Genomic DNA, 120,681 nt, shown 5'->3' with positions numbered 1-120,681 from the left:
GACCCCCACCCCACTCGGGTAGGGCCCGTGTCACCTGGGACCCTCTGCTCTGGAGGAAGGAAGTTTTGGGGCTTGAAGACATGCACGAAAGTCTCCAAGTTCAAAATATTTGGGGGCACCGAGGAGAACCCACCTGCTTCGTGCCCACGTTCCCCTGGGGGCCACGTACCATGGCATCCTCCTGAGGTGACTTACCCTGCAGTAACGACTCTGAATACCCCTTCCCCTGGGCATCTCTGACCTCTTCCAGTCTTGTGAGGGGAGGTACTGTCTTCAGCCCACTTCTTGGCTACTGTCTTTAGTCTTTAAACTTGAGCCATTCCTGATGCGTGGATTCCCAGATCCTTTCTGCTGGCCTGCCTGTGACCCCCTTTGGCTGTGGCCCTCCCTGGGTCTGGGGGTGAGGTGTGTCCCCATCCTGCTCTGTGACGCATGAGTCTTCTGCCAGGCATCCTGGGTTTGGCTCTGTGCGTGTCTGGGGTACACACCCCGGTGGGAACGGCATTCTGGCCGTGAGCATGCCCCTGGGCCTGACCACGAGCACAAGGCAGTGTCTCCAGCAGGGTCTCCTAGGACCAGTCCTCAGGCTGGTCCCCCTCTGTCTCACCAGAGGCCCCTTGGTCAGCAGATTCACAACCTTTTATTTTATCGTGGTCAAGTACACGTAAACTAAATTCACCATCTTATCCGTTTCAGCGGCCGGCACTGCCTCCACCTCTAGAATTCAGTCTTCCCAAACTGCAATATTAAATGCTAATCGTGCAGCCCCCTCCCCCAGCCTCTGGCTCCCAACCTTCTACTCTCTGCCTCTGGATTTGACTGCTCTAAGGGCCTCATGCAAATAGGATCATACATTATTTGTCTTTCTGTGACTGCCTGATACTCGGCATACGGTCCTCCAGGTTCACCTGTGCTGTAGCTCTTGGCAGAACTTCCTTTTTAAGGCTGAAGGATATTTCTTTGAATGGATAGGCGGAATTTTGGTTCTCCGTTGATCCGCTGACGGACACCCGGGCTGCTTCCACGTTTTAGTTGCTGTGAATAATGCTGTCATAAACGTGGGTGTGCAGATATCCTTTCAAGACCCCACTTCCAATTCTTCTGGGTATGTATCCAGCTGTAGAACTGACAGATCTTATGGTAATTCAATTTTTAACTTTTTGAGGAAACTCCATACTGTTTTCCAGCCACTGCACCATTTTACATTCCCACCAACAGTGCACAAGGGTTCCAGTTTCTTCACATCCTCGTCCACACTTACTGTCTGGTTTTGTTTTTTCACTGCATCCATCCTAGCAGGTGTGTCGGCGGCACCCTTTAACCATGTTGCTACAGCTCGTGGACTTGCAGCAGCGCTGCGCCTGGTGAGTCCATGTCCTCCCATCCAACTACTTGGTGGACCTGGCTAGGTGGTGTTTCTACCAGTTGACTGTTTTCTGCGTTGGTGCCTAGCGAACTTACCTGCATCCTCATTCTGTCCCATGGTGAGCTGAGGCCCGTGAAGGCCCCACTAGCTCAGTGACCTCTGGAGTGATGGTGGGTCCTCCCCTCCCTGCCAAGGGGCCCTACCCAACAAAGCTTCAAGGACGTGGGGCTGGTTTTGCTTTTTCTCTTTATCCTGTGTCTTTAGTGCCACCCTGTTGTGTGTTCAGGACTGTCCCTGGGTCGTCATCATTGCCCCATAATGCAGGGCTGTAGCCATGACGCACTCCCTGGGGGCGGGTTTTGTCCCACCTCACCTGGTACCCTCAGCTGTTGGCCTTCCCCGCAAATTCCATTCTTCACGGGGCGGGGCGGGGGGCAGAGTTTGAATCTGTTTTCACAAACGTCCTTCAAGGGTCAGGGCTGTTGGGCCCTCGTGAAACAGCCGTTTCCAATGATGGACACTGGCTATACGGGATACCTACCTTTAGATGTGTTTCCCCAAATAGGCAGACAACCCTGTCAGTTTGGGAGGGGGAGCTCTTCTATCCCTGGATGGGGCTACATTCTGATTCTTCTGAGGGGGAGGTAATGAGGTTTCCGCCTGGAGGAGGTACCGGGGAGCCGGGACCCTCTTGGGTGCTGAGCACGCGCTCTACCACTTGAACTGTACCCTTCCCCCTACACCGTCTCTGACTAGTTCTGCCACCTGTGCTCCCTCCGATGCCCAGACTGTCCCTAGAACTTGACAGAGGGCAATTTCCTGAGTGAGCCACCTGGCGCTCCAGGACTGCCCATCCTCCGATTCCACTGTTTGTCTTCCAGTTGTGGTCTCTTCTTGACCTGTTCCTCTGACTATACCATCTGTCTAAAGCTCCAGCGATAGACGTGTTGATATTTGAAACATCCTCAAACCCGGGGAGTCTCTGGGGGTGTCTGGACTCTGGGGCAGCCCCTGAAACCTGCATCCTTGTCTGAGTCGGGGGCCTGGCAACCCTGCCTGACCTCTGCAGCACATCCTTGAGGCTTTGGTGAGCGTGCATGTACCCCTTGTGGTTTACAGCGAGGGAAGGGAGGCTCCGTCTGTGTTCTCCAGGTTGTCACCAGAGGCCCATGGTCTGTCTAACCTGCTCCCCAGGACATCAGCCACGTTTGTGGTTTGCTCCCCAGGTCCTGTGCTGTGGGCCCCCAGGGCCAACAAGGCAGAAGTGCTGGCTCCCTCCCACACCGTCCCTGCTGCTAAACGAGACCATGTTGCTCTGTTTCCGCCTGAATGTCTGTGTCCCCCAGACCCCTGTGTTGAAATCCTAAGCCCCGATATGATGGTGTAGGGGTGGGTTGGAGGGGATTGGGTACTGAGGGCGGAGCCTCGTAACTGGGACTAGTGCCCTTGCAGGAAGAGGCATGAGAAGGTTTCTTTCTATCCCTGCTCCCTGCACAGGAGGCCACAGTGAGAAGGCAGCTGTCCGCCTGCCAGGAAGCTGGCCTTGCCAGAGCCTGGCCCCACCGGCCCCTGACCTCTGCTGCCCAGCCAGCAGAAAGGTGAGAAGTAGGTGCTGTGTAAGCCGCCCGTCTGTGGTGGTGCTGCTGCAGCAGCAGGAGCTGGCTGGGGCGTTAGCACCTGGCACACACGGGGCTCCGAGTTCAGCACAGAGGCTTCTCTGACACGCTGGAACCCGCCCTGCCCGCCTTGCCCGCCCTGTCCACACACTGCCGTCTCCCAGACTTCCTCACTTACGATGTGCACCTGGAAAGACCCTAATGGTTTTTTTAATGGATGATCCAAGCCCTGCAGAGTCCTGGCACAGACCCTGAGCGAGACTCGGCCTGGTCCTCTGCCCGGGCCTCGCAGTCAGATGCAGCCCCGCCTGCCCTCCATCACCGGTAGGTGGGGTGTCTCTGGGGCTGGCCTCTGCTCACCATTTACCCGCGTGAGAGCCACTATCCTTTCTAGGCAGGTTTTTCTGCCTATTGGGTGGGCCTAACCTATGTCCAGCACCTTCAGCACACCCCGTGGGCACCCTTTTCTTTGCTCTCTGAACTCTTGGTTCTAATCTAGTCCCTCAAGGGCCCTTCTGGCCTCGGAGAAAGGTCAGATCCTTGACTGATGGACAGTACGTCTCGACTGTTTCGACTGGTCAGTGAAGAATCCCGCCTGAAGTCTGTGGTTACATCTTCTACGAGGTATTTCACTCAGCTTTGTCAGCATCACCCACACGATCCTCTCCCGAAGACCTGCCTCTGTAAGCAGAGCAGAAGGGCCTGTGCCCCGAGCCACACCGCCTCCCCCCTCTGCCCCGAGGCTTACACCTCTGCTCCTAAAGCTTGGTGCTGGCCCTCCCTGCCCCCACCTGCACTCTCTGGCCCTGTGTGACTCGGTCCCACACACGGAAGATCTTGGGCCAGCCTGTCCCATTTCCATGTCATCACAGATCACTTGAGTCACTGTGGCTGCTGCTGTCCTCAGTGCCTGTCATCTTTGTCACCAGTCTCCCAGAACGAGGTCCCTTCCCAAAGATCCCAGGGGTTGTGGTCCTCACTGTATTTACAAGAGGGTGCTTGTCTGACTTGCCCTGGTTCACTGCTGTCTCTAATAATACCCAGCACATCTGTATGTCCAGAGCAGCACCAGGCAGAACTCTCTGGGATGATGGGAATGTTCCAGAAGGCACTGTCCAGTCTTGTGAAAGAAAAGCCCAGCTGGGCTAACGAGCTAAGTCACAAATCTAAGCGTGATAAGTGTCGGTTTACTGATCTAAGTTCTGCTGGGCTAACTCGTAAATCTGAAGTTTAGTGTCAGTTTACTGGGCTAACAAGCTAACTCGTAAATCCAAGCTCAACAAGTGTCAGTAACGTGATCTGTTCCGAATTGATAAGCTCCAGTGTACTGATTCCTTGCTTTTTGTTGTTTGAGCCTTATTGGCTAATAGCCCCATACTTGTAATTAACCCTATAAAACCTCATGTGCACGTCTTGGAGGTGCTCAAAGCTTCGGAGCAGAAGCCCCTCTGAGCCCGCCGGCGTAATAAATCTGAGTACTCCAACCCTCCGAGTGGTGCTTGTTTCTTGGCTGGCCTGTCACTTCCGTAACAGTCTGACAGCCACCAGCCACGTGTGGTCACTGAGCTGTTAAAACGTGGCCAGTGCGACTGAAGAACTGAATTTTTTTCGCTTAACTTAAATCACCACATATGCCTGGGAGTTCCACGTCCTCACATACAGTTGTTTTATTTTAGTATCACTGGCTTCAGCTTCCTATCTTCAGAATCTCACCTTTAAATTTATGTTTAATTCAATCCCAAAATCCCATTCCTTTCACCAAAGTCAAAGACCTGGAGTCAGACCTTCCAGTCGAGGTCCGGTCCAGGGTCACCAGAGAGCCCCTTTCCAAGCTGCTCAGTCTCACTGAGGACTTACCAAATGCAGCAAAAGGTCACCCAGGTGACTCTTCAACCCATCTGAACCAGCCTCGACCCCGAATCCCTCCCACCCTGTCTCTCAGGGGCAGAGCTGCAAGGCCACAGGGCCTGGCCACGGGTGGTGACTCAGTCCACTTTCTTTCTGACGAACTTACCTGCATGAGGGCATCCCAGCGTGGCCCAGCCCTGCCAGCCAGAGGCCCTCCTCTGCCTGGAGGATAGAGGGCCCCCGCCTGCAGAAGGAGATGTGCCCTTGGCTGGGCAGAGGCGGTGGGAATTACCCGGAGCCGGGACAGCCTCAGAGCCCACTGACTGGAGCAGGGAAGGTGAGGCCTGGTGAGCAGAGGGGGCCACAGGCAGGCTGCCTGGTCTGCACACCCACTCTGGACCGCACCAGCCTCAGGGCCGTGGGCAGGAGGACCCCAAGTGAGGGCTGAGGAGTGGGAGGGGCCAGGGGAGCACCTGCCCCTGTTGGCCCACTCTGCCTGCCCTGCTGCATCCCCTGAGGGCGGAGGGAGGTGGACCCGGGAGGGCCCACCGCTGAGGCTCCTCGAGGCAGCAGCAGACCTGGCCCCCTAGGAAAGGGGGGGTGTGAGGACCGGGCCTACCCAGACAGACCCAGCGCTTCCCAGGCTATGGGAGGGCGTGGGGCTCTCTGCCTCTTCACACCTGGGGCCTGGGACTCCAACACCGCCCACCCACCGTGTGCTCTCTTCCCAAACTACCGCCCGGCAGGCGTGGGTCGCGCCCACCACGCCCCCACACTGACACCTCCGGTCTCTCTGCCAGAAGCACGAGCAAGCCGTCTGGGCTCCCTGGGAGGGCGGGGGGAGGAGCGTGAGGGGGCGTGGCAGCGGGGGAGGAGCCCACCCTGAGAGCGAGGGGCTGGGCTGAAGGGGCGGCCGTGGCGCCTGCTCTGCGAGAGCGTCCCGAGGCCACGCGGGCTGGAGAGATGGGACAGGAGGACAGCGATGCCGCCACCAGGGATCAGCCTCACTTCTCATTCACGCCTCCCCAGCTCCGATATGTCTGAGGGAGGGGCGTGGACAGTGGTCTTCGGAGGGGCAGGGCCTCCCCTGGCCGTCGTCCCCGCTGTCGGTGGAGGTGGCCTAGACGAGTGGGGGCCGTGATGGCTAGAACCCGGCGGGTCTCAGGACTTAAGCAGCTGGACCCCCGGAACCAAGTGCCAGACGCAGGGCTGGGGCCGCCGGAAGAGCCCGTTCAGGAGGAGGGAGTTGGCTTCGGTCGCTTGTCGGGGCGGGGCTGCAGGGCCACCCAGTGCAGGCGGACCGGAGAGCGCGGGTCTCCCACTCCCGCTGGCCTCCACCCAGCCCGCTGCCCGCTGCAGGCGGGACGCGACTCTCCGGGCGCGCAGGTGCGGGTTCGGTGGGAAACCACGCCTGCGCCGAATCACCCGGAGTCCTAGGAAGGCAGCAGAAGGGCAGCAAACCTGGTGGCCGGTCCCTAGCAGCTCCGGAGGCTGCTCCGAAGCCAAGTGAGGAAGCTGATGCCAAACGTGGGTTACACAGTTTTTACCCGGCCAGGTGTAGAGGGAGGGAAGGGGGACCCCAGTGGACACGAGCGAGCCTGAGCCCCTCGCAGCCTGGCGGAAATGACCGCTGGGAAGAGGGGCCAACCTAGGCAGCGCCTGCATCTGGAGGGGAGGGCTCAGAGGGTGGGGCCATCTGACCTGCTGAGGGGAGGTCACCTTAGGACCCTGGAGGGGGAGGTTCAGATAGGGGCTGGGGAAGTGGAGGTGGGAGGGCCATTAGAGGAGGGTCCCGGAATAGGGAGGGAGCCGCCCAGTAGAGTTGGGGGATGGCTGCCAAGGATGGTTCCTGTGTGGGGCCAAGAGGCCAAGGGACCGGCCCTGAAAGGTTAGAAAGGAGGAGACGCTAAAACTAGGTTTTGAAAGGCATGGTCCGTGTTAAAACCTGCCATTTCATAAATTAATGCTTTTAGCCGGGATGGTACAGCTCAGTGGTAGAGATGCACCAGGTCCTGGGTTCAATTCCCAGTACCTCCATTAAAAAAATATAAATAAAAACCTAAGTTACCCCCCCAATTTTTTTTAACTTGTAAATTAGTGCTTTTGAGCACATGATGAAGTAGTGTGCACCTTGAGCAGTCGTGGGGGGTATTTATCCCCTAGGCCTCCACTGGGGTCAGGGCCTCCGCACAGCACCCTCTCCCAGCTCAGCCGCTTTCGCCGGATACTGAAACGGACACTGTCGCTGCGGAGCTGGAAGCATGCGCGCGGGCGTCCCTGGAGCAGCCCTGGGGCCGTACGACTTCCAGGACACCCTGCAGCCTCCCAGTAGACACCCCAGCTACACACAAGTGATTTTAGTCCCCGGCCTCACCCCGCCGGGTCCGGTGACAGAACTGAGCCTGCCCAAGGGCCAGAGGAAGAGCTGCGGTCAGGGCCTGCCGGTTCCCTGCTGTGTCCGGCTCCCGCATCACCAGCCCCGCCCCCCTGCCCCTCAGGCTCGAAGGCGGCGTTGGGGTGATAATTCGGAGGCGAAGCCCGCGGGGCCTTTGATGTCCGCGCGGCGGGGCGGGCGCGGAGGCGGCTTGGTGCTCCGCCTAGGCTGGCGCCGGCGCCCCCGGGAGTCGACGGTGCTGACTCCACCCGTCCCCTCGGAAGCCCTGCGGCGGGCTGGGGGCCGACTCCGGCCGCCGGGGGCTCAGCGCGGACCCAGAGCCCGCGCTCCGGGGGATGCGGCTTCTGCCGGTTGGGTCCTCGCGGACTGCCCTGCAGTCGCCTAGGACGCACCACGTGTCCGTCTGCCGGGTAGCACCGAGGAGACACACGCGGTCCGGCCAAGGTCGAGGGAGAGGTCCTGCCCAGCCCTCCGCCTCCCCGCGGAGCACCGGCGTCCCAGGCCTAGTCGCGCCCTTCCCCGAGGCCAGTGGGGCTCCCGGGACGCGGACGCGGCCAAAGAGGAGTGAAGCGACCGCGGCGCCAAGGGCAGGGACCGGTGACCGTCCTCAGGACACCCCCTGCAGCTCCTGTGGCACCAGAGTGAAACCCAGCAGAGAGACTGGGGGCGGCGAGGGAGAAGGGCCCACGGAGCCGGAGGGACCCTCTCTGACCAGCCCCTCCCACCCTGTCTGGCTTGTTGCCAGCCCTACATTCCTACGCAGCGGGGCCACCGGGTTGCAGCAGACAGGGCACTGGCCAAGTCCACGCTGTCCTGGGAGTGGCCATGGGGACCTCCAGCTCCCTCAGGTGTGCACATCCGTCACTGCAGACCCACGGGGACAAGGTGGCGAGCCAACCTGGAGAGAGGAGATAGCTCGGCACCCCACAGGACAAGCCCCCCAGCTGGGGTGCTGGGTGGGAGGGGGCCATCCTAACCTTCCCACAGCGCAGGCCAGCGGGTGGGGGTGGGGGAGATGAAGGGATGTAGCAAGTCGCGGGTTACCACCTCTCCCCCAACTGTGGACCACAGCCCCGCCCTTCCCTCAGACATCTTGGAGCCGGGGAGGTGTGAATGGCCTCCTTTGTGCTTCTGAATTGAAGGCAATTAGGTGCTACTTATCTAGCGGGGTAGAAATTTGGGCCATCTACGGAAACCCGCCTCCACCCACCCACCTCCTCCTGAGCTTATAAGTGCAGCCCAGCCCTGCCAAACCTGAGGCAGACCCTATGCTCAGCCTGGCCCTGCCCCACCTGACAGACTGCGGACCCTGTTCCCAGCCCCCATCATCTGTCTTGCAGAGGATTCCGGCCAGGCCCCCACCATCTGTCCAGAGGCACTACCCAGCCATGCCTCCCTCCTCCGCCCTACCTGGTGGCTGCAAGCGGACCTCCAGCTTTGGCTCAGTGGACTGGCTCTCCCAGAGCAGCCACACAGGGCTGGCGCACACCTCCAGGCCTGCCGAAGTCTCCTGGGGGAGCCTGTCTGCCTCAGCCCAGGTGTACTACAGAGGGGAGCCCCACCAGACTGCAGACATGGAGGAGGCGAAGCTCTCAGAAGTGTCTGCACCGGGGACGCCTGCAGCTGGTAGGTGTGGGGATGGGAGTCCGGGAGGGGGGTCAGGAAGAGGGTCACACCCCGGCCACATCCGTGTACCCTGGTCATCGGAGGGACATTCTTACCAAGGCTGAGGCTTAGGGTGGAGTCTGACACCTCCTGCAAGTGAACGCTTCCCCTGGGAAGCAAAGGCTACAACGGAGGCCTTCCTTGCTCAGCCCCCGGGCCTCCTGGGGCCGGCCCACCGGCGCAGTGAGCCACTGCGCCTACACTAGCACTTGGTGCCTGTGACTCAGGCTCTGAGATGAGTCCTTGGGGCGCACCTCTGCAAGAGGGCCGTGGGGAAGTGCGTCTCACCAGCTCATTCAGAGGGGTCTCTGGCCCCTCCTGCGAAGCTGGCGCCTTCCTTTGCCGTCTAGACTTCGGCCTGTTCACCAGCTGCTGGGAGGCCTGCAGGTTTGCTTAGGGGCAGCCACGACCCGGATGCCACTTGCTTTCCCGTGGTTTCCAAACTTGATGGAACCCTTTGTCATTGGCTAAGACGTTCTTCGTCTGTCTTTTAGTCCTTGTGAGTTAATGGCTGTTTTTAGGTTTCAAGTAGCCAAAAGTGGGGTTGATATTGTCTGTAAGTTTTTATTTTAAGAAAAAGTTTAAATGATGACCATGGGGACTTCGTCACCTCCTGGGGGGCGCTAGTGCTCCCCACATGTCCTGACAGCTATTAAGAGAACAGGCCTGCCTGAGACACGCGGCTGGTGGTGACAGAGCCTGGGTCTCAGGGATGGGTACACCCGAGGCAGAGCTCGTGAGAAGGCTTTCCGAGGATTTCGGGCCTCTGCCTGGGGTGGGCTTCACCAGCCCCCATGGCCACCCACCCCACCCAGTGAGTGGAAGTTCCTTGTCTGCAGGCAAAACACACTGCTTTCTGGAAGGGACTGTGCACCCCAGGCAGAGGGTGAGGGGCCGACGTCAGAATTGCTGTCCGCTCTGTTGTCTTCTTGCCAACGTCCACGTTTCTGGGCCTCATTCCACACTAGAGCTGGAGGGGGAGTGGCTCTCCTTGACCCAGCAGGACGGCAGAGCAGGATGGGCTGTTCTCCGGAGAGAGGCGGGGGCGGGGGGGCTGCTCTTCCCGAGGTCCCAGCCGCCATCCACAGGCACGAAGCCTATCCCCCCTTCTCCCACCGGGCAGCACTTCCAGCCAAATGGATTGGGTGCCCTTCCGTCCCCCTCAGGGCCGAGCAAGGAGGCAGACGGCACGCGGGCTCCCCGCATGCGCACGGCCTTCACGGCGGAGCAGGTCAGCGCCCTGGAGAGCTCCTTCCAGCACCGCCGCTACCTGGGGCCCCTGGAGCGCCGGCGGCTGGCCCAGGAGATGCAGCTCTCCGAAGTGCAGGTGAGGTGGCCGGCAGGCAGGGTGGTGGCCTGTGGCCGCCCCCTCTCTGATCTCACTCTCCCCACAGGTAAAGACCTGGTTTCAGAACCGCCGAATGAAGCACAAGCGCCAGCTGCAGGACTCCCAGCTGAGTCCGCCCTTCTCCGCACCCCTCCACCCGCCCCCCGCCCTGCGCAGCCGCCTGCAGCTGCTTTGCCCTTGGGCCTCCCTGCCTGGGCCCCCAGCTCTGGTCCAGCCTCTGGGCTCTTTCTGGGGTCCCCGTGGAGTGAAACCAGCCTCCCTGGCTTCAGCGTGGGCCTCATGCAGCAGGCAGCCTCCGGTGTGCTGCCTCCGGTGTGCTGCCTCCCGGACACTGGGGGCTGGGTGCACACACTGAGCCCAGCTTTGTCCAGGGGAGCCTGGGGCCTGTGCGCCCCACCGGCGACTGGGGATGCCTTTTGAGGAAGGGAGGTAGCTGACGCCCAGGGCTGCGGTGTATCAGACGTGCTGGGTATGCGCAGCGGTACCTGGCATCTGCCTGGAGAGACAGCCCGGTCTGTATTTACACCACTGTGATGTCCTGGCGTGGGCCCCAGCGGTGGGGCCTGGAACTGGCCCCACCTAAGACTGGGGATTTATAGCTGAAGACATTTTGAAGCCTATTCCCCTCTGAAAAGTGCTGAAGGGTTGGCGTGGAAAGTGGTGGGTCAGCGAACAGTCGGAAGCCAAGCGCGCTGTGCTGCGTTGGGCTCCCACACAACAAAGGGTAACTTACTCAGCTTAAGGGGCTGGAAAACTGGCTTTCCAGTTGGAAAAAATAAAGGTGGAGTCTGTCTTACGCTATATGCTTATAGGCTTTGTGTATGAAAATGAAACCTGACAGGACTGGGGGGAGCAGTGAAGGCATTTGGGGTTTGAGTTCCGTGTTAACAATGACCTCAAAGCTAGAAACCAGAAAGGGACAGAGATGATCGGTTTGCCTCTGAGAAACTAGACCCCGGTGGTGACGGTCACCTCCCCGTGCCTCCAGAGCACATGCGAGCCAGGGACTGCATCCTGTCCATGCTGTCTTGCCCCCTCCCTTGGTGAAGAAAGGCTCTGGGAGCCGGGACCCCCCCTCACACCCTGAGCTGTCCTCACCTGCAGGGCAGAGCTTCTGTGCCTGCCTCGGTGCAGCAGTCCCAGCAGAGAGCAGGAGGCCTCCGGCATCAAGTCCACAAATGCCCAGGAGCAGGAGAGTGGACCCCTGAGGCTCCCCGAGGCAGTGCCGTCATCACCGGAAGGAGAAAGCCCACCAGCGCAAACCTGTTGGAGGGTTCTGATGGTGTGCACCGAGTTCAGATGCCCACCCTCGTCCACGGCATCCCAAGGGCGTCTGTGCCACGTGGGTGACTGGCAAGCAGGGTGGGGGGTGCTGGAGGACCAGTTCAGAGAACCCAGGTGTGCAGATAGGAAGCACGCTTTGCAGGGAAGAGCAGGTGGGTTGAGGACGGAGGCAGGTGGTCGGGGAAGGGGCTGTGACAGGAAAACTTGGGGCACAGCTAGGGAGGGTGTGTGCCCTGAGGCCTGCCAGGAAGGAGGGGCACCCTGAAGGCTCCCTCCCGCCCACTGTGGAGGGAGGGTTCTAAGCAGAAATTCTCCATCCCAGGAGCAGAGTCTGGGTGTCTGAGAACAGAGCCAGAGGCAGGGCGGGGGCTGGTTTGAAGCTTTTGAATTTGGGGGGAGGGGAGGGGAAGGAAGTAACTAGATTTACTGGTTTTTTTTTTACTTAACAGAGGTGCTGGGGATTGAACCCATGACCTTATGCATGGTAAGCATGCACCCTACCACTGAGCTATACCCTCCCCACCACCACCTCAAAGCTTTTGAATTTTGGCCACGTTCCCAGCACGTCGTGTTGGGGTTGTTGACCTATCACTACTGTGGGTTATGTGAGAGAGATGGGGCTTCTACAGTCATGTTGAGCCATTTATTCAGGATTTCTTGTGAGCTCAGGATTTGCTTAAACACATACTGTTCAGGTTTGTGTGGCTTCATGTATTGTAACCTTAAAACAAAACTGGATTTTCTCTGCCCCTAAAAACTTAAGCAAATGTCTGATTGTCTCGTTACTTCCAAATTGCCCAGGGGTTCGGGGGATTCTCTGAGTGTGCGGTCACCCTCACTCCCGGGAACCAGCCCCCCAGGGACTTTGGGCATCCCTTGTCTGCAGCCTCTGCCCACTTCTGGGAAACTCAGCCCAGGGCATCCTTCCCTCCTGCTGCCCAGACAGGCTCGGGGCATGGGGGTCCCCTGAGCCTGACTGTTGCGTTAGAGCCAGCTTCACCTCATAGCACGGCCAGGGCGGAACAGAATCACCTATGAAAATCTTGCCAAAAGCCTAAATCCCAGTTTACAGGAACTAGGCACTTAGCGTGGACGCCGGCTGGGGCCTGCCCTGGTGGACCTTGAAGAGGAACCTGATGGGAAAATAGCTGCAAAGCCTGGGGTGGGCAGGCTTGGAGGGGCAGTCAGGGGGGTGAGGTCCAAGGGTTCTGCCTGGTGCCACTGGGGTGCTCGCCTCCCTTTGTGTGGGAACAGGACCCACGGTCTGCTGGGCCTCGTGCCTGAAACATTCAGAAGGCCCAAGATCAGCACAGTGCAGCACGCGCCGCAGAATGCAGGCGGCTGAACCAGCCGGGGGCTTACGGGGTGCCTGCTGGACTTCCCACCTTTCTGTCTGAAATCATTAGACGAAGTGGCTGCATGGGACGGCTGGGACGCTGGCCCCGCCCCTCCCCAGGGCCAAGCATGTGAGCCACCCAGTCCTTGGCACCCTGGCTGTGAGCCCCAAGGTGTGGGTCAGGGACCCACCCTCTCAGCCAGGCCGCCCCCACCAACCCCACAAGCAGAGTGGGAATTGTGGACTTGCTGAAGAGATGCAGCCCCCCCAAGCCTCTCTTAGGGGTGTGGGAAAGACCCAGCCCCACAACCCCAACCCAAGATTATAAAAATGTGACACTCTCCACCCTCAGCCCAGCTCAGCAGCACCCGGTGGCAAAGGGCCTGCCGCCCCCAGGACCACAACCAGGAGCCAGGACTGGGAGGACGAGGGCACACGAGGCTGGGGCTGCACGCAGGTGCCCCGCCACCCAAGCCTCCGAAGCTGGAAGGCTGGGCCTCATCCGTCTCCCAGGCCATTAAGACCCCCACTCCCAGTCTGGCAGTTACTGAAAGTGGCAAAGGGCAGGTGGAGGGAGACCCCTCCCCAGGGAGGCCACGGTGAGGCTTGTGGGACAGGCTTGTTCACCTGGAGCCCCTGGGATCCCACCCCACCATCAATGGGTCAAAGGTCCCCCCCCCAGGACCGATGGCCTGTAGGGGTGTCACCTGGCATTTCCAAGGGCCTCCCAGCCCCAGTCCTCGCGCCGGGCTGCCTCTTCCTGCCCCTCAGCTGAGCCAGAGCTGCCACAGGACGCACAGGACTTCTCTGCCCAACCTCCCAGGCCTATCTCCCTGCCTGGGAGCTGCCCACAAGGGAGGACACGTCCAGAACCCAGGGAGGACACGCCCCAACCAGGTGGCAGTGACCCTGAGGGGTTTCCCTCTCTGGGCCCAGGAGCCATGCCCTGCAGCTGCCGACAGAAGGATAATGGTACAGAGCAAGGCAGATCCATTGGCTCCCTGGATCCAGCCGTGCCTGCAACCCACCTGTCTCCCCATCACAGGGAACACAAGTGTCTGGATCAGTGCTGCTGTTGCTCGTACACTGAGGGTATTGTGATAGCTGCTGCTTGTCAGTCCTTTCCGGGGTCCCATGGGGAGCCTCACCAGCAGAGCCAGCCCCCAGCGCCCTTCTGGCACTGCAGGCGTGGGCGGCTGCCTGAGCAGGGAGGGCCTCGGGGGCTGCCCACCCTGCCTGCTGCAGGCCCAACCCCCTTCCGCCACCTTCCGCAGGAGCTGTGGCTCTCTGGAGGAGGCGCAGCCGGGCCTGGGGCTGCCGCTGCTAAAAGGACCTGTCGAAGCTCCGCTTGCTGGGCGAAGAGCCTGACAACTGCTGTTCAAGCTCCCGGCTCCCAGGGCTCCCTCTGGCCCTTTTCCTACAGCAGGGAGTTAGGACCCACAGGCTCCGGGCCAAGGTGCTCCCACCCAGAGCAGCAGGCCAGGCCCCAGGCAGTGCTGCTGGGCGGGCTGTGTCGGGCACTGTCATGCCCTGGGCGTGTCCTGGCCCCCTGACCCTGGTCATCAGAAAGGTCATCAGAAAGCCCCCCACCGGCCCCCCAGCTGTTGTGTCATTTCATTCCCTCATGTGTACGTGTTTTTTATTAAGTTCCCTCAAGACCACCGGTGTGACCCCCAAGCAGCCCAGACGAGCAGCAGCACACGTGGTGGAGGCGCCAGCTGTAAGGTTTCCCGCTGCGGTTCACACGGAATCAGCTTTATTGGTATTTCTGATCAGAAAATCCACTCAGACTCATCATCACAAGTGCAGTGACGCTGTCAGAAGCAGCTTCCCCCCAACCCCTGACAGTCGCTCCTCCCCCAGCTTTTCGGCACATCAGACCCTCATGGCTCCACATCTAGACTCAGACCCACCCCCACCCCACCCCTGCTCCACGGTGGCCCCAGGGGACTGTCCCAGCTCCTGTTCCGGCACCTTCTGTAACTCTTCAGGGCTGCCCCAGCGAGAGTCACCACAGAGCTGGGATCTGCACAGCACCCCCCACCATGTGGGGGCGCAGACCAGCTGGTGGGTGGGGCTGGACCACGCCGTCCACTGCTCCAGGGCACACACAGAAGCAAAGGTTACCCACTGCCCCAACCCTGGCCAGAGGAGGAGGGCCAGGACCCCCTTGCCTCGGGGTCCCTGATCCTACGTGAGGGACGTGGAGGCAGGTCCAGACACAGGTTGGCGGCCGGAGCAGGCTCTGCGGGCGGGAGGACCTCGCCGCCCCGTTTTCCCATGCCCTACACCTCTTTAGGCCCGACCCTCAAAGAAGTATATGCATAGGAAAAAGGAACAGCGAGCAGCGTGCTGCAGGTCCCGGGAGGGTCCGTGCGGGGTCCGCGGGGTCCGTGGGGACAGGCTGTGGGAACAGAGGCCTGTGGGTGTGAGCAGGGCGGGCCGAGCCGGCCTGAGGAAGAGGCAGGGAGGGCGCCTGGCCTCTGCCTTACCTGGTCAGCCTCGGGGTCCGGGTTCTCAGGGGCCGGCAGGGCGAGTGGAGCCTGGGAGCGCAGAGGAGAGTCCGAGTCCAGGTCCCGGAGCTCTGCCGCAGCCGGCCGTGCACCGCATTTATGCCACACAGAGGCCTTGGCGGGCAGCGCACAGAGCAGCGGCTGTCACATGTGGTCCAGGGCCACGCTGTGCCAAGGACCCCGCCACCCCCGCACCTGCGAGATTGGGGCACAAAGAGCTGCTGTGAGCAGGGTGCTGGGCCTCAGCCCTGGGGCAGGCTGACGGCAAGGCCCCCGGGGCCTGGGGGCTGCAGGCCGAGACCTGGGACCAAGCCAGCGCTGGCCACAGCCTCCTCCAAGCTTATCTCCCAGTGCGCTCCTGCTGCGTCATGGCCCAGAAGGCACACGCGGGGGCAGAAGCAGCATCAGGGGCTGCATCTCTCCCCTCCCCGTCCGCCTCCCAGCTGGGGGATGGCAGGGCCTTCAGCCTGCGGCCCGGGCACGGAGCCCCAGGACCCCTGCCCCAGGGAGGCTGCCTGGGCCTAGGGCTGCCCAGGAGTCCAGAGGATCTGGTGTGAGAGCCCTTCCGGGCCTACACTGCCTGATGTGGGCTCAGCTCTGCTCCCAGGGCCCTGCTGGGAAGACTGCAGGACGGGCGGGGGAGACAGCCGCGGGGACCGCTGATCAAAGACCCAGGGCTTCCCAGAGAGACACACACAGACACTCTCCCACTCAGGTGCCCCAGGCCCAGGGGCCCCAGGCAGGACAGCTCAGCTCCCTGCCCATGTGTGGAAACTGGTGCCCAGTCAGTACCCGCTGGATAGCAAACATCTGGGTCCATGTGGACGTGCCCACCACTCTGTTCACAGAAATTCCTGACCTGTGGGGAACGGTAGAGGTGGTGGCCTGAGTCTGAAACGGATCGACCATCAGGTCCCCCACCTGCCCCCTGGGTCCCAGGGGGCCCTCCCGTGCAGCACCCACAGCCCTGTGCCCTCCTCCACCCCAGGGGTGGCCTGCACCTCCCCCTTCTTGACTGGGGAGTCCAGAGAGTCCACTGGCCCTCCCTCCCTTTGCCCTGCAGCCGGCTCTGAGGTGCACGTGTGTGTGTCTGTGTCTGCGTGTGTCTGGGTGTCTGGGTGTCTCTGTGCGTGTCTGTGTGTGGTGTGTGCAGCAGCCCCTCGGGCTCTCACCCCACCTGTGTGTGGTTGGGGGCTGTTGTATCAAACCCCCACCGAGGGGTGGGCTCCTGGACGGACAAAGACTGGGGAGTGTACAGGAGAACGTGTGAGGGAAGCGAGATGAGAGAGACCACCCGTCCCGTGGACACACCAGGGACCCTGCTGGCCTGGCCCAGTCCTCTTGACACACCCCCACCATGCCTGGGCCCACTGGGGCCAAGGGTATGACTGAGAAGCTGCAGACCCCGGGTTGGGCGGACCATGGCCAAGACCCCTGCTCCCGCCAGGAGCTCGTCCTCCAGTGACGGGTGCAGGGCCATGAAGACCCCGGTGGGCAGTTTCCCGGGGCTCTCCTGGACAAGCAGGAGGGGCTGGAGCAACCTCTGGGCTGGATGCCCCCTGAAGGGGCTGTCAGACCCCAAAGTCAGCTGAGCAAGGTCAGAGTGGGACCCTCAGTGGAGAAGGAGCCCCTGGAGAGCTCAGAGGCCCTGGGGGGCCACCTGCTGAGTCTCAGGCTGGTGAGGGAGGCCCCCCACTCCAGTGGCAACTCCAGGACCGTCTCCTCGGGCCTCTGGTCTCTGAAGAACCACTCAGGGTCCTGCTTCCCACAACCCGGGCCCCATCCTGAGCCTCCATCTCCATCAATGCTGCCTCCCTCGGCTTTTGGGAAACAAACTTGTGCGCTTGACCCCGGGGCGCTCGAGTGGGTGGTGGGTGGCGGGCAGGAAGGAACAGATGGACAGAGACAGGGAGCCCAAGATGGGATGGATGCGGACATCCTAGACGGCTCTGACCTTTGGGTTCTCTGCTTGGCCTTCTTAACCATCTCTTCCTGATTATTACATCAATGCCTGCTAGTTAAAATCCACTTTTAAAATCCAGAAAGGCACAGAGAGACCATGACAGGCAGGGGTGCAAGCTGAGCCTTTCTGGCCCCTCCCCTGGGTCTCCCATGTGTTCTTCGTGCCACCACCTGAATTCTCTGCCTCCAGCTTCCTCCCCAGTGTTGGAGGCCAAAGAGCTCCTGGCGGGCGGGCAGCCGGGGCCCTGCCCGCTGAGCCTGGGGGCTTGTGTGGGAGGTCGGCTATGGGGAGGGGGCTGGACTGAAGGCCACAGGGAGCCAGGCTCTGACATGGCAGAGTCTGTGTCCGGGTAGAGCTAGTCACAGGGAGGAGGAGGCTGAGGGGCTGGGCCCTCAGTGGAGGTTCCCTCCCAGCCAGCCCCCCGGCCAGAGCCCCTGGAGTGCCCACACCCTCGGGTTGCAGTCCCTCAGCCCCCTCAGCCCCCTCAGCCCCCTCGGAGGCTTGCACTGCAGATCCGGATGTGAACTCAGGGCCAGATTCCACCAGGAGCTTCCTCCCCTAGGAGGGCCCCAGCCGGTGGACTCGAGGCCTGCTTGCTGCCCGACAGGTGCACCTCAAGTGACTGCCCTGTCCGAGCTGCCGCACCGCCCCTCGGCGCTTTGAGCAGACCCCAACCCCAAAGCAGGATCTCAGGCCCCAGGGCAGCCCCACCCTGCTCACTGGCCGCAATGCCCATGCCCAGCTGCCCAGGGGACCCTGGTGGACTTTTCTAGGAGCTGACTAGACAGGACAGGCTGGGTGCAGCCACCTCCCCAGGTAGTGAAGATGGTCCCCACTGGGCAGACAGAGGCTGGATGCCAGAGAGGTGGATGAGGGGCCAGGCTCCCGTGGAGTCCTGACCACCACTCCGGGGCCGCCAGTCAGACCCCCACCCTGGGAACCCTTCCCACCTGCCAATGTTTGGGAGTCCACACGGGCCCGGGCACTGTGTCCTGATCCCTGTCACCTGGGGCAGGGCCCCCTGCGGGGTCCAGCCAAACCCTGGGCACCAAAGACCCCAAGAGTGGCCCCCAGAACACAAAACTGACTGGGCCTGGCCCTCCCTTGCCCACGAGACAGAAAGTATCCTTGCTGGCCGGGAGGACGTGCTTGGCGCGGAGTTGACTGGTGATAAGGGGTGTCCTTCGGGACTGCGCCTCCTCCCTGCACTCCGTGCCTGGCGGGGCTGAGGGTGCCGCAGCTGTCCGCTCAGCTCAGGGTGCAGCTTGCTGCCCCTAGAAGGTGACTGCCTTTAACCCTTGGTGGGTTCTGCCAGCCCACTCCAGAGAGGGCGGACTGTGGAACCAAGCCCTGTCTCTGCCCTGCACCCACACTGCCTGCACCCCCGGGAGTCACCGCAGCTCCCTGGGTTATGATCCACTGACTCTCTCCACCCCAGGGGCAGGCAGGCTGGGTCAGTGGCCCCGACAGTGGAACAGCTTAGGCCTGGTGGCAGCTCACCACAGCTGTGCTGTGTGGGTCCACCCCTGGCCTCAGTGTCCCTACCTGCCAAAGGAAGCCTTGCAAATGGCCGCGCTCTCTGGAGGCGTCAGGTTAAAGCGGCGGCGGCCCTGCGACACGGCAGCTCTAGATGTCTGGCCGAGGGGGTGGAAGCACTGCCCCGATAGACTGGAAACCTCTCCAAGGCCCCCATGCAGAGAAGTGGGGGAAAACCCAGGTGGCCTGTCGGCCACGTAGACTGTAGCCAGGGGAACACGGCTGTGGTACAAATTGTGCAGTTTATCTGAAACTGGACTTTAACTGGGTGTCCTGAATTTTAATTTCTAAATCTGGTGTTTCTACACCCTGTGTGTGGAGGGGGCGTGGGCTTGAAGAGGCAGGTGACAGGACCCAGGTCTGGGCCGAGATCCCGGCAGGCGGCCCCTGGAGACTTCAGGGCACTGGGCTTCCGGAGCCCAGATCCTGAGCCGGGCAGGCTCGTGACCAGTGTGACGTGGGCAGAGGCCCCTGCAACCCTGGGCCTGTGGGAAGCTGGGTGGGTGCTTGGTCCCCAGGACGGGGCACAGGCTGGGCCGTGCGGGGAGTTAGCAGCTCTGAGGGTCTGGTGGGCCAGCGGGAGAGGCAGGAGGGGCAGCAAGGAGTTAAGCCGGGCCTGGGACCTTCCCTCCGCGTCAGGGTTTCAAGGCTGCGCCTCTGTGACTCCCTACCCGGGGAGATAATCTTGGCTTATGATATTTTCTTTCTCCTCTCCGGGTGTATCCGGGGCCCTCCCACGCCAAGGGAACGTTCTTCCACCCTCCAAGGCCACGGCGCGGACGGCCCTTTCCAGGGCACCCCGACCCGAGGGAGGACTGTGGCCACCTTGTCCAGACTGCTGAGCTGGCATAGCACCTGGCCCAGAGCTGGGAATGGTGCACACACGTGCCCACTCCCCCTGGGTCAGACCCCAGGCTCAGCCCAGGTCCCCAGCCCCTGGCCTTGGCCCCAGCACGGTCACCACTGCCCACAACTTGGGGTGGAGGTCTCTTTCTCACTGAAGGCCCCAGTGAGGGCTGGGCCTCGGGTTTGGGGAGGGACCAGTCACTCTCAGGCCTCTCCCCTCGGTAGCTGCCCCCAGCCCCATGGTCTTCTGCGTCCTCAGCCTGATGACCCCTGGGGAGATGCCTCTCCTCAGGCCGGCTCAGCGTCCCTGACCCAAGGCCCCTGGGGGTCCCCGCAGCTTCTGGAGGACCCTCAGTAGAGGCCTGGGTGGGGTCAGTCCAGGGTTGCGAGTGCTGGGGGGCACAGGTCACGTCCTGCCTCCACCAGCCTAGCCCCCACTTTGCTGAGGAGGAAACCAAGGCCCAGATCTACAGGGAGAGCCTCGCTGCCCAAGGACCTGGGCCGGCCAGGGCCAGAACCAACACCCTCTCGGCTCCAGGTGCCTCCCAGGGACCCCTTCCCACTCTCCTGGTTGACGGAGAAGCCGCATGGCCTGGCTGGGCGGGTGGGTGCTGTGGGGGCACAAGCAGCCCATGGGACTCACTACCCCGACCTGGGGGAGGGCGGGGGAGGCTGAGTGGACCCTGAATCTGTGGACGGGCTGGGTTGGGGCTGACCTGTCGTGGCTGCCAGGGCGGAGGACTGTGTGGGAGGGAGGCCTGAGACCCTCCTTCTCCAGGCAGCCTTGGATCACAGACATAACCCAGGCCGGAGGGTCGGAGCCAGGGACACAGGCAGTGGGAGCAAAGTGGGAGCCATGGGGGCTGAGTGTGCACGCACGTGTGCGTGTGTGTGAGGGCCTGCAGGTTTGGGGTTGGCGGCCTTGCAGTGGTGGGGGGGGCAGGGGGCAGTGAGGGCCACTTGGTCTCTCCTGAGAGGGTGGGCTTTCCTCTGAGAGCCCAGAGAGGGCTGGGCACCCACTGGCCAGTGGCCCAGCCCGGCTGCACACAGGGCCAGGGCGCCCCAGGGCCAAGGGTCCAGGTGACTGACACTGTGGGGCTGTCCAGTCACGCCACAGCCTACCCTCATCCTGCGTTTCCCCTGCCTGCCCTCCTTGGCCTCCCGGCTCACTTGAGGGATGGATTCGGGTCACAGAGAGCAGGTTCTACTTCATCTCACGTGTGGCATGTTACACTGTGAGGGAGGGACAGGGACAAACACTCCCCCCCCCCAGAACATGCAGTGGGTGGTGCACAGAGGGGTCTGGGCCTGGGGTCCCCACGCCTCCCCTGGGGTGAGGCCAGGGCTGCTCTGGCCTCTGACCCCCCACAACCCTCTCCTGGCCGGTGGTTCCATTTTTCCTGGTGGGTGAGGCACAGCTGGTGGCCAAGAGGGAGTCTCTCTTAACGAGTGTGTCCTTTTCAGAGTCCACAACGGAGACGGATTTCGAGGACACATGGGAACCAGAAGCAGGACTGCATCTCACAGGCAAGCGTGTTAGAACCACTATTCTCATTTTCCCCAATTACAGAACAGCACAGCGCGACTACAAGAGTGACGGCTCTGCCCCCAAAGGCGGTCACATAGCTGTTTTCTACCTGCCTCTTTTCCGGGCATCTTTCTACTACTTTCTACGTGTGAGCCACGTCCCTTCCACGAGCCCGGAGGCTGGTAGGCAGGCAGGGTTTGAGACCGAGAGAGCTCCCGCCCTGTGGTGGAGGGCAGGCAGCGGGCCCCCGCCCAGGGGTGCTCCGAGGGCCCGCCCACCTCAGGGCGCGGTCACTGGAGGGAGAATCCTTGTCCAAATGTGCTCATGTGTCCTTTCCTGCACATTCTCAGTGCTTTTATCTAATTTCAGTCAACTCACTCAAAGCTTTGAGCTAACAGGCTGTTCCACGTAAACCTTCAAGTCAGTTTTACAGAAGCAGGCCGTCTGGCCACCTGGCCACCAGCTCCTAATCTTTTGTCAGTCCCTTTTCACACCTCCTGTGCATCCAGGGTGTTTCCCCCTGAAAAGTGTGTCTTGGGTGTTACAAAATATTGAATACATGAAGAAGATACGCTGACTGCCCAAGGAGCACACATTTTGGTGCCCCTTCCAGCTCAGAAACAGCCTCTGACAGCCCAGGGAGCTTGACGGCTGGTTGGACACCCACCCGCCCTGTTTTCTGGAATTCTGAAGTGCCTCATCAGCCATGCCCAGGACGCCTGTTCGCTGGCTCTGCCTTCACAGTGTGCCCAGAACCCACTTCTCAGATCTGCTCTGCTCCGTCCTGGCCCTCGTCCTGCAAGGCTGTGGGGGGGCCTCCCTGACGCCCGGGCCCCTCGGCACTGGGGCAACGGCGACCTGCCCAGCACCCTCCTTCTCTCCCAGCGGAGCCGCTTGGTGGCTCCCTAGCCCACCCGCAGTCCTGGGTGGGGAGTCCTTCGCCCTGGCTCTCTGCCTGGAGCCTTTGCACCGACTGCTCCTCTGTCTGAGCCACCCGCCCCTCGTTTCTTCACACCTTCCCTCCAAAGTCAGGCTTGGTGGCCTTCCCCCAGTCTCAAATGTCAGGCTCTCGGGTGGGCCACCGCCCTCCCACCCCGGCCCCGCGGTTCCCCTATTCATCCTGCTCTCTGAGCTCCTGGCCACTGGAGGGCCTGTGCTGCGCAGGACACCGGAGCCGCCAGGGAGGGTGGTGCTTCCCCCAGGTCAGCCTGGCCCCACACGGCCGGGTGGAAAGGACTTTCCTGCTGTAGCTGGAGCCATGCGGGAGTCCTGGGCCACCTCAGCCTGGAGCCCTTTGAGGCATGTCCACAGCAGCGTTGTGCCTGGCCCAGACGTGGTCAGTGCCTCCCCAGCCTCTCTCACTCACGCAAAACACAACACTCATGAAAACCAACGTGCAAAGACGAGCTGGCGAAGGGGTGGCAGTGGGGGCAGTGGTAGGGGGGCCGAGGACTCCCACGGGGTGGAGACCGCGTGTTTCCGTGTTTGCTGCCTACACTGGGGCTCACATCACGGCCAGAGCACTGCCTGCCCTCAGTCAGGTGGCTGGAGGCCTGGAAGGTTTCTGGCTGGCGTGGGAATTTGCGTGAAGCCCTCAAGGCCTTCTGGAGCAGAAAGGTCGCAAGGAAGGCCTTGCCAGACGCCAGGTAGTTAGCTATCAGCCTGCATCACTGCGGGTTGCCAATTTTTAAGGATCAGGAGGTATGATTTCTGCCCTGGCCACGTGGGGTCACCCTTGGGCCAGCCTGGTTGGGCTCCGAGGGTGGTGGCGGGGTGCGGCCGCCTGCGGGCACGTTTGCTTTCCCGTTTACTAAGGAGGAAGTAAGTAGTCCAGGCTCCCCACTGATCACAGCCCCCGGCGAGCGGGTGGAGCTGGTGGACGAGGTGTGGGACCCGCCAGCCCCACACACTCACTTGCTGGCCCAGTGGGTTTCTAATCACCAGCTCATGTTTACACCTCTGTGCCTCCCAAGGTTTTCCCCTTAAAAATGTTTTTAAATTGTTATGAAATATTTACCATGTGCAGGAGGATCTGCCACACGGACCCCCGGCTGGAGACCCAAACGAGCGTCGCGTCTGCTTCCTGGACCGGGGAGGGCAGGCTGACGCCTCTATAACCCTGTTAATTCACAGGGGACTGTTTCTTTGCCGCATGGTTTACAGCAGGAGGAAGCTGGAGTGACCTGACTGAAAGCCAGACACTAATTGGAGCCCGATGCCAGCAACGGGGAGGGGCTGGTGGCGAGTGACAAGAATGGGTCGGGGTGGCCTCAGGTTCCCCTGGAGGCTGACTCCTGAGGAAGAGCCTTAAGCCGCAAGAGAAAGGAATCCGGGCCCTCAGTGAGACCGGAGGGAAGGGGGCAGGGCGCAGCCATTCAAGGAATGACAGCAGTTAACACCAAAATGGTGGAAGGTTCAACCCCCAGTAGGCCTTGAGGATTGAGATGGCGGGAGGTTTGACTTCCAGGAGACCTCGAGCTTCATTACATGCTCATTGTAGTATATTAACATGGCAAATGACACTCCCACAGGTGCCATGACAGCGTCGAGGCTGACCATAAAATGTCGAAGAGCGGGCGGTGGCCCAATTCCTGGGAAACCAGCCCCTTCCCCAGGGCAGACAGAATGGTCCTCCCACTTGCTGGCATGTGTTTAGCCTGAGCACCCAACCCCCACACCTCGTGGCCCTTCTAAAACAGCCTGCACTCTGTGCAGTACGTACCTCTAAATAAATCTGCTTTTGGCTCCCTCTTGAATTCTTTCCTGCGTGAAGCCAAGGACCCACACTTGGTGGGGCACGTCCCAGGGACCCAGCCCAGCCCTGAGACACAGCCCTCCTCTGGCCCCACGTGTTTTTCCTGCATCAGGGCTTCTGCACTCAGACCCGCCTGGAGCCCCTTGCTCTGCCTTCACCTCTGGACACAGGGACCCCTCTCGTGGCTGCTCATGTGGTTCAGCACTTCCCATGTCAGAGCCGGTGGCCTGGGGAGTCTGATGGGCTCCCAGGGGCTCTGAGCCTGGGTGTCCTCTGTGTCCGGCCACCTTAGGAAAAGGCAGACACTGAAGCAGAGCACCCGGTTCTGGGGCATGGGACGCGCTGGCCTGGCCCCTCATCTGTCCCCCCTGAGCCTCCAGGCCTGGTCTCCCCCTCAATAGAGTCATGGCCACGTCAGCGTGGCTTCTCAGAACTGCAGCTGACGGAATGTCTCCTAATGTCCTTGTCCTGGCAGGGTTGGAGACCCAGGCCCGAGCTCACTGCCCAGGGGTGCAGGGGAGCCACGTGTCTTCACCCTCAATAGTGGGGCCCTCATGTGGCTGGGGCCTGTTGGGCCCTTTAGTCCAGCCAAGAAGCCTGCAGGCAGTGAGCACCCCCAGGGCCTGGAGCACAGGGTCCGAGGCCCCAGTGAGTCTGTCCCCAGGGGAGCAGCCTGTGGCCTGCACTGTGCGGGGGTCCTCCCTCCTTAGAGAAGGATCCAGAAGCCTTTTGGGTTTGAGGTAGTGCTGGCCTGATCAAGAGGTCAGGAAAACCTGGGCGGGGTGGGGACCCCCATGGCTGCACCCCCACGGTCCACTTGTCACGTTTGTACAGGCGCCAAGGGCACCCCAGCTCTGCAGCCCGGGGCACACACTGCCCCCAGCACCCCCACAGCCTCCACTGACACCCCAAGATGCCACACCCGGAAAGGGAGGGCCTGAGCAGGCTCAGGTGGCCTGCTCTCCCTGGGAGGCTCCAGTGTGCGCCCCCTCCCCACAGGCCTGGAGTCCCACAGGGGGCGCCCTGGACAGCACCTGGGCTTGGCTGTCAGCCCCCAGCCCCACGGAGGGGATGTAGCCTGCGTGTGGGATGTCATGGGCTTCCAGGGTCACTGGCAGAGGGAGCCCCCAAGGCACCCTCCTTGAGGTCCAGCCTTGGGTCCCTGCTGGCCAAGGGCAAGCCTGGGCATGGGGGGGGAGAAGCCTCCTCCCCCCACAGATCCCAGGGTCCAACACCGTCCAGAGGGGCACGGCCGGCCACCAGTCCTGCTTCCTGCTTCTCCCCAGGGTCCCAGGCCTGAGTCAGCTCTGCCCACAGCCCAGCAGGATTCAAAACCCACCAGACCCGCAGTGCAGGGTGGGGGCCGCATCTAGGGCCACTGACTCAGGCCCTCCGGAGAGCCGGCCCGATGTGCCCGCGCATCCCTGCCCCTGCTGGTGGCACAGAGCTTCCAGCTGGGGAGGGGTGGGGTGGGGTGGGGGTTGGTCACAGCCCCTCCTGAGGTCTCCCTGCCTTGGGGCCCTGGCCCCAGGTCAGCCCCCTGCCCCCAGCCCCCGGCTGAAGCCCCTCGAAGCTGGAGTAGGGCCAAGGGCTCGTCCGCAGGCCAGTGAGCAGGGGTCTGCATCTGGGGTGTGTTCAGGTGCGATGCCCATTACCTGGGAGCGGCCCCTGCCTCCAGGCACCTGAGGCTCAGCACGTGTTCCCGTGTCCCTGTAGGGAGCAGGTCCCTACCAGGGCGGCACCTGCCCCTGGCTGCATTTCCCAAGCTCTATTCTGTCTCCACTCCAATGCCCAGCCTCTGGGGCCAGACCCACGGCCACCTCCACTGGTAAGCACGCACGCGGGCAGGCATGCACACACTCACGTGTGCACACACGCACAGCAACCTCCTTCTTCAACAAAGGACCAAGCAGCCTCACACGTGTGCGTGTCTGGCCCTGGAGCGCCAGTGCTGCACCTCCGAGGTAGAGGGAGGCCACAAGAGCCCCACCACACCCTGGTGGCTCAGGCAGCACTGCTGGGCAGGGCCAGGTCTGGGGTCTGAAGCTGCCAGGCCTGTCCTGGCTCGGGCTCTGGGCCAGGCCCTTCCCCAGCTACGGGACACCATGAGCTCTGGGCTGTGGGAGCCCACCTCTGGGTGGGTCTTCCCATGCCTGACACCAGGAGCCAGCTGGGGCTGCTTGTAGCCCAGATTCCCACAACTAGCAGAGTCTGGACGCCCCTCCCCGACACCCCCACCGCGGGTCCTGCGGCTCCTGGCTCCAGGGGCTGGTACATACCCGCCTCCCATCCCTGGGGATGGCGCTGCCCTCCAGGAGGCCGTGCACAGGGACCTCAGAGACAGCCCCTTCCAGGCCCACGGAAAGCAGCTGAGGGCTCTCCTGGGACCCGCTCCCCTCCTGGACGCCACCCCTTCCCCCTCGGCGCTTGGAGCCTTCTTGATCAATGAGTTGAAACATGTCTCCTGGCCAGGGGAGCAGATCCTCTGCCTCGGTCATGCTTCTAAGGCACCTCAATCCCAATTCTCTCTAAAAGGGCTCGGACCCCGCCCTGAGTCTTACAGCCCCGACCTGTGCTGTGGGGGTGCAGGGGCAGGAGCCCCGACCGCGTGTCTGACTCAGGGAGGACGTGGGCTGACTCAGCTGCAGGCAGCTCTGAAACCCTGACGCTGCTTCCTGAAAGCCTGCAGGGAGTCCGGGAACACAGGGCTGGGTGGTGAGTCAGGGGGAGGGGGCGGTAGGACCAAGGCTCTGGAGGACCCCAGCCTCCCACTCTGGATGCAGGAGCAGGGAGGCCGGATGTCAGGACACAGGAGCCAGCAGGACACGCCCCTGGCCCTGCCCAGCCCACCTCAGCACCTGGGGCATCCTGGCCACACCCACACCATGTGTGGGGCTCCCTTCTAGGAGGAAAAAGTGAGAAGAGTGAGGGTCAGGTGGGACGGACAGGGCCTGTCAGCCCAAGACGTGCCATAGCCACCGGGCCCTCCTGAGCTGCCTCCCTCGAGGACGGCCGCGCACCGACCTTCCCTTACCGGAGGCACAGACCCAGCCACACTCCAGCAGGTAAGAAAAGAAAACAGATTCGAAAAAGCTCCTCCTCTCCCAAACGCCGTGTCCAAAGTGAAGTCAACTGTATGGTGGCCGCACTCCACCTGAGGACACAGCTCCCGCCGGCCGAGGCAGGGGTCAGCGTCTCAGCAGATGACCCCTCCGTGAACCCTGGGTGGCGGGGATCTGCTCAACCCAGCGAGCCACCACCTCACAGGGCCGTCCACACCACCCTTGGCCAGGCCGCACCCGTCCCCAGTGCCCTCTCCCGGCGACAAGCTGAAGAGGGCAGGGGTGCCCTGAGGTGGCTCGCTGGGCAGGCGCTGGCCACTGTGATGGACTTTCCGTTGACACAGATGGCCTTGGCCCCTGCACACCTAGGCCCCCGGGGAGTCTGTTTCACCTCACGCCATCTTACTTCAGTGACAGTCCTGGAAACGGCACTCAGCTGTGTCACCATTTTAAACAGCAGATGAGCTGTTTTCCTCTCCGAGCTTCATAAAATAAAACACAGATTGACCCCTGAACAACGAGGGGCGGGCGATGGGGAGGTCAGAGGCACCGACCCCACAACAGGCCGAAAGCCCGCCTGTAACTTCAGAGCCGGCCCTCGGCATCTGCAGATGGCGCAGTGCTGCGCGTGGTTACTGGAGGACCCCACGTGTCAGTGGACCCGCCCAGCCCAACCCTGCTGCTCAGGTCACTGTGGCCAAGACTCCCTCTATCAGCACAGGGGCCAGAGCTTCGGCCGTGGGTGTGAGGGGCTGCCGGGACCCTGCTGAAGCAGCAACTCGCTGCCCGTCAGCGCTTCCTCCCCGCCGTCCCTCGGCAGATGCAAACCACACCATGACACCACTTTCCTGCTTCCGCAGGAAAGCAGCGCAAGACCCGCGCACCCTCAGGAACCTCGCTGTCACCACAACTCCTGGCGGCCCTTTGACCCCAAGGCCAGACTGGGGTGGCCTGCACCCCTGCCCCCACCCCCACTGTCCTCAGCACAGCCGGTGCTCCCGTGGGGGCTGGGAGAGCACACGGTGGTCACTGAAAGGCACTGAAGGGAACTGAGCACACCCTGAACCCAAGAATGCTGGAGACCCCCGAGAAGGAGCAGAGGACCAGGCATGCACCCCCAGAACCAGGCGTGCACCTTGGGGAGGGGCCTTCTGCTCCCTGACCTGGCCCCACGGCCCCTGGGCCTGGTGTCCAGCACATCTAGGTGCGAGTCTGCAGCCCCTGGAATGGGGCCCCAGGGCCTGGTAACTGGTGAGGTTGGATGGTTTGTAAGGGTTGGGGTCCACTATACTCGTTTCTGCTTCTAGGTACCCCACAGTTAAATTACTTTCCAAACAATACAACTAGATGTGGGCTCTCCCTGGTCAGGGGCGCCGCCTGCCACACCCACTGCCTCGCTGCGCATGGGTCCGAGCTGCCTGGGGGCCCAGGGCTGTACCTTGACCATCTCCTGCAGAACAGCCAGTGCCTGCTCCTTTTCCTCCAGGAGCTGCTGCAGCTGAGGGTCCAGGTGCTGCCAGGGCTCACCAGCTGGGCCCTGACTGAAAGGCAAACACTGGGCCCTCAGGCCAGCAGGCCAGCAGAGGCAGGGCTGGGATGGTAGGGTGTTTGAGATGGAGACCCACCCGCCGCACGCACAGTGGCCCATCTTCTCCGGAGCCCTCTGACTCCAAAGGGTCTCTGCCCTGGAGGGTGCTGAGGGGCTCAGCAGGCCTGCAAGACACATGGACACATCAGCTCAGAGCCTCTGGCTCCAGAAGGGCCTGGCCTGGCCACAGCACACAGTGGGGCCTGTGGACAGGGCTGCAGGCTCCCATTTGTCCAGGGGGGCAGTCAGGGCTCTCTCTGAGCGAGGCCCTGCCCTCATGGGAGGCCTGCCCTCCCTTCAGGGGTCAGGATACTACCAGTGTGTGCAGGGGTGGTGAGTCCCACCCTGGGCCCATCAGCATCAACGCTGGAGGGTCCTGGCTCCTGCGAAGGTTTCAAAAGTTGCACGGTAAGAGGCGGCCAAGGGGGGCTGACTCCCTGCTTGTAGCCAACATGCCTGCCCACGTCTCCCTGGGATGGACGAGGTTGGGGAGATGGTAAGCAAAGGATGCAGAGTGGGGAGCACTTCTGAAAAGGAGAGCAGATGGGTCGGGCTGGGAAGGGACCCAGAACTGGGCTCGCAGGGGCACAGCCAAGGATTTTGCTGCAGTCTGGGCCCCAGGGGCTTCTTCCCCACTCATTTCCTGGTTTTACTCTCTCATTGGCAGGTAACAAGACCACGTCCAAACGCAGCGGGTTCCAAGGCTTCCGACTGCTCTCTCACGTCCAGCCAGGTCCGTGTGGTTGGGGGTGGCCTCCACCTTCTCCCTCAGGGCACAAAGATGGGCTCGATGGCCCCAGGCGTGTTGGCCACCACCTTTCGGATATCTTCCTCAGAGACTCAGAAACGTAGCTTGTGGAAGACTTTCCTGCAGAGGAATCGGGGGTGCAGCCCTCAGAGCATCTGTGGGGAGATGCTGGCCTGGGGGCCTCTGTGCCCGTCCCCATCAAGGCCCAGTGGCCATCTTGTTCCTGGCCACCCCACCAGGGATCACAGAACAAGGGCGCCCAGTACCCTCAGGCCAAGCGAGTCCCAGCCTGGGCCACCACCTCCCTGATGCGTGTCCCAGGGACTCTGGGTAGAAAACTTCTCTTCCTGCCTGAGTCAGGCTCCACTCTGTGAGGAAGTCCGGCTGATTCACCTCCAAAGTGCAGGGGTCTGACCTCAGCACGTCTGCCTGCAGCTGCCACCCTCCCGCCTCTGGGGGTCAGAGCAGCTGCCTTCCCTGCCTCCACCCCCTCCAATCTCCTCTTCCCTGGCAGCTCTCCGAAGCGAGTCCCAGCGGAACCTGCTGGGCCTGGACCCTGCCAAGCATGGTCCCCCCAGACACTGCCCTCTGAGGACCCTCAGTGGCTCTGAGCGCCCCTCCCTGCCCAGCCTCAGGGACTCAGGGTCTCCCTCCCCACCCTGTAGGTCACCCCCACCTCGCTGTGCTCACTGTCACTTCCTCACAGGTCCTGCCTCGTCGTCCTTCATGTTGCATCACAACTGACACTGGGTCCACCTCCTGGTGGATTTGTCTTCCCCCTAGACTCACAGCTCCATGAAGGCCAGGGCCCACTTACGGCCGTGTCTGCTGTGCCTGTGTAGAGCCTGCCACCCAGAACTATGCGTGAGTGCGTGGGTGGGAGCTGTGGTCAGCAGGGGCTGGACGCACAGTCAGAGGGCAGGACTGGCGCCCTGGTGAGCAGGTCTCAAGCTCCTGGTGGGGGGCCCCGGAGCCCCAGGTTGACGGTGAAGTTCCAGTGGACAGGAACTGGATTGAAGAGTCAGGGGAACCCACAGCAGAGGAGCAACCTGAGAACTTGTCCCAGAGGCTGGGAAGGGCTCGGGGGAGGCTGCCCCAGACCAGCCTTGAGGGGAGGGCCCTCAGCGCGAGGAGTGGGGGCCCCAGCGGAAAAGGCAGGGAGCACAAAGCCTGCACGGCTCCGAGGGCAGCCGTCCGCCGGGCCCAGCCCTGCCTGTTGAGGACGCTCCAGCTGCTAAGCTTCTGGTCTGCGCTGCAGGTGGGGAAGTAGCTGTGCGGGTCCACGAGCCGATCCGGGGTGGGGAGGGGTGGGGTGGGGGTGGGGGTGGGTGGCGGAAGAGCTTCACGATCCACGCCAGCATCGCTGGGGTGGGGCCGGCAGGGGCGCAAGTGAGCGGGGCCTGCGGAGCTAGGGCTCCTTGGCTTCCTCACACGGGTGAATGAGCACCAGAGGAGTCCTGGCGGCGACTGCTGGGGTGTGGGTGTCCTGGGGAGAGGGCTGTGGGAGCTGCCGGGGCCCCCAGTCTGCAGGAGGCCGGAATCCCGTGACGAGTTTGAACGCACAACCGGCCCCTCGCCTTGGCCGCACTCCTCCTGGGGGGCCGTCAAGGCAGCACCCCACCTTTGCCCCACCTCATTTCCCCGTCCTGCCCGCCCTCCAGGGCGCCCCTCACGCCCCCGCTCTGGGGTCTTCTGAACTTTGCATGGAGCTCTGGGAGGGGAGAGCCTTCCCGGGGCACGGCCCTCGGCTGGGGCTCTCGCTGGCGGGAGGGATGGCGGCCGGGCTCTTCCCCTGAGCGGAGAGCGCCGGGGCCCGGCGGCGGCCCTGCCCCCGCGGCGGGCCCCCGGCCCCCGGCCCCCGGCCCGGCTGAAGTCCCGGGCCAGGTGGCGCTTGCGGCGGCTGAGCGGGAGCGCGTCCAGCCAGGCGGAGAGGCCGCAGAGGGCGCCGGGCGGCCACGGCGGCGGGGCCACGGGGCCACGGGGCCCGGCCTGGCGGCGCCCGGCACGGCGGCCTGGCCGCTCGTCAGGCCGTTGCCGGGAGACGGGCCGGAAGGGCGGGGCCGTTGCCGGGAGACCGGGGGCGGGGCGCCGGCTGCCCTCCTCCGCGCCGGAGGGCCTGGCTGTTTACTTCGGGTGCGCGAGGGCTTACGATCAAGTTAAGAAGAAAAGCAGGGGAAAAGTTTGACTTTATTCATTTACAGTAGACGTTTTATTTTAATAAGCGTTAGACCCTTCAATCTTATAAATTCCACATTGTTTCGGCTTACCATTTTCCACTGACCTAGTAAAAATCTCCCCTCATTTAGAACTTGATCAAGAACTTAATCATAAAATACAAAAAAACTCAACGCTTTCAGCCCTGCTGAATGTGCACCTGAGGTTTCAAAGACCCAGACAAGACCCCAGTGGCTGTCTGGAGACACGTGGGTGAGGAGGGACTGGACTGGCCCCAGGAAAGAGCATAGATGACCCATTCCCGAGGCCAGGGGGAGAGGCCCTTGGCTGTGACCCTGGGATGCCGAAGAGTGACCGTGGCCACGAGGAGATGGCGCTTCTCTTAGGACTTCTCACAGTGGACGCAGGAGCACAGAGGGCCTGGGGCCAGGGGGCTGCATCTGCTGTGCGGGTGGCAAGGTCCTGTGAACCACAGGCAACGTCCAGACTGGTGCACAGATGCCCCCAGGGTGCTTTGAGCTCGGGCCCCATCACCTCCTCTGGATGAGAGGTTTCAGAGCAACCTTTGAGCCAACAGCTCCCTTGGAGGAGGAAAAAAGAACTGATTTTAAAAACCACTTGCTACAAAGAGCCCAACTGAATCGAATTTCCTTTCACTTTTTAAAAAATTCAGATCCTCAGTTCATCCCACAATATGTGCACTCAGTGAGAGCTGTGATAGCTGTGATATTAGCAGCTGACACTTTATAAAGGGTGGACTCCCCCCCCCCACTCCAGTGGAGCAAAAAGGCAAGTTCACAGCCAGTAGGACCAGCATCACTGACAGAATGCAGCAGAGTTAACCCTCTTGGGCAGCGCAGGTGGACACTGCCCTGTGTGTAAGGGGCTCACCTGACTGGGTCCAAGCTTGGCCTCTCCTGCCCCAGGCTTGACGGGTGGCAATGGGGGTGTGCAAGTTGGCTTGATGACCTGGGAGGAGGTAGACACAGCTGATGGCTGGACATGCCAGGGCACCATCTTCCCAGCACCTTCTAGAAAGTTCCCTGGGTTGGTTCCCTGCTCTGCTCCGGACTGGCCTTCAGGTTTCTCTTTGCTAAGCTCGCTAAAGAAAAGCTCCCCCAACACCCTCCCCACCCATGGCTGTCCCCATCCCAGAACGAAACCCAAATGTGGCAGGGCTCCCATTCCCGGGCCCATCAGCCCATCACCAGCTGGCCCTCTTCCCTCATCTCGCCTCAAAACCCCTATCCACCCCACACAATAAAGCTCTTAAGTTGCCAGAATGTGAGTCTTTGGAGTTCAAATTCGCATTTGTTTGCACTTCTGCTTTTCCAGAGCCACCTAGGCTCTGGGCTCCAGGGTGCAGGAGGAAGACCTCAAGCTGGAGCCCAGCTCAGCCCAGGCCCACAGGAACCGGAATGGGAATGGAGGGAGGCGCACATACTCATAATGGCCTGCTGAGCAGCTGGGGGAAGTCCTGTGCACGCCCTCCTCCAGCACAATCCCGGCGCACGGCTGCCACCACTCTCGGCCAGAAATCTCTACCCACTCCCCTTCCCTGTTTGGCCTGTCAAGACCCCTTCTAAGACTTTTCTTAAAGACTATTTTTGTAACTTTAATGTAAGTCTAAAATTACTTCAAAGTAAAAAGTTAAAAAGGAAAGAGAAGTAGAGAATTTCTGTTAAGCAAACACCATAGTGTGGTCTTTTAATGGGGCAGGACCCCGCCGGAGGCTTTGTGGGTCAGTCTAAGGAGTGACAGGCCGGGCGTCTCTCTAAGTATGTCCAAGACACTAACCACAAAGGGAAGACGGGCCTTACAGAGATTTGATTCCCCACAGACACCACTGCAACCAAGCAGTGACTTAACACCCCTGTGACGACAGGCTGACATGGGGCCCCACAGAGCGCCAGGTGGGCAGAGCCCTGTCCCAGGAGGGGGGCACCTACCTGTTCCTCTGGGGGGCCTTCCTGCCCTCACAGTCTGCCCCCCTTGCCTGCCAGGAGGTGAGTGTGTCTGTCCAGAGGCACCCGAGGGGCTCCCAGCCATGGAGGGGACCCTCCAGGGCCAGACTTTGTGAGAGTGCAAGGCGCATCCCCGGCGAGCCCAGTGGCAGAGGGCTGGCGGGGGGCACCAGTGATGCGTATTTGGGAGAGAGCTTCCCCGAACCCCTGAAGCCTCAAACCAGAGGAAGCCTGATGATGCAGCCCCCATAAGCCCCTCGTCCCAAAGGCCGAGTCCCCTTACCTGTTTGGGCTTCAGCGCTGGCAGGGGCTTGGCGGGAGGAGCAGGTCTGGGCTGGTGGGAGAGCAGAGCAGTCAGGACCCCCTGGTCCCCTAGGTCCAGTTCATGTCCTCACTGGGCCACAGGGCAGGTGGTCAGCCCCCTGAGGGTGCAGCTGCCACTACCCTGGGGTCCCTGGCCAAATCCAGCCCCAGACCCTCCACCTCCACAGCTTAGCTGCACCCATATGGCTCACCTGGTCTGGGGCCTGCTGGGTGTACACAGGGACTGGGCAGAGTGGGCTGGACATGGCAGCTGGGGGCTGCAGGGAATGGGCATGAGTAGGGGTCTCACAGGGCGGCCACCAGCAGGAACCCCTGGCTTCAGAGCTGCCCTTCACCCAGCTGAGGACCCCCCCGAGGGAGAATAAAGCCCCATGTGCGCGTGGGGCCATGTCCTCCATCAGTCTGCTGCGGGCCTGCCCCCCAGACCTGTGGATGCACAGAGGAACTGGGCAGCAGTGAGGGTGACGGACCTCGCAAAGGCCTTGGGCCTCAGATTCAATCCTGCCACCAGCTTACGTGGGTCCTCAGATCGCTCATCCTGAAGCCTTGTTTCTCCTCTAAATAGGTGACAGTGGTGGCCACTCTAAGCCCCTGGGGACCGTACCCTGGCATGAGATTTGGGGGAGGCCTGGGGAGCCCGCTGGGGATGGCAGATGCTTACAGCAGGGGGAGGCCGTTTAGGGGTCACCACAGAAGCCGTGGGCCTGGGGGGTTGGCAGGGATGGGATGTGAGGATCGGCTCTGGGGGCCCCTTGGGGGGAGCCGTAACCCTGCCCTTCACTGGTGAGCTGTTCCTCTCGTGGAAGAGAGGGTTGGAGAGCCCCATGGCCGTCTTGGGCGCCACATTCCTGGTGAGAAATAAGATGAGTCAGTGCGTCCTGGCCTCAAGATTCAGTCCAGGACTTGGGGCTCCTCATGTAGGGTCCCCAGGCCTGGTCAGGGTCCTTTTCAGCTGTAGCTGCCCCTATGTGGTGCGCTGGTCACAGCCACTCGAGGAGGGGGAGGTAGCCTCATGTGTCCTGGGCCCCATCGGTTCTAGGGTCCAGCTGAGCTGGGCGGGAGGTGCTTGGAGGCCACTGGGCAAGGGTGCCCTGCTGTGGCTGGCCTGGGGCTCGAGGTCCCCACAGAGCGGGTGTCAGGGACCCCCAGTGCAGGGCAGGCTCAGAGTGCCGTGTCCAGGGAGGGCGGGTGGCCGGTGCCAACTGGGGTCAAGTGTGTGAGGGAGGAAGGGGCCTCTCTGAGCTTGCACATCACCAACCTGTCACCACTGCTTGCCACCTATTCAGCAAGAGGCAGGGGTCCCTCGTGAGAGGTTCCCTTCACCAACAGTGCGAACAGGGGGCACGCTCTGCACACATGGGTGCCTTGCAACGCCAGAAAGCCCTCACCTCTTCCGGACTGGGCTCCAGCCCTTGCGATAGATGACCACTCCTGCCACGGTGAGTGCCAGAGCCACCAGGAGCACCACAGGCACCAGCACGCCCATCTGGAAGCTGCTGGATGCTATGGGGGCATAGGAGGCTGGGTGTCACCAGGGCCGGACCTGGCTCAGGGCAGCAGGGGCCCCGGGGGGTGCCTTCCTCACGCCCCTCCTTGGCCATGCCGACAACCCGGAGTCCTGGGTCCTCCCCTAAATCCCAGGGCCATCTAAGGACCCTCGGCCTTGAGACCCAGTACATTGCACTGGTGCTCTGGGCTCTCCGACGACCGGTCGGAGGGCTTGGCAGTGGATGGCCCCAGGCCCACAGTGATGTGGGCAGAGCCCAACCAGGCCTAGAGGCCGTGGTGCTATGGATGGCCACATGTCCAGTGGCCACTGCGGAGGAAGATACTTCAGAGGGTGGGAGGCCCTGAGGTCCCCGGGCCCAGGCTGGGGCCGACAGTCCGGCCAGGAGCTGGCGCTATCCTGTGCTGCTCCTGCTCCGATCCACCCAGGCCGGCCCCTCGTCTCGTGTAGGGCTGAGGTGGGGGCACAGGCTCCTGGGCCCTGCCCTGGACCCCAGGGGTCAGAATGCCTGGGGCTGCAAAGCCACGTCTTCAATATGCTGCTCACAGTTTAGAGGCACCTGGCTTGCTTCTCAGCCCTGCCCCGGTGGTCTGAGAAAAGACAGAACCCTGGCCAGACCCTGGAGGTGGTGCGGGCCCTACCTGTGCGCACATCGGACAGCAGCTCTGCGCAGTAGGGTGGGGCCCAGCCTGGGTGGCAGTGGCACTGGTCCTTGTGATTGCACACCTGGGGGACAACCAGACATCAGGGCCTCCAGACCCCCGCCACTGCACCGCCTGGTGCCCACCCAGGTGCCATCTACGCCCGAGTCAGCAGGCCCGGCCTCAGCCTGCAAGGGGCTCTGCCCCGGCCCCGCTGATGGAGGACAGGCTGGGCGTCCAGGGCTGCCACCATCAACCCACAGCAGCGCCTCCCCCGGGCGATGGAGGAGGGCTCCGAACGACACAGCTTTCTGAGCAAAGCAAGATGCCGCAGGGCAGGCAGGGCAGCTTCGTGGTGGGCCGTCCTCCCCGAGACGGGGGCACAGAGGGCCCTGCCCTGGGGCTCTGACCTCCCCTACATCACAGTACATGTTATTAGGAGCTCAGAACAGAACACCTCCAATCTGACCAGCCTGGCCTGTGTGTCTTCCAGCACTGTGAGCACCCTGAGATGCCCAGATCCACACCAGTTCCAGGCCTGAGAGGCCCCCGTGGGCTCCTGGCACAGTCCCCAGGCGTGGGCCTCTGTCCTGTTTGCCTGGGCTGCCCCGAGCACAGCCTACATATCTTTGAGCCCAAAGGGTTGGTGGCAGGCCGTCCCCTGGGCCCACGTACCCCGTGGTTGCTGCACCGGGCAGAGCAGTTTCTGGATCTGTAAACATGAAAGTCCCGGCAGAGTCCTTTCCAGCAAACCTGGGGGGCAGTGGGGAACCCTTAGGTAGCCAGTCTAGAACCTGCTTGGAAAACTGCCCCCCCATCAGTTGAAGCCCACCTGAAACCTGCAGCTGTGCTTCAGACAGGGAGGGGTGTGCCACGGCCCCACACCCAGGACAGCCCCATCTGCAGCCCAGCCTAGGCCCCCAAGGCCACAGAGGAGTGCCCCACCCGTCCCCGGGGAACTTGCAGAACAGACAGCCTTCAAACCCCTCAGCTGAGAAGGGGCTAGTCCCCCAACGCTGAGAGCCTCCCGAGTTTCTACCCAGAACAGAGGCTGCTGCACAGCTCTCCTCCTGCCAGGCTTTGGGCCCCTCAAGCTAATCCTGGGGACCCGGCAGTCTGACTGCAGGCTGCATCCAGCCCTACCTTCTCCTCCCCGCACCTGGCGCCTTCAGGCACCAGCTCGTAGGCAGTGCTGTCGTCCTGGTGCAGAGCCTGGCAGGCGCCCATGCGGGAGTAGATGGTGCAGGAACCTCGCTCCAGGGGCTTCTGCCCGCCCTCGCAGAGCAGAGTGCCACACATGTTGACCCTGAGGGCAGAGGGATGTGCCAGGAGCCAGTTCCACAGCGTCTCCTGCTGAGGGGACTAGGAGCTGTAGGTAAGGCCTAGGACCCTCGGATGGGCTTTGGGGTCCACTCACAGGTGTTCACACCCCCAGCCACAGTGACCCACCCTCCCACAAGGGCAGCACGCACGGGGGTCCTAGAAGGCAGGGCAGGCCCTGGGACAGTCCCCTGACTCAGCCTGCAGACTCCTTGGTGGCCCCACCTATGGGGACATCCCACACCCTGGGCCCAGGGGAGCCAAGTCACAGATGGACTATTACCTGTCAGAGCCCAGGGGGATCCTGCTCCTGCAGCCTGGGGAGATGCTGTAGGTGTAGCACATCTCCGCGGCAACCTGAGTGCCTGTGGGGCCAGGAGCAGTGAGTCCTCCAGCTCAGGACTGGCAGCCACCTGGCAGGCCTGCAGGTCCCACACCCAGGGCTCCTGCCCGCCTCACCTGGCCCCCACAGGTCCTGGCACCTCTGGGCCAGTGTGGGGCAGTTCCCGTTGTAGCAGTAGCCCCCAGGGCAGGGCGTGCCATTCTCCTGGAAGGCGTCCTCCGGACAGGCTGGCTGCTGGCCGTCACAGTACTCCCCGAGGTCACATAAGTCCTTCTCAGGGCGGCAGGGCTCTCCAGCTGGCTTCACCTGGTCCAGCAGAGCAAAGCTCACCATGGGAACAGGGGACACCAGCACCCATGCCTGCCCTGCGCCGTGTCACCAGCGCCCCCGGGCCCGTGCTCACCCTGCACTCGTGGCAGCAGGCGCCGTGGGCACACTCGGCCCCCTCGGCCAGCAGGCAGGTGGTGGCGTTGCAGCAGTGGTTCTGGCAGTCCTAGAGGCAGGCGCAGGGGCAGCGGTCTGAGCCGACCCAGGGCCCCTCCCCCGGGAGGTCCGCTCACTCCCACCCGTGACCCCTGCCAGTCCGGTCAGTGCCAGGGAGCAGCAGGTGCGGCTGTGGGCATGCAGGGCACCTGGGAGGTGAGGAGTGGACGCCCTGACTGGGGGACGGGGACCCCGCACCCCTATGCTGGTGGAGAGCAGAGGGCGGCGGGGTGCTTGGCCCTGTACCTGGGGCGAGCCACAGTCGCACTGTTCTCCGTGCTCCACAAACCGGTTCCCACACACAGGGCCGCCCACCAGCCGGCTGAGGTCCGGGGGGTTCACCAGGCAGGCCGTCCTGGGCTTCTCCACGAACGTCTCCAGGTCGGTCTGGCTGCACTGGCTGAACTTTCTGGGGAATTTGGAGCTAAGGGGAGGGCATCCCTGTCATGGGGGTGGGCAGGCCGCCAGCCCCCAGGGTGCCCCCAGGCTGGATGGGGCCGGGCCTCACCCGATGCTGGCCGCCATGATGCAGCCGCCGTCGGACCGTGGCACGGGGCAGTAGCAGCCCTGCACATTCTCATCGTGGTCCATGCCCAGGTTGTGGCCCATCTCGTGGGCCATGGTGCTCGCCACGCCAATGGGGTTCGGGCTGTGGTCCTGCAGGCAGGGCCGTGCTGGCTGGGGCCGCTCACATGGCCCGTCCACCCTCCCGCCCTGGCTGCCCCAAGCAGGCTGAGGGCCTTGGTGGCACTTCCTGCCAACATCACTTCTTAAAACGTAAAAGCATCAATGCCTCTTCCAAAAGAGAAAGCTGCTCCGGTGTCCAGGGAACAGCGTGGGGACGAGCAGGTGGACCTGAGTCCCGAGGTCCCCCTCATACATCCCAGCTCAAGCTCTTGAGCCCTGCTCCCCACCCAGCGGCCAGCTCCAGCCTTTTTCCAGCAAAACCTAGGCCGGATCTCCACACCTGGTTCACAGCCCCAGAGTCCTGGAAGCACATGGCGGACACCTTGGCCAGTCCCACGGTGGTCCCGGTGAAGTCAATCCCTCTGGAAACGAGAGCAGTGTCTGCATGTGGACACCCCGGGACCACCCTGGTGCTCCTCTCCCAGCCCCATGTGTGGCCCTCTGCCCCCGCTCACGTGATGAGCTGCGCATTGTCATGGGGGCGGCGCCCTGCCAGTTCCCGAGCCCGCCAGGCCAGGAAGTTCTCCAGGGTGGTGTTGGCCTGGGAGCTGATGTGAATCTTGTCCCCACTGTTCCAGATCTCCAGGCCCACCAGCACCACACGGAAATTCAGTTCTTGATAAAGCTGGGAGGACAAGGGTCCCGAGGGTCAGGTTCAAGACGGTTAGGTCAGTGAGAGGGCCGGCGCCCCTCAGGCAGTGTCCATGCGATGGACTTGTCACCAGGACGGGGCCAAGTCCCAGCTCCCTCCTCCCCTGGCTCTACCTGCTGCCAGGCCCATCACAGCCAGCCCCTCCCCTCCTCTCCAGGTGCCGTCAAACCTCCACAATCAGGGTTTCTGTTGGGCTGGGGGCTGCCTGGTCTGGAATGGACCCGGACGTCCTGGAAACCCCTGCTGGGAGGACCCCTGGCAGCCCCTAGAGGAGAACCCCACCCTGGCAGAAATGGCCCCTACCTTGTCCACGTGGTTCACCACCTCCAGCACCCGCCTGCGCACAGCTTCTCTGCTCCCCAGCTGCTGGAACTGGGGGACAGCAGACCCTCAGGTTGCAGCCTGTCAGCCGTCTGGGTCCTGCCCCCTGTGCCCACCCCACATACCTCTGTGCTGTCCGTGACCACATACAGCTCCACGTAGCGGGTCTCTCGGGATAGTGGCCAGTTCTGAGGGGCAGTGGCAGGAACTCGGTCAGCCACAGCCACATCCACAGCCCTGCTGTCCTTAGTCAGCCTTCACACACTGACCCCACACAGTGCTCGGGGAAGCCAGGACTGGGCCCACCCCAGTACAGGGCGGCAGGCAGCACCCCCACTTCGCTGAGCACACAGGAGTCTGGGGGCTGCAGGGGCCCAAGTGGATGGGGATGAAGTGGGTCAGGCCCCCCTCACCCGGGGCCTGAAGGCTGCCGAGATCCGCGGCCCCAAGGCGCTCTCCAGGCTGCTGTCGCTGACCCCACAGGTGCCAGCCTTCTGCCGCAGATGCCTTGCCTGGTACAGCGCGTGCTGCTCCTCCTCCCCGCCCACTTCCAGGGGCTCAATCAGGTGGAAGGCGGAGCCGGCCTGGAAGAAGCCCCTGGCAGAGGGAGCACGTGGCTTGGGGTTAGTCAGTCCCCTGCCTGCCCCTCCAGGGAGGCACAGGTGGCCCTGGCCAGCGACATGCAGCAAGACAGTGCATTCAGGGCCCTGCGGGAACCTATGACATCTGACTAGGGCCCCGACACCCCAGTGCAGCAGGTGTCCCCAGGTCCACCCTCTCTTCTGGGCCTCGGTTCACCTCCCTGGAGACGGAGGAGTGCGTTGGGCCCTGACACTGACACGCCTGGCCCGGGGTTGCAGCACCTACCTGAGACCAGCACAGGTGCTGAGGCTGGCGGCGGAGTGCTGGTACCCCTCCACGTGGCCCTGGTAGAAGCAGTGATCCTGCAGGAGGAGGGCATGAGGACCCTGCTCTGGTGCCCCAACGCCCAGTACCCCCACTGCCGGCCTGGAGAGGGCCACCCTGGGGCCCATACCTGCCTCTGCAGCTGCTCGGTCACCTGGGAGCCATTGTCAGCCATGTAGGTCTCCGTGTAGCCTGAGCCCACCAGGTCCCTGGAAAAGAGCCCCTGTGGCACTCTGGGCCCCACTTGATTTCCCCTAGAAGCCACCTCTGGTGTGGAGAGGCTGGGACAGGCAGCAGGACGCCTGGGACACAGGAGTGCTGGGGGCAGGAGAGGGACCAGCCTGGGGACCGAGACCTGGGCAGGCTCAGACCCTGCTCACCTGTTCTTCCGAAGGTGCAGGGTGAAGTTGTGCCCTCGGGCCCCCAGGATATAGCTCACACTCTCTGGGTACAGGCCCTGAGCCAGGGGAAAGGGAGGGGTCCAAGATGAAGGGACCTGCCCCAGCCACATTCACTTCAAAGCTGGGGGTGGCTGAGTCAGGCCAGTGGAAGGAGGTAGGGCCCAAGGCTGCACTGGAAGGGTCAGGGCAGCAGGGAGCTCCACCCAGAACCACACCGGGCGCCTCTGGGCTTACATCCCCCATATGTCCATGCAGGGAGAGTGACAACATCCCTTTTCCAGGAAGAAAGAGGTGGGAGACAGCTTCTGACAGACAACCCTAGAACCAAGGCACCAGAGGAGATGTGGGGCGGGGCCGTCCCTCCTATAGCAGGTGAGCTTCCGACCTTGGGCCCAATTTGAGGGGCGCCCCTGCCAGCTGCTGGCCCCTTGGGACACTGTGTGCTATCTCACAGGGTGGACTGAGGGCCCAGGTGGCAGGCAGCTCTTCTGCACCGAGGTCAGGATGGGGCTGTCCCCCGCCGCCACACGCATGCACACACACACACCACATACACACGGGCACACGCATACACATATACACACCACACACACCCACACGCGCGTGCACGGACGGACGGACGGACACACACACACACACACACACACTCACAGAGGCAGACCCATCCTCATGTGCACTTGACGCAGGAATGCCCTGGGGCAGCCCCGGGGAATCCCCGCTCCAGATGCCCGAGAAAGGTGTAATGCTACACACCCTGGGGAGCCACCCTCTCCCATCTAAGAGGAATCTGACTTATCGCTGGAGTGAAACTGAGGAGTGGCCCAACCAGCATGGTTCCTGAAAGGAAGACAGGGAGGCTGCAGTGGGTGCCACCCCAGGCAGGGTGTGCGTGAGGCTGAGGACAGAAGGTGAGGCCTGGGGGAAGGGGGTGGCTTGGACAGAGACCGCCCAAGTGGGCTGAGCCCTCTCCATGGTTTGCCCCAAATCCAGAAGTCCACCTGGCCCTCAGCACCAAAGGCCACCCTCCACATCGGGCTGGGCTATCATCTCACTCTCAGAGGGAAACTGGCTCAGAGGGATGGGGTGAGCGAGGTGGGGAACCCCAGGCCAGCTTCCTGTTGAGACTTACCAAGTGGGAGGGCAGGGCTCGGCGGGTGCGGGTTCCTGGCAGGCGCCGGGGACGCACCACCTCGTACTGCTCCACGTGGGGCAGAGCGGCCCTGGGGGCGACCACTGTGGGAGACCCCGTGTGAGCAGGTGCACGGGCACTCTCTGGCCCTGGGGCTCCCTCCCCACAAGGAATCGCCTGGAGACTGAGGTCTGAGGTCGGGCTCCCCAGCCCAAGTGGGGGCTCAGCATTAAAAAGACCATCGGACCCCCACCCTGGGTGAAGCCAGGCAGACTCGTGCCTGGCAGTGCCCAGGGATCCTGCCCAGCGCCAGCCCTTCCAGGGGCCCACCAGGCTGCCCCCCGGTGCTGAGGGTGGACCGGACATCTCCCTGCCCAGGAACTGAGGATGCGCACTGGCCCCGGAGGGAGCAGGTCTGCCCACCCAGCACCTGTGGTTTATACTTCTCAACTAACCACAGAACTGCCTTGAGCTGGGACCTGGCAGCCCCCCACCCCTGCCTGCAGGCAGCTCACCTAGCCCAGACCTGGAAACTGTCCCACAGCCAACGACGGCCTCGTGGGGCAGGCCCAAGGAGGTAGGTCCCAATGGGTGCCCCCACACCTCGGCCCCAGGCCGTTGGTCCTCAGTCCTCTCTTCCCTGCCAAGCTGGGGGATCCCAGTGAGGGTGGGCTATCTCCCCAGGGCCCCAGGATGGAGGGGAAGTGGCAGGGTCCTCCACCCTGCTGTGTCCCTGCCCCAGCCCCCACCTCCAGCGCAGGAAGTGCCAGGTGCCGATTCTCAACAGTTCCCTTTTGAAGGTTCTGTGTCCCCTGCCCAGGGCCTCTCTGCTGAGTGACCACCTCTGCTCCTCCTGATTCCCAGATATCAGCCCTGAGCCCCGTGGGGGACACAGAGGGCCAAGTGACAGAACCAGCCAGAGTGGGATGCGCATCACTCACCCTGCAGCCACAGCACACTGAGCAGCAGGAGCCCGAGGCCGTGCATGATGGGGGTGGTGGTGGGGGTAGTGCGAGCGGGTGCCCAGGGGTCCGGGTTGGAAGTTCGGGGCTCCGGGGACACCGTGCGTGGGGAGACACAGCTCCGTGTTCAGACTGAGTTTGGTCCTGCGCTCAGCTAGATTTATTCCCGCGCGCCCCGCCCAGGAACTAGACCCTGGCCCGCAGCCAATCAGCCCCTCAGAAGCCGGGAGGGGCGGGGCCTGGCCATGAGCAGGCGGGGCCCACACCCCTCCACAGGTCCTCTGGGGGCTCCTGGACAGTGTCAGGTATTCAGTGTCCAGCACACGGAAGCTTCATACATCTGCTCTGAATGAACGCAGGGGGAAGTGGACAGACTAACCCGGGGCACTCCTGTAACTCTGCATCCCCATGCAGGTGAGGAAACGGGCTGGGGTGCTGGCCCTGCTGGGGGAGGGGAGGAGCATAAGTGACAGGAAGATTGTCTGTGGGGGAGGAGCCTCTGTCAGGGAGCAAGGTTTGGGAGGTGCACCTTGACTTACGGGGAACAGAAAGCTCCAGCTGTCTGTGGCCAGCCCTATGGGGTGGGTGCCCCTCCAGGCCCTGGGTCCTGCCCGCAGGCTCCTGAGGCCTCACTGGGGAGACTGAGCAGGGGGAGCACACAGGTGGGGCTCCAGGCCAGGCGCTGGGCAGCTGCCTCACACAGGGAGCCCTGTGGAGAGGGCAAGCGTGGAGGCCGCGGGCCCAGTGGGCAGCTCTGGGTCCCTACGGGTCAAGGCCTGCAGCTCCTGGCACAGCAACTGGATGCAGCCTGCCCGCTGGTGCCTCCCCTCGTTCCTGCCAGCCCTGGGTGGATGGGGCTGCCCTACTCTGGCCAGGGACCTGGGACCCAGGCCTTCTGCGGCTAAGCCGCCCGGTGGCACCCAAACCTTATCCTGGACGTGTTCCCTGGGATGGACAGTGGAGCATGTCAAAGTGTCAGGTGAAATGGAGTGGCACCCACAGCTGGTACCAGACCAGAGGTCCCAGCTCAGCAGACCGTCATCTCCCATGAAGTGAATGGCGAAAGAAACAAGGCGGGAGGAGCTCGCGCACACATGGTGCGTCTGGGGCAGGGGACAGGCCTTGCGGCCAGAGCGAGCAGGGCACGGGCAGCACCTGTCCCCCAGCTCACATAGCCGTACAACCAGGCACACGAGCCACCCAAAATCCCCGACAAGTTTACTTCTCTTCCTTGGTCATACACTGCACGTCATCTGATAGCAGAAGTTCAAAGGCAGCATGTCCCTATTTGGGCAAAAACACCAGCCACTGGGACTGTGTACTGACCACAACGCGCAGCTAACTAACAGGGACTCAGCGATGGCAGCCAGGACCTCCCTCATCACAAGGACCCCCCACCCAGCCTCCAGGATGCGCCCCTCTGCCGCCACCACCTGCAACTGGAGGTGTCTGAGGACAGGGACCCCAGGGTCTGGGCCTCGGGGCTGGGCAGGAGGGCCAGCAGCTGGCTCTGGTCAGCCCCCGTGTTGCACAAGCCAGGACTGTGGCAACTTGGGTTGTAAACTTGTTTACGCACAAGTCATACTTGTCCACACTGTAGCTTAAAAGAGGAAGCAGTCTGTGGCAGGAGTCCAGCCACTCAGGGAGGGGTGCCCCCCTCCCTTGGAGAACCCCGTCATGCCACCTCATCTGCCCAGGGTCCACCTGGACAGAGCAGGGGTCAGAAGTGAATTTTGAAAATAACATGCATGGAATTCAGCAGGAAGGGGCAGCTTGGCTGGGAGCAGAGCACATAGATGTTCAAGGCAGGTCACACTGGGGCTGGCCATTCCCCCTACTGCCTGTCGAGGGGGCCGGACACGGCTGGGCCTAATGGACGAGGGCCTGGGCCTCAGCCGCAGCAGGGTAGCTCTTCCTCTGCTCTGCGGGCACTTGGGAGATGCACCCAGGCGGTTCCCGCTACAGGGCGTGGGCCATGCTGCCCTCTGCTGCCTGGAGCAAGCCAGCCGGCTGGAGGGGCCAGGCTGACCCCGGGGGCCCATCCCCCGGTCACACCAACAGGTGGGGACACCAGGCCCACACCTCCCCCACATGGCATCTTGGTGACTGTCCTGATGTTGCCCAAAAGCCATGTGTTTTTACTTTATCTTATTTGAGACCAACACACTCTTCAGGATGACTTCAATTCCGGAGAGCACGCAGGAGAGCAGACCTCTGTCTGGGATTGTGAACCCAGAGATGGGAGCTGAGCGCAGGGGACTGCACGCTGTATGTTTAAACAGAACCCGGGGCACATGCGACCCAGGAACGTCTGGGGAAAACCTCCAAACCCATTCGCTCATGCCACTGGGGCTGCGATGCTGCGGCCGGCCTCATTGTGCGGTGACTGCGATCCTGGGCGTTGGAGCTGGGGGCCCCCGTGGCACGGGCGCTGCGGGGGCCGCCTTCTGGCTCCTCTCTGCGGACAGGCGCTCCAGCCGCTCGGTGTAGAAGCCGTTGAAGTCGAGCCTGTGGGGGAAAGCAGGCTGTGTCCCTGCAGACGCCCCCAGGTCGGGGTGGAGATTCCTCCCTCAGTGGCCCTGCAGGTGACCCTCCTTTCCCCACCACGGTGAAGGGCTGGCTCCGCCCTGGACAGGAGGGCACTCAGTCACCAGCACACAAACACGGCCCCAGGCTCCACACAGCCTTCACCTGCAACACGGAGACTGAACTTACATACTTAGGGAAACTAAAGGCAAGACAAACATCTCCAGCCCCTGGACATCGGGGCTCCCTGAACCCTGGTGCCCAGGACATCAGGACGCCTGTGGGTGTGGGTGGAACAGGGCAGTCCCAATGTCTGGCTCTACCTAAGGCCACCCAACAGGAGCCTTCCCAGGGAACGATCGCCCCCCGACCTCCACCCAGTGAGCAGGCCCATCACCTCCGCTCTGAGGAGCTGTGCACCCAGGGTCCTTGGTGCAACAGAAACCTGCCAGCCGCAAAACCATAAGCCGCACCGACCAGCCCGCTGATCACCATGCACCCATCCTCACCACTTCTGCACAGCCCTACCCAGGGTTCCTCCCAGATTCCTCTGACTCCTGCACACGGGCTGCCCCGGGCTCCCCAGATGTGTACCCCAGGACTGCAGCATCATGGCCCTTGAGGTGCTGGCCTGAGAGGTGTGGCCAGACCCCCACACCCAACATGGAAGGCTGAGTGAGCACTTCCCTGACCCTTACTGACCCTCCCAGCAATCTTCTGACCAGCTGACATCAGGAGGACAGCACCTCCCACTGTTCACCTAGCCAGGGTGATGGCCAGGGCTGGGGCCCAAGGGGCCTGGTCAGCATCCTGGGTCCTGGCTGTGGTGAGACACACAAACTAGGGGTGCTGACGGGGTGGCCTGACTTGTACTGGTCAACACACACAGGACACACCTGTGAACACACACAGACCGTCTCTCAGGCGAATGACAAGTGACCAGCAGCAGCATGACAAAGCCAAGGACAGCATCCTTGGCAGAGTAGACACGGCCTCAGTCACACCTCCGTGATGGTGAGAGGACGTGGCGGGGCAGGGAGCAGACGCAGGTGTGGGCCCTGCGGTCACTGTGTGTGGTAGAAAGGGCACCCTTTCCGCGGGGCTGGAGGCAACGACACCCACCTGGAGATGACGCTGGCCATGCCGTGCTCGCAGTCGCTGGTGCTGTAGAGGCTCAGCTGGGCCAGGAGGTCCAGCAGATGGGCCGAGAAATTCTGGTCAAACTTACTGATGGTGGCCTCGAAGCTGGAGGCCAGCTGCGGCGTGTCAACGTGCTCAGCCAGGCACTGCAAGACACAGAAGCCCTCCTGCTGCTCATCCTCCCTTCTCTTCTCTTTTTCTTTCAAATAGGAGAACATATCTCGGGAAGTTTTCAGGTGACAAGAGATAGAGGGTCAGGGCACCGTGAAAACTCAAGACGGCAGGATGCAGAGACACAGTCTGGGCAGCAGGCCCGCGGACGTCTGTGGACGGCAAGTTTCTCCCTGTAGCTCAGATTCTCAAGCCGATGGTGTTGTCTCCTGGCCGCCGCTCAGCACAGAGCACAGAGCAGGGAACCCAGAGTGCCTGCCTGGGCTGACCTCCCCACTCCCTGCTGACCACCTGACCCTCCTGGTTACGGAAAGACTCCAGCCACCGTGACCGCAGGGCCCGCAGCCCTGAGCCTCCGCAGGTGGCCCCCTGGCTCAGCCCCACAGCACCACTCTGGTAACGTGGCCTCGCTCCGGGCATAGAGGAGTGAGGTTTACATGAAGCGGTGGGGAGATACTCTGGTTTGTGTTTGGAACCTAATTTAAGATGGTCTTTATTTTACTCAGCGGGAAGCCAGGAAGGATGGCAGTGGGTCAGGTCTGAGTGCTGCGATCCTAATGGTGTCAGATCTCAGCAGGAACAGGAGGGTCTCCGAAACAAACTGAAAGGCCACTCACCTTGCGGGCAAGCTCCCTGCGGGCGCGCTCCTCTGGGTGCTCAGCCTCCTCCACGGGCGGCCCCGGCACCGCGCTGCGCTCCAGCGCCAGGCCGCCCAGCTCACTGTCCACCTTCATGCTCTGCGTGAATCTCTTGGGGGTCAGGAAGAAATGTGCGCCAACTATGACCACTCAGCTCCAAGGGAAACGCTGTCCCTGTGCGTCCGGGACAGGCTCTGCAGGACTCAGGTCACATGCTCATGGCCCGCCACCGCCCACCCAGCTGGAGCCCCCAGGTCCCAAGCCCCGAGCCCAGTGGGCGCACCTGCATGCAGTTGGTGAACATGACGCACACGGACATGAGCTTGGAGAAGGCCCTGAGCAGCGCGGGGGTGGTCAGCATACAGTCCTTCAGACAGCTGTCCAGGAAGCCCGCGTGGTGCCCCAGCACATCGTCGATGTTGGAGGCCTGGGCAGTGGACACCGGCCTTTTCTCAGAATGACTGTGCCAGGCACAGCCCCGTGCACGAATCTTCCCAGGGTCTTTGCGGGAAGACTTCAAAATACCGCTAAAAGCACACGCCAAATGTGCCCCCCAAAGCGCCAAGCTTTTTAAGAGAGAAAACACAGAAAGAAGTGCTCTGTGCCCTTCCCACTCCTAGAACTTGGGGCGTGAACCCTGTGGCTGGCAGCCCTGGACAGGAGCGCCAGCCCAGCTGTGAGGCCCCACGGGAACACACGTGCTCCTCCGGCAGCCAGACTCCTGGTGGCCCTAAACCCTGGTCACCCTGGAGGGAAACCCCCATGGCCACCTCTCCTGACGATGCTCTGGTGGCGTCTCGGGAGCTGTGGGGTCAGCCCCTCCCTGGCGCCTGACCTGCTCCCTGTCTGGAGACACTACTAAGTGCCTTTACGAGTAGGCCACACTCACAGATTTCAGGTTTTTCTCCAGGACGTGCCAGGTCGGCTCCATCACCTCGAACATCATGTAGTACTGGATGTTCTGGACGAAGTTGAGCATCCGCTGCCGCAGCGTGAAGGCACCAGCGAACCTGCGCGAGGGTGCAGGTCACAGACGCACGGCTGCAGCTCCTGTGCCTGAGGGTCTGCCCCCCGCCCCCCTGCCGAATATGCGATGCGTTGTCAGGGACCACCCCCACTGAGTGTGCGATGCGTTGTCAGGGTCCACCCCCTCAACAGTTCCCACCACTGAGCGGCGGTGGCTCACACGGGCTCGGCCACTCCACTAGCCAAGCACCCAGCCATCCTGTGCAGCAGGAAAGGTCCTAAATTAGAAGCTGTGAACGCGCATCCCCAGATCTCTGTCTTCAGGCTATGGGGAGGGCGCGGCTCTGCCCGGTGGGAACCCTGGGAGCAGACAGGACGCACCACTTGGCCGAGTGCAGAGAGCACTGCTTGGCGGCTTTGTTGCTGACCCAAACGTTGCAGAGCTGCCGCTCCACGTGCTTGCAGTAGAACATGTGTCTGAAGAGCATCTGATAGCGCGTCAGGGCCTTCCTGCCAGGAGGGAAAAGGCGGCGGCATCTGACTGACGCCGCTGGTCGTCGATGGCGCCAGACATCGTTTGAGAGGCTCACAGTATGGAGCGTGCCCTAGGTGGCCAGTAACCCCGAGGGGCACAATCAGACGTGGAGACCCTGCCACCCACCTGTTGATGATCAGAGACAGGGGCCACTTCACCACGTAGTCGAAGGAGAAGGCCTCCAGGCCAGTCAGTGAGAGCTCAGTGGGGTCGGCATGGACCATGGCCTTCTCCTGCTTGGTCTCGATGGCCAGAACCCGCAGAAGTTGGGTGATGAGGTCATGAGGCATCAGGTCAATCTTGGGGACAGAGAAATGGAAAAGCATCAGGTCCTGACCCCTACCCAACCCTGCATCACAAACTAGAAAAGCAGACTCTCAATCTTGGAGGCTGGTTTAAAACACCAAACATCTACTGATAAACCCTAATGAAGAAATTAAACCACTTTCCGTCAAAATGGAAAAAGCAGAGCACAGAGGAATCACTCTGAAAACACCCCTGACGGTAAAGTGCGGTGCGAGGGATGGCTGGAAACCTTCCACCGCCAGCACACAGGCCCAGGCCATGGTGAGGGCGGCGCAGTTGTTCTCGGCAGGGCGCGCTGTCCACACGTCACTCTATTCAAATACTCACGAGGGCCACTGACACACCAGACAGCGGGACGATTCCCACAAACTGATGAAGAGCGAGAGGATGGAGGATGGCAGTTGACGGGAGAGGAAACAGAATCAGCAGGTGACACCCTCCCATCACATGCCACAGAAACGGACACCAAACAGCTGTGCCCCTCCCGCCAGGCCCCCACCCAGTGGCAGCCCTGAGTGCCCGGGACCCAGCGCCAGTGCCGTCAGTCCAGCCATGCGCTGGCCAGGCGCATCCATCCAAGAACCTGGCCTCCAGGACTTTATCCTATGAAAACACTCTTTTGCCTCACCATAGGAAGCAAGGACTGGCAGAACTGAGAGAGCTGAGCCTGACACCCCACTGTCCACACCACAGCCAGCCAACAGAAGAGGGAAGAGAGAACCCGAACATGGCGAGCCAGCACCACGAGACCTGCCCCACGTGCACAGAGCCCTCTCCAGGACGGGCCACAGGGGGCCACACAGCAAGGCCTTGGTGATGTTTACAAAGCTGAAACACGAAGTGCCCTCTGACTACAGTGGGGTGAAATCAGAAATCAGTAACGGGGGAAAACAGAATATTCACGAATCGTGAAAGGTGGATGCCCTTAAAAACAAATGGGTCAAGGAAGAAATCACAATGGAAACTGGAGGACACCTTGAGCCAGACGGAAATGGGAACGCTGTAACCAAAACTGCCCGGCGCAGTAAATCAAAGCTCAGAGGGAAATTCACAGCAGCAGAAAAAACCACATCAAGCCGACAACCCAGCTTAACCATCCAGGAAACCGAAAAATGAGCAAATGACCCAAAGCAGAAGGAAAAAAACAACAATCAGAGCAGGAAGAAACCAGAGACGAGAGAAACAACACGGAAAACCGAGGAAGCCATCAGGCTGGGTCTCTGCAAAACCAAAGAAGCTGACAAGTTTTTAGGTGTATTTGTCTGCACAAGAAAGAAGACTCAAATGACTAAAATCAGAAATGGCAGCGCCAACCTTACAGAAACAGATGAGCTCACGAGAACTCATTCCTACACAAATTCCTGCAGTCACTTAAGTCACCAAAACTGACTCAAGCAGAAGCAGAAATGGGAGCAGACCTGGAGCAGGGAGGAGACAGAGGAAACCACAGACCCTCTCGACAAGAAAAGCCTCGCTGGCAAGTTCTACCGAACACTGCAGGAAGAATTAACACCGACCCTCCTGAAACATCAAAAAACCAAAGAGGAGGGAACATTTCAGCTCAGCCTATGAGGCCAGAGACCCCACAAAGGACTAAGGCCAACATGCCTGCGAGACACAGACCTCGGACACGGGTCCCGCAGCACATGAAAGGCTCACACCCCACGAGGCCTGGCCCCCACTGTGCTTCTGGAGCGCGGTGGGCAGCCCACCTTGAGGTCATCTTTGAAGGGGTCGGTGTTGGCAGTGCTCATGCGCAGGGCCAGCTCCAGCAGCGCCTCCAGGCGGGTGGGCGTGATGTCATCCACCGGCTTCTTCAACTCCTCCTCCGTCAGGTCCATGAAGTGCACGAAGAAGTCGCCTTGGTCCATCAGGAAGTAGCGCTTGATGGACCTGCGAGTGGGTGAAGGTGAAAGGCCGCACCAGCAGGGCCCTGAATGTGAGAACAGCCTGGACTCGCAGAGGCTCCCGGCAACTGGGATGCGGGGTGACGAGGTGGGGCCAGGTGGGCCTGGGAGGAGTGCCGGTGCCCACACCCGCCGGTGCCCAAGCTGAGACGTTTACAGGGGCCGAGGTGAAGTGCTCTCTTAGGTGGAGGCACAGGACCACTGCACCGGGCTGTGCAGGAGGAGGTGCTGCCAGAAAGTGCGGGTGCTGCAGATGGGGCTCCAGGAGGGCAGGGGCCCTAGGAGGGGGCTGGTGGCTCCAGACAGGAAGCTGTGCCACCATGGACAGGGTGACACGGGCAGACCCTGCCCTCGCCGGCCTCTGGTAGGACATCTCTGGGATGGCAGGTGTGAGGCCCACAGGCCTCTTCGGGCTGGATTCAGCCTGGCATGCGGCCTTGTTTAAAGTGACAAGTGAGCTGTTGTGTCGGCACCCGACCGCGGGCAGGCACCCAGGGGGACACACACCTCAGGTGAGCTACGAGCTCCTTCTCCTCCATCAGGAAGTCCAGCAGCACCTTGCTGGCGTAGTTGAAGGCCTTCTCGATCTGCTCCACATACGCCCGCTCCTTCAGTGTGTAGATGACCTCCTTGGCCACCGGGCAGGTGACGTCATGACCACACTCTCTGACCACATTTAGGTATTTTCCTGGAAAGGGAAAAAGGAAAGCAAGTTTACATTCTTGACGCTCACGGCTAGTTGCAGGCCTGGACCTGAGACAGTGCAGCCCAAACGCAGGCCCGGGGACAGGCCCAGGACCGACTGGGCAAGAATGGTCCTGGAACTGCCCCCACCCCACCGCCAGGGGACAGCGGCACAGCTGCCCCCGTCATGGGCTGACACAGTCAATGCTGTGGCCTCCCAGTCCAACCAGGGATGCTCGCTCGCCTCTGAGGGCTGGGCTGGGACAGGGTTGGGAGGGTTTAGTCTGGCTCTGGTGAGGCTTTCTGAAGTGACTGCTGGGCTCTTGATGCGAAAGACCCAGCTCTAACGAGTCATGGGAGGTCACAGCACTGACTGCACCAGCCCATGACGGGGGCAGTGGTGCCGCTGTGCCCTGGGTGGGGCTGGGCCCTGGCTCCGCGGGGACAGAAGCGCCCGGGCTCGGGCCCCCGGGTGTCACCGGGGGGGCCTCTCCGTGGGCTCTTCACCTGTGCCCCTTACAGTGCCAGTCGTGGCAAAGCAGGCGTCTGGTGAGCACAGCGCCTCCCTGAGTTCTGGGGGTCGTCACAGCAAACACCGGGCCTGCGGAGGGGTCCCGGGAACCCCACTTGGGCCCACGCTGGACAGAAGTGCCGGCGGCCTGGGACCCGATACTTGTGACCGGAGTCTGCAGTGGGGGCAGTCCGGGGGACCGAGCCCTCAACCTGTGGGGCCTGCGCTGACCTGGGGAGTTAAGTGTCAGAACTGGGCGTCCACAGGGAACTGGAGAGCTGGCTGCTGGTGTGGAAAACCCGCATGTCTGGGGTCAGAGGAGTTGGGGGCAGAAAAGTTTTCCTTCAAGTGGTAACAGTTTTAGAAATTAAGCGACACAGCAACCGTGAGACAACCAGGGGCAGGGAGCACGCGCCCACGAGCGCCCCGCTCACCTGTGCTGAGGACCTTGCCCGCCATCTTCTGCAGGAAGGAGGGGATCTGGCGCTGCACCACGGTGTACCGCTGGTCCCAGTACTTGTCGTTGTAGTCCTCCTGGATCTTCTCCTTCTGCAGCTCGTGCTCTTCCACCATGAACTCGCTGCAGAGCACAGGGGCCTGCTGGCTGCGGGGCTGCACGCGGCCAAGCAGCACAGCAGAGGCGGCCGTCCAGCCCGGCCTCGGTGCGGGGATTTCTCTGCTGCGAGGGGAGGTGCTCCTGCCAACCTCACTGTGGCCAGACACCCACCAGTCCAGGTGAGAGGACTTGGGGTCTGCAGGGCTGGGGGGCTGCCCCCCTCACCCTCACCCCCTCCCATGGGGCCTCGCGTTTCCCTCCGTCTCGAATGGAGGCAACGAGACACTCCAGTCGGGTACGTGAGCCTTCACGTCAGGGGTCAGACGCCATCCATCCGCGTCACGACCGTGCAAAGGATTCCTTGCTAGGTCCTCACACTAGAGTTTGCTAGCTCGACCATTAATAAACTATTTCTGGTCAACGAATTCATCTTTTAAATACTCTGACAAACACACATCAACGTGGAATTCTTCGTGCACTGACACGTGTCAGGGTGACGAGGGGCCACGCCCAGGTGCCCCCAGCCCCACCTGTACGGGTCATTGATGACACCTCGGTAGATCCACTTCTCCAGGATTTCGAAGTAGGGCACGCTGGCGGCCTTGGTGAGGTACAGACACAGCTCCTGCGCCTGGCTGTCGCCTGTGTAGCTGAAGCTCCGGTCATGCAGGAGGCTCAGGGTCGACCCCCCGACACACTCGCCTTTATCCACCGAGGTGGCTGCTCAGAGGAGGCGGCGCTCAGTGCCGAGGGCCCAACAGTCACCATGGCAGACAGGAGCCCCTCAGCTCACCTCCCACCTCCTCACACAGACAGGCTTTCTTCTGGGGACAAACACGAAGCCGCACTGCCTCTGCCTCCCAAGAGCAATGGGCGGAGGATGGGCACCCTGGCCATGCTGCCCCCACTGCCCCAGGGCCCCGGCTCTCCTCTCACCCAGGGAGGCCAGGATGTCCACGGTGCGCATGGCTGGCTGGACGTAGAACCAGAGCTTCTGCAGGGAAAGGAGGCCCTGCCTCTGCAGCTGCTCCAGCTGCGTGACCAGGATCAGGTACTCCTTCACTAGTGTTCTCATGGCAGCCGCCAAGGCGTGGTTCACCTGCCCATACTCGAAGGAAGACTTCTCTTCAATGAATCTGTGGGGAAAGGAAATAGTGAGCACCCCTGAGAGGGTGTGAGCTCGTCTCAGGTGGGAAGGTGGACGACCAAAGCCCCCCTTGACATCCTCAGGGCACTGTGGACACCTGTCTCCCTCGTGTGGCTCAGCGAGGTAGAGACTCTCCTCAGAAGAGGGCTGAGTGACCTTGACGGGCACCTCGGGCGAGCCTGGCACCAACCTTGTCACGGTGGAGTAACTGGCGGCCACTGGGAGGATCCTGTTCACCAGCTCCCTGATGGACAGGTCCAGGTTGGGGTCCACAAGGAAGGTGCGGCTCTGCCTCCCGGTGAGGGGCTGGGCGGTGATGTACCTGCCGTCCACGCCCACCAGCACGTACAGCAGGTCCTCCACGACGGCTGACTCCTGGGAGGTCAGGGGCAGCGTGCCTGTGAGTGCAGACATGGCTGGGGCTCACCTTCCACCAGACCCCCACTCCCAGCAGAGTCTTTCCATTGGCTGCCCTCCGTGTAACTGCTTCTAGTGCTCGTGAATATAGACACCAAGTCCTTCACTCGACTCAACTGATACCTCTGAACACCAAAGGCTGAGGCCCCAAAACCAACCAGGAAAGGCGCTGACCCGGCAGCAGGCCAGGCAGAGCCTCGGAGCACTGGGCAGACACCTGCGCACGCGAACGAGCGTGCGACATCTAAGAGGACAGAGCTGGGGCTTAAAAAGCACCTCTGACCGTATTGTACTAGCGATGCTCACTACAACCTAACAAACCTGGGATAAAAAGGCTTTCTCTGATCACTAAAACGCGAGTGGTTTCTATTGTACGCACAGTCTGAAACGGCTCCGAGACCCCAAAGGACTCAGGGCAATCAAGGCCATGGACCAGGGCCGTCCCCCAAATGCCTCGTAGCCTGGACCCCCCTGCCTCTCGGTTCTCGGTCCAGAACGATCCTCAGCGTCCTGCCCAACACCTGCTGGGCACATGGTCACACTAGGACAGGGGCAGCACAGGAGAAAGGCGCCCCAGCCCCGGCTCCCTGCCGAGCCCCGTGGGTGCTGTGTCAGCTCAGGGCACCCAAAACCAAGGCCTGGCAGCTCGGATGGGGCTCACGGAAGCACTGCTGGCCCCACACGTCTGCAGGCAAGGGAGGCAGCAGGGCAGGCTGGAGCCCAGCAGCTGTCTGTCCAGGCACTGGTCACTTGGGGCTCAAAGCTGCTGTCTGAACCCCAGGCTGTTTTTCTCTACAGCTGTGGTGGCCTTCAGATTCCAGCCTCTGTGACCCCCTGAGGTGGGCACGACTGGCTGCCATTCCTTAGCGCAGGGCTACTAACCTAACCTCACACATTTCACCTCCAATCTCCACACTGCCCTAGCCAAGGCCCGGCTGAGGTTCACGGGGAGGAGTCCGTGGCAGTGGGGGAGGGTGCAGACCCAGGGTGGGGAACTCAGGGTCCTGGGGCAGATGCTGGCCCAGCCTCCCCCGCCCCTGTGTGGAAAGGAGAACATCACAGCCTGTACGAGTGGGAGACACAGCCAGCTTGCAGTTGAGCTCAAAGGGACACGGGACGCTCCAGGGTGAGGGGACATCCCACAGAAGTTGGAATGGGAAGCCACACGGAGCCATCAGGATTTCACCGGGGTGCAGGGTCACTAGAGAGGCTTCGCAGGGCAGACCTGACTCAGATCCGCACTGGGATGACAGAGAGGGCTGTAGTGGGCAGGAGGTGGGCTCAGATCTCCACTCTGACACATTGCCGCTGGCTCCCAAGGCCAAATGAAAGGAAACTAAAACTCGTTTCCCTGCCATGCCAGCCACTCGCTGCCCACCGGCCACAGATGGCTGGGGCACCGCAGAATGGACCTACAACATGCCTTCACCATGCAAAATTCTGTGAAAGGTGCTGAGCCCTGAGTGGGGAAAGTGGACAGAGGCCCTCTCCTGCAGCTGGAGGGTGGGTGACAGCTGGGGGCTGGGGCCAGGCTAGTGCAGCAGAAGGGAAGCAGATACAGATGATGCCAGTCACCACACGGAGAGGAGGGGTGCCTGGGGAAGGTCAGGAGCCCATTGTGGACACTCTTGGCAGACGGAAGGCCACACACAGGCAGGACTTCAGGAGAGCTGTGTAAGGGACAGAGAGCTGGGACCCCACCGGGAGCTTCCAATTCCTTAAAACAGATGGGTCACCTGGGAGGGGGAGAATCCATGAGACCCAGGAGCAAAGCGCAAGGACTCAAGATGAGGCAGAGGGAGAAACAAAATGGAGGCCAGGAGGGGACCACAGACCACCCAGTACTGCCCGAACATTCAGGGAAATCGGGCTGTGTTACCAGATCTGAGCACGGGGCTCAGTGACCCAGCAAAGGCCGCTGCATGGGAGCCGCCTGTGCCTGTGGCCTCGATGTCAAGGCCCTGGGTCAGGGCAGGACTTGTAAGGACGGCAGTTGCTACGCCATCTGGCTGCTGACAGGACGGCCTGGGCAAGCAGATGGAGCTGGAGACCTGTGTGTGGAGGGATGGCCCAGCGTGGATGGGGACCTGCCTCAGCTCTAAGAAGGGAATCGGATGGCAAGGTGACCACAGGGAGGTGGGATGGGCACCACTCAGCCAGCGGGGGGACGTCTCGCATTGCCCACTCCTGGGGGTGAAGCTCTGCCAGGGGGAGGCCAAGGAAGGGCTGAGGACAGCCATGCCAACCACAGGGGTCTGAACGTGGACAGGGCAGTGGCCAGAGGGCTGTGGAGGGTGCTGCGTCATGGCCTGCAGTCTGGGCCAGGGAGGGACAGGGTAAGAAGGTGACACGGGCCCAGAGGACCAACACTGATCCCACCTCTGGAACCCGCATAGCGTGGCTGCTGGAGTGACATGGGCTAGAACACCTCGAGTTCTCCCAGGGAACGCTGCCATGCAACCGGCCTGGGGACCCCGACAGCGAGGCACGCCCGTGGCCAGTGTGTGAAAGCATCTGCCTCAGTAGCACAACCCCAAATGTAGAAAACTTCCTCGTCGGACACCCAAAGCATGGCCTGCCCTCAAGAGCCAGTGCCTGGGTTCCCCTCCCCGGCTGGGCCTCCCCAAAAGAGGTGGTGCCTCATGCGAGGCCTGGAACCTTGTCTCCTCTGACTGATCCAGACACACAAACATGGTGTCAGCAAAGTCCACAGCCATAGCAACAGACTCCCTCAGCAGCTCTTAAACTTCTTTGGCTCCTGCCAGGTGTGCAGGGGAGCCAGTGGCATCTCACCTGCTGGCTCCCCAGGCCGGCAACACGGGGCCTGCCCCGCCCACCCTGCTCCCCACCCTTGGAGAACCTGTGCAGCACAGGCTCCCGTGCCCACGCCTCTCACCTCCACACAGGCTGTGCTGGCACCTCCCCGTGGGCACCGCTCTTCGAGCACGCACCATGACGCGTTTCCTCTCAAGCGTGCACCCTGAGCAGGAGGTGGGACACAGCTTCCCACCCAAAGAAGTGCTCGCCAGGTGGGAGGTGCAGGCAAGGTGCGCAAATACCACATCCCCAGCTGCCCCTCGGCTGTCTGGACTGGACACGTGAAGGCCAGCATGGCAAGCCTGGCACCGCTGCGGGAGAATCTGCAGTAACCATGCCTCGCTGCTTGGAAGGAGGACCCTGGTCAGCCTGTCGCCCCTAGTCTGCACAGAGCCCGGGACGCAGGCTCTCCTAAAACCCAGACAAGACCCAGCCCAGACGCTGGCAAGTCACCACCCACTGGTGACTGGGGACAGGGGTGTGGAGGATGGCAAAAGGTGGGCATCGTGAGCTGCAGCATGACCAAGGGCAGGAAGGGCCTGGGGGGCTGTAGCCCTCCCACCACAGCATCCCCAGGCAAACAGAGGTGCCTCCAGGTCCCCACTGCCAGAGCTCCAGGCCTCACGCACCTATAGGCACAGCTGCATCTGTGCTCACACCCGCGCCTGCCAGGAAGTCCCCGAGAAGCGTGGGTCTCTCATACACCCAGGCCGGGAAGACTGGGAGGTGCTGGCCCAGATTCTTCCTGTTCTGCTTGTCTCGAAGCATCTTTCTTGTGAGTTCCAGAGACTGGGGAAAATGTGTTTCAAAAACAGAAAAGACACATACAATTTCAGTACAAACACTTAAAACTAACAGGTCTGCAGTGTAAAAAGTGGGGCCCTAAGCACACGTGAGGGTCAACAAATACAAGTGGACGTGAGACAAACGTGTCCAAGCCCATCACAGTGCGAGGGGCTGGGGACAAGCCACACGGCCACCCCAAGGAGCCAGGACCGGACAGGAGTGTCTCCACAGTCAGACCCGGCACCCACCCGGCTGCGGCAACGTGGTACCTGCTGCCACGTGGGGCCCGTGGCCACGCTGCCCAGCTGCTTCCTCAGCTCCTCCAGCTCCTGCATGGAGATCTTAGAGGCTGTGGCTGGGGCATTGAAGTTGGTGGTGCCACTGGTGGCGGTGCTTGCTGCGAACTCTGCCCTCTCCCTGGCATTCTGCTGTAGGTACTGCAGAGTCTGAAAGCACACAGCACCTGGAGTCCTGCGGACTGGCGTGTTTGTGCCCTCCACTGGGCACTGCCAGTCCCTGAGCTGCAGCACAGTCTCCCAGAGCTTTCTGCCATGAGGTGCCACATCCCCAAATCTCAGGAGGACAGCATCCCAAACTCATTCCCAGCAGCCCATGACTGGCCTCCCTTGCTGCGAGAGACCAGTGGCCAGCGCTGGTGGCCACCCTGTGCCCAGCCGCACCCTCCCCCGAGACCGCAGGCGCATGAAGTGAGTGGAAGCACTGAATGCCCAGGCACCTCGGCACCTCTGCACTCTTCTAAGCATCGTAAGTAACACATGCTCACTTTAGAACAAAGACACAGCCCGGACCACAGAAACGGAAGTCCCTCCGCCCCAGAGGCAGCGTTAACCACCTTGTGTTTGTCACCAACACGAGTGACTTCCGTTCCGATGCACCTTTATGGTGCACGGAGTCCTCTGTGACCTCAACGCGCTACAGGTGCAAGGCCAGGAAAGCTCAAGGACAGGTGCCAGGGTCAGAGAGTAGAGGTCAGGTGGCCCCATGGCTGTCACCCCAACTGACAAGCTGCACGGCCTAGCATGACCCCACAAGGACACACATCCATCCGTCTTTCTGAGACACAGAGAGGTCCTTCCAACCCAGCCGAGCCAGCACCCACCTCTCTGTCCTCCGTGAGCTTTGACAGCAGGTACACCAGGGGGTCAAGGTTCCTGGTGTTCTTTGATTTCAGTTCATCGTATTTCTTCAGGAAGTCCTCAGGAGTACGAGAAAACTCTGCTATTTTAACCTCAAAAGTATAGATAGAGGGACACAGTGACAACAATCAGGAATCTCAAAAAATCTTGTAGAAAACTAAACCCAAAACAGCAATCAGAGTGACGTCAGGCAGATGGAACAGTCCTAAATCTCCAAAATAAAACTGAGCAAATGCACTGAAATTCCTTGTTGAACTCCGCACTCTCCTCTGAGGTTCCTCCCTCGTTTGCTTCCCCAGCCTGAGCTGCGACCTCCCAGCATTTGTCTACACATTTAACTCTGTTCCTCTGGAACTCATCACTACATACAGGTTCACAGTTACATTTTCTCATTAACTAAAATACCCACTTATAATATGCTAAATGTCACTGTGTGTCCTAGACTCTCTAGTCTGCTCAGTAAATGTTCTGAATTATCCCTGTGCTGTTATCAGACTATTTAAATAAACGAAGGCTCACAACGGGTTTCTAAACTAGATTTCAAAGTCATCTTTTACTGAGGTGTAATTCTGAATTACATACTATTTTAATAAAGAAAGAAAATCTACTTTAAAAGGATTTAAACGTAGTTAATGCCAGGAGCCTCCTTTTCACCCATGGGAATATCTGTGTGTCGAGATGTGAGCGGAAATCAGGACTATCTGCGTCTTTCTCCTCAGGGGGTACAGGGAGGCTGTGGTTCAGAGACTGAGTCTGAGGTCAGGCAGACAGCCCTGCATCCTACCTGAGCCTCACTGCCTCGTCTGTACAACAGGCTGACTGATGGGGCCACTGAGGAGTCAGCAGGAGTGCTGAGCAGAGCACATATCCACGAAAAGCATCTGTCAAGTGCTGCCTGCCACCTGCACTGGCACTGCTGAGGCTGCCCAACAGGAGTGTAAACTCCGGGACGCGCACTCACCTTGGCACTGTGTGCAGACACGGTGGTTGTGACATACGGGGTCCTGTTCTTCTGCAGCAGGTCGATGTAGACCTCGGCCCCATCACCCCCGCGGACCCGCAGCAGGCTGAGCAGCTCGTTGACGTCATGGTGAATCCGAAACTCACTCATAGTCTTGGCTCTGCGACATCACAATGTGTTCTCCTTAAAGTAAGAGGAAAGCCACTTATAAAAATAAAACCCATAAATAAAAAACCATTCAAGTAACTGAATCTGGCCAGTATCAGGTCTTTGGGAAGCCAAACTGTCACAGGGCCCAGCCTGGCCCACCAGTCCCCCAGGCAGACACCACACACCCCCATGACAGGGCCTGCCCACCCCCAGGCGGGGCTCGTTCCTAGGGTGAGTCCTCCTTGCCCTCCAGGTGGCGCCCACTGGTGTGTTCTGTCATTTCTTATTGGAGGCTGCCTTCAGTGGGCAGCTCCTTGTGGGAGCCCAGAGTTTCCACACCTGCTCCTCAGCTCAGGGAGCTGCTTGCGCAGCCAGTGAGAGTGTGGCCCCACCGGCCTGGGCCCCTTCCTCCTGGTGACTCCAACCTCACATGGCCCTGGGCCAGCAGGCAGCTGCTCCCTTGGTCAGCATACAGCACCTTCCCGTCCCTTCTCGCTCTAGCCATGCAGACACAGGGGTCCGGCCCTCAGGGGTCCTGGTCTACACAGGTAGCTCCGCACAGGCCTAAACCACTGCCCTGGCCAGGTTCCCGCCGTGACGCCCGCACCTGCAGCTGCGTTCACCCTCCAGTTCTGTGTTTGCACTCCGGTGCCTCGGACGCTGCCTTTTCTGGCCCAGGCGTGGTTTTTTGCTAAGATTGCAAAGCATCTCCTGCACACTTGAGCTGAGTGCTTCAGCCAGACCTGCCCTGTCCACAGGCCTCCCCATCGGACGCACAGCCCACTGGGGTCAAGGCTAACTGCAATCCCACCCAGCAGACAGTGGGGGACTGCTCAGGGACTTCTGTCTTCCCCTGGATGACCCGTCCAGTCAGCCATTATCACCGCACAGGCAATTAGCCAGAGATTCAAAAAATAAACACGAGGAAACTATACATATTTCACATAAACATTTCAGTGTATCTCCACAGGGTTCATAATGTTGGTTCACCACCAACAAAAAGGACTCTTGGAAATGACAAGCAAAATCATTTCTGTCTGTGAGTTTTCTGAGAGGTCTTTCAACAGATTCTCAAAGGCTCTGTGACCCAAAAAAGGTTAAGGACCACGGTGCCACCAGCTCCACTGAAGACGAGCCCCGCGTCAAACATCAGGCCAGGGAGGCTCAGCCCCCTCCCGCTGCACGAGTGTTGACCCCTAACTCTCCCATGAGACAGAGACTCTGACCCCGAGCGACGGAAAACAGGGTCTCGGTGTGCAAATCTGAGAGTCGCGGCACACAAACGTCAAACGCTGGCCAGAAGCAGGGCACCTCCAAACAGGAGGACAGAACAGCGAGCGTGAGCCGGCGCGGACGCCGCCAGCACGCGCGCGGACCCCGCTCGGGGCGCGGGGTTAGAGCAGGGAACCGGCTGCGGCTCCCGGCCGGCCTCAACCCCGACCCGGTGCTCCCAGACTCAGGCCCCGCCGCCCCCGCCCGACTCACCGCAGGCGCCGCGCCCGGGGCCAGCCCGCCAAGCCCGCCAAGCCCGCCAAGCCCGCCAAGCCCGCCGCGCAGCCTGTGTCGCCCGCGCCGGACGTGGTGCGTGACGTCACATCCGGCTCCGGCCCGGCCGGCTTGCGGACGGTGGCCGACAGGCTGTGGCGGCGCCGGCGCGCAGGGCGATGCAGCTGCCGCCTGCACTACACGCCCGCCTGGCGGGGGCACCCGGGGAGGCCGAGCCGCTGCCCGTGGAGCGGGACCCCGCGGCCGGGACCACGCCCTTCCGCTTTGCGGCGCGCCAGGTACGATTCCCACGGGAGCACGAGTTCTTCGAGGTGCGTGAGCAGAGGGAGAGGGCAGTTGGGGGCCGGGGCGGTGCCGGGGGCGGTGCCTGGGGCAGGGGCTGGACGGGGCGGAAATAAGGCTAGGTGGGGGCCTGGCTGGTCGGGACCGGAGGCCGGTGGGCGGGCCTGTGGGGGGCGGGGTTATGGCTCAGGGCGGGGCCCTGGACGGGGTCTGGTGGGGCGGGAGTAAGGCTAGGGGCGGGGCCTGTCGGTGTGGGGCCCTGGACGGGGGCTAGATGGGGCGAGGTCAGAACTGGGACAGCTTTGTCTCCTGCAGGACGGGGATGTGCAGCGGCACCTCTATCTCCAGGATGTGCTCACGCAGGTGGCTGGGGATCCCGAGAGGCCCAGGTGAGCGCTGTGACCCAGCGCGGGCCCCCTCTTTGTCTCCTCCTCGCTCCTTCCTCCCTGCCCGCCCCTCTGTCTGGACCACCGTCTACGTCGTCGGTGTGACTGGCCTCCTCAGTGTCTGCCTGGTCTGTGAAAATATAACTGTTAGAAAAATGGGAGTTGGGACTGCAAGAGAAAATCCGAAGCTTTATCAGACCACTAAAAGGGGTGTGGTAACAGGGAGTTCTGTCCTCCGTGGAATGGCATCCCCACCAGGCCACTTCCTCTGCCAGGGTGCCCGAGTTCACCTGTCAGGTAGCCGGGTGCTGCCAGGTGTTTGACGCCCTGGAGGACTTCGAGCACCACTACCACACTCTGCACAGAAACGTCTGCTCCTTCTGCAAGCGGGCCTTTCCCTCGGGACACCTGCTGGACACCCACATCCTGGAGTGGCACGACTCCCTGTTCCAGATCCTGGCTGAGCGGCAGGACATGGTGGGTGACCGTCTCACCCAAGGGCCGAGGGCACATCATGAGGGCTTGTTCCCCCATTGCGTGCCTTGTGGTGCCAGAGCCGGGGGGCTGCCCAGGGGTCAGGGTGCAGTGACACTGTTTCTGTTTCAGTACCAGTGCTTGGTGGAGGGCTGCACAGAGAAGTTTAGGACCAGCAGAGACAGGAAGGAGCACCTGGTGACACGTCACCTCTACCCTGCGGACTTCCGCTTCGATAAACCAAGGAAGAGCAAAGGGTATGAAGCCACTTCCCAAGCGTAGAACTCCTTTGATACGGAGACTTTAAGGGTACCCCTGTCACTTAACGTCCTGTTTAGCTGCCAGTAACGGAAACCCAGATAGGTCGGGAGTTATTAACCCAGAGGAATTAAACAGATAGGGCTGGTTTCACATGTGGCACCTCTGCTGCAGGAGGACAGGAGGGGAGAACCTGGCTTCCCAGGTCTGTGCTGGGAATGACTGGGGTACCGTGGCAGGGTCTGCAGGGCCTGCAGAAAGAGCCCCACCCCCTGCACACTCACGCTTCGCAGCTGTGCCTGCACCTCCACCCGGCCCGTCGCCTCCCCTCCATCGCTGATCAGGGCCTTTGGGAACCTGTCCCGGGCTGTGAGTCCCTCCGCTCGTGTGGGGCCCTCTGGTTTTTCATTTGTCCTGTAGGTAGATGAACTTGACAAAGCCGAGTGCTACATGCTACTGCTCAAAATGTCCTATGGGGAGGTTCCCCTGGGTATAATTTTTAAGTTTGTGTTATATTTGTTTGCCTTTTCATTAACTGATGTGTTCAGCTGAAACTTCACAATCACCTAAAAATTGTGTTGATTGAAGTCTTTTTAGACTAAATTATCCCCAGACAAGACTTCGCTGTTTAAAGTGAAATAATCAGGAGAATCCACTACAATATGAGAGATTTTTCCAAGGCCCCTGGGGGTAAGGTAATTCTTTTCTTTTCAAGGACTCGTTTTAAGGGAGAAAACCCTACAATGTTTGATTGAGACATAGTATTATGGGAAAGACACTCAGTATCTTATGGCTGAGTTTAGTAACTTTCTCACTAATTGTTACAGAGAGATGTCTAGTACTCTTAGTAATCATTTACCATGTGACACCATATAAATACTGGTTTTGAAAAGCAAAGTACGATCATTACGCCTAAATCCATAAATCGTGTCTTATATCACACAGACGTTTCTCCTAGTTCTGGTAGCCAGGAAGTTACTTTTGGCAAAATAGTTATAAAATAGCTTTGTGAGTTCATTCCTGGGGGAAGCCCGGGGGCTATAGGAGCTCGCGCCTTCTTGTCTTCCCCAGCCCAGCCACGCCTGGGCCTGCCGTGCAGGTGTCTGCAGAAGCCCTGGGGGGTGACCAGGTGCCATCAGAAGGGGACGCCATGGAAGTCTGCTTTGAACACACAGAGCTGCCCCCAGAACCTTCCGGAGAGAGGCGGACCTACGGCCACAGGTCAGTCCCAGGCGTCTTTCTGAAGCCGGCTCTGAGCCTGTGCTTTCCCTGGAAAATTCCAGGTTTGATGCTGGGCCGGCATTCTCCCCAAGAGGAGCTGCCACTGGGTTGGAGTGTTGGCTTCGGCAGGAGGTGAGAGCCTGACCCTACCCACTCCCCTCAAATGACCTGCTTCTCCTGCTGTTCAGCCTGGAGTGCAGTGCCCTGCACCTGCCCAGCCTGAGCTGGGGTGGAGAACCAGGTGTGATTGCTCGGGTTACAGCCTACGAGTCTGTCTTTCTAGTGCTAAATATGCTATTCCTGAGTTGAAGTTGACTTCAAATCTAATTTGGGGGAAAACATTGGAGAAATGGAAAAGATCACCACCAAATCCAGACCAACAGGAAGGTGAACTGGCATCCCTCAGCTGCCCTCGAGCAGTGGCCCAGACTCTGGCATGAGCATGAGCCCCAGGTTCCAGTGGGTGGGTTGGGTTTCGTCCGGATGGACCGAGGGCAACAGGAAGGCTGAGCCCGGGGGCGGGAGGCGGGGAGCCTCTCGTGCTTGGCGGCTGGAGAACACCCCCGCGCCTTCCGGGAAGCCGGTCTGAAGCAGGCTGGCTGGCTGGGCCAGGAGAGCCGTGGGCGAAGGGCCGCCCACACCCTGAACGTTCCAGGCTGGAAGAATAAGATTCCAGAGCACCAGACAGCGCTGTGAGTTGGGTTGTTTGTTGGCAAAAAATGTGGTTTAGTACGAAGAATTTTTTTTTTCTGCATTTCAGAATACCTTCTACCATCTGTTTTGGTCAAGGTGCATCACGAGGATTTAAAAGTACCAAGAAAAGAAATAAGCACCAGTGACACTGAGACTGAGAGGAAGAGCCACGAAATCGAGTGGATCCTCGGCGGGAGACTGGCCCTCTGCAGAATGTGGTGTCACCAGTGGGCTTTTCCTCTTGCCTTCCTGTGGCCACCCCAGGACCCTGGCCCTGCTGTCCTCGGAGTCTTGGTCCCTCGGTGAACCACCGAATGACGCGGGGAGCCGTGTTGGGAGCTGTGAGGGGCCCACGGATTCCAGGAGGGGCCCGACCCACGAGGCAGCTGGAGTGGGGAGAGCACCCCTGCTCCTCACAGGGCCTACCCCCGGCCCCCTAGCCAAGGGCGACCTTTGTAAACACGTAGAGAGAATATTTTTCACGATCGGTCTCATGTTGTCATTCTGTGCTGGTTAACGGTGGGCACGTGAGCAGCAGTTACTGGTGAGCATTTTGTTTTCAGCACTCACTTCTCGGAAAAACCAATGACGTTTTAGGGCCTGAGTGCAGGGGTGATGTGGCCCGGACCATCCTCTCACCCACACTGAGCAGACCTGACTGAGACGGTGAGACCAGGGAGACTCCCCCAGGCCTCGGCAGGGCTGTAGGTGCCGGGGGAGGAGTGCCCGCTGGGAGAGAGGCTGGGGGAGGGGCCCAGTTGTGCGGTCCTCTCCTCCTTGTGTATCTGGCTAAATGGAGTGCTCGCCAGTGGAGCCAGGGCTGGGAAAGGCAGGGCAGTGGTGGGGCGGGTGCAGATGGAGGCAGACCTGCACAGAGAAGCGGCTGGATCAGGTGTGCTGATAAAATCAGTGCTCTCAGGGCCAGGCCTGTTGCAGCGGAGACCCACCAGCAGGCTCTCCCTCTGGGAGCCTGTGCCCACTGGGCGTGTGCCTGTGATGCTTCCAGGGGCTGTACCAGGCTGAGGGCCCTGGCTTAGCTGGCCGTGGGAGGATGGGCGCTCCCTGCCCCCCCCCCCCCCCCCCGCAATCTCACCTCCATCCTGCTCTTGTTCTGGGCTCTGGGCTGGAGGCAGCGGGTGGTCATCTGTGACTCAGGGCACAGAGGCTATGCCCCAGCTCCTCCTGAGCCCACCGTCTGCTCTCCCCAGCCTAGGGCAGAGGGACAGTGACCTCACACCATCCACCTCATGCACCAAAAACCCTGAGGTACCCAAGGAAAACATTTAAAACCTTAAGTCTGATGACGCCTAGTATCTTGATGCAGAGGGGCCAAATGTAGACTTTTCTTGGGGGAGCAATGACCAGCCTTGGCTGAGGGATGATGGCAGGGCTGCTAAGGGTCCTGTCTTTGGTTCTTGAAAAACACAACATAGGGAGAAATACTAACAGCAAATATACCGTCGGCCGCCACGTGGGACGGCGGTTCCTGGCCTGGGGACGGTTGGTCCTGGGTCCCCATCCCAGCTGCACCCTGCTGACAAAGCTCCTTGTTTAACCTGGCCCAGCTTTGCTTTTTCTTCTGAAAAACAGGGACTGTAAAACTTTAGTCTGATAAAAGTTACTGGTGGGGAGAAAACCGAAGCAATAGCATAATTTATTCTGAGGGGCTGCTTGTATCTCTGCTGCAAAGTCTGAAAATCTGGGGGTGGTTTCCAGGTCCATGTCCAGGGAGACACAGAGTTGGAAGCACAAGAAAACGGGCCGCTCACTGGCAGGTGCAGGAGAGTCACTGCGTCAGATGCCGAGTGTTTAAGGTCACTGAGGTGGTGGCGGCGGTGGTGGGAACGTGACTGTCAGCCCTCGGTTTACATGAAACGCACTGGGAGATCAGGAGCTGCTGGGATTACCCTGTTCTTTTTTTTTTTTTTTTTTTACTGACGTATAGTTGATTTACATTATATTAGTTTCAGACACACAAACATAGTGAGTTGAGATTTTTATAAGTTCTCCACTTGTAGGTACGGCGACACATGGGCTGTGTCCCCTGTGCTGAGAGACATGCCCTCGTACACAGTGGCTTGTAGCTCTCGACCCCTCACCCTGGGCACCGCCAGTTTGTTCTCACCTGAGTCTGTTTCTCCTCTGTCACATCACTAGTTAGTTTCGTCCAAGGGCCCACGTGTGAGTGACGCCGTACAGCACTTTTCCTGCCAGACCTCGCTCGGTGCGGTGCCCTCCAGTTCCCCCACGCTGTGGCCAGGCGCCCTCCTTCTCTGGCAGGGGTATGAGGTGCTGGTCATTCGGGAGCCACGCTCGGGCCTGGGGGTCTGCATTCCTGCTTTTCTTCTGGGTGGAGTGAGCTTTTCTCATTCTGCTACTTGGAAGTTAGGCATCTGCGAGGCATCGTTTGAGCAGTTACCCCCAAACTTTTCATGCACACTGAACGTGTTCGGGTCTAAGATTAATCAGGATCTATCCCCTCCCCACAAACGGAGGACAAGCTGTGGACACTGAACCTCCACCTGCTGTGTCTGGAGAAGGGTAGGGCCGCACACTGCCGCCTAGTCTGTGCCCCTGCGGACGTCCCTGCCTCTGCGCTTCCTCTGCTGGGTCTCTGCTCCTGCTTCTCAGAGGCCCTGCACGGGACCCTCTCCTGCCGGACCAGCATTGGGGAATGTCCTGTGGCAAGAGTCAGTAGTTACAAATGTTTTTCTTTTTTTTCTTTTTGAGTAAAGGTAGATTTATTCAGAGATACACACTCTGTAGGCAGCAGGCTGTCTGAGAAGGCCAGGGAATGGCCACGAGGTGCGGGGTCGGGTGCTCAGGTTAAAGGAAAAGCAGACACCTTCTGCAGTCGATGCAGGTGTCTCAGAAGGGAGAGGGCCACACATGTTTTCAATTCTGTTTTCCTGAAACAGCTTCTATGCTCTGTTTTTTTCTTTTTAATTGAAACTTTTTAAATTGAAGTATAGTTGATTTACAATTTTTAAAAAATTTTATTTTAAACAGAGGCACTGGGGATTGAACCCAGGACTTCGTGCATGCTAAACACTCACTGTACCACTGAGCTGTACCCTCCCCTCTGTGCTCTTGTTCTTGAAAGACATTTTGCTGGGAACGCAGTTTGGGTTGGTAGCTTTTCTGAGCATGCTGAACACTCTGTTCCACTACCTTCTGGCTTTGTTGTTGCTGCCGAGAACCTGGTTGTCAGTCTGAGGTCTGTCTTTCAGAAGGTCCCTTGTCTCCACTTTGTCTTTATGGTCCCACTGAGATGCGCCAGGTGAAGGTGTCCACCCCCCCCACCCCCCCGCTTGAACCTGCGGTTTTATCTCTTCAAACATTGCCTCTCCCCCACTATGCTCCTCCTCCTTCTAAAAACCCAGCTGTGGACGTGTTAGCCTCTCGCTCTGTCCTTTGTGTTTCTCACTAGCCCTTTTGTGTCTTCCATTCCCTGTCTGTCTTTGCTTCATTCTGGTGATTTCCTCAGACCCACTTTTCAGATCACTAATTTTTTTATTAGCCGTATCAAAGGTGCTGTTAAACTCATTCAGTTTTTAATTTCAGTGACAGTGAATTTCAGTTCTTTAAGTTCTATGTCATTTTTGTAATTTGCTGGATTTTTACAGCTTTTTAAAATCACATTTTCAACTCATCTTTTTATCTTTTTAAACATATTAAACATACTACATATTCTCTGATTGGTAATATCAGGATCCAAAGACTGTGCGTCTGATTCTTCAGTCCTTTTCCTGCTGACTCACTCAGAGCGCCTTGTCTCCTGGTGAAGTTTGTGATCTGGGGCTATGAGTTTATATTTCTTGGAACTTTACCTCTGGAATTTCTCTGACACGTCTTGGTTCTTCCTGAAAAAATTAGTATTTGCTTCTGCCATGTGACTGGGGGCTACGATCTAGAACACTGTACCTGTAAGCGATCAGATGTGAGTTTTCACTTCCAGTTCACGCCCACAGTGCCCTGTGTTGCCTTTACACAGCCTTAACCAAAGCAGAACATCTGAGTGATAGAAACAGACCCCTTATTTCACTTACAGCAGAAGAAATCGAAGTAAAAATTCAGAGACCCTTTCTTACACATGAAGTTGACAAGCCCAAAGGTCTGACGGCTCACCCTGCTGTGTGTGGTGGGGACACATCTCCCACTGTCACGTGTTGTCAGCAGGGGTGCTGAGCACTGCAGCCCCTAGGAGGGGGTTCACCAGTACCTGACAAGATTCCTTCAGCATTTACCCTTTGACCCAGCAATCCTCCTTGTAGGGATATATCCTGAACACACACTGGCAAAAGTTCCAAAGATCTACTCAAAGGCAATTTATTCAGTAAAAATTTTAATAGCTAAATACTAAAAGAAAATGTCCCAAGTCCCAAATAACCCAAGTAGTGTTGAGAACTGAAATTTTTAGGTTTAGGAAAAGAATATAGATAGACTTAAGATCAGTGAAGTTAATAAAAACCCCATAGTCCTGAATTTGAATTAGAAGTATTGCTGTAAACCTGTAATATACACACACCATGTTTATTAAATCAACAGCTTTACTGAAAGTCCAGATTCGTGTTTTTAAATCAACTTAAGTTGGGTCCTGCCGGCCAGGATGGGGCAGCTTGAGCATCACTGAGAGCAGTGGCTACAGTGGAACGAAGCACATCAATCATTCAAATCCATGAGCTCGTAACGATTCTCTGAAGACAGGAGCCTCACTGGCTACCTTTGGGGAACTGACATCCTTTTGAAAACTGGTGAGTCAAGGAAGAATCGAGGCTTTCCCTGCTTTTCCTGCAAGAACTACACCTGAAGAGAACGGGTTTATCTTGAGAAATGGTCCTGAGGAGGAGGAGTGGGGGGCTGGGAGGGGAAACAAGGAAAGGGGAAGAGCCCACCCAAGAGGACGCTATCCAAGGGGTCCCCCCGGGCAGCTGAGGCTCCGTCCCGTTGGAGACCCATGTGGAGCCTTGGAGGATGTCCTCAGAAGTGTCCACCCAAGATTCAGAGAGGAGAGTGGCCCCACAGGCACCAGCTCCCTCTTGCTTCCAGGTCTGTGGTGTGAAGGCTCAGCGTGGCCAGAGGAACCGCGGGGTGGGACGTGAGAGCCTCGGGGGGGTGCTGGTGGGAGGCGCTGCCAGGCGGCCCCGGGGCATCTCTTGAGGAGCCACTGCTCGGTTCACAGGTGGACTGAGAGGTGTGAGGTAGGCACCGAGGTGCCGGGGCCCTGGCCAAGCTTCCAGGTGGAGAACAGGTTCAGTGACACCCAGGGGAGCAGGCAGCGAAGCCCAGACTGGACAGCTGGGATGCCCGGTCTCCCCAGTAGATAGCCGGGGAGGGGAGCCCCCAGGCTCAGGTCCCTAGGGTGGACCTCAGCCAGCTGCAGTGTGTGGACGCTCCTGGGGCCCAGATTCAAGTGAACACACACAAAAATTAACCAAACCAAACCAAGACCACTTGAGGGTTGACTTCCACGGTGGTAGCATGAGGCACTCCACCACCCATTCCCAATGAAACTGGTGGATATTAGTGAAAGCTATAAAAACAAACAAAAAAGATGACCACACGTAAAGCCTCTGGGAGTGGTCCTAAGGGCAAACAGCAAATAGAGACTCATCCAAGAAAACCTACAAAAATTCAGTAAGAAAGGAGAGAGTGTGGTATCTGACACAAGACCACTCCCCCAACCCCCAGCTCCAGGGAGGCAGAGATTCGGCTCCAGAGGCTGCAGCCAACAACACAAGGCATCCTGCCCCCCGGCTCCAAGTGGAAGGGCTTCTTTCCCCAAGAGCCGGACTTCCAGCACTTCTCACCCTGCCCAGTGCCTGTTGTTGGTGCAAAGTGTAGGGTGAGGCTAAGTGCAGGGTGAGGCTGGTTGGGAGCAGGGGCTCCCCCCTGCCCAGCCCCATTCATGGACTGGGGGCTCCCCTTTGGGTGAGGCATTACTGAGGATGCTGGGGCCCTGGTCACCCTTGCCCTGGCTTGTGAGGCAGTGGTAATACACCAGGAGAGGCAGCTGAGAGGCCATCATGATGCCCCGTCCCACTGAGCTAGAGCACGGCTCTCACTCGGAGAGAACTTTGCCTTTGTCCTCACTCTCAGCTCCAGAGCTGAAGCCCAGAGATTTTGCCTGGGTTGGGGGGCTGGGGGGGAGCAAGTCAAAAGCAGATTGAAAAAGACATGAAACACTGACTCAGAAAAGATTATTTAGGGGACCTAGACCTTGATTGGATTAATCTGTAGAGGAATTTATGCCCAGGGGATTGTTGGAAGCAATTGTTGGAAGCTGGCAATTAGCCGAGTGTGACGGCTGGGTGTGGTCAGGGAAGGGAGGAAGAGAGTCTTCGGAAAGCACTGTGGCCCCAGATGACTGGATGCACCAGGAGCTGCATCTCCAGTAGGACAATGTAGGGGTGGGGAAATAGTCCTCATTAAAATAATCCAGCCAGTCACTAAAAATACACAAGCAAATAAAAATCATAAGCCCTAGAGGAGGGGGACCAGCACCCAGAGTTGCTACAACATATTATCTGTAATATCTAATTTCCAACTAAAACTTATGAGGCAGTGAAGAAACAGAAATGTAAAACTCATACACCTGAGAAAGCAAGCAACAGAAACTTCCTATGAGCATTATAGGGTGTTAAATTTATCAGAAAAGACTTCAGAGAGGGTACAGCTCAGTGGTAGAGCTCATGCTTAGTGCTCAATTCCCCATACCTCCATTAAAAATAAAAAATAAATAACCTCATTACCTCCTCCACAAAAAAATACATAAATAAAATAAAGCATACCCTCTCTTTAAAAATAAGAAGACTTCAAAGTAGCCATTATAAACATGCTCACAGAACTAAAGGAAATTATGATGAAGAATTAAAGGAAGAGTTGATGACAATGTCTCATCGAATAGAGACTATCAATAAAGAGACAGAAATTCTAAAGTTCAAAAGTACAAAAACTGAAAAAAATTAAAAAAAAACTCACTCTAGAGGGATTCAACAGTAGAACTGAACCAGCAGAAGAAAGAATAAGTGAACCGGAAGATGGATAGATTGAGATTATGTGTGCTGAAGAACAATGAGGAAAAATGAAGAAACATGAGAAGAGCCTCGGTGAAATTTGAGACACCATTAAGAACACCAACATACATGTAATGCCAGTACCGGGGGGGAAGAGAAAGAAAAGAGCAAAAAAGTGTGAAGACGTAATGGCCAAAACCTTCCCAAATTTATTTAAAAACATCCTATATGTCGAAGAATCTCAGTGAACTCCAAGCAGGATGTATGCATGGGGAGTCCAGACGCACCATGATAAAATGCTGAGAGTCAAAGGCAAGGAAAAACAATCTCAAAAGCAACAAGACCAGAAAGATTCATTACTTGCAAGGGAGCCCCAGGAAAAGTGACAGCTGAGTTTCCATCAGAAATAATAGGCTGGGAAGCATTAGGATAACAGATTCCAAGTGCCCAGATAAAAAGCTGTCAAAAGTCCTACACCCAGCAGTGAGAATGACAGTGGGGACACAGTCACCCACCATACAGGAATTTTAAACACTGTGAAGGAGTATTATGAGCAACTGTATGCCAACAAATCAGATAACTTAGATGAAATGCGCACATTCTGAGAAAGATTCAGACTGTTGAAACTGACTCCAGAAGGAACAGACCACCTGAATAGACCTATAACAGGTGAAAGATTAAATTAATTTTTTAAAAAGATACCCATAAAGAAAAGCTCAGGACCAGACAGTTTCACCAGTCCTACCGAATAGTTCAAGAAGAATTAACACCAATTTTTCAAAAACTTCCTAAAACATAAGAGGAGGAAACACTTCCCAACTCCTTTTATAAGTGTGTTACTATGTGACCAAAACCAGACAAAGACATCATAAGAAAAGCATAGTCCAGTATCTCCTGTGAATATGGATGCAAAAATCCTCAAGAAACATTAGCCAACCAAAACATCCAGCAACATATAAAGAGAATTTTACACCATGACCAAGTGGGATTTATCCCAGGAATGGTAGGTTGGTTTAACATCAGAAAATCAATTAGTGTAATACATCATAATAATAAAATAAAAAACAAGACCACACAATCTTCTCAATCAATGTAGAAAAATCATTTGACAAAATCCAATGCCCTTTCATGATTTAAAAAAAAAACAAACACTTAACACACTCAGGATAGGAGGGAACTTCCCTGCTCCGATAATGGCACCTATGAAAGTCCCACAGCTCACATCACGCTTCATGGTAAAAGACTGGGCACTTTCAGGAACAAGACAAAGATACCTGTTCTTGCCGCTTTGAACATTGTACTAGAGGTTCTAGCCAGGGCAACTGGAGGGAGGAAGGAAGGAAGGAAGGAAGGAAGGAAGGAAGGAAGGAAGGAAGGATGGAAGGACGGACATCCAGATTGGAAAGGAAGTAAAACTATTTCTAGTCACAAGTGTCATGATCTCGTATGCAGAAAACCCTAAGGGGCGCACTGAAAAATGATCGCAGCTAATAAGTGAGCACATCAAGGTTGCAGGATGTGACATCAATGTACAAAATCAATTATCTTTCTATACATTTCAAATGAGCAATCCAACATTGAACTTAAGAAAACAATTCCAACTCAATAAGCATCAAAAAGAATAAAATACTTAAGAATAAATTTAACAAGAAAAGTGCAAAACTTAATACCCTAAAAGCCACAGAGTACTGTTCAAAGAAATTAAAGATCTAAGTAATTGGAAAAACATCTCATGCTCATGATTGGAAGACTTCACATTGTTAAAATGGCAACATTTCCTAAAACATGCCCTAATGTCCAGATTCAGTACAATCTCTGTAAGAATGCCAGAGGACTTCTCTGTAGAAACTGACAAGCTGATTCAAAATTCATATAGAATTGCAAGCGACCTAGAATAGCCAAAACATTCTTGAAAAGAAGAACAAAATAGGAAGGTTTCAGAACTTACCACGAAGTAACAGTAATCAAGGCACTGTGGTACCAGCAGCAGGACAAACTCACAGATCAATGAAATGGAGCTGAGGGTCCAGAAGTAAACCCTCACACCAAAGGTCAAGTGATATCTGACAGCATATGAAGTCCATCAGTAGGGAAAAGACAGTCTTTTCAACAAATGGGCTGGGGCAACTGGATATTCACATGCAAAAGAATCAAGATGGCTACTCACCTCACTTAAATATTCAAAAATCAACTCAAAATGGCTCAAAGACCTAAATGTAAGAGATAAAACTATAAAACACTTAGAAAAAGATAGCGTGACTCTTCACAGTCTTGGATTTGGTAAGGATTCACAGACATGACACCAAAAGCATAAGCAATCAGATTAGAAATAGACGAATGGGGCTTCATCAAAAGTAAAACATTTTGTGCTTCAAAGGACAGCATCAAGAAAGTGAAAAAACGGCTCACATAATGGAAGAAAATATTTGCAAACCCTATGTCTGATAAGGACTTAATGTCCTGAATGTGTAAAGAACCCCTGCAGCTCAAAGACAACCCAATTGAAAAATGGGCAAAGGGCTTAAGCAGATGTTTCTCTGAAGAAGATATACAAGTGGCCAATGAACACATAAGATTGTCAATATCATTAGTCGCCAGGGAAACACAAATTAAAACCTGAGACGTCACACCCACTAGACTGGCTGGAATAGAAATGTCAGGTACTGACAAGTGTTGGAAAGGATATCAAGAAATCTGACTGTTCACTATAACTTACCACATTAACAGACTGAAGGGGGAAGTCAGTTGATTATCTCAATATATGCAGAAAAAGCACCTGCTAAAGTACAACATTCACTGATGATAAAACTTCCTATTAACTAGTCGCAGAAGGGAACCTTAGTCACCTGAAAAAGGTATTTTGAAAAACTGACTGCATATCTCATGCTTATGGTGAAATATCAAAAATATTTCCTTTAAAAAGTGAGACTAGAAGGGAGGGTGCAGCTCAGCCGTGGAGTGCGTGCTTGGCATGCACAAGGTTCTGGGTTCAACCCCCAGCACCACTAAAGATAAATAAATAAGTATAGACCTAATGGCCTCCCCAAAAATTTTTTTAAAAAGTTTAAAGCAAGAATAAGACAAAGATGCCCCTTCTGGCAACTTCTGTCCACACCCACACTGCTGGTCCTAGACAGCCCCGTAAGACAGGAAAAAGAGGTGAGAAGTGTGTAGCACTGTATTCAGTTCCAACTCCATTTAACAGAAAACCCAAATAATTGAGTAAACAGGGTAAGAATGCAATCCTCTCTGGTCCCTGAGGCCTCCCCAGCCTCCTGCAGGGTCCAAGGGCCCTGCTCTGGGCCTCTGGGTGCAGCCGTCACCACCCCAAGTTGTGAAAGCAGGGGCTCACTGAGGGTCCGGGGCGAGTACATGGCTCCTCATTCTACACATTTTCAAAGTAAACCTGGAAAAACCCTTGAATGTTTAGAGGAACAGTGCAGCCATTTGGTGAGGGTTTTGAAAACACACGTGTCTTATGTACGGAGACAGTTGCTGCCTCGGAAATTCAGCGTCTTATCACCCTGGCCTCACCGGTTATTTGCTCTATGGTTATTTTTCTTCGTGGTGTAACCGATGGAAATGCAGCATAGCGTGTAGAGTATCAGGGATAGCAAAGACTGCGTGTACTTCGGTGACGAGAGCACTTTGTTAAAAGCCAAAATGAAAGTGCCATCTGGACAGCATGACGCAGTACCCCACCAGGGAAGCACTGCGGGGCAGTCGTTCCGGAGCACTTCCTGAGGGCAGGCGCAGATTTGATGGCCAGGCCCCTGGCTGTGTCCAGGAAGCGTGGCACCTCGGGCCAGGCATAAACGGCACTATTCTCTACAGCCAGTCACTGCCTTTTCAGTCTACTGTCTAAACAGTGTTTTCTTGTTATGAAACATTTTATATGCACGGAAGCATAGGTAAAATCGCACGTCCCCATGGGGGCGGCAGGTGCCACGGGCTCACTGCCCAGCTTACAAAGCACCCAGTTCCCACGAGGAGGCCTCTGCCCTCCCAACAGCTGCTTCTGTGTGATTCTAGATCGAGGCTGCGGGGGTCCGTCTCCCAGAAATCCCGCGACAGGACTGATCCCTTCACCAACTGGTCCACAGACACAGGACCTGTGGCCTGGGGTGCATCCCGGGGACAGCACCCTCAGACACAGAGTAGGCAAGGCTGGTTTAGGGGCCAGCAGGGGCCCTGAGAGCTGACCGTGTGCTGGAAGAGACCTGAGGGCCCAGGCTGATCCCCATCCAGGAGCCAGAGGGAATCCTGACCCTGCCACCCTTGCTGAGGTGACACTGATGTAGGAGCCTCAGGGTGGCTTCCCTGACACCCAGGCTTGCTGGGTGGGTCACTGTCTGGGGTCTTCCACGGTCCCCCTTTCCCCACTTCAGCCCTACCAGGGGTCACCCACCATCCACACCTTTGTACACCTTGGCCCACTCCCTGTCCCCAGGCCACGTGGCCCCTGCATCTCCAAGGAGGCTCAGTCTGCCCTGAACTGCTCTCCTGTCCCCGTCTCCCAAGGGCACAGCTGCCATCTCCAAGTCCACCAGCAGCGGCCAGGCATGAAGCAGGTGACAGGCACAGATGGGGGCCAGGACTCTGGAGTTTGGACCCTTTCATGCAGGGTCACGATGGAAGAACCCTCCATGTTGGCTCTGGCCAGCTCAGGGCAGTGTTGAGGCCTTGGAGACACAGTGGCTGAAGGAGATGGCCAGGGGTTCCCCGTGGCCCCAGGCCCTGGCCCAGGGTGAATGGGGGCTCCAGGTGCCCATGAGAAGGTGGACAGGTGCTAGAAGTCCCACGACTCTCCCGCCCTGGGCAGGAGTCTGCTCTGGAAATGCGGAAAAGTCTTGGTCTTGACAGATGTGCTTCGGCCTTGCCAGACAGGTGCCCCTGGCTGGTGAGTTCTCAGGGCTCTGGCCCCAGAGAGCCTCGCTCACCCTCTAGTGGTCAGGGCACCCAGCCCCGAGGCAGACAAAGGATGGTGGACCAGGTCAGTGGGGACCTGGGCAGGGAGCCTCCCAGGATGGCTGTCTTGGTCAGGACTGATTATGGAGAGATGTACAGCAAATTGAGGCAGCCAGTTCCTCGCCAGCTCCAGGCTGCCCAGCGCTCCAGGCTATGGAGAACAGGAGCATTGAGGGGCCTTAAAAAGCAACAGAAGTGCTTTGCAGGTGCCTGGGGAGACACAGAATGCGGGAGGTCGTTTCCAGGCCCGCTTGGCCCCTAGGCCAGCTCCCTTCTCTGGAGCATTTACAGACCTCAGACGGGACTGTCCCCTTGAAAACTGAGACTGGAGTCGGGTTCTGAGTTTGAACAGCAGGGGTTCAGGTCTCGGAGGTACACACCTGAGGAGGGAGGGATAGCCCCTGGCTTCCTCCCCACTCCCATCACCAGGCCTGCACTCTCAGCAGCCACACTTCAAGAACTGAGTTAGTTTCCCTTTAAAATTTGTTGTGAATTTTTCCCAGGAAAACCTAGGGAGAATGGTCTTCAACAGGCAAGTTAATGCAGTTTTATCCTTACTCCCAGGGGTGTAACTGTGAAGCTGCACCTCTGCTGCCTGCTGAGTAGAAGTCCTTCCCTTTCTGGGGGTGGGGAGAACCCCAGCCCCACCACTGACCTGCGGGTCATTACAGGCAGAGAAGAGCCTGAAGTTCCGCTCTCCTGTGGTCATAGCACATCCCTATGCCCACTTGGCCAGCACGATCCGCAGCGCCTGTAGGTGAGGGCAGGGGAGGAGTTGCCCACAGCACCCTCAGGCCCAAGCTAGTGACTGCAGCTGGAGCTAACACTGAGATCGGCTCCTGTGTGTCTTCCTCCTGCCACCAGGGACCTCCAACAGTCCCAGCCCTGAGTGGGAGGGCTGGGGCAGGGGGGCAGTCCCTGGGAGAGGATTGGACCAACGTCTTCATACTTGGTACTTGGGTGCCCAATTCCTAAATTAACTCAGCACACTGTCAAGAGGCAGCAGAAGGATGACCAGCAGGTCCCTGGCCATCGGCCATCCTTTGGACATACCTGACCCCTGGCGATGCCATCCTGCAGGGTGCATGGTGATTCCTTCTTCCCGTCGGACACCAGCCAACCCGTTGTCTCACTCCGACTCGGTCCCCACGGAAGCTTTCCACAGAGTCCTCAGCTCTGAGGCCACCAGGCCACGCGTGGATGCCCTGCACACACATATTCACGCTCTCACAGAGACAGCATTTCACCTGAGGCTCTCAGGAGTTCTCTAGTAAAAAATAAATGAGAAATTTCTCTAAAATAAGCATGAATGTTTCCGTTGTCACTGGTGAGAAACCTAGTTAGTGAAAGTAATTAGTTTCATTTCTGCAGTCCCTGCACCAAACTGTTACTTCATTTTTTTGTTCGGATCAGTTTCTTCTCACCGCAGCCAGAAACAATCTATTGAGTTCTTCTGAGCCATGTGGTTACAGGAGGAAAGGGCATCGGAGTCAGGTCCACAGAGTAAACCTCAAAATACTTTATTGGCTGCTTTGTACAAAATGGGAAGCTCTATTTTGGTCCATTTCAAGGACATGCCACCATCTTTTAGGAAAGTTTGGATGGAACATGAGTTTTTTTTTTTAAGTTTTTAGATATCTGTAAGACACCCACAAATAGGCTTGCAGCATCCATTATAACACTGTATTAACAAAAACAAAACCCTGAAAAACAAGACAAAAAGAACACATAGACGCCCACGGACCACTAGGAGCCCCAGTGCCTGCCCAGGGCGCGAAAGCTGCCTGGGGTGCTGCTGGCGGGTGGGGACCAGTGTCCGGCCCTGGGACCAGCTGGCCTGGGTGGTGCAAAACAACACCCCCAGCCCGAGCCCTCTCTCCCCAGCGGACCCCCAGGCCCTAGGGCCTCGCAGCCCTAGGACAGGTAATACACGCTGTAGGCAGCCACGGCGGGGCGAAGAGTCTTGGCACGTGGAGCAGGGGGCCCGCCGCGCCGCCGCCATACACCGCCGGGGAGCGGTGAAGGTGGGCGCCCAGGGGGAAGGGTAGGGCAAATGAGGGCAGCAGCGGCTTGGCTGCAAGCTTCAGCTTCTCCAGCTCGGCCTCCTGCAGTCGCTTGGCCTTTGCTCGGCGATTCTGAAACCAGATCTTGACCTGCGTCTCGGAGAGGCTCAGGCTGCTGGAGAACTCGGCGCGCTCGGCGATGGACAGGTACTGCTTCTGACGGAACTTGCGCTCCAGCGCCAGCAGCTGTGCGGCGGTGAAGGGCGTCCGCGGCTTGCGGTTGTTCTTGTGTTTCCGGAGGGTGCAGGGTGGAGGGCTGGGTACGCCTGAGGGGAAGAAAGCATAAAACGGGCGCTCAGACGCCGGCAGTGCGCGCCCCTTTCCGACACTCCCAGATCCCTGCAAAGGTCGGTTCTGGAGGCAAGTCCCAACCAACTCTGTGACCACGGCCCTCAGAGGAGAGGAGACCCCAAAAGTCTCCGTGGTACGAGAAGTGAGGCACCGCGGAGGCGGTGCGAGGAGAGGGGGGCCGCTGTGGACTCGGGCTCTGCCCCTCAAATCGGTGGCCCTGCGCCCCAGGGGGGAAGGTAACTCTGCCCATTTGGAGAAGTGAGGAGGTTGGGCGGGAAGCCGCCGCAAGAACTGAACGGTGAGCGCAGAGGCAACCATCCACCCGTTAACCATCTCGTGGAGGAGCGGGGACGCAAGGGGTACTCCGGCCAGAGAGAAGCCCGGGGTCTTGGTTTGCGGGCTCCGTCCCAGGGTAGAGCAGAAGCCTGTCTGGCATGGGGGAGCCGCTGGGGGATTTGCGTGCAGGAGGGGTCGGTGGACTCGTGAGGGCTGATTTCTTTCTGTGCACTCAGGCCTGCGCGTTAGTGGCTGGTTACTTTCCGAAGTTACGAGCGACAGCGCCCTTCCCGCCCTGGTCCTCCGATCCTTGGCCAGGCAGGCTCCTCTCGCGGCCCAGAACCGCGCGACAGGGCACTTACGTGGGGAGGATGAGGGGGCGACCGGCGGGAACCAGGCCCCGTGTTCCGCGGTGCCCCGCGGCCTCTCCTCCCGGGGTTCCGCGCGCTCTGCCTCCAGCAGCGACTGGACGCTGAAGGGCAGCGAGCCGGGCCCCGCGCGGTCCCGGCCGCACGTCCTGAGCCCAGCGGGGTTCATGCCGAGCGACGCCGGGGCCATACGATATGGGGGCAGCGGGCCGTAAAACTGCCAGGGCTTGGGGGCGCGCCCTCCCTCAGTGCCCTATAAAAAGGCGGCGCCCCTTTCATGCCCAGCTGTCCAATCGCCGTGGTAGCTGCGCGCGGGCCTAGGCGTCCATTGGTTTCGCTGGTCGGGGAGGGAATGCGGGGAGGGACTGCAGGGAGGGGCGGGGCGCCGCATTGGACCCATGCTCCCTAGCCCGCGCCCGCCTGGCGCATCCCTGCTGGTTTTGCAGCGCCGGGCTGCCTCTCCCGGAGCGCTAAGACCCGGCCGGCGCTCCTCTTGCCTGAGAGGAGGCTGGGGCACCCGGGGAGCACCAGGGGCTGCCCCCAGCCTCCCCACGCGGAGGAGCCCACAGAGGGCGCGACCTGGATGAGGCGCTGTCAAGGCGCAGGTCGGTGACCGCGCGCGGATCCTGCGATGCAGAGAGTTCGGCGCCATCAGAGGCGCGGCTCCGGCGGCTCTTCCCGCTGCGCCTCAGGCCGGAGTCGGAACCCTCGGCGCAGGCCTGCTGTGACCCAGGCGCTCTTTCCGAACCCTGAGGGCCACTTTTGACCGACCCCGCGTGCGGATTGGGGATTGTGCTTCTGTTGCCTTGAAGTCGGGCAGGGGTGTCCTGACCCTGGGTGGCCTTTCAGGCACCTGTAGCTGCCCAGCGCTCTCCCCGGAGTCCCACGGCCTGGCCCAGGAGCAGCAGCGGGGCGCAGCGACGGCCCCTGGGCAGACCCTGGGGCCGCGTGGAAGGCCGCAGGGCCGACCCCTTGCCCGCCTCTGACGCAGGGCTTGGGACACAGGCAGGGCGCCTCCGGCAGCCCCTGGTCAGGGGCGCGAGATCCATTTCTGGGTGTTGGATTTACCGTCAGCCTCTTTCGTTCCACACTTGCTCCACCAAGTTGTCTGGGTACCCGTGACCTGGGAAAAGCTCCCCGACACGAGCTTCAGGCCGACCTGGCCGCGGGGCTGCTTTCGGGATGTCTGTAGACCAGGCAGCGACTAGATCCCCAACAGGGCTCAGCGAAGGAGGAGCCAAGGCCGGACAGAGACGTGTGCTTATTCGGATTCGTTTTCCAAAACTGGACCAAGCTTTGGTTTAAAAGCCTTCCTAGGTGCCGCAGATGAGGCTTCTCTCTGCAGTCTCTCCCTCAAGGGAAGATTCCCCGAATGAGTTTTAGAATAAATCATGAGACTGGTTTGCGGATAACGACTTTATGTCAGATTACTATTTCAGAACACAGAAACAGCGATCTAAATCGATACGTCTATTTTTGAAAAACCAAAGTTGCTTTAATGAAATCTAGCTTTGGGGAGCACTCTGTCTGCCAGAGAAATTCAATTAGAAACTTTCTCTCCATGCAAATTTAGAAACAAGACTGGAAGGGGCCTCAGACCCCTCCAGGGCTCTTTCTAAATTCCAAGATGGATTGCCCCTTTCTAATGTAATAAAGATGTTCTGAGTTGATTGAAGATAATTGCATCATTAAAGCACCTTCTTTGAAGGCCTCTCTCCTGGTAGTTTATCTTTAGCAGGCCACTCTCGGGAGTGTTCGAAGAATTTTAATGAGGATGACAGCCAGCTGCCCCCTCCTGCCCCACATCCACTCAGGAGAAGGAGGCAACTGGGTAGGGAAAATGGGACTTGGGCTGTGGCCTGGTGGGGACATGGTGTTGTGGGGCAGGTGCAGATGCCCACCTCCAGGACAGGTGTCTGAATGGGTGTGTGTCCCTCCTGGCAGGCTGGGCCAGAGATGACCAGGCCCCTGCCTGGCACTGGTTCTTTCCCTGGAGGGAGGGAGGATGTTGGGGTGGAGAGCCCCTGGGCTTGAACCTCAGATCCCAGACCGGAGTGCTCAGCACAAACAGGGCCCCAGCAGCAGCAACTTCCTAGGGTGGGAGGTGGGGCAGGGGATGGTGGGGTGAGAAGGAAGGGATCTCACTTCCGTCAACATTGCAGAAACCTGGACCCCAGGTCTAAGGGAGCCTGTCACCGTCTCTGATCACCAGGAGGGACGAAGATGCCAGTGGACACCTGTCTTCCCAGCGGCCCATGAGCAGGTCAGCCAGGTAGAGTGTGGGGACAGGGGGCCAGGCACAGCCTCTGGCAATGGGCCCTGCTTGAGGCTGGTAGGTGCACCCTGCCTCCCCCGTCCAAAGTGAGTTCCTGAAATGATGGCAAACCCCCAAAACTTCCCCACTCAATCCACACCTGGGTAGGTACTGTCCCCAGTTGGAGTGGCATTGTTCCTACAGTTTGCTCTAAGCCATGAGGGGACAGGAGGTCAGGCAAGGGCCGGGACGCTTTTATTTCCTGTGTTCTGGCGCCTTGTTTTGGTGCTGATTTTATAGGGAGCAGACACATTGTTTGCTTCCAGAATGAATGATGATGACAGACACGGGGGTTCAGAAGCCCTGAGGGGCCTCCTCAGTGGGGTCAGTGTGACGAGATGACGCTTGAGAATGGGTTTAGTTTTGTAGGATTTATCCAGCCAAGTTTGGAACTGGGCAGGACTACAAGAGAAATGTTCTCCCTCCTCTTGAAAGCTGGTGGAGGGGAGTGTTTGATGCTGCAGTGGTGAGGTTACGTAGAGCTCATTGCCAGATGGTGCCGCAGGACCGAAGGTAACAAACACTGCTGAAGAAAGCAGCTGTCCCTGTTTGGATACCGACAGCAGGTGTCCAGCCTGGATGCTGTGTCTACGGTGGCGTCACAGTTTGCACCCAGGGGACCACTGCTGGCCTCCCATGGAGGCAGCTGACTAGGGCGTCTTACTCCAGGGCAGGACCACCCACTCCCCTGGGCTCCTTCCAAAAGCTGCACTTCCCAGACAGTGTAATCTCCAGGGGAAAGCCAAGCAGGAAGGGAGCCACCTATTTCTGCCTCATTCTCTGTGCCACTGCCATCAGCTGAGGCCCAGCCAGCCTCCCATTCATCCTGAAAGGCCAGGGCCACTCCCCTCCTCAAAGGCATCTGGGTTGGAGTCTTTGACTTTTTCCTTCTCAACTTATTGGAAACTTGCTTCAAACACAATCGCACTTTACCCATGACCCTAGCCAGAGGGGGACCAGGGGACGGGAGCTCCAGCAGCCAGTGGGTGTAATAAAGGAGGGGCAAGTAGGACATGAGGTCCCCCTCCCCAGGTGGATGCTTTGACATCACTTGGGAGAGGAGCTGCTCCCAGTTGGAAGAGATCTGAGCTGGGAGACCTGTCAGATGAAGGGAGGCTGAGGACGGAAGCCCTGGGACTTGCTCTGCCCACATCTTTCTTTTCCTCCTGTCCCATCTCCATCTTCTCTCCCAATTCACTTTCATACTAACTCTTTACATCCAGGGCTACAAACTTTGCCAAGACTCCTGATGGGGGTAAAATCAGGGGAGAAGCCCCTCTGTGGTGTGACCCCTCCCTCTAGAGCAACGGATGCATGTCATTTTGTTGAGAACTGAACAACACCCCCACCTCAAGACGTCTGCAGCCTAATCCCTGGGACCTCGGAATGTGACAAAGGCAGGGTTAAGATCGTTAATCAGCTGCCTTGTGCTTGGTGGATGTCCTGGCTCATCCGAGGACACTGCCAAATGTGAGGGTCCTTGAGGGGCCAGAGACACGGCAGTGTGGGGAGGACTTGGCCAGCCACAGCTGGCTTCTGCAGGTGGCCTCTTGAGGCCCTGGCTTCCCTAGAGTTTTCATCAGGACCAGCCCAGCCCGCTGACACCTGATTTTAGCCCAGAGAGACCCACTTGGACTTTGGCACCAGACCTGTGCAGTAGTAAGTCTGGGCTGTTTGCAGTTGCTTGTTACAGCTGCGGTTGGAAGCCAGTCTCCCTTCCAAGGCACCTCTTATCACCCCTGCTTCTATGGGAGAAGAAGGTAAGGCTTGGAGAGAGGAGAGATGTGGTGGGGTGGAGGTGGGGTCAGATAGGATGGGAACAGCCCTGTGTGACTTGATCTGAGTGTTTTCCTCCGTGCACTACCTGGGGTGGTGGAACTGGCCCTCTATCCAAGGGTCAGAGGCAGCAGACTCCCTGGCACCTGGGACCTTTGCTCCAGTGTCAGCTTTTCCAGAGCCCAGGCTTCCCCAGGGCCTCCTGAGCCTCTCTGCCTCCTCCCTTGCTCTGCTCTGCTTGCCCAGAGCCGTCCCGAGCCCCTCCATGGGATGTGCTCACGGTGCCTCCACATGGCTGAACCAAGACCCAGGTCCTCACCAACCAGACCATGGGATGGACGGAGGCTGGTGGTTCTGTGCCTTTGTGAGGACCCGGTGTACCTGCTCCTGTCCACTCTGAGACTGGCCGGGCAGCCCACTGTGGGCACCTCAGAATGCCTGGGCTGAGCTGGAGGGTGGTCCCCAGGCTGGATGAGGGCCTTCTCTCAGGGGCAGGAAAGCGAGTTCTCCGAAGGGTGGAGTGGGGCCCCCTCCCAGCTCTGCCAGCCCCAGATGCTGCCTCTGCACGTCTCTCTGTCCAGTTGTCCCTGCTTCAGTCTCCCTCTCCATCTCTGCCTCTCTTATCACCTGGTCCAGGGCAGGACTCTTGCTGAGCTGATGGACAGGTGTGACCAGACACACACATGGAGCCCAGGCACCGGGTCAGGGCCTCAGGGCAGGCTGAGCACACGCTCTGCTCCCCACCTGCCCCCCATTTCTCCGGAGGCCTTGCTCCCATCCAGGGCCCTGGCCTGAGCCTCCCTGGAATGCTGCTCTGTCCTTCCAGCAGTGGGAAGCGCTACCACGAGTTCTCAGCCGACACCCCCACTTGCTGAGGAACTGTCCCTTAAACAGATTCCTGGGCCGGGATGCCTGGCCGCCTGAGACCTCTGCCAGGCCAGGGGGCCTGGTTCTGGATGCCCGGCGGACCACAGCCCAATGGCTGGCTCACCACACATAGGATGGTCACTGCGGTCAGGCCTCAGGGAGTGGGGAGTGAGGCAGATCCGGGGGGGAGTACCTCAGTGGGCGCCCCTGCAGGTTTGAGAGACTCCGTGTGATCACCTCACCCACCCACACTAGGGCTGCTCTGTGCCCCTCACTGCACACCCCTGCAGGGCCGCCAGACCCGGGGAGACTTCCCTGATGACACAAGCAGCCCCGCCACCACCCAGCCCTCCTGGCCTCTGTCCCAGTCCAGCTGCACCAGCAGACAGATGAACAGGCTTGTCTGTGGGAGGGATGAGGCTCTGGAGCTCGAAACCCCATTTCTCTCCTCACAGCTTCCTCTTCTTTCCTTCCCGCCCTGACCCTTGACTCGGGCAGCTCAGGCTCATCGTCCTTGGGGGTGACAGGCCCTGCCCTGCTGGGGCCCAGGTGACCTGGCCTCTGGAGCTGGCATCTGAGGTTAGAGAGCTGTCCTGCTCTCACTCGCCTCCTGCTGACAGAGCTGAGAGGTGGCCCGGGATCAGACTGTCTGTGTCCAGTGGGGCTGGGCCTCCGTCTCCTGGGGAACTGGCTGTGGGGGATCGGGCTGCAGGGCCGGGGCGGTGGGGGGCCTCAGAGAGCACCAGGACAGCAGTGGGCTCGCGCCTGGGCCCCGCCCCCGCCTCTCCTGGGTGAGGGGTGGTCCCGGGTCTGGATGGGGGTGGGGGTAGAGGTGGGGGTAGGAGCAGGGCTGCCCTGGCCCACCCTATGAAGTCCTTTGACCTCCCCCACCACGAGCTGTGTCACTGTTAAAGGGATGACGCAGGAGTGATGGACAGAGGTGCTGTCTGGGGGTACCAACTCAGCAGCATGGGTGGGGAAGGAGGCAGCCCAGACCGCACCATGGGAGAGACAGAGGAGTCCTCCTGTGCCTAGCCCCTCCCCCAGGAAGGTAGAGGGTCTGATTCAGCCCAGCCATGTGCTCCCCCTCCCGAAGGCATCCCTGCCACCCCTGCTGCCCAGAGGGGGCCCCACCTCTCGGCTCCCAGACGCCTGGCTGGGCAGCAGGCACTCGAACCTTTACTCGAGAAGCTTGTATCCAGGCTTCTGCTGGCACCAGGCCCCTTTACTCATGGCCTGGCATCATCCAGCCAGGCAGGATTCTTCCCAGGCATGCCCCACTGGGTGGGGGAGTGCTCAAAGGGCCTGAATAAACAGGCGGGGCATTTTGGGGACAATGGGACTTCTGGAATCAGGACCGGCTTTGTGTGTTGCTGCTGCCACTGGGTTAATGAGCTGGAAAACACAATTGCTCTTCCCGGGCTGTGAAAATCGCTTCAGGGCAGTGGAGTCCACTTAGTTGCTGGGAGAACCCAGAATTGATTTCCTTTGTCCCGAGGGCCCAGCACAGCCTTGCAGAGGCCACAGGCTAGGTGGGGCCTCCTCATAGGAAGACCCCAAGCAGCCCAGGCTTTGGAGGGTCTCTGAACAAGGCCTGGATCCCAGGAATGAGATGACTTTAAAAACAAAACAGCAGATGCCTTTCTCCTGTCCAACCCCCATTTTCCAGAACCCTCCCCTGCTTTGGGGTGGTGTGACATAGCCTTCCCACACAGGGTGCTGCCCCAGGAAGATGACACTAGGGACCAGGACCAGGCTCCTGACCCCCCCACCTCTCCCTCTCGGGGTATGGACACTGTGGGAGGTGCCTGGGCAGCCTGGCACGTGGTAAGCCAGGGGCAGACCAGCCCCTGAGGCCCCAGGAGAGTGATGGTCACTCTTAGCCTTGCCCCTCTCTTGGCCCCAGGCCACGGGGCATGCTGTTCAGATGGACTGCAGGAAAGCCCTTTGAGGCCTGAGGTCATGAACACAGAACAGGTCTCTGAACAGAAAGTGCCTGACCTTTTGTGATGTTTCTCATCTTTCAGGCTGACCCAACGTTCAGCTTTAGATCTTCATGAAGTTTTGGAGGGCAAGCTTCTGAAAACATCATGAAAGAACACTTTCTGGAGCACAGTCTGTCCTCATGAGGTGGACAGGGCAGGAGGTGTTCTGAGAACTCTCACCTCGGTTTTGCTGAAGAGGCCAGGCAGGCACTGAGGGTTGGGGACTGCACTCAGGGGCTTCCCCTCTCTCTGCTGAAGAGTGGCCGGATGCCTGGACCAGGCCACCAAGGAGCCACTGAAAGCGGTCCAGCCGGACCTTCGCGAGAGTCCAGATGGCTTCTACTTGGGCCTGGAATTTCGGGGGTGAGACCCTGATTCCAGAACCTCGTTCCTGTGGTTTCCAGACGCCCAGAGGAGCTAGAAGTGATTTAAGGAAGGCCTGCAAATCCTAGGACAGCGAGGGGTGTTGAGGGGAGCGGGCCTCAGCAGGGGGGCCTGTGGACTGTACATGCAGAGCAGAGCACGACCCTCAAAATGTGGAGAAGAGAACCCACAGCCGGGACCACGATCCCTCACTGCACTCTCCTTGCTCATGCGTGGACCTGCACAACTAGGTGGTTTCACAAGTGTAGCCTTAACTTTGGAAATCTTCCTTTCCTTCAGAGGTTTTCTGTTTCCTCCTCCCTCCATCCCAAGGGAAGATCTCCTTTTTCCCCAGTAATGAGGGACATCAGACTGTTGCAATGTCTGGCCAGAAGCCTGACGTTGGGTGAGGTGCCCGGAAGCTCCTGCACGGAGCTGCCCACCCACCCACCTGCCTAGGCCTTGGGGCAGTGGGGCAGGTCACCTGGCCGGCCAAGCCCCTTGCACTTGGGGCAGGTGGAAGGTTCTAGCTGCCAAGTCCTGCGGGCAAGAGCTGGAGTTGGGTGGTGCCCACGTCTCAGACGCCACCCAGGCTGAGCTCACCTCCCCGCATCACCCAGTGCTGTGCTGCCTCTGGTCACCCCACCCTCCTGGCACTCGGAGCTGACCCATGGCAATGGACAGGAGGCATGTGCCAAGTGCCAGGTACAGATGGCACTCAGAGTGGGTAGGAAGAGGGGTCAGGGGAGGTGCAAGGGGGGCTGGGAGTCGCATGCCTGATTCTAGTCCTGGCTCTGCTGAAGGGCTGTGGCACCTGACCTGATGTCTTAATGTCTCTGGGCCTCAGTTTCCTATTTTGTCTCCCCTAGAGAAGTGGAAGCAAACTTACAAAGAATTCCATTTGTTGTGGTCATTGAAGCCCATGTCCACTTCCCTTTTACCCCATCTGGTCAGTCAGGCCCAGAGGCACCGGGGGAGGGCAGGGAGCCAGCAACAGGGGCAGCCAGTGGCCTCAGGGAGCAGCAGCAGGGGCTCCTGAGTCCTGCTGCCCAGAGCGAGGGTAGGGGGCATCCCGTCTGGGCCTTCAGTGCCCTGGTGCCCAGTGCAGCTGCCCTGGCCTTGGAGGGAAGGGCACCCATGGCCGGCCTCCAGGTCAGCTCTGTAGACAGACCCCTCTGTCCACTTAAACACAGCTTCTGCAAAAGTGCCCTCTGCCCTCCCTGACCCACCACACAGCAGAGGCCACTCCCAGCCAGGGTAGGGCAGGAGCTCAGCCTCTGAGCCTCTGCAGGAGGCTTCTGGGGCTTGTAATCCCGCCTAATCCTGCCTCAGATCCCCTTGGGCAGGAGGAAGGCCACACACAGGATCCGCAGGCCCATGTTGGTCCTGGGGACAGGCCAGGGGAGGGGCCCTCTCCAGGCCTGAGCCCCTCCCCTGGGGGACCTGGGGGTCTGGGTCCAGGCCCAGCGCACACAGACCTGGAGCTGGGAGGCAGGTGTGCCGGCACAGAAGGTGACGTCAACCTGCCTGGTCCAGGCCCAGGCCCAGGGCCAGAAAAAACCAGAGCTGGGGCCTCCCCAGCTCCCTGGGTGAGAGATACTGGGGGCCTTACAGGGTGTTCTGGCATTTTGGTCCACACTGGACATGGACCCTGCTTTGAGAAGTGCATGGAAAGGGGGTTCCTCTCCGAGCTGATGGCCTCCATTCCTAAAAATGGCCAAGCTGGAGGACAACTTTATATGTGGGCCAAATGGGCCAGCTCCAGAAAGGCGTCCTCCCCAGCCCAACCCCCTCAGCCCCAGCCCATGCCAGGTGCGCCCCAAATTGCCGGGGCCCTGTTAGCCCCCACAGTGGCCGCTGGGCAGTGCCTGGACCGCTCCAGGGAGAGGGAGTGAATGAGGGGCAGCAGGGGGCCAGATGGTCACACCAGTGCACTCCCAGGGCACCCTCCCACAGCCCTCCAGCTATGATGAAACAGGAGAGGGACGCCTGGGAGGCCTGGTTAACAAAGAGTGAAGTCTGAGCAGACACTCTGCTGCCAGAAACGCTATGCGGACAGAGGCAGGGTTAGGGGGCCTGTGCGGTGGGAGGTGAGGCCATGCAAGCAGATAGGGTAGGGGTCCCTGGAGAAAGGGAACCAGGCATGGCTTTCTTGACAGAAGGGAAGCCATTTTATGGGCTAAGCCTGGCCACAGTGCTTGCCCTTGAGCAGGTGTCGATCATTAATGATCTCAAGGGGACAAAAGAACACACAAACAAACTGTTATCGGGCAAGATAACGTGTCAGTTGTCGAGTCTTCAGTTCTGTTCCGATGGCAAAGATTAGCTGAGGCTGAACCACCAGTCCACTGACCCTCAGGGAGGACGATGCTGACCTTTTCTAACCCTCGTGACTTCAATCAACCGAAGCTCAGACTCTGTCGACCGCCCAGGTCCCCTCACAAATATGCACGTCCCCTTAGCTTAAAACTTCGCCAGCTTTGCTGCTCCAGGGGACACCACTCTGCTGAACGTCCCAGGTGTTCTGCCTACCTGCTGCGAGTAACAGTAACTGCTTCCTTCTCCTGCGCTTTGGCTTCGCTGTGTCTTCTGGCTCGACACCCACCCAGAGGCCAACCCAGTTTTCAGGAACAGCCAGAGAGCAGAGGAGGATCACGGGTCATCGAAACCATGGTCGGGACTTTGAGTTTTGTGTTTGTTCTGCTGGGGGGTGGGGTGCAGGCCAGGCATGGAGCTTCAGGCGCTCAGGTCAGAGGGGCTGTGGTAGCTCTCTGTTCCCGCCCAACAGACCACCAGCAGCCCAGGGGGTGGGATGCAGTGGGGGCTGCAGGCAGGAGCTCTGCAGAGATGTGGGGGCCGATCGGGGCCTGACAGGAGCCAACGGAAGCCCTCTTCTTGATCAAAGAGGACGGGCACTGAATTGTGTGCCCTGGTGGACAGTTCACGGCCCAAGGCTTGCTGTGTTTGAATACAAGCTGGAATGGAGAGTCATCAACTATCAAGTACCTAGTTTAATCCTGGTCTGAAAGGCCACTTAAGACTGAGCCACTGACAGAACATCTTGGCAGTGGTTCCGACTGCCCAGTCCTGGAGGAGGAGGGCGGCTGGGCAGCTGTCTGCGCCCTAGGCTTCAGTCAGGACAGACGGGGGAACACTGTGGTGTTCTCAGGTGGGACAGGGGGACAGGCACAGAGTTGGGGGAGGGGGAAGCTCACTGCCAGGCCGGCGTGGAGGGCAGCACCTGCCCACCTGGGACCACGCAGGCCCCAGACAGCCATCCTGGGTCCCAGTCTGTGCTCAGCAGCCACAGAGCCCCTGTGTGTTGGACCAGCCATGGACTGGGCCTTGTCCAGAACCAGAACATGGGTAGTTCTTTACTCCCTTGGTAGCCAAGCCTGAGTGGGGCTCCCATTCCGTGTGCCCCTATCAAGTTCTTGCCCCTCAGCCCAGCACCAAGTCACTGGACCGTCTCTGGGGCACGTGTGAAATCCTGGAGGGGTGTCCAACCAAGAGCCGGCAGCAAGGAGCCCACTGTGCCCGGGAGCTGAGCAGGGCTGAGGCTGAGGGCACCATGTGCTCTGACAGGGTGGGGAGACTTGCTCAGGGTCGGGGGCAGCAACTGGACCCTCAGCCACGTCTCCAGGGGGCTAAGAAAAATCTGAGGATGTCCCGGGCCTGAAGACTTCAAGGGCCCAAGCCCTTGCTGCCAGTGACCCTCATTCACCCAAGACAAGCAGGGCTGGGTGGTCTGTGGCCACACAGACCCAAGGAAGGACAGTGCTTTCAGGTTCTTGCCGGTGAGGAAGCACTTGGATGGTGAGCTGGAGCCCAGGGGGCAGCAGCCACACCCTCTGCACCCCATGCCCACAGGACTCTGAAGGGCACTTCACCCACCCACGACAGCCAAAGGGCTGGCTCAGGCAGCAAGCTGAGGCTGGGACCCAGGTTCCTGGTGGTGAGCAAGCTTGGGGGTCTCTCTAGGGGGGCTCCCCAGTGTCCCCAGGGAGGGTGCTTTGGTGAGGAGCATTTCTGTGGTCCTGCCTCTCCCCAGAGAGTTCCCCAAGCCAGTCTTGCTCTTCCTCCACTGGGTGTGGGGTTAGGAGGGCGCTGGTGCTGACCTGCGGGGAGACAGGGGAAGCCCATGCAGGCGGTGCTCCTGAGTCAGTTAGGTGTGTTGGGGGAGGGGCTGTGAGCAGACACCCACCCCAGATCTGGGGTTGCAGAAGAGCGAGTCCTGAGCCCTTTGGCCTTGGGATTTGGTTGCGTGCCTTTTGTTCCCATGGCAGTCTCAGGAGACAGCCAAGGAAAACCAGGTCCCCTGACTCAGGGACTCTGGGGCCACAAGGGCAGCCTCGCTTCAAATCCTCCTTCAAGATTCCTGACCAGTTAGTTCTGGCTTTGTAAGCACTTGGATGGTGAGCTGGAGCCCAGGGCAGGCACTGGGCAGGGGGCGGTCGCGGGTTTCTCAAGGGAGAGCAGAAGCTCGACCCCAGCTTCCCGGCCGGAGTGCCCTGGAGTCTGGGCCAGGAGAAGCGCCCTTGGGGCCGGGGCTCCACGGCGGACTGACCGCCACACTCGAGTGAGCGCCGCCCTCCAGGACTGCCGGCCTCGCGCCGGAGGCCTCTTTGTCATGCACATGAGGGCACCGAGGCTGAGACAGGGTCCCCTTCAACACAGAGTCACCGATGAAGAGCACTTTCTTTCCCAGTCTGCGGGCTTGGCACATGCCTGCTGTTTCCCAGTGGCCTCGCATTCAAAGAGTCCGGTCCCCCATTCTTTGTCCCCCTAGGTGCCCGGCCGACAGCCCCTGGCAGCTGCTGCGCTTTCAAAGGCTCTATAGAGCGTCTCTGCAGGTGAGCCCTCATGCCAGGGGCTCCCGTCAAAGGCTCTTTGAGACGTCACCGCCGAGCGGGCTCGGGGCGGGTCGCGCTCACAGCGCCCGCACAATGGCCTCGCCGCTCAGCGCGACCCCGCGCCCCGCCCGCGCGCGCTTCCGTGGGGAGTCCCGGGTGGAGGCGCCAGGCTTCCCGTGCTCCGGCCATCTCCCCCCCCCCCCGCCTCCCCACCCCTCCGCCGGCCCTCCCCACTTGCGCCCCTCTCCATGTCGCCGCACAGCCTCTGCGGCCTCCCCCGTCCCCGGCCTCTCCCCACTCCGCCCTCCGCGTCCTCCGGCCGGCCTCCCCTCCCTCCCCGACCCCGCCTCTCGCCCTCCACTCCTCCCCTTCCCGGCCTCCCGCCGCCCGCCCGCAGTAATTGCTCCTTTGAAACCCCAGGCCGGCGTCGCGGCGCCCGGAGCGCTCCCACCCCGCGAGCGGGGCTGCCGTCCGGCCGCTCGGTTTCAGCTTCTTTTCACCCTTTCTGTTTCAACTTTATTAAAACCAGAGGGGCCGCCGGCACTTGGGGGCGGGGTCGTGGCCTGGAGGGCGGGGCCTACGCTCTCGGGGGGGGGAAGCCCCGCCCCCGTCCCGGGCCTCTCCGGTCAGGCGCGTGGGGGCGGGGGAGTCCAGGTTGCCTCTGCCAGGCCGCGCGTGACCAGCTGCCGTTGGGTCCGAAGGTGACCAGGTGACCCTCCCAGGACTCTGGTTCTCCTGGTTGTTTTGTTTTCGGTGGTTGCTGAAAGAATGAGAAGGGGAAGGAGAGAGAAAATCCGGAGAGTTTTAGAGGACTGTGCTACCAAGCCTCCCACCCTAGTCTTCCTGGACCGGACCTCAGGCCACAGAGGCTGTGCTGAGCCCACCTGGATGGATGGAGGGGGGTGCATGTGAAGGACTCCATAGGTCCTGCCCCTGTGAGCTCCAGCTGGTGGCTCAGGGAAGGGTTTATTTTGGGGTTCATCTCCTATTCCCCCAGCCCCCAGCTCTGCCTTCTGGGGTGAGGGCCTGGCCAGCAGACTTGGGGGTCGGGGGAGTTACAAGGGGGGGGGTACCTACTGTTTGCACATGTGTTCCTGGGACGGCTGCAGGGGCGCAGAGTGTGTGGTGTAAAATCACTTCATTCACTCATTCATTCATTGCACAAACACCTGTGGGGCTTCTGCTGGTATGGCCAGGCCCTGGAATGTAGCTCTGGGAGGGACAGACTTGTCCGTGGCCCTTGGGAAGCCAAGGGATGGCTCTAGAGAACCACCCTTTGTGGCTTTGTCCCCAGCGCCAGCTACACCCCAGCCCCAGGCCACATGTCCCCAGGCTACACACCGAGTTTTCAGGCCCTGGAGTCTGAGGTTTGGAGTCAGTCCTCAGGTGCTCTGGGAGGTCAGGAGCCACTGTCCAGGAACTGGGCACCCGCTGGCCCAGGACGGGGCCTAAGTGGGCAGTTCAGACGGCAAGTGCAAGCCCAGTGGTCACTTGTCGGAAGTGCATCCACTCAGCCTCCCAGGTCAGACAAAGCAGGGACACTGTTTTGTTGGTAAAATGTGAAGTGTGATGTTTATAAAAAAAATGTTTATTTTTGGAGTAGTTTTAGATACATAAGATATAGCAAAGGTGGTACAGAGCATTCGGTGGGTTCCCCTGCACCCACACCTGGGAAGTTTGCTTGTGAATATGAGTGTATTCACACTTTGGAAGCTTAGCTTCCCTGCAGGGAGGAGGGTGGTCAGGACGGCAGGTGACTGAAGGGTCCTGCTGCCCTGAGGCCTCTGGGCAACCTGTCCTTGGTCCAAGGTGGGTGAGTGGTGGGAACCCAGCAGGGGCTGCAGATGGCTGCAGGTGTGGGCAGCTGAACAGGTGCAGCTGCTAGAAGAGGATGGTAGAGCTGGCTGCTCAGACCCACGCCTACTTATAGTGAACTCCCATCCCCACCCACCATCTCGCTCTCCCTCCTCTGGGCAGGGTGACCACCGACATGCATGGGAACGCTGTCCTTGCTGACTGGGCCCCTTGCCCAGGAGCACACGCAGACTGCAGCCTGACAGGGGGTGGATCCTGGGACCAGGTGTGCAGGCAGCTCTGGGTGGGGTCCGGGCCACCAGAATTCCCCAGGGCCTTCCACGGTGAGCAGCCCCCCAGCACCTCTGCTCCCTGCCCAGGAGATGGCCGCCTGTAGTTAGCTCCTAGAATGAGGGTCCCCCCAGGCCAGTCTGAATCCCTGCCTCCCCGTCCTCTGAGAACACGCGCCCTGCCCCCTCTCCCTCGCCCACCCTGGTTTCCTCCCTGCGGCCTCTGAGCCCTGGACCCAAGGGGTTTGCCAGCAGCTGCCTCTTGTTTCCTTATCCAGAGGGCAGGCCACAGCAGACACTGAGTCTCCCTGGGCCTGGTGACCCCACCCACTGCACAGGGCTCCCAGGAGGTGGCTCTCAGGCTGTGGCCCTCGGGCCAAGTGCCGACCTCCACCTTGTGACAGGGCCTGGACACTGGACCAGAAGGGACTTCTTCTAAATCTGGGACATGAATGAAGAGACATCACCTGGCCGGGGGTGCCTCCATTGGTGAACCTCAGGCCAACCTAAGGCACAGCACAGGTACAGCCACCCCGAGTGCTGACCACCACTCTTGCCTCCCATGGGCCTCAGCTGGGACTGTGGCTCTCAGGTCCCCAGCTCCCTGGCTCCTGCACCGCTATGGCAGCACCCCTGGGGAACAGGACCACCCATGCCCGGAACCAGGGACCCCCTTTTCCCCCACAGCCCCCACAGTCCCTCCAGGGCCCTGTCATGCACACAGCCAGGTGGCAGTGACTTAGCTCTCCTAGGTGGTAGAAAAGAGGGAGCTGCCCCACTGTGGATGTGGGCTGTGTTGGGTCACAGTCAGGTCACAGGCAGCTGCAGCTGCATGTGCTTCCTGAGCTGGCAGCCCCAAGCCAGGTGGCTTTGGAGGAGCCAGGCAGGGGTGGGTGACATCCTCCAGTGTCCTGGTCTGGGGGCTGGTCCCCTAACTGCTGGACAGTGGCCTGGACACCCACTCCAGCTCTGTGCTTGCTCTGAGGTCCTGAGTGGCTGTGCCTGAGGGCGCCTGGCCTCTGACCCATCTAAGTGTCCGGCTGCAGGCCTGGCTGGTTAGGGCAGCTGAGGTGTCCTGAGGGCTCCACCCCTGGACAGATAATTGGGACACAGGCAGAGCACCTGGAGCTGGCCTCAGCGCCCTCTGTCCGGGCTGCTCTGCCCCCTCTGGGCTCTCCTCAGCCCTGGCCTTGGCACCAGCAGGCCCCACTCTAGCCCAGGGGGCATGGCTCAGAGCTGGGCCTGTTTCCAAACCCCTTTTGAGATACAGACCAAAAGAAAGGAGCATCAGTGGCTTCAGCAAGTGAGCAAAATTTACAACTCAGGCACACGAGCAGCTGCTGCCTCCCAAGCGGACTCAGCGGCTGCTGGGAGGGAACTGACTTCCACACACGGTTCTCACAATTGCCCATCAGTTCCAACCACAGCTGTGCACAAAGCAAGCCCTGGCAGGACTTCTGTTTCCCTGTGAGCCATTGTTCCTGGTTTTGGAAGGAGGTTAGAAGAAACGTTTTGATGAGCCCTGAGCAGAGGTGAGCTTCTCCGGGTTCAGCCCTGAGTGTGAGGGCTGGTGAGGCGCCTGGGGCGGGACTTGGGCACCGCCTGGAGCTCAGTGGAGCCCTGAGAGCTTGCTGCTTCCTGCATGGATGGTGTTGGCGAGGAGGTGCGCAGCCTTGACCACTGGGGGTGCTATCCCCTGTGAGGGTGCTGTCCCTGAGGGGGTGCCGTCCCTAGGGAGGGACTGTGTCCCTGGGGGGTCGTATGCTTGGGAAGAGGGTGTTGCCCCCAACTGAGTTCAGGTTCACAGGAAGTAGACGTGTCCCCCGTGGTGGCCAGTGTCGGGGAAGGGCAGGAACCCCACAGGGCGGTTGGCACTGGGCCTCACAGACGGCACTGACCGCTGGGCTCTCAGTCTGTCCATAGTGGACACTTCCCGTGTAACTGCTCTGCCCAGGAGAAGGGGATGGTGTCGGGGGAGGGGGCAGCAGTTCCTCTCAGGAAGGGCTCGCAGGGGTCCTCATCCCTTTGTCTCCCTTTTTTGAAATCGCATTCAGACTCTGCCTTGATATGGAGAGCAGCCTCCACCTGGTGGGGTTCCTGCCCCTTCGCCCACCTTAGGTGCCACACTGGCCGGCTGTGGACAGCACCCTCTCTACCAGCCACCGGAGCCTCCTCCAGTGCCCGGCGTCCCCGCTGGGCAGAAAGCCGACACAGGGAGGACTGGCCCACTGGTGGCCCAGCAGGAAACGCGGGGTGGGGGCAGCGTCCTGCTGTGGCCTTGAAAACAGAGGAAGTGAGTGCCTGGCTGCTCACAGTGAGAGCTCTTGGGATTTGGAGAGTAGGGGGCAGGGCTCTGTCTGAGGGCACATGTCCCAGGGCCTGCTGTGCGGAGTTGGGGGCCTTCCCTGCCTCTGGGCTCTGGGAGGTTCCCAGCCTGCCCGAGGCCCTCTGTGCCCTTGGGCACAGCTCAGCATGAAGCTGGGCCCCCAGCACAATTTCTGACCCTGGTCAGAGGCTCTTCTCCACCTGCCCTCACCTGGCACGGGCTTTGCAGGGCCCAGGGCTCCCCTGTGTCCCACCTGGGAGGTCTTTGAAACACAGGAACCCTTCTGGAGTTGGTGGGACAGGCCCTGGCTGGGGGTGGGGGATGGGCTGAAGGCCCCACCTGAGGCCTTCCCTGGGCCTGGAGCTCACCTGGGGGAGGGCGTGGTCTAGGTGTGGACGCAGCAGACCCAAGGCAGAGGAGCCTGTCACGTGTGGAGCTGACCAGAGCTAGGTTCTCCCTCCATCCCCTCCCAAATACTTCCGCTGCTGAGCAGGTTGGACACACTGACACTGTGCCCACCTTATGGAGCCCTGCCAGGGGGGCAGTGAGCCTGGAGCAGCACCTGTGTGGGGGCTGCTGGGGACTGCATGAGCCTCCGAGGCCCAAGTGGAGATCTAGACACAAAGAGGGAAAGGGTGACTGGCGGAGGGGATGGAGGCTTGGTGAGGCCGGAGCCCTGGGACTCAGGGGCTTGGCGGGTGGGTGAGGGGCCTTGGGAGCTGGGTAGGAGCCAGATGTGGAGACTCCGTGGACTGGCAGACAGCAGCGAGCTGAGGTCATACAGTCCCGCCCTGATGAGAGGGCAGGAGGGAAGCAGCCCCATGTCCCAAAAGCAGGAAGGTGGCCTGCGAGCTGGTGGGGTGGGTGTCCCAGGCCGAGGACAGCAAGAGCAGAACTGTGCCCCCAGCGCTGTTGGAGGTGGGGCCCTGGGCTGTTCTGGGGAAACACACGAAGCCACACAGGGCACCGGCCACCGCGGGGCTCCGTCAGGAAGCACTTCCTGGCCCTGGACTCCGGCAACTGCATCTCGTGGTCACGGGCGTGGTTATGGGCATGGTCACGTGGCACTGCCCCTAGGCAGCCGGGCAAGTCCAGGCTTGCAGACGCTGTACCTGTGTCTTCAACGCTCCGGTTACTGTGGTTTCCTCTAACTGGGTCTTTTCCATGTGCCATCTTGGATTTTTAGTGGTGATATAATATACATAACATAAAATTTTCCATTTTAAAGTATACATTTTCGTGATAGGCAGTGTATTCACAAAGTTGTGCAACCATTAGAAGAATCTAATTCTGGGACATTCTCATCATCAATAAGTGCCACCCTGCTTTCCTTCCCAGCCCCTGGCAGCCACTTCCAGATGTTTCCCTTCAGTGGACTCAGACTCTACGTGGTCTTCACGCCCAGCTCCTTTCACTCAGGGTGATGTTTCCAAGGTACATCCACCCTGTCGTATGTGCACTGCACCCCATTCCTTTTAATGGTGTGTCACATTCCATTGTGTGGATTTGCCATGTTTTGGTAACCCTTCATCACTTGTGCACATCTGGGTTGATTCCAGATTGCGTGTTGTGAGTGATAGGCTGCCTTATTTTGTGAATTGTATAGAAGAATGAAATGTCTTCAGGACGTGGAGTGTATGTCATAGCAGGAATGGCTGTGGCCGAGGCACCCCCCCACTCTCCTTCTACTCCCATGGGCCATGCTTGGTGGCTTCGCTGCCCCACCATGCCAGGCCCAGCTTCCACGCCAGCTCCCAGCTTCCTGCAGTGAGATGAAGCCAGCTGTGCCTGGAAAGGAGGGGGTCCCTGATTCTGGAGCACAGTCCCCCGACCCTGCTCAGCCCAGGCTGCTCGTACCACCTGCCCCCGGACCTTTTCCTGGCCTGTGGCTGCCAGGCCTGGCCCCCTCCGGCCCTTCCTGCTGCCCTTCGCCTGCCCAGCCCCTTGTCCAGCACTTGACTGCTGTGCTCCCACCCAGTCTGGACCAGTGACTTGTCCTTGCAGCGTCATTTAATAGAAACACGACGTGAGCCTGTGTGTAACTGCAGGTGGTCTAGTAGCTACATCAAAACCATAAAAAGAAGCGGGGGAACCTCACTGAACACTACATCTGTTTAACCTGATGTACCAGCGATCACTTTCACGTATAGCCAGTACAAAAATTGTTAGAGACATTGTCACCCTTTTTGCGGGTAGAGAAGTTTCTTTTTCAGTTGCACGGTTTTATTCAGTTTGAAATTACATTATTTAATGGAGGGCGGGTAGACTGAAGCAGTCTGGGATTAAATGTGCCGTACGGTATTTATATTTTGCAATGACGTGTAACTTTCTCCCCATGACACAAATTCTCTACCATTTCCATGTTCACTTTCTGTATCGCGGTGCTGGTGCTTTGTATGAAGAAGATACCCATCCAGTTGGTAGCAAGTCTTTGAAACCTGGCATGTGTTTTCTACTCGCCGCACATGCCCACTAGGACCAGCCATGTCTCGGGCTCTGTGGCCACGTGGGGCTGTGGGCTGCTTAGCTTGGCTCCGGATGCTGACCAAGCCCTCAGAGTGGCCTGGCACTGCCTCGGTCAGCGGAGTGATCCAGCCTAGCCTGTGGGGTCACAGGTCACCCACCCACAGGCACAGTGCACACGGGGAAGGGCGGTTTTCTGACTCACGGTAAATGGGGATGTTTCCACCCAAAATGCCATCAGAAAGGGCTCCACCTCCAGCTCCCGAGCTGGCCTGCTGTCTGCTGGGGTCGGAAGGGAGAAGCCACTCCACTTCCAGGCTGAGCCCATGAGCATAAGGCTATGTGTCTGTCTGCGTGTGTATGGACATGTGTGCGCACGTGGACATGTGGGTGCACACAGGAGTGTGTCTGTGTGTGGACGTGTGTGCAAGCAGGGGTGTGTGGGGTCTGGCTCCCAGGCAGGCTTGAGCCTTCACTGACCACCCTGCTGGGATTCCACTGGACAGGAGGTACCCTCAGAGGCCCGAGCACACACACGGTGCTGGCCCTCAGGTAGGGGAAGGGAGGGGTGGGGAGACCAGAGAGGGAGATGGAGGGGGAAGGAGAGGAAGGACAATGGGGGCTGCAGCTGGTGCCTCTCTGGGCAGCTGGCACCAGTGGCTGGCTTGGCTTCTGGGTGAGGCTTCCTGGAGACACTGGGTGTGGGGGTGTTGGATGGCTGTCCTGAGGATTCCCAGCAGAACTTTCTCCGGGGTAGGCTGGGCCTCCAGCTGGACCCTGGGGTGAGAGGGAGACTGCCCACCCACCAGCCGCAGCCCCAGGGCTCTGCCTCCAGGGGGGCAGTAGGGGTCTTTCTGGTCTGGTTGGGGTGTGGAGGCGCTGGCAGCCCCGCGGGCACACCGTTATGTCATCTAGGGGCCCTGGAGTGGCCCAGTGAAGGCACAGGAATGGCGGGAGAAAGGCCAGGCCCTGCTGTGGGGTGGGCGGGAGGACCGAGGGAGCTCCGCCTCCTGCTCCTGGGGTTTGTGGAGGGAGATGCGGTGGGGTTGGGGGGACCGGAGCAGAGGCTGAGCAGGAGGATGTTACTGGAGGAGATTCTGCTGGGGAGGGTCACCCAGCAGCCGGGACCTTCCCTTGGAGGATGCAGCACCGGAAGAGCAATTAGGGACAGCCCCACCCCCACGCCAGTCAGACCCGCCCTACTGACCCCAGCCAAAGCTCACCCTGTCGCCCTGGCCCTCCACTCACTGCTTTCCCAGAGAGTGCGGGGTCCCTCAGGGAGCCCTGATGGCCAGCACCACACCACCTTCTGGCCATCCTGCCTCCTGGGCCTCCAGTGGTGCTGGGCCACTTCTCCTCAGCCCGCCTCCTTCCTCAATCTGGTTCCTGCTTTCGTTTTCCTGCGCTTGTTTGTTTTAGCAGAGATGCCTCCAGAGAGCGTCAGCTGCAGACTTTCTTCTGTCCCGCGACAGCTCCAGGGTTCGTCCCCGGCTGCCCGCCGCCTCCTCTGAGGACTGGAGTGAGGACTGGACAGCACGGGGCCGCCTGTGCCTCTGGACACCTGGACGCCGCTGAGGGTGCGCCCTGCCCCACTTGGAGGTGCAGGTGAGGAAATGCAGGAAGGCTGCAGCCCTCCCAGGGAGGGGCCCTGAGAGGCCAGACTTGCTCAGCTGCCACCTCTGGGAGGGGTCAGCCAAGGTGGAAGGGCTTGCTAGCCGGGAAAGTGTTGTGTCTTCCTGTCGCTAGAGCGGGTGGGGGTTGGGGGCCCTGTGGAAGGGGGTGGGGAGATGGTTTCCTGGAGCTGCTGGCTAGATGGCCTGGGACCTTGCAGGGCTGGCCCGGACCTTGTGACCCTCACTCTGTTCACCCAAATGAGGCCAACGGCCACAGTGAGGTGCCAGTCCCTCTTGTGCCTGCAGGTTTGCTGGGCTTCAGAGGGAGGGCCGCTTGCTGGGGCCACCGCAGCTGGCCGTGGAAGCGCAGGAGAGCTCCCAGGATTGAGCCAGGAAGAGGCTTCTTAGACACAAGCAGACAGACGCCAAGTGATGGCAGTTCAAGCTCAGGCCTCCGCCTGGTGAGGCTGAGCAGCAGGGTCTCTATGGGAGGGTGTCAGCAGAGCAGTGACGTCCTAGTGCCCTGGACAGTGTGGCTGCCCGTTGCGGGCTCAGTTCACTTGTGGCTCTGCGGGACACGACCCTGATGCTCACACTGCACAGGGTCACTTCCCACCACTCCGGAGGCTGGGTTCTGCTTCCTGGCTTTTACATGCTGCCTTCTCGCCGGGTCCTCCTGTGGGGAGGGGGCGAGGGGGAGGAGCTCTCAGGGGTCTCTTTCCAAAGGACACTGATGCCATTGCGGGGCCTCACCACCTCATCACCTCCCATAGGCCCTGCCTCTTGGACCTTGGGGGTTAGGATTTCAATGTGTGAACTGGGGGGACCCAGACACTCAGTCTATAGCAACCCCCCATGGCCAGTGACACGTGAGCCACATGTGAAAGGAAAGAAGGCCTGGGAGGCATGTCCACCAGGCACCCAGACCCCTTCAGATGCCCCGTGGGCACAGCAGAGGCTGGTTCCCCAGGGTGCGCTGCAGTGGGGTCCCACGTCATGTGGGTTTGGCAGAGACCCAAAGGCAGGCCAGGGAGTGGGGGCTTCCTAGTGGGAAGAGAGCTCGGGGCCCCGTCCCCCCAGGAGGCTGCGTCCTCGAGGTCGGTTAGGGGCACATTGTGACCTTCACCAATGGGTCTCGAGTTGGAAGGGGAAGAGGGACAGTGGTTGGCTGCGTCCTGGCAGGGGTGGTTAATTGCAGCTTCTCAGGCTGGCAGCCGCTCCACTGCTATAGACAGTCGGCCGCAGTCTGTCCGCATAGTCAGGCTGTCTCCATCTCTTGCAGCCTAAGGGCAGTTTTCTCCTTGGGCACCAGAGGCAGATTCGGGGCATGCCCATGGGTTCCTGTCCCGAGGAGGAAGGTGCGGCCCCTGCCATCCCCCCGCTGAAGGCTGGCGAGAAGTACCACCTGTTCGTGAGTTACAGCAGCGTGGACGCCGCGTGGACCCACGGGCTCATCAGTCGCCTGGAGGTGGACCACGCAGGGCTGAAGGTCTGCCTGCATGAGCGGGACTTCATGCCGGGCAGGAACGTTCTGGAGAACATGGCCGATTGCATCCACCAGAGCCAGAAGGTGCTGCTGGTCCTGAGCCAGGACTTCGTGCAGAGCCGGTGGTGCTTGCTGGAAGCCGACCTGTCCCTCTTTGGCTCCTGCCTGGAGCAGAAGCCGGTCATCCCGGTCCTGCTAAGGCCCTGCCAGGTCCCGCTGCACCTCAGCCACCTGACCTATCTGGAGGCCACGGATGGCCGCTTCTACCACAAGGTGGTGCGGCTCCTGTGCACACCCAACCAGCGCGTGGCACGCCCCCTGGGCCTGCTCTCGGCCCCCTCCCTCTACAGCGGGAAGACCCTGCTGACCCTGGACTGCATCAACAGGGAAAGCCTGTCCTCCTGGAGAGTGGGCACCTTCAGCACCCTGGCCGTCCCGGACCCCTTGAAGCCGGTGCTGGAGGACCCCGAGGTGTACAGGCATGCTGTGGGCATCCTGAATGGGGTGCAGTCACCCCGGTCCTGCCTCCGGTACCTGGGCTGCAGGATCACACTGGGCATCTTCCTGATTCTCCTCTCCTTAGCATCAATCTCCCTCCCTTTGGTTTTGGGGCTCTCGCCAAACCAACCTCCTCAGCGGCTCCTCCTGATCACTGCCAACATATTTTTCTGCCCCTTCTTTATGATCTTAGGCATTAACACTCTGTGCTGGTTCAGAAGGTTTTCTAAGAGGAAGATGCGGGAGCTGGATCTCAGGGTGGGTGAGGCCAACCTGCTGCTGGCGCCCCACTCGGTGCTGATGGGCTGCAAGACCATGAACAAGCTCCACTTCGTGTATGTTGTGCTGGGGGACTGCAGGGAGGCCTTCCTGGAGGCGCCGGGCGGCGAGGCCCTGTTCCAGGAGGCCCTGGTGCAGTTCTCGTCCAGCTACGCCTGCTGCCTGGCCCACGCGCACTTCCCCGACTCCGAGGATGCTCCCGGGGCTCCGGGCCACCTGGAACTGGGCCTGTGCTTCTGCCGGTTCGTCTCTCTGCAGCTGAGGAGACAAGGGTGGCTCAGGGTTCCCCCTGTGTGACGGCTGGAGGGGCCTGGGGGCAGGGCCTGTTTTTGGGCGTCCAGCTGCCACTGAGCTGGCCCTGCAGACTTGGCAGCAGTGAGCTCTGGGTGGCGCACACAGGCCTACCCCCTTCGTCAGCTGTGCCAAGCCGGCCGGCCCTGAGGCCCCTGCAGCACCCAGAGGACCCACAGGCTGCTCTGAGGGTAGAGGTTACCAGCAGCAGCCCCTCAGGCCTGGCGTCCTGCTCCAGCCTGACAGTCTGGGGAGGAGGGCTTTGTCAGACTACCTGGGAGGAGGCTGGGGAAGCAGTGGTCTTGCTGTGGGACCCTCGGGAGACAGTCACTGCCCCTCTCTGGATGGTCAGTGCATGTCCAGGGGCCGGGCGGAGTGCGCTGGCTCCCTGGGCCCCCTGAATAGCTTCTCCAGGAACCTGCCCCCGTTGCTGGGACACAGATCAGATGGACTCCGAGGGACCTGGGTTGTTCACCCTCAGCCACACACACACACACTGTGCGCCTGCCGTCCGTGCTGAGAGCCCATGGGGGCCAGCCACAAGCCATCCTCGGCTGAAAACAGCCTGCGTTTGTCCTCAGTGCGGATATCTGCTGGTCAGACCCGGATGGACTCCAGACTGGGTGGGTGCTGTGTGCTGCCTGCCTCCCCTCTGGCTCCGTCCCGGCTCCTGAGACGCAGACCCTGGGTCGCTATCCTTCCCCTTCTGGAGGAGAGCGAGTCTGGGGCTGCAGCATGGCCTCCTGCAGTCCAGCAGCGGAGCCTGTCCGTCCACAAACACTGCCCCTGAAGACAGGCCTCTGAGCTCCGAGGTGGTGGCGCTTCTGCTGAGAGAGCGGCATTTGAGGGGCACAGACGTGACCTGATCCTGGGTGTGGGGGCCCAGCAGGAGTGTCTCCTGAGAGTCCCAGTTGCGCCCTTACCAATCCGTAGATGAGCAGCTGGCGGATTGCAAGTCTGGTGCTGGGCAGATGTTCCCAGGTGTTGTGCTGGCCAGAGCTTAGCTAAGCATCTGCGTGGTGTCTCTGCCTCACCCATTTCCCAGGTGCGGGCCCTGGACCGCAGCTGCAGAAGCACAGGCAAGTGAGGCTCTGGAGGCTTTCCCAGCAGCACTGTGAGCGACAGTGCCCTCCCTCCCAGGCCCTCCCCTGGCACTCCTTAGATGAGACCCCCATCCCCCGCAGAGCATACCAAAACCCCACTCTTTTGGTTTGAACTGGCCAATCCGCCCGCTAGCCCAGGGATCCCAAAGCACTCTCCCCACGGACCCCGATGCAGGCTCGTGCTGGGGTCGGCCTCTCTGTCTACACCCACCTGACCTCCCCCATCAGTAACAAGTTCTCTGCTTCAGTTTCTTCCGTGGTCTGCTCTTGAACTTGGCTCACCATCCAGCACCCTGGGCTTCTCTTACCAAGTGTTAATCAAGCTGAATCACAAGGCGACTGTCCTGCTGAAGGCAGCACTGGCCCGCTCTGTCCTGGGGTCAGGGCTGCACGGAGAGGATCTCCCTCCAGAGGAGACTGAGCAGCAGGCAACAGTGAGAGAGGCAAAGGGGGGGCGGTTCTGGGCGGGGGTCCGCACCAGCAATGGCACCAGACAGGAATCTGGTCACAGTGAGAAGCCTGAACCTCGGTGGCCCCAAAGATGGGCCCTGACACAGCCTCTCTGTGGCTGGTGGGGCCTGGCACTCCTGTACATGAAGGGCTGGGGGCCGACGGGGAAGCAGCAGGGCCAAGACATGACCACAGGCCCTGCCCCAGAGTGGGCACCTGTGAGCCCCAAAGCCATCTGGGCCCCACGTGGAGAAGAGCCTCTTGTAGCAGTGGAGGCTCCGGCTCCCTTCCAGGGCCCCCCTGGACTCCGCTGGGTCCTCCAGCCTCTGCAAAGTCTGAGTGTGGGACCGCCCACCCAGCTTCCGGGTCAGAGCTGGCTCCTAGACGGCACAGGTGACACCCACAGACACGGAGGAGCCGGCTTGAGGCCACACCTGCCCAGGCCGAGGGTCCACTCAGTGCTGAGTGCAGCTGGATCAGAGAGCACTGGAACCTCGCATGCAGAGCTGGGCAGCTGGTCAGCCTTTCAGGGCCAGACTCCTGGCTGCATCACAGGAAGCCCTGGGAGGCCATGCTGGGGCTGGGGGTTGGGGGCGGGGGTGGGCATGGCCTCGCTGTGCACGCGCAGGCACGTGCATGGGCTCCTTGGGCATGCCGCTGACAACAGTGGCATTCCTGCTCGGTGGTGCCCAGCGGTGCATCTGAAAGGGGCAGGGAGACAAAAGGGAGGGCAGAGGTCTCTCTTCAAAAGGCCAAGATTTTTCATCATGAAATAGCATATTTGTGCAGTCAGAAAGGAGAAGCATTAGAGGAGCCATTCTGCTCTCTTACACAGGCTGTTGGGAATCTAAGCCTCCTTTGAACTGAGCCTAGGACAGTGCCTCAGTCAGCCTTGCTCCAGTGCCCCTGGCCTGGCCAGCCCCGCATTGCTGCACAGATCCCCCACTGGGGCAGGCAGCGTCGGCTGTGGGGGATGCTAGACCTGGAGGAGTGGCCCCCCAGAGTGTCCACCAGGCTGGCCACCCCCTTGCACCCACTCCAAAGCTGCATGACCCAGGCCAATGGCTCCAGAACACAGGGACCCCAGCCCACCCTCCAGGGCCTGGACCCAGGGCTGTCACACTGCCTGCTCTGGCCCCTTGACCTCGCCACCTGCACGAGAGGTCAGTGGCTGGGGGGGGGGCGGTCGGACAGGGCCCTGCGTACCTGCTGCAGCAGGAGCAGCGGCCTTCACGGTGGAGTGCCTGACCTCCACCATCCGCCCCAGGACAGGACCCCAAATCATCACCCTGGACAGGTGAGGATGGAGGTGCAGGCTCCTCTGTGCCTCTCATGGACCTGGGAGCTCCACCCCCTGCAGACGCCCCAAAATGCCTCTCCTCAGTCTTGGGCTGGTTTTCAGCAGGGTGACCCCAGGCAGGTGGGGCTGAGGCTCTAACCAGTGCTGGGAACCCCCTGACAAGGCTGCTGGTCACCAGGGGTCAGGCAGCTATCCCAGGCTCACTCTCAGACCTGGAGCACCACCCCCTGGTGTTCACCCCAGGGCCTCTGCAGCAACCCCTCCCTTGGCCGCGTGGGTTTCCTATGAGAGGAGAGTGAGGTCCCCACGACGTGGCTGCTGTGCCCTGGTGACCTCATCACAGCTTGGGCCTGGGTTTAGCAGGAGTGACTAGGGCTCTGAGTAGACAGGCCCCAGGGCCCTACTTCCACTGCCCCTCCACCTGGCTGGGCTCTGCCTTGTGGGTCAGGTGAGCCTCACTATGGACAGTGGGGATGGGCCAGAGCTGGCCTCACCACCATCCTCCTCCAAGTGGACAGGGTGGGGGACACAGCACCGAGGTCAGCAGAGGACTGTCTTGTACCTGCTCTGGGTGTTGTGGAAAAAAAAACCTTCAGGGGAAAAATGTGAAGCAGAGTAAGTAAGAAAATGCACGTGCATCTGCGTATTTCTGCAAAAAGGTACACAGGAAGGCGGGATTAGACTAGTAAGACTGAGTTCCTTCGGGGGCGGGCGGGAGGCAAGTGTCTTATCTGGGACTTCTTTTGTGTGGTTTTGCCTTTGGGAACCATGTTAATATTACACACTAAAAAATAATATAATAAAACCAACAAAAATGAGGAAAGGACACTAAAAGGGAGTATAAGCAGTAATAAGGGACTCCTCTATGTTTCAAAGGAATGGCATAACTGCACTGATGTGAAAAAAAGAAGAGCTCCAAGTAACTTTTGGCCTGGCGCTTTGACTCCACACCCTCAGGCTGAAGGCAAATGCCCTCCTCTAGTTTGCAGGCTCACTTCTGTTGCGGTACAGACACCAGTTCCGAGGCAAAGTGCGGCGCACTCTGAGACTAGCGAGTAAGTATACCAAGGCTGACAGGGGCCAGGTGTCTCTGCGGAGAAGGGGCTCCTAGCACGGGAAGGAGGAGAGTCTCGCTGGGAGCTCCAGGAGTTCCCTGTGTGTTGTACACGCATGTGTAGATGTGTGGGCATGTCGTACAGATTTATGGGGGTTGTGTCTATGCATGTATGTGCACTTATGCACATGCACACATACGCTTAGAGGAGAGAGATCTAGATGTGTGTAGGAGTGCGTATACAAAGTCCAGCCACTGGGTCTGCCTCTGAAACCGAGTCCCCCTAAACCCGAGCGCCCTTACTGAGTTTATGACTAATCTCACCACCCAACACTTTGTTCCCTTTCTTGTGCCCTCAGAGCTCAGTCCTGCACTCACTGAACACTCATCAACCAGAGTCAGATGACTAAAACTCCTGTTGTCAATAAAATTGCCAATGTACCCAAACTGCCTGTGTAGACATCGTCATTAACATACAAACTCAGGTTATTTCTCCAGGGCAGGGTGAGCTAACAGACCCCTGAGCCATGGACCACCTGGCCAGAGACATCCTGACTCCCAAAACTAGATTAAGAACGGTCGCAGGACAATGGTTAACCCAGCCTCTGTTCTTCCCCTTAGAAAGAGCCCTAAGTCAAAGACCCAGCTGGAGCGGACCTGCGTCTGCCTCCCACTCCCTCGCTTGGCGCCCTGGAATAATTGCTGTGCTTTCCTTCACCACAGCCCAGGGTCAGCAGGTTGGTTTTGCTGCATGGTGGGTCAGACTCAAGTTGGGTTCGGTAATCCCCAAATCTAGGTAGCACAAGATGAGCCTGGAGCATCTTTGTGCCAGAAAGTCAGAGAAGGATGGGGACACGTGAAAAGGACGACTCCCATCAAACAGATACGGAAGAGCGTGAACACAGAAATAAATAATGGTAACAGCGGATTTTAACCCACTGAATAAAACAGGAATCCATGGGTCCCACTGATATAAATAAATGACTTAATGGGTGGCAGGGCAGGGGGGCTCTTCCTTATAGTTGGCTAAGAATTGTAGAGGAATCAATTGAATGTAGAAAATTATCACTTGGAAAATATTGTTATTGATTTGGACAAAAATCTTCCCTGGATGCTATTACTAGGTGAGGGGTGTTTATGTAAATATTATTACTCACCAGTCTCAAAGCATCTTCCACAAAATGTGTATTAATTTAGAAAGGGAAAAATGGTGGTTTTATAGGGAAAAACCTTGTCAGAAGCCACCTTAGGCACATTATGGAGTTAACCTCACCTCCCTCCACCTTGTCTCCAGTGTAGGTCTCACTCATCTTCTGGACACCACCCGCTGTTCCAAGGCTGCCCAGACCCCCCACATTGCCAGGCTGGAGGCCTAGCAGTCAGATTCCCACCCTTCTTCTGAGCACCTTGGGAATCACCCAGCCCCAGTGCTCAGCTGCAGGGCAGATTGCTGACGCTGGCTCTAGACAGGTCACCTGACACCGCAGAGATGCTCCAGGCTCTCATTCAAGGCAGGCACTCTGCACTGGGGCTGAGGGGAGCTCCCCAGGAACTCCCACCCATGTAAGGCTGCAGTCTCCAGCTGTTTCCTCCAGCTGCCTGGGCTTCCCAGGCCCTGTCATTCCTGTCTGCCAAGCCCAGCTCTTAGTCCCCAGGCCTGAGCTCACCTCCAACCAGTGGGGTATCTGGGCCTGGGGGTCAGTCATCAGAGGAGGACAAGTGCTTCAGGGGAGGGGCACAGTCTGATCCACCCAGGTTGGGGCAGAGCTGGGACCTTTCAGAGTTGTGGTAGGGGGAGGTAGGGCAGGCTGTGCTTCCCAAAGTGAGCTGCCAGGGTGAATGAGAAGACTCTTGGTGGCTCAGGGCACCCATGGGCCCTCAGACCTCCCGCCCCACCTCTAGCTTCCAGAAAACAGAAGATTGAGTGTTCTATGGGGCCCTCTGGGGCCCCAAGGGCCAGCTTACACCCCTCCCCCAGATGCCCTACGTGCCCTCAGATGAGCATCTGCTTGATGCTTTATCCAGTCACTCATCTCGTGGGCAGTGCAGCTTGTGGGCAGGAACCGTATGTGGGTGCTGCCCAGAGCCCAGGGATTCAGACGCTCCCACCAGATGGGGGAGTGGCTTAGGGACCAGGCCCAGCACCTGTAGACTGTGATGGACATGGCTGGGCTTGGGGCTAGGTGGCGGTCAGTTGGGAGGCTTCCCTGGGTGGAAGCGAGCTTATTCCGTTGTAGCCAGCCGAGCGATGGACCAAACCAGGGCCTGTCCACTTGGGGCTTTGGCCCCCAGGCCGGCTTGCATAATGGCCCTTGCCTCCTCCCCTGTACGCATGAGCTGCGTGAGCCTCGTGTCCAGCTCACTGCCCTCCGTGGCTATCACCGCTCCCCGAGGTCCCTCAGGGGTCCCTGTAGGCAGTGGGGGACAAGATGCGGGTGCTCGCCCAGATTGGGGTTGAGGGGCAGGAAAAAGGCCGGAGGAACCGAGGATGCTCAGGAAACGCGAGAGCCAGGTGGATGTGAATCTTTACTTAGAGAAAAGCGACAGAGCTAGAAGCTCACGGGGCGGGGGCGTCAGCGAGGGGTCCTGGGAGCAGGGCCACGACCACAGCGGGGAGAGCCTCTGGCGAGGGCCGGCGCAGGTAGCGGCGTAGGGTGCTGCGAAGACAGAGGGGACGAGGGGTGAGAGCGGGCGAGGCGAGGCCGGCACACGGCCCCCTACCGCGCGCCTGCAGGGGAAGAACGGCGAGACTGAACTCCGCCCGCCCGCCTCCGGTTCACCTGACACCGCCCCCTCCGGTCCCGCGGGTCCCCACCCGCCCAAGCCCCTCCCAGGAGCTCAGACGCGGTCACAGGGGTCGCGTGGGCGGACAGCACCCCTGGGTAAGCCTCGGGCAGATGGGGTAGGCGCTCCCGGGGTGGGGGGGATAGGGAAGATGCTCGAAAGAGTGGCTGGGGTCGACATCCACGCCCCCGGGGCCCCCGGGGCACACCTACCCGGACGGGCTGCGGGCGCAGGGGCTGTCACTGGGGAGCTGGGGGCAGCGCGCTCCCCGCCACCTGCGCCGCCTCTTTCTCTCCCTGCGCGGAGGGCTTCTCCGAGGGCTTCAGGGAGGGCTTGGCGGAGGGCTTCGCAGAGGGCTTGGCGGAGGGCTTCCCGGAGGGCTCCGAAGCGGCGGCCGCCGCGCCCGCCCGGTTGGGTTCCTTGGGCGTCTCCTTGAAGGCGCGGTAGCCCCCAACCCACGGAGTCTCCGTGCCGTGCTTGCGGCCCATTGGGTAGGCCCCGATGGCCGCCAGGATGCTGCGGTGACGCTCGGGGTCCAGCTCAGTGTAGTACATCTCCAGAGTCAGCGGGGTGCAGATCTTGTGCTGCGGGAGTGAGCCGGTCAGGGGCGGGGGCGGGGCGCAGGGAAGAGGGGCCGAGAGGAGCGGGGGAGAGGGGAACTGGGGAGGGAGGCGCGCGGGGGGGGGGGGGGATGGGGGAGGCGGCCGCGCCCATGGGCCCGGGTGTGCAAAGCGGGGTGTTGTCCTCAGTGACATCGGACACTACGCAGGAGCCATGTGCGAGGGCCACACGCGGGAGAGCGGTCACCTCCGGGCCTTCCTGTCCCTTCTGCTTTTGAGCAGTTCAGTAGTACTGTAGACAGTGCCCTTAAATCCATTTGTTTCTGCCATAATTTCAAGCCACCAGAGGTCAGCCTCCAATTCAGAACTCAAAGCCCCAGGAAGAGCCAGCCCTTGTCAGACACGGGTGGTCGTGGCCTCTTCCAGAGTGAAGGGGAGGGGGCTCGGCGAATGCAGGCAGCCCGCCCCCAGCCCGCGGACTTCCGAGGGATCCTAGTGAGTGCGCGCGGTTAACAGCCCGAAGGGACCCTGGGAAATACAGCCGAGGGCCTACGGGCCTCTGGGCACGTGTGGTCAAGCGCTTCCACCTCGGAAACCACGGGAAAGGCGGGGGTTTATCTACTGGGAACTTAGAAGCTTAAAAAAATTACACTGAAAGTGATTTTTTAAAAGTCATCATAAGCAAAGTCGAGAAAAAAAAAAAGAATGGGGAAATACCTGTCACACATATAGAAAATTATATCCTGCGGCCTAGAAGCCCGCTGCGTGCCAGGCAGGGAGGAAAAGGCCGGCCCCGCGGGGAGAACCCTGCGGCCTGCAGCGGGGCCCGCACCTTCACCCCCGCGGCACCTCCTTCCTTAGGCTCCACTTTTTAAATCACAGGAAGACAAAACCTCCAGCTAAAACACCTTTTCTTTTCATTTTTCTAAAGATAGGACTCGAATATACCTGGGAGGTCACAGTCCCACAGACGGGAAACGCCTGTCCCCCCCACCCCGAGGAGGGGTTGGCGGTGCGGGGGAGGGGAACGGAGGCACCTGTCACCCAGGCTTCCTCAGGACACCTGCTCGAGACCCTCCCTGGCACTCTGCCTGGAGGCCATCAGAGAGCAGGGAGGCCCGACTGCCCCTTCCCAGTCCCAGCGCCCAGGCTGCCGTCCTTACCCGAAGCAGGAAGCCGTCGGGGCAGCTGAACTGGTCGTACCAGACAGCCTTGTACATGATCACGACGCAGGCCAGGAGCGCCAGGGTAAAGGCCAGCATCCTCCCCGTGGACACCTGGTGGGTGTGGAGGTGTGGAGGGGAGAGCCCAGGTAGGGGGATGTGAGGCTGCAGCAGGGCCCTGCAAGGACCACACAGCCCCGTGCTCGCTGGCCTCTCGGAAGTGATGGAGAAAGGGGGAAAGGGCAGATTAACTACTGAAAAATGAAGATTTCAGAAATAGTACACTAAAAATGATAAAAAGCCGTCATTAGTAAGGTTAAGAGCTGGAAAAGGAAGGGGAAAAACGTTTGCCTGACACCTAACAGAAAAAGTGCCTATTGTGTGTAGGAAACCCAGGAGTCACCAAGGAAGAGACAATGACCCACCTGGGAGAGGGTACAGGGCACGAGCCAGCACCACCCAGACAGCAATCCTCCGAGGGCAGCTGCTGCTTTCACCCCACTTTACAGCGACAGGGAGGCTGGGGCTTAGCCTGGCGCTGCCCAGCCCTGCACCCCACCCCTGAATGGGGTGATTCCCTGTGACACTCTCCCCCTGAGAGCAGGGCCCTGACCAAGGGCCCAGCTGACCCAGCCCAGAGCCTGGGTGCCCAGGACCTGTAGGTGCCTCTCCACTGCCCTGCCCTAACTCCCCACAGAACTGACAGGAGGGTTGGGTACCCTGCGCCCATGGCCCGAGTGGCTGCCGCTCAGTTTCTGGGCCTCCAGATCAGAGAACTTCTTCGACTGGTCCGGAGAGGACAGCTGGTATTCCGTCTGTGTCTTAATGACCACCTGTGGAAAGAGATGACCCCAGAGGCCCTGAACTGGGAGGGCTGGGAGAGAAGGGGACAAGGGGTCTGCTGCCCACAGTGGTGTGGGTGCTGGCCATCTGCCAGGACTGGTGAGTGGCAGGGTTCCAGGGGCTACCGGCTGAGGCCAAGGGAAGGTGGACACTGGAAGTCTGCTGGAGCCATGGCAGCCCACGTCCTGGCCAGACCATGCAAACAGCCCCTCAGTCTGCTGGCTGCCTTTGACTCTGAGGGTGCTAGCTCTCCCTGCCAGGAGCTTCCCCTTCAGTGGCTCTGTAGCTTGGGTTTCTTAGAAAGCCCACCCCGATCTCTCCTCTGACTCCCAGAGTCTGAGGCCCCACCACAAAGGCCACAGGCAGGTGCAGTCCTGTGCCTCATGTCTCCCACTGAGGGGCAAGGACTGAGCCTTCCCACAGTGTCCTTTGAGAACTAGGTCCAGAACCATAGCAGGCTCAGCTGAAGCCCACACAGATTGCTAGAGAACTGCCCTTAGCCACAGGAGCAATGCCTGGAAAGTATTCCCATGGTCCCCAGTCATAGCTGACCGATGGGGCCTCCAGCTGGGACAACTCTTGGTACCATTCACTCTACAGGCTCAAGTGGGATCAGGCTGGGCTGTGTCAGAGCTGAGCTCTGCTTCTTACAGATTTCGTCTGAGAGCTCCCCCTCCACCAATCACTTGCCCAAGGACCCCATCTCAGTCCCCAACCCACCACAGAGCGCACCCAGCAGAGGAAGGGTGGAGAGTTTTGCTTGCTGAGCCCCTGCTGGACAGCAGACAGGCTGGGCGCTGTCTGTGTGATAGTGTGTGAACTCTCACTGTCACCCTGAGGCTGGTTTACCCCAGTTTACAGGTGAAAAGGGTGGTTCTGGGTGGCAGGAGAGCTGACCGGTCACATGGATGGCCAGCCTCTCCTGCACCTTGCAAGAGGCCACACCTAAACCAACCTCTCCTGTACCCCTTTGTTTCCGCCTCGTCCTTTCTTGCTCACCTACCTGGTCAGCAAAGGATGGCTGCAGCTGGCTGACATCCAGGGGGCTGATCAGGGGGACGCTGTCCATGATAGCCCCATCCTGGTCCCCAGGGTCTTTGCCTGACTTCCCCGAGAAGCTGCAGCTCAGCTTCACCATGGTGGATGGTAGTCCTTGTCCTGTCCAGAGGTAGACACAGAGTCACTGCCCACTGGCCACCTAGCAGATGTTCACACCAGCTGGCTCTGGAGTGAGAGGACCCCAGGTTGACCCTGATGCTCCTCGCACCAGAGCCAGGATGGGCTGTGGGCAGCAGGCCAATCTCCCTAGGACAGACCAGGCGAGACCAGCCACGGGGTTCTAGTCCCTTCCTGCCCACTGGGCTCCCTTGAGTCCCCACAGCCCTGCAGGGGATGGCGCCTCTAGAGGACATTCCAAGGGCAGCTATTCCAACCAAGAGAAAACAATCCCAGAGAGAAGGCTGGAGAATCAGGAGGCCAAACTTAACAAATAAAAATACAGGACACCAGGTGAAGTCTGAACTACAGACAAGCAAGGGGTGCTTTTGCTTTTTGTAATATATCCATGTAATATGCAATACAGGACATACTTATACTAAAAAGTTATTGTCTATCTGAAATTCAAACTTAATTGAGTGTCCTGTGTTTTATCTGGCAACCCTGCGGGAGATGGGGAAGTAACAAAGGGCTATAGGAAGAGAATGCTGGTGGGTAAATCCAAGCACTACCTGCACAGAGCATGGTGGTAAAGGTGGACCTGGGGCTGGGCCATCAGGGACCTGGAATGACCTGACAAGAGCAGAAGTGGGGGCAGGGTGGATGCTGGAGGGGCCTTCGTGGCCTGGAAGAGGTCAAAGCCTCCCCCAACACTGGAGAGGTCAAGATGGTCTCACTTTTGGGCTGACCACTAAGAGTCACAGCAAATGACTTCTAACTGAAAAAGTAAAAACATAAAACATAGTCAAAAGAAGAAAAGGTCCTTTGTCCACTAAGAAACTGAATTTGTCATTAAAACTTTCTGACAACTCCAGGCCATAAAGCATCACCCCTAAATTCTACCAATCACTTAAGGAGGAAATAATGCAAATTCCACACATAACTCATCCAGAAGAAAGTCTTGGAAAAGCCAAAGGAAGGATTCGTCTGCCAGGCGTCCAGCTCGTTACACAGCAGTGGAGTCTAAGCTGTGTGGGGTTGGTGCATGGTGTGCCCATGTGACACACTCTACACTCACGGACCACGGGTTTATGATGAAGATGTCGCTGCAAAGCAGAGGGGTGGCCACCTTTCTATAAATAGATGTCCACATGGCAAACAATGGACCCAATCTCCACCTCACACCTCACACAAAAACTGCTCCAGCTGGATAAACCAAGATGGAAAAGCATCTTGAAGATAATACAGGAGAATACTTTCCTGGTCTCAGGGAAGGAAAGAGTTCTTCAGTAAGACAAATAAGCACTAACCACAAAAAGAAACATCGGTAAAAGAACTACATTAAAGTTAAGAACTTCTGCCCATCAAAACATAGCCTTCAAAGAATGGAAATAGAAACCAAGACTGGGAGAAGATACTTGCAACCTGCAAATGAGAAAGGGCTTGTTGTGGGTTCAACAAAAGATGTGCCCAAGTCCTAACCCTGGGAACCCCTCCCTGAATGTGATCTTATTTGGAAACAGCATCTTTGCAGATCTAACTGAATTAAGATGAGATCATACTGGATTAGGGTGGACCCTGATCCAATGACTGGTGTCCTTGTAAGAAGGGGGAAATTTGGACACAGACGCACACAGGAGGAGACCATGTGACCCTGAAGGCGGCTATTGAAGGGATGCAGCCGCAAGCCAAGGGACTCCTGGGGCCATCAGGAGCGGGAAGAGACAGGAAGGAGCCTCCCCTACCGCCTCGGAGGGAGCATAGACCTTTCAACATCTGGATTTCTCACTTCTTGCCTCCAGAGATGTGGAAGAGTAAGTGCCTGTTGTTTTGAGCCACCAGTTGTGCTAATTTGTTACAGCCGCTCAAGGAAGCCAATCCAAAGCGGCTATCTAAAATACATAGAATGCCTCGAGTTGGTAAAGAAAGACAGCTAACCCAAGAGAAAAACAGACAAAAGCAGGTCTCAAATGGCCATGAATTCTGAAGAGTGCTTACCTTCTTCTCCTTGAGGAGACACATTCGAGCCAGGTGGGGACCTGCCCACCAGAACCCCTGAGGGTGCGGGAGCAGACACTGTGCACGGTGGGGGTCGATGTGTTTTATCTAGGATGTTGAACCTGTGACTGGCCTCACTCTTGGGTGGACACCGGCAGGAAGGCGGGTGTGCCGCAGGTGGACAGCCGCACCCTCCCACAGAACTGCGCACCAGCATGCATCTCCAGGGTAGAACGAGTACATAAAGAAGGCATTCCTGGGACTGAGTTCCTTAGAGCAGTGGAAGTGAAGAGACTACTGGATACATGCAAGAACAGCTCTGAGTCACAGAAACAGAGCTGCCAAAAGAAGCCAGCAAAAGGAAGTTTCAAGAATAAGCAAACACAGCCTGCTTTAAGAGCTGGGGAGGACGGTCTGGGCAATGCGCCTGTGTATGCAGAGTCCCGGTGGTGCCCTCGGGGGAGAGGAGCGGCTTTGGGGCAGGGTTTCCAGTCTTCACCTGATAGTAGATGCCTGGGGTTCACTTATGACAAATGATTAGGCTGCATGTTTGCTTTATGTCCTCTTCTGAGTTAGTTATATTCACAACAAAAAAAGTAACAAGCAAAGGAAACCAACAAAAGGACAGTGGGCAGGTAGCAGAGGCACAGCCGCACCACACCCCTTCCCCCCAGGACTGGACCCCGAAGTTCAGCTGAACAGACAGCTGTGCCCTGCCTGTCCCCTTCTTCGTGAGGACCCTCTGAGGTGAAGGGTAGAACCCAAGGGCAGCGTCTTCTGCCTTGGCCTCCAAATGCGGTCCTTCCCTCACCACTGCCTGCACCCACCCTGCATAGACTGCTCTGCCTCTGAGCCCCCAGACTTCTGTCCTGGGTGACCTCTCCTGGTAACAGCCCCACCAGCACCGGTGCCCACCGGTCCCACAGGCGATCGCTCTCTCACACCCCAGTGGCCAGGCGCTGCGGTGGGTCCCAGTGCGGGCAGGCCAGGTAGGAACGCTGAGGGAGAGCCCCTGCCCAGCGTGGAGACAGATGCACAGGATGGAGTGTGGGAGGCACTGGGGGATCCCCTTGGGTCTGCCACTGTGGGACAGGCGGGAAGCAGCCGGCCTGGGCTGAGAAAGGGGTCGCCGGCATCGTGGACTCCCTGGTGGCCCGCGGAGGAAGGTGCTCTTAGGGTCTTGAGCTGGGGCCCTTCCCTGGATGTGCACGCCTCTCTCGTGGCCCTTAGAGACCAGCGAAGCGGCCCCACTCCCACCCGCCAAGCTGGTGGGCTCTTCCTGAGGTAGGTCCGAGCCTGGCCTGGGCTCAGCCTGTGGATGACGCGGTCACCTGGGCACCTGCCCCAGGCGGGCGGGCGATCAGTCAGTCATTATCCACGCGGACAGCGCTTATATGACGTCCACGCTCCATGAGGCAGAGATGGATTTGGAGCCATCAGCACATTAAAAAAAAAAAAAAAAAAAAAGGTCCGGCAATCCAGTGCAAGGAAAAGAAACAGAGACCAAAAGCGCCGAGAGGGGGCCACGGAGAGGGTATGATGGTGACAGGGGGCTGCGGGGGAGGGCGGTTCGAGGTGGGGACAGCAAGTGCCCGGGCCTTGGGGCGGGAATGGTGCCGCGCAGGGAGAGAGGGGACCTTTACGCAGCGGACGCCCCCGAGGCTAGCAAACCAAGCCTGCAGTTTACAGGAGCGTAGACCCGTCAATCCAGGTTGGTGGCCACTCCCTCTGGAAGGCCGAAGGAGGAAGTCTCCCCCTCCTCCCGACGGAGGCCCCTCCGCATATGGAGCTCCGCCTCTGGGTTCCGTCTGACCCAAACGTAAGCTCCAGCTCTTCTGACTCTGCGTGACGTTCATGTTACATCATCCCGGGTTTCCATGGCAACAGAGACAGGCAGGCAATGACACGTCTTCTTGAAGAAAAGAAGCCCTTTGGGGCCCAGTCAGAATGACGGGGAGAGGCTGGGCTGCATGTGGGAAGCGCCCCCCAACATTCCCTTCCTTAGCTGAGTCATGAGGACCCCCTGGGAAGGCTGGCTGGGCCCATTCACACGACAGACACAGAGCTCCGTGGAATTGGAAGGGTCTTCTCTACTCCTCCCACCGGCCCTCTCCACCCACCCTGCGCTGTAATTATGCCTTCTGCAGCGGCTCAGCTGCTCTCCACCAGCTGTGGGCTCCTGGGCTGGAGGGAGGTGCACGTCTCCTCTAAGAGGATTGGGACGGGCGCACCGGATGAGCAGTGAGGCTGTGCTGATGGACAGAATGGATGGATGGATGGGAGGGTACGGACCCTTAGATGAAAGCCCGCAGGAAGCTCGGCTGCAGGTCACGTCACAGACTCGCTTTCACACACGCGCGCGCGCGCGCGCGCGCGCGCACACACACACACACACACACACACTACCCTGGATGCTGCGTCACTCATAGGTGCGCGTCAGTGCGCACCGGCACGGGCATGTGCAGGGCCGGGCACGAGCCTCCTGTGCGCTTTGGGCAGGCATGTGACTGCGGAGCGCAGGGGGCCTGCAGGCTTTGCTGAAGCCCCCGCAGAGTCCCTGTTCCCGAGCCCTGTCTCCTAGCCCAGCCTCAGCCCCCACCTAGGTGCCCTCCCACCCTTTGCCCTGCTGGCCGGTAGTGGGTTTGGCTGCTGGTTCAAGGGCAGGTGGACCACTGGCGCCAGCCCAGCCCTGAGCGGCCCAAGCGAGGGGGAAGGTGGTGGGAGGTGCAGGTCTGCACCGGTTTCAGCTCCCACCTACCAGCCACCTGTGGCCTTGGATCTAGAGCCTGGGGCAGGTAGTTCTGGAGAAATGCCCTCTTCCTGCCTCTGGGCCACCTCCCGCCTGCCGCGCAACCTCCCTAACCCTCCCCCACCCCGCCCGCCCGCCACCCCCCACTCCCGCTGCCGGCAGCGCTTTTCCCTGCTCTGATCCATCCGATGCCCCCTTCTGTTTTCCCCACCCCACTCAGGCAGAACTGAACCGGTCCTGGAACTGGCACCCCCTCCCCACCTCGGGGACGTCCAGCTCCCACTGGCTCTCTCAGACCTGCAGAGGTGGAGCTGGCTCACGGGAGAGGGGCTGCAGTCACCATGGGTGGGGGGGCGCTGCTTTCCATCAGTCAGTCCTACTCCGACCCGAGCTGTGCGCTCTACTGAGGACCGGGAGCCGGGCAGCACCTTTGGTCTGTGCAAAGCTGGACACTCACCGCCCTTCTTGGACGTCCAGGCAGAGACTCGCCCCGCGGAGGCCCCGATCCTCCGGGAGGCCTGAGGGCAGCACCCCGCGTGGGTCAGCAGAGACCCCCAAGGGAGGACCCCAGCTCCGCCGGCCACCAATGGGTCAGTCGCAGGGCCCTCCCACCCCCGCTCTCCTACCGCTGCACACGCACCTGCATACACGCATCCTGCACATCTGCGCACTCGCACCTCTCACATCTGTGCACACACACCGGCATAGCTGCAGCCCCCGCACACGCACCATGCACACTCGCGCAACGCATTTGCACACCTCTGCACACACTTGGCCCCCCTCGACCCCGCTCCACAAGGAAAAATGTGGAAATGGCTCACAGGTGGCTCCAATGGGCAGCTGCGGCAGGATGCGGTCGCAGGACAAGGATGCGGAGGAAGGATGCGGTTCCAGACGCTTCGCAGCTGGGGCGGGGCGGGGGAGGGGCCGAGCCCCAGACCGAGGCTGCCGTTGCCGTGGAGACGCAGGCTGGGGGAGCGGAGCCTTGCGTCTGCCGCCGCCGCACCCCTCCCACGCGCGCCCCGTCCGGGGGGCCCCACCGTCTGTCACTCGCTTAGACACACGCGCCACATCCACATACGGCTCACACCTCACAGAAACACACGCATCTCACACACACCATTCACACTTACAGCACCGAGCTCCAGCGGGGCAGACCCCCGGCCGGCTGAGCCCCCGCTGCTCCTCCTGCGGGGGTATCTGGGCGCAGACTCTCCCTCTGGCCCCTTGGAGCAGCTTGGTTCAGGCACAGCTGGGTTGGGTTACCCACCCACCCACCCAGAGGGGCTCCTCCTCACGTGTCAGGGCCTAAAGCTCCTGGGCTGTCTGCCTTCCGAGGGCAAGCCTGACACTCTTGGTGGCCGCTGTGGCCCAGGGCCCGCCCAGCCTGGCCGGGAGAAGGCTCACAGTCGCCTTGGCTGAGTGAGCGGCCAAGTGGGGGCTCGGCCCCGCGGGGTCAGGGCTCCCCACCCGGGCTCACAGCCGTGGAGGAGAAGCGGGGCGGCTGTGTCGGGCCTTTTTGCTGTTGAACAGCGTGCCGTGGTGTGGACGCCCCGTTTTAGCTCCTCAGCTGAGGGCTCTGGGCTGTTCCCAGTTTTGTTTGCTGTCGGTGAATGTTCTCGCCTTCGTACCGGGGCTTGCTTTTCTCTCTGCAGGTACCTAGGAGTGGGGTGGTAGTTTACATTTAGCTTTTTAAGTTAAACTTTTTTTCCAAAGTGTTAGTACCATTTCTCACTCCCTCCAGCCACGTCGGGGGCACCGGCTTCTCCCATGTCCTCATCAGCACGTGTCACTGTCTGTCTTTTTTATTACAGCCATCTGTATTTGTTCGCAGGGCTGCCAGGACGAAGTGCTTCGGACCAGGGGGTGTAAACAACAGGGATTTACTTCCGCCCAAGTCTGGAGGCTGGGAGCCTGTCTTGGGAGCCGGCAGGT

The 120,681-nt window shown here is 59.6% G+C and overlaps 7 protein-coding genes and 1 long non-coding RNA gene across 22 annotated transcripts; 3 read left to right on the top strand and 5 right to left on the bottom strand.

Annotated features, from left to right (window-relative positions):
• The first annotated feature begins 6,562 nt into the window (after nt 1-6,562).
• On the top strand, nt 6,563-11,330 carry VENTX (VENT homeobox). Of its 2 annotated transcripts, none has more exons than XM_074373325.1 (2): nt 6,563-8,851; nt 10,057-11,330. In XM_074373325.1, exons 1-2 carry the CDS (start codon nt 8,494-8,496, stop codon nt 10,656-10,658), a joined length of 960 nt encoding a protein of 319 aa, XP_074229426.1. In that variant the 5' UTR covers nt 6,563-8,493; the 3' UTR covers nt 10,659-11,330. The 2 variants fall into 2 exon arrangements, with proteins under 2 accessions (XP_074229426.1, XP_074229427.1); XM_074373326.1 differs by lacking the exon at nt 6,563-8,851 and having other exon boundaries at nt 9,074-10,217; nt 10,285-11,330.
• On the bottom strand, nt 10,157-15,652 carry LOC141579048 (uncharacterized). The gene is made up of 3 exons (XR_012510015.1): nt 15,351-15,652; nt 11,337-15,262; nt 10,157-10,292 (listed from the first exon to the last, which is right to left on the bottom strand). It is a non-coding gene; the product is annotated as an uncharacterized LOC141579048 (long non-coding RNA).
• Nucleotides 15,653-31,565: 15,913 nt separating this feature from the next.
• ADAM8 (ADAM metallopeptidase domain 8) lies at nt 31,566-44,260 on the bottom strand. Of its 5 annotated transcripts, XM_010952485.3 has the most exons (24): nt 43,192-44,260; nt 42,251-42,354; nt 41,101-41,177; nt 40,851-40,929; nt 40,682-40,758; nt 40,228-40,411; nt 39,940-40,002; nt 39,797-39,865; nt 39,297-39,466; nt 39,122-39,203; nt 38,663-38,811; nt 38,401-38,578; nt 38,075-38,164; nt 37,788-37,977; nt 37,612-37,693; nt 37,152-37,314; nt 36,684-36,761; nt 36,009-36,093; nt 35,249-35,363; nt 34,522-34,708; nt 34,052-34,117; nt 33,820-33,870; nt 32,464-32,541; nt 31,566-32,153 (listed from the first exon to the last, which is right to left on the bottom strand). In XM_010952485.3, the coding sequence occupies exons 1-24, from the start codon at nt 43,235-43,237 to the stop codon at nt 32,103-32,105; spliced, it is 2,514 nt and encodes an 837-aa protein (XP_010950787.1). In that variant the 5' UTR covers nt 43,238-44,260; the 3' UTR covers nt 31,566-32,102. The 5 variants fall into 5 exon arrangements, with proteins under 5 accessions (XP_010950787.1, XP_010950781.1, XP_045370755.1 ...); XM_010952479.3 differs by having other exon boundaries at nt 42,251-44,260; XM_045514799.2 differs by lacking the exon at nt 34,052-34,117 and having other exon boundaries at nt 42,251-44,260.
• A 153-nt stretch (nt 44,261-44,413) lies between these two features.
• On the bottom strand, nt 44,414-62,222 carry TUBGCP2 (tubulin gamma complex component 2). Of its 2 annotated transcripts, none has more exons than XM_074373311.1 (18): nt 62,073-62,222; nt 60,438-60,620; nt 59,440-59,568; nt 58,589-58,765; nt 58,163-58,322; nt 54,490-54,697; nt 54,089-54,288; nt 53,683-53,872; nt 53,031-53,305; nt 51,909-52,089; nt 51,207-51,387; nt 49,315-49,487; nt 49,035-49,163; nt 48,577-48,697; nt 47,971-48,114; nt 47,667-47,798; nt 46,861-47,024; nt 44,414-45,720 (listed from the first exon to the last, which is right to left on the bottom strand). In XM_074373311.1, exons 2-18 carry the CDS (start codon nt 60,585-60,587, stop codon nt 45,585-45,587), a joined length of 2,850 nt encoding a protein of 949 aa, XP_074229412.1. In that variant the 5' UTR covers nt 60,588-60,620; nt 62,073-62,222; the 3' UTR covers nt 44,414-45,584. The 2 variants fall into 2 exon arrangements, with proteins under 2 accessions (XP_074229412.1, XP_074229413.1); XM_074373312.1 differs by having other exon boundaries at nt 53,031-53,176; nt 62,073-62,220.
• Nucleotides 62,223-62,236: 14 nt separating this feature from the next.
• ZNF511 (zinc finger protein 511) lies at nt 62,237-65,889 on the top strand. Of its 4 annotated transcripts, none has more exons than XR_012510013.1 (6): nt 62,237-62,371; nt 62,691-62,764; nt 63,037-63,238; nt 63,368-63,492; nt 64,565-65,406; nt 65,504-65,889. XR_012510013.1 is itself a non-coding variant. In XM_074373324.1 (6 exons), the coding sequence occupies exons 1-6, from the start codon at nt 62,252-62,254 to the stop codon at nt 65,520-65,522; spliced, it is 723 nt and encodes a 240-aa protein (XP_074229425.1). In that variant the 3' UTR covers nt 65,523-65,889. The 4 variants fall into 4 exon arrangements, 2 of the variants coding, with proteins under 2 accessions (XP_074229425.1, XP_074229424.1); XR_012510011.1 differs by having other exon boundaries at nt 62,252-62,404; XM_074373324.1 differs by having other exon boundaries at nt 62,252-62,404; nt 64,565-64,714.
• Nucleotides 65,890-78,896: 13,007 nt separating this feature from the next.
• Nucleotides 78,897-81,822, bottom strand: LOC105067468 (homeobox protein MSX-3). Its single transcript, XM_010953064.3, has 2 exons — nt 80,384-81,822; nt 78,897-79,720 (listed from the first exon to the last, which is right to left on the bottom strand). Exons 1-2 carry the CDS (start codon nt 80,577-80,579, stop codon nt 79,290-79,292), a joined length of 627 nt encoding a protein of 208 aa, XP_010951366.2. The 5' UTR covers nt 80,580-81,822; the 3' UTR covers nt 78,897-79,289.
• A 14,230-nt stretch (nt 81,823-96,052) lies between these two features.
• On the top strand, nt 96,053-107,958 carry LOC105066987 (uncharacterized). 3 transcript variants are annotated; one of them, XM_074373317.1, is made up of 3 exons: nt 96,053-96,163; nt 100,843-101,025; nt 102,316-106,170. In XM_074373317.1, exon 3 carries the CDS (start codon nt 102,361-102,363, stop codon nt 103,591-103,593), a length of 1,233 nt encoding a protein of 410 aa, XP_074229418.1. In that variant the 5' UTR covers nt 96,053-96,163; nt 100,843-101,025; nt 102,316-102,360; the 3' UTR covers nt 103,594-106,170. The 3 variants fall into 3 exon arrangements, 2 of the variants coding, with proteins under 2 accessions (XP_074229418.1, XP_010950753.2); XR_012510009.1 differs by lacking the exon at nt 96,053-96,163 and adding an exon at nt 107,317-107,958 and having other exon boundaries at nt 100,005-101,025; nt 102,316-104,666; XM_010952451.3 differs by lacking the exon at nt 96,053-96,163 and having other exon boundaries at nt 100,005-101,025.
• A 2,049-nt stretch (nt 107,959-110,007) lies between these two features.
• On the bottom strand, nt 110,008-119,683 carry CALY (calcyon neuron specific vesicular protein). Of its 4 annotated transcripts, none has more exons than XM_074373320.1 (6): nt 119,568-119,683; nt 113,848-114,002; nt 112,721-112,834; nt 112,002-112,115; nt 110,491-110,862; nt 110,008-110,151 (listed from the first exon to the last, which is right to left on the bottom strand). In XM_074373320.1, the coding sequence occupies exons 2-5, from the start codon at nt 113,980-113,982 to the stop codon at nt 110,518-110,520; spliced, it is 708 nt and encodes a 235-aa protein (XP_074229421.1). In that variant the 5' UTR covers nt 113,983-114,002; nt 119,568-119,683; the 3' UTR covers nt 110,008-110,151; nt 110,491-110,517. The 4 variants fall into 4 exon arrangements, with proteins under 4 accessions (XP_074229421.1, XP_074229422.1, XP_074229419.1 ...); XM_074373321.1 differs by lacking the exon at nt 119,568-119,683 and adding an exon at nt 119,204-119,522; XM_074373318.1 differs by lacking the exon at nt 119,568-119,683 and adding an exon at nt 115,998-117,307.
• Nucleotides 119,684-120,681: the final 998 nt, after the last annotated feature.

Source organism: Camelus bactrianus, chromosome 11, assembly GCF_048773025.1.
Source record: "Camelus bactrianus isolate YW-2024 breed Bactrian camel chromosome 11, ASM4877302v1, whole genome shotgun sequence".
In the NCBI taxonomy this organism is placed as follows: Eukaryota; Metazoa; Chordata; class Mammalia; order Artiodactyla; family Camelidae; genus Camelus; species Camelus bactrianus.
This window is presented reverse-complemented; position numbering and strand designations above follow the sequence as displayed.

What these genes read in the sequence shown, in the direction of transcription:
- VENTX (XM_074373325.1), top strand. Translation starts at nt 8,494, where the DNA reads ATGCTCAGCCTGGCCCTGCCCCACCTGACAGACTGCGGACCCTGTTCC. An exon ending in ACCGGGGACGCCTGCAGCTG is followed by an intron (nt 8,852 to 10,056) that starts GTAGGTGTGGGG and finishes CGTCCCCCTCAG; the next exon opens with GGCCGAGCAAGGAGGCAGAC.
- ADAM8 (XM_010952479.3), bottom strand. Translation starts at nt 42,616, where the DNA reads ATGTCCGGTCCACCCTCAGCACCGGGGGGCAGCCTGGTGGGCCCCTGG. An exon ending in TGGTCACGGACAGCACAGAG is followed by an intron (nt 39,866 to 39,939) that starts GTATGTGGGGTG and finishes GCTGTCCCCCAG; the next exon opens with TTCCAGCAGCTGGGGAGCAG. An exon ending in GACAATGCGCAGCTCATCAC is followed by an intron (nt 39,204 to 39,296) that starts GTGAGCGGGGGC and finishes TCTCGTTTCCAG; the next exon opens with AGGGATTGACTTCACCGGGA.
- TUBGCP2 (XM_074373311.1), bottom strand. Translation starts at nt 60,587, where the DNA reads ATGAGTGAGTTTCGGATTCACCATGACGTCAACGAGCTGCTCAGCCTG. An exon ending in TGTTCACCAACTGCATGCAG is followed by an intron (nt 47,799 to 47,970) that starts GTGCGCCCACTG and finishes CTGACCCCCAAG; the next exon opens with AGATTCACGCAGAGCATGAA. An exon ending in ATGGCCAGCGTCATCTCCAG is followed by an intron (nt 45,721 to 46,860) that starts GTGGGTGTCGTT and finishes TTTCCCCCACAG; the next exon opens with GCTCGACTTCAACGGCTTCT.
- ZNF511 (XM_074373323.1), top strand. Translation starts at nt 62,252, where the DNA reads ATGCAGCTGCCGCCTGCACTACACGCCCGCCTGGCGGGGGCACCCGGG. An exon ending in GGGAGCACGAGTTCTTCGAG is followed by an intron (nt 62,405 to 62,690) that starts GTGCGTGAGCAG and finishes TGTCTCCTGCAG; the next exon opens with GACGGGGATGTGCAGCGGCA. An exon ending in AAACCAAGGAAGAGCAAAGG is followed by an intron (nt 63,493 to 64,564) that starts GTATGAAGCCAC and finishes TGTCTTCCCCAG; the next exon opens with CCCAGCCACGCCTGGGCCTG.
- LOC105067468 (XM_010953064.3), bottom strand. Translation starts at nt 80,579, where the DNA reads ATGGCCCCGGCGTCGCTCGGCATGAACCCCGCTGGGCTCAGGACGTGC. An exon ending in CGCCCCCTCATCCTCCCCAC is followed by an intron (nt 79,721 to 80,383) that starts GTAAGTGCCCTG and finishes TCTTCCCCTCAG; the next exon opens with GCGTACCCAGCCCTCCACCC.
- LOC105066987 (XM_074373317.1), top strand. Translation starts at nt 102,361, where the DNA reads ATGCCCATGGGTTCCTGTCCCGAGGAGGAAGGTGCGGCCCCTGCCATC.
- CALY (XM_074373318.1), bottom strand. Translation starts at nt 116,214, where the DNA reads ATGCTGGTGCGCAGTTCTGTGGGAGGGTGCGGCTGTCCACCTGCGGCA. An exon ending in GTCTCCTCAAGGAGAAGAAG is followed by an intron (nt 114,003 to 115,997) that starts GTAAGCACTCTT and finishes ACCTCTGGACAG; the next exon opens with GACAAGGACTACCATCCACC. An exon ending in CCGACGGCTTCCTGCTTCGG is followed by an intron (nt 110,863 to 112,001) that starts GTAAGGACGGCA and finishes TCACTCCCGCAG; the next exon opens with CACAAGATCTGCACCCCGCT.